Raw genomic sequence first — 144,179 nt, 5'->3', positions numbered from 1 at the left:
TATAACAATGGGGAGCACACGGTCTAATCCCAGAATAAGTGGAAAAACAAAGTTCCTGCCACAGATTAGGAAATAATTTTTGATGGTGGCCATTGTTAAGCCTCCAGAAGCTATACCTTTAAAATGCTTAACAGATAAGCCAATTGGGATAGAACAATGGCCGCTACATAAAGAGCAACTGGAGGCTTTAGAGAAATTAGTTGCTGAACAATTAGAAAATGGGCACATAGCTCCAACATTTTCTCTTTGGAATTCTCCAGTTTTCGTAATTAAGAAAAAACTCAGGAAAATGGAGAATGTTAACTGACTTAAGAGCCATCAATTCAGTTATACAACCTATGGGAGCATTACAGCCAGGATTGCCTTCTCCTGCTATAATTCCAAAAAATTGGCCTTTAATAGTTATAGATTTAAAAGATTGTTTATTTGCTATCCCTTTACCTCAGCAAGACTGTGAACGGTCTGCATTTACGATTCCTGCGGTAAACAACCTGCAGCCTGCTAAGCGTTATCATTGGAAAGTGTTGCCACAGGGCATGTTAAACAGTCCGACTACTTGCCAGACGTATGTGGGGCAAGCAATTGAACCTACTCGTAAAATATTTTCACAGTGTTACATTATTCACTATATGGACGATATACTTTGTGCTGTCTCCACTCGAGAAATATTACTCCAATGTTATGATCAGTTGCAAAATTCAATTTCTCGCACTGGTTTAATTATAGCTGCTGACAAAATTCAGACTACTACTCCCTACTCCTACTTGGGGACCTTAGTAAATGACACTACCATTGTGCCATAGAAAGTAACCATACGTAGGGATAAATTAAAATCATTAAATGACTTTCAAAAATTACTAGGGGATGTTAATTGGATACGACCTGCTCTAGGCATTCCTACCTATGCCATGAGTAATCTGTTTTCTATCCTTAGAGGAAATCCTAGTTGCACTAGCCCTCAGCAATTAACAAAGGAGGCAGAGGCAGAGTTACAACTGATTGAGAAGCAAGTATATAAAGCTCAGAAAAATAGAATAGATCCAGAGAAGACTCTAGATTTGCTAATTTTTTCAACTCAGCATTCACCTACTGGTGTTATTGTCCAAGAACAGGACTTAGTAGAGTGGCTTTTTCTTCCACATACTAATTCACGGACTCTAACTCCTTATTTAGATCAAATCGCTACTATGACAGGGATTGGGAGAACTCGGATTGTTTAATTACATGGATATGATTCTGGAAAAATTATTGTCCCTCTCACGAAGGCACAAATACAGCAAGCTTTTATAAATAGTCTTACTTGGCAAACCCATTTAGCTGACTTTGTGGGTATTCTCGATAATCGTTTTCCTAAAACAAAGCTGTTTCAGCTTTTGAAATTAACTAATTGGATTCTCCCTAAAATAACTAAATTTAAACCAATTGAAGGTGCTGAGAATGTTTTTACAGATGGGTCTAGTAATGGTAAAGCTTCTTATTTTGGCTCAAAAAGTAACGTTTTTCAGAGGCCCTATACTTCAGCTCAAAAAGCGGAGCTTGCAGCGGTAACTGAGGTATCGACTGCTTTTGATATGCCTATTAATGTGACTTCTGATTCTTCATACATAGTTCATTCCACACAGTAAATTGAAAATGCTCAGTTACGATTTCATACAGAACAACAACTAATGACAAAAACAAAAAAGGAGGAGAAATGGGGATGACAGGACAGCCCATACACAATTGAATCTAGCATCATTTGGTGAAAAGATCCAATAACAAGAAGTTGGGAAATAGGTAAAATAATAACTTGGGGTAGAGGTTATGCTTCTATTTCTCCAGGCCAAAATCAACAGCCGATTTGGATACCATCAAGACACCTGAAACCTTATCATGAGCCAGATGCCAAAGAAGAGATTCCAGGAGGTTCCCGAGGACCCCCCGGTTGCAGCCATGTCAAGGCTGACACTGAGGAGGACCCCAATTGTCACAAGCAACACCCGTCGAACACAACATCAAGAAGCTGTCACAGATGGTGGAAGAAAACCTGAGGAAAGCGGGACAACCAGTCACAATGAATAATTTAATGGTAGCTATGATAGCGGTGATCACCACTGCCATGAGTATTCCTTCAATAAGGGCTGGTAATAATGCCTGGATGCAACCACTCTGACACAGTTACACACACGTTCTGATCTCAGTATTTACCATAATAAATCTGCTCCTATAATTGAGGCATACCACCCTCAAAAACCTATTTGTAAACAGGATTGGACCCAGTTAGCAAAAATGAGCGTTCTTGTTTAGGAAGATTGCTTTGCAGAACAGGCAGAGGTGCTGCATGATGATTCCTATGGAACCATTATTGATCGGTCCCCTAAGAGGATGTTTAGCTTGAATTGCACCTCTCAGTCTGTGTGCCACAGCCACACTATGTTCAGAGGATCTGAACAAAATGGTCAGATGGTAGAAATGCTTAGAAGTACAGCAAAGTTCCTATTATCCGGAACCATGGCGGTATGGTGGCACCTCAACCTCAAATGATATGGCCCGCTCTAGGAGCTAAACATAAGGATTTGTGGAAACTATAAAATGCTCTTAAAAAGATCAAACTTTGGGAAAGAATAAAAAAGCATCTAGAAGGACACTCTACAAACTTGTTTTTAGATATAGCAAAATTAAAACAACAAACATTTAAAGCATCCCAGGCACCTCTGACCTTACTGCCAGGAACTGGAGTGCTTAAAAGAGATGCAGACAAATTAGCAGGTAGTAACCTGTTAAAATGGATCAAAACACTTGGAAGCTCTGTGATTTCAATGATGATTGTGCTTTAATCTATGTTGCTTGTCTTTGTATAGTCTACAGATGCGGATCCTGGAGGATCCTGGATCCTGACTCCTGCAAGAAGTAGCTCACCGTGACAAAGCTGCCCTTGCTTTTATCTCTTCACAAATCAAAGAAGGGAGACATGTTGAGAGCAAGCCCCCCAAAATCTGGCCATAAACTGGCCCCAAAACTGGCCATAAATAAAATCTCTGCGGCACTGTGATGTGTCCATAATGGCCCTAACACCCAAGCTGGAAGGTTGTGGGTTTACGGGAATGAGGGCAAGGAACACCTGGCCCGCCCAGGGCGGAAAACTGCTAAAAGGCCTTCTTAAGCCACAAACAAAAGCATGAGCAATCTGTGTCTTAAGGGCGTGTTCCTGCTGCAGTTAATCCGGCCCATCCCTTCGTTTCCCATAAGGGATACTTTTAGTTAATTTAACATCTACAGAAACAATCCTAATGACTGGTTTGCTGTTAATAAATATGTGGGTAAATCTCTGTTCAGGGCTCTCAGCTCTGAAGGCTGTGAGACCCCTGATTCCCCACTTCGCACCTCTATATTTCTGTGTGTGTGTCTTTAATTCCTCTAGCGCCGTTGGGTTAGGGTCTCCCCAACTGAGCTGGTCTTGGCACAATTACAGTTGTGGATTTTTCTATTTCTGTTGGCAGTTCTATCAATTTTTAGCCTTATGGGTTTGCACTGTATATGCATACAAAGATTCATATTCAGTCAAAGACTAATAGGGACCCCTACACAGATTTCTCAGATGCCTTTCTTCTTCTCTCAGGTGGTCTTCTCATATGTTCTACATGTCTTAGCCTCTCCCAACTCCTCCCTCTGTCTCCTGTACTCCAGACATCACTAGGCACTCTGGGATGCCCTTCCCAGGGCTGCAGTCTGAAAATTGCTTCCAGGCAGAAAGCATGGCAAATTTTAAATTCTTCCCTTATTTGATGTTCTCCTCAGGGGTCATAGTTCTACACTGCCTATAGGCCGATGCCTGAAAATAGTTTTCTTTTATTTCTATACTTCATATAGTTTTCTCATTTTCTTGCTTGTCATAGCAGGAGTTTAGTTACAAGTGGTTGCTACTATCAATGATCTGAAAAGATTGATCTTTACTGCTTCTATGTAATGCCCGTATCTCTCTCTCTCTCTTATTTATTTATTTGAGATGGAGTCTGTCTCTGTCACCCAGGCTGAAGTGCAGTGGTGCAATCTCAGCTCACTACAACCTCCACCTCCCGAGTTCAAGTGATTCTCCTGTCTCAGTCTCCTGCATAGCTGGGATTACAGGCATGCACCACCACGCTTGGCTAATTTTTTATAATTTTAGTAGAGACAGGATTTCACCATGTTGGCCAGGCTGGTCTTGCACTCTTGACCTCAGATGATGCGCCCGCCTCGGCCTCCCAAAGTGTGTCTCTCTCTTTAAACGATGGTGGCTACTTTGAGGTCACCTTGAGGTTGGGGCAACCTTCTTAGTATGATCTATGCTAGTGCATTGCTTCCAGTTGTTTGGCAAGGAGGCCTCAATATGATGCCCTTGAGAAGAGCTCAGAGCTCAGGGCCAAAATCTTATCTATTGTAAGGAGGCTTTATTACAAAAGATCAACATCCTGAGCTAATTTCTCGCAGGGAATTTCGCTAAAACTTTTAAGTAGCAACTTATATCTACCAACATGCTTTGATTTTCTAACCAGTTACATGAAACTGAAAGGTATTCTCAACACATTTCATCTCTCCTTCAAGGCGCAATTCTCACCAAATGTTTTGCCATGGTAACATGTGTTTTCCCTGCCGTACCCAACCATTGAGTTAATCGGTTAGCTGTTAAGGCAGTATTCCTCTTCCATTACCAAATGGTGATCAAGTTACTATGACAAAGCCCAAGGTAATAAAAACTTTTAAAAGACAGACACTCCTCCCTCATATACAGACCAGGACTGATACTGCAGTTCCACACTGTTGGCATTATAGACTCTACCTTGTTGCTCTGGTTTCTGCAATCAAGGATTTCATCTCATAGTATAAAATGGCTGCTTCACTTGTGACAACTGCGTCCGCATCCTAGCAACTGAGGACAAGATAAGGAAGAAAAGAAGAGCACATTCCCTTACATTTAAAAACACATGCTAAAAGTTCTACGTATTATAGTAACTCATGTCCCATTCACCAGAATCTATTACATAGTACACCTAGCTGAAATAATAACTGGGAATTTTCGTTTTTAGTTGAGCAACTCTGTAACCAGATAAAATTTCTACCAATGAAGGCATTAGAAATAACAGATTCTTGGTGTGGGAGAAAGAGTGGTCAACTAGCTGTCTTGGCCATCATATCTTACTTTCTTATTTTGCTGTCTCTAATCCTTGAAGGTATGATTAAAAAAACACCTCAAAGATAGTGTCTAGGGCATGGTGTCTTTTGGAGTGGAGACTATGATAACTGATTCAATGTTTTAATGGTTATTGATTTTGTAAGGCTTTGTATTTCTTCTTAAGTTTATGTAAGTAAAAATGATTGGAAAAAATTTCCACTTTCTTTCATTCTTTAAAAGAATATTTATATTTTTCTTCAAAGCACAGATTTTCGCTGTTTTTCTTTATAGCTTTCGACTATGGTTTCTAAAATTTTTCTTATTACCTGTGTCATTTAATCTCTCCTTCACCTTGATCATCATTATTGCTTTGCCTTCTCCAGATTTACTCTATTCTCTTTATATTCTTGAGTTCAAAATCTAACTCATTATGTTCATCCTGATATGCAACATCAATTAACTTCAAGTTACAACTTTTCTTCTAAGGAGCACTTGATACCTTTCCTCCCTTTGGCTTGCAGCCTGCAGATTGATCTGAACAGATGACTTCAAACAACTCTTTGCTTTATGGATTCCAGTTGAGCTGGCCAATGTCAGGCTTTGGAAGAGACCAGAGGCAGGGCAGGAAGGAGAGTAAGTTCAGGGGATTTACACCACTGGTTCCTTTCCTGCAAGATCCCGTTATGCTGGTGTGTCTCCCCGCTGAACACACGGACCTCCCAAAGCAGCCTTTTCAATGATTTCCTCTCAACAGAGTCTGGAAATTGCTCTCTCTCCTGGTCCCTTCTGTTCTAGGCATGGTGACAAGTTTACTGCTCTTAGCTTGGGGTATGTCCAAGGATCCCTGAAGATTTCACCTAAACCCACCCCTTTCTTTTTTTTTTTTTTTTTTTTGAGACGGAGTCTCGCTCTGCCGCCCAGGCTGGAGTGCAGTGGCGCGATCTCGGTTCACTGCAAGCTCCGCCTCCCGGGTTCACGCCATTCTCCCGCCTCAGCCTCCCGAGTAGCTGGGACTACAGGCGCCGCCACCTCGCCCGGCTAGTTTTTTGTATTTTTAGTAGAGACGGGGTTTCACCGTGTTAGCCAGGATGGTCTCGATCTCCTGACCTCGTGATCCACCCGCCTCGGCCTCCCAAAGTGCTGGGATTACAGGCTTGAGCCACCGCGCCCGGCCAACCCACCCCTTTATAAATAGTGCCTTTGTAAATTGCCATCCTCAGATCATCCAATTGTATTCTGACGTTTGTTTTCTGTGAGAACTCGAAGCTGTATTCCACTATTTTAAAAAATTTTTGTTCAAACATATAGAAATAGTCATGATGATTTCTCCATTAAGCATTAGATACACATATCAGTTTTCTGATAGACATGCGATGTGTAGATCTGATAGTTTCTCCTGACAATTCTGCGAACTTTGAATACTAGATGCTTTCTACCAGAATATAAGATCTACAAGGGCAGGGAGCTTTCTCTCTTTTGATTATTTCTATATTCCTAGCCCAGCACATAGCAGCATATAAAATATTTGTTAAACAAGTAATTTTTATAACTTATCAGTGATTTGGGCTTTTCTATTATTAGATATTTCACCTTTCCTTTATTTTCAATCTTTATGGGTTTTTTTTTTCTTTATTGTAAGACTGTCTCTTATAAACAGCAGACACCTGTATTTTATTTTCTCCAATTGCATAATCTTATTCATTTTACTCATATTGGTGTTTTTGATATAATTTATACTATTATTTTTTCTTGGTAACTTTATAGTAGTCTTCTTCTATTTTTCTCCTTTACTGCCTTTTTATTCCATTATAATTTCTTATCATTTAGATGATAAATTTTGCCCTTTAAAAAATCACAGTAAATAATATCTCTTTTAGAAAATAGTTGACTATAATCTCTTGCTTACCACAGGTTTCATTTGGACCTTCTTCCTGCTGAACTAGTCCTTCATATCTTAAAATATAAAAGGTTTTCTCACTATAGAATGAGTTGTTTTATTCATTCTAATTTGCAGGTTTAGCCTCTGTACTTTTCAATTTGATTTTTACTGAATCATCTGTTATTTACCTGATTATTTTTTCTTTGTAAATAACATCTATTTTCTGATAACTATTAAGCTTTTTCCCAGAATGTCGATATTCTGGGAGTTCACGGTGATGTAACTATGTATTGCGGTATCTTTATCTATTCTACTTGTGAATTAGCATGGGCTTCTGATCTGAGCATTCTTTCTTTCCTCATTTCTGCAAAATACTGAGTATTAATCATTTGAATTTTAAATATTTTTCAGTCTTCGTCACACTTCGTCATCACGTTGCTTCCAGGGGTTTTTCTGCAGCGTTAACAATGTCTTCTTCATGGTCACTGTTGTGATCACCTTGGACTCAGGTTTCAGCTGTTTCACCATATTCGTTCATGAGTGAACATACAGAATTTCTACCTGGTTATAAAAGAATGTTTTAATCCATTCCCTTTGTCCACTATCGTTTCTTTAAAAAAAAAAAAAAAAAAAAAAATGCTTGTGTTGTTTTCCTGTGCTGAATTTGAGTGAAAGACTTCACAATCTCTTTCAGTTCATTAACTCTGTTTTCTAAAGTATAGATAAAGTATAGCTTGGGACCAGAAATGTCTCAGATTTTAGATTTGTTTGGGTTTTGGAATATTTGCATAGACATAATGAGGTATCTTGAGGATAGGACTCAAGTCTAAACATAAAATTATTTACGTGTTGTATACATCTTATCCATATAGCCTGAAGGAAATTTTGTCTGACATTTTTCATGTGGGTTTTCACCTTTTGTTGAAGTCTGAAGATGAAGCATTATTGGAGAGTGTGTTGAGGACAGTGTGGGTATGATAGACAGGAGCTTCAGGGGAAAAATGTAATCTTGGAATGGCCTTGAGAGCCATTCAATTTATCAGCAGTTCTGGAGGAAACCTACAACAACTGTTTACCATTTCATTGATTTTAGTTGTACCACAGGCACAATAAACTCCCCTAAATATGGATAACTTCTAGGAAAAACTTGTCCAGTCTGCACCCTGGAAGGCTTTGAATGTGGCCCAACATAAATTCATAAACTTTCTTAAAACATTGTGAGTTTCTTTCTGATTTTTTTTAGCTCTTTGGCTATCATTACTGTTAGTATATTTTATGTGTGGCCCAAGACAATTTTTTTTCTTCCAGTGTGGTCCAGGGAAGCCAAAGGATTAGACACCCCTGTCCTAAAACTCACATTCAGCCAAGAATTTTAAAAGGGTTTCATGCTTTTTTTTTTTTTTTTTTGGATAGAGTTTCACTCTTGTTGCCCAGGTTGGAGTGCAATGGTGCAATCTTGGCTCACTGCAACCTCTGCCTCCCGGGTTGAAGCAATTCTCCTGCCTCAGCCTCCCAAGTAGCTGGGATTACAGGTGCTCCCCACCACGCCCAGCTAATTTTTTGTTTTTAGTAGAGACAGGGTTTCAACATGTTGGCCAGGCTGGTCTTGAACTCCTGACCTCCACCTGCCTCGGCCTCCCAAAGTGTTGGGATTACAGGTGTGAGCCACCACACCCAGCTGAGTTTCACACTTCTTAATGAGCCAATTATGAAATATACATGGCAGGTCTCTCAAGTCCTATATTAAGGAACCATAATAACTTGCACTATAAAATGTTCCTGTACAGGAAATAAATAATTATTTTTGAAAGTTTTAATGACATTATGAGGAACATAGTTTAATTCATATCAAATTACATTTTCCTGTAACACCTTTCTGGAAAAAGACACGGTGGAAGGATATTTTAAGTATTATTAATTTAATCATTCTCAAAACAGTTGAAGGTAGAGAATTTGTCACCAACTGGCTTCCAACTTTGGTTATAAAACACCTCGGTGAATACCTTGAGTCTGAGGAGCTCATCTACTAAACACTGGATAACACAGAGGAAAAGCAAAGCCGGTCTGATCTTCAACGAAGGCATCAAAAAAAGCCATCTTTGCTCTGCATCAAGGAGTCTGAGTGCGCAGACGTGCAGATGTGACTGATTTAGAGTCCTGTGGTCTAGACTTCTGCTCCTCCACTCCCACATGCTGGAGGAGGCCTGCCCTCCGGAGAGTCCGGGCCAGTCTTGCGTTTCTGACAAGGGTCACTCACATGTGAGGCTGAGGACGCAGAAGCCTTACACAGCCTGGTGTGAAGCCGTCTGGAACACTTTGGGCTGTTCTAATCCCCACTGGATAAAAAGGATATGGGAAAATCTAAAAAATATTCAAGTAGAATTTTAAAAAGTGACATAGAGCTTAGAATATTAGAGCTATAAGATGGTTAATATGGAAATTAATAGCATATTGGTAGGGGAACAAATTCTAAAAAGTGTTTTCAGGCTCCTGTGCCTTCTAATGGAAAGCAAATGGTGCGAGAAAAGGTAAAGCACCTCCAAAACAGCTGGCCTTGAAAATGTCCCACTTTTAGCCCTGAAGCAATAGCAGATGGTAGTATCTGCTTGTTGTTGCTGGTATTGTTTTTATTGTTATCATGCGTTAATAATCAAATGCTGACAGCACACTTGGAGCTGCTCGAACTTCAAAAGCAAAGCAGCTTCAAATCCCTTGGGCTTATCACCTAAATGAAATAAAACTTTAAAATAATCAAGGAAAGGGAAAGAAATCATGTAAATCAAAGATGATTGCCTATTCTGATTGCATATTTCCTTCAAGTTTTCTTCTCATCCTCCCGACCAGGTGCCCTCAGATTGGGAGGCAAGCTGCCATAGCTAGTCTACTTGCTGAAGAAAGCTGCTAGAATAAAGCAATTAGAAAGACAGAAGGCGGCTAGTTTGGAGGCTTACCAGGAGAAAAGTAACTTCAAGCAAAATGGAAAAATAGTCACAAAGGAAGAGCAGAGGATTGGGGCAGATAAAGACCCTGAGGCTAGACCCATCACAACAGAGCATGGTTGTAGCTGCCTAGTAAGGGGAGGTAAAGGAAGAGCCAACCAGGTGAGGAGGAGGCCTCTGTAAGTGTCAGTCAAATGTAAGCAGAAGAATGTTTGTATTACTGCGACTAAAACAGCCATTGGATTGAGGCATAGTATTTGTAATTCTCTGGAAAGATAGCATGACACACAGGTCATCAGGATAAGGCAGGGATTATGCTAGAAGGCTTCTAGATGTGGAACTTATGCAAAAATTGGATCTTTGACTAGGGACAGGTGAACCATGATATAATTGCTCCCCAATCCGGCTATCAAAGTATCGCTGGGGTATGAATCATCCTTATTCCATAATTCTACATGGAGTAGCAGAAACAATTAAGGGTGGTTACTTCAGTCCAACCTGAGTTCTGGCTCACTCAAATGCTGACTGACTCAGACTGAGCAATTAGACTTGTTGAACTACGTAGCTCTTAAGAACTTCATTTTCCTCCTCAACAAATTCGGTGATACTACTGTGTAAGAGTAAACATTTAATGAAGACATGTGTTAGGCAACTGTGCTAAGACTATATTCTCTCATTTATTCTTTCCAAATATACAATAAGGTAGGGAACTACTAAGGTAGATTGAGGCCAAGAAAATAGAAAGTTTTGTAGGCTAGTAGACTTTAGACTTTTTTTCAAGGAACAATAAAGAGCCATTGAAAGTTACTGGTCAATAAATTTTTTTAGGTAAGAAAATATAGCGTTATTGTGCTAGATATATTAAGAAAGAAATAATAAGCAGAAATAAGTAGTTAGGAGATTATTCTGATAGCCCAGGCATCAGATATAAAAGAGATACCACTTGGTATAAAAGAGATACCACCTGACACTAGGAAGGCTGTAATTGAGAATAGGAGAATAATAAGTGTTGGCAAGGATGTGAAGTTGGAACCCTGTACATTGCTGGTGGGAATGTAAAATGTTGCAGCTGCTATGTTGCTTTTTTGTCTGTCAAAAATACTAAGTGAAGAATGTTATCTTACCCAGCAATTCCACGCCCAGGTATATATCCAAAGGAACTGAAAGTAGGGACTTGAACAGACACTGGACACCATGTTCACTGGAGCATTATTCACAATCACCAAGAGATGGAAACAATCCAAGCTGTCCATCAACAGATAAAGGAATAGACAAAATGTGGTATATGCATACAATGGAATACTCAGCCATAAAAAGGAATAACATTCTGATACATTCTACAATATGACTGAACCTTGAAAATATGCTACAGGAAATAAGGTAGACAACAAGGACAAACATTACATGATTCCATTTACATGGGCGTACCTAGAATAGGTAAGATCACAGAAAGTGGATTATAGGTCACCAGTGTCTGGTGAGAGTGGGAAAGGGCGGAGTTATTGCTTAATAGCCACAGAGTGTCTGTTTGGGATGGTTAAAAACCTGAAAATACATGGCTATGATGGTTGCATGACATAAAGTAACTAATGCCACTGAATCGCATACTTAAAGTGATCAAAATGGCACATTTTATGTTATATGCATTTTGCCACAATTGTGAAAATTAATGATGTGATATACTAAAAACCATTAAACTGTAACACTTTAAATGGGTGAACTATATGGTATGTGAAGTATATCTCAATAAAGCTGTTTAAAAAATGAGATGGAAAGATGCAGGGTATGGGCAATGGGAAAATAAAAGAAATACTAAATACTTTCCCAGACTATGAGTTGATGACTAATAAAATTTTGGAATAAAATGAATTTATAGATGCTTCCACTCCATACTTCCAGAAACAGAAGAGTTAAGAGAAGACACTGGCATGTCTGGGGAAATAAAGGTGACAGTTTAGGACCCACTGCATTAAGCAGGATGCAGACTCCAGGGAGAGAGGAATGCACGTTTATATGAGAAGAGGGGGAAGACAGGTGATAGAGAGCTGAGGTCATTTACAGAGGTCCTTGCTAAAGAGAGGAGGATGCAAGTGTGGACACCAAGGGCCCAAATGCAAACCTGTAGCGAACTCATCTTAATTGGAAAGTGGGAGAGGAAAAAGTCCTGAGATGAAGACAAATAATTGATGTCAGAGTCCGAGAGAGGAAAAGTGAGACAGAACTAGGAGTCCGTCAAGAAGATAAGGCTTAATCATGTGGATGCTGTGGTGAGAACCCGGAAGAACTGAAAGGACCTGCTCAACGTACAAGAAGGAGGCCTTTTATGACTTTGGTGGGGATGATTTCAATTGTGCCGTAGAGCAGAAGCTAAATTCAAAGGGGAAAAAAAAAAACAGAACAGTAAACTAATTGGAGTCAATAAGAGCCAATTGCTTTGAAAATGTTGGCTGTGCATTGAAAAGGTAAAATGTGACAATACTAGGGAGAAATGTCGCACAAAAAAATGACCTTTTCTAAGAGCCATATTTTGTTTGATTTTGGAATTTGTTTGCAAGTTTTGTTTTAGAATTTGGAAAACTTTGACAAGTTTATAGTAAAAATCATTTGAAAGGGAGAATGAAAGATTTTACAGTGGTGATGGGCAAAAGATACTGTTTTCTGAAAAAAATCGGAAAAACCAAAATGGGTTTTCAAAATGGAAGTTAGGTATGGCAAAGACAATTAGTAGTTCTCCAGAGCACGGCAAAGGAGAGATAGGAGGTGCTGTTTTCGGGAAGTGGGCTAATGAAGGAGTTCCTTCCTGGGTGTGTGCTGAAATTCGAGAAGGAACTTGAGAGCAAAATATGTTTCCAGCCATGGAAGAGCCCACAAGAACTCATGAGAAATAGACAAAAGTATTACTGAGCAATCCAGCTGTGACTAGATATTGGAATAGGAGTCCAATCACGACACAGTGCATATCTACAATACAGAGAGCTATGGTGGTCACAAGCAGTCCCAGAGCTCTAGCCACGTTTGCTCAAAGAACAGGACTCTTAGTCCACCCAAGATAGAGCCAGGGACAAAAAAGTGACCAAACTTCACCATCTTGTAAAAACGGACTTTTCCAAACTATTTCCTGCCATTGCCCACCACGAAGACTGTGCCGTGATCAAGCCAGAGTCCTCATTTTACTCCAAATATGATATCCCTTGCATGCTAGGGCTGGTGTGTTCTTCATTATCCTTTATAACTAACCATATTATACTCATATGCAAGATTCAGTTTCAGGAGCTCTTTGTGACACAAACAGACCTTTACTCAAGCTATCTGCTCCTCTCCCCTAAATTCTTTTCACATGCATTGTTTTATCATTTTTCCTCTGACAAATCTCCTCGTCTCCCCAACAGTACTGTAAGTATTCTGAACGCCACCTTCTCTGTATTGCAGACCACGTGTCAGGAGGAGTAATTCTGCATGCTCAGAAGAGGACACAGATGTTCACACCTGGAGTGCCTGGCATGGTGCTGTCCACCCTATAGATCCCCAGGACACATCCTCATATTTGAACTGAACTGCCTTGTTCCACACATGACAGTTTCCATTGCCTGCAGGAGAGGTAGAATCTCTTTTAATATTTTTTAAAAGAATATTAATCAGATGGCCAAATAGGAACAGCTCCGGTCTACAGCTCCCAGTGAGAACAACGCAGGATGCAAGTGATTTCTGCATTTCTAACTGAGGCACATGGCTCATCTCACTGGGACTGGGAAGACAGTGGGTGCAGCCCATGGAGGGTGAACTGAAGCAGGGTGGGGCATCACCTTACCCAGGAAGTACAAGGGGTCAGGAAACTCCCTCCTGTAGCCAAAGGAAGCTGCGAGGGACTGTGCCATGAGGAACAGTGCATTCTGGCCAAGACACTATGCTTTTCCCACAGTCTTCACAACCCACAGACTCGGAGATTACCTTGGATACTACACCATCAGGGCCCTGGGTTTCAAGCACAAAATTGGGTGGCTGTTTGGGCAGATACCCAGCTAGCTGGAGGAGTTTTTTTCATACCCCAGTGGCACCTGGAATGCCAGCGAGACAGAACTGCTGACTCCCCTAGAAAGAGGGCTGAAGCCAGGGAGCCCAGTGGCCTAGCTCAGCAGATCCCATCCCCACGGAGCCCAGCAAGCTAAGATCCACTGGCTTACAATTCTCACTGCCAGCACAGCAGGCTGAAGTCAACCTGGGACACTAGAGCTGAGTGGGGGGAGGGGCATCCGCCACGACTGAGGCTTGAGTAGGTGGTTTTCCCCTTACAGTGCAAACAAAGCCGTTGGGAAGTTCGAACTGGGTGGAGCCCACTGCAACCCGCAAAGCCACTGTCGCCAGACTGCCTCTCTAGACTCCTGGTCTCCTGGCAGGGCATCTCTGAAAGAAAAGAAGCAGCCCCAGGGAGGGGTTTATAGATAGAATTCCCATCTCCCTGGGACAGAGCACCTGGGGGAAAGGGCGGCTGTGGGTGCAGCTACAGCAGACCTAAACATTCCTGACTGCCAGCTCTGAAGAGAGCAGATCTCTCAGCACAACACTCAAGCTCTGCTAAGAAACAGACTGCCTCGTCACTTGGGTTCCTGACACCGGTGCCTCCCGACAGGGAAACACCTTCCAGCAGGGGTCAAGAGACACATCATATAGGGGTGCTCTGGCTGGCATCTGGTGGGTGCCCCTCTGGGACGAAGCTTCCAGAGGAAGGAACAGGCAGCAATCTTTGCTGTTCTGCAGTCTCTGCTGGTGATACCCAGGCAAACAGGGTCTGGGGTGGACCTCCAGGAAACGAGAGCAGACCTGCAGCAGAGGGGCCTAACTGTTAGAAGGAAAAACAACAAGCAGAAAGGAATAGCATCGATATTAACAAAAAGGACGTCCACACAAAAACCCCATCCGAAGGCCACCAGCATCAAAGACCAAAGGTAGATAAATCCATGAAGATGAGGAAAAATCAGAGCAAAAAGGTTGAAAATTCCAAAAACCAGAATGCTGCTGCTCCTCCAAAGGATCACAACTCCTCACCAGCAAGGAAAGAAAACTGGACAGAGAATGAGTTTGACAAATTGGCAGAAGTAGGCTTCAGAAGGTGGGTAATAACAAACACCTCCGAGCTAAAGGAGCCTGTTCTCACCCAATGCAAGGAAGCTAAGAACCTTGAAAAAAGGTTACACAAATTGCTAACTAAAATAACCAGTCTAGAGGAGAGTACAAATGACCTGATGGAGCTGAAAAACACAGCACGAGAACTTTGTGAAGCATACACAAGTATCAACGGGGGAATCGATCAAGTGAAAAAGGAGGCTTTCAGAGATTTAAGATCAACTTAATGAAATAAGGCATGAAGACAAGATTAGAGAAAAAAGACTGAAAAGGAATGAACAAAACCTCCAAAACATATGGGACTATGTGAAAAAACCAAACCTATATTTGATTGGTGTACCTGAAAGTGACGGGGACAATGGAACCAAGTTGGAAAACACTCTTCAGGAAATTATCCAGGAGAAGTTCCCCAACCTAACAAGACAGGTCATTATTCAAATTCAGGAAATACAGAGAACACCACAAAGATACTCCTCGAGAAGAGCAACCCCAAGTCACATAATCATCAGATTCACCAAGGTTGAAATGAAGAAAAAAAAAAAATGTGAAGGGCAGCCAGAGAGAAAGGTCGGGTTACCCACAATGGGAAGAGCCCATCAGACTAACAGTGGATCTCTCTGCAGAAACCCTGTAAGCCAAGAGAGAGCAGGGGCCAATATTAACATTCTTAAAGAATTTTCAACCCAGAATTACATATCCAGCCAAACTAAGCTTCATAAGCGAAGGAGATGTAAAATCCTTTATGGACAAGCAAATGTTGAGAGATTTTGTCACCACCAGGCCTGCCTTACAAGAGCTCCTGAAGGAAGCACTGAATATGGAAAGAAAAATCCAGTACCAGCCACTGCAAAAACATAACAAATTGTAAAGACCATCGACACTATGAAGAAACTGCATCAACTAACAGGCAAAATATCAGCTGGCATCATAATGACAGGATCAAATTCACACATAACATATTAATCTTAAATGCAGATGGGCTAAATGCCCCAATTAAAAGACACAGACTGGCAAATATGACAAAGACTCAAGACCCATTGGTGTGCTGTATTCAGGAGACCCATCTCATGTACAAAGACACATATAGGCCCAAAATAAAGGGATGGAGGAATTTTTACCAAACAAATGGAAAGCAAAAAAAAAAAGCAGTGGTTGCCTCCTAGTCTCTGATAAAACAAGACTTTAAACCAACAAAGATCAAAAAAGACAGAGAAGGGCATTACAAAATGGTAAAGGGATGAATGCAACAAGAGCTAACAATCCTAAATATATATGCCCCCAATACAGGAACATCCAGATTCATAAAGCAAGTTCTTAAGACACTTACAAAGAGATTTAGACTCCCACACAATAATAGTGGGAGACTTTAACATCCCACTGTCAATATTAGACAGATCAATGACACCGAAAATTAACAAGGATATTCAGGACTTGAACTCAGCTCTGCACCAAGCGGACCTAATAGACATCTACAGAACTCTCCACCCCAAATCAACAGAATATACATTCTTCTCAGCACCACATCACACTTGTTCTAAAACTGACCACATAATTAGAAGTAAAACACTCCTCTGGGAGAAAATTTTTGTAATCTATCCACCTGACAAATGTCTAATGTCCAGAGTCTATAAGGAACTTAAACAAATTTATAAGAAAAAAAAAAAACATCAAAAAGTGGGGGAAGTATATGAACAGACACCTGTTAAAATAAGACATTTATGCAGCCAAGAAACATGAAAAAAAAGCTCATCATCACTGGTCATTAGAGAAATGCAAATCAAAACCACAATGAGATACCATCTCATGCCAGTTAGAATGGCAATAATTAAAAAGTCAGGAAACAACAGATACTGGAGAGGATGTGGAGAAACAGGAACATTTTTACACTGTTGGTGGGAGTGTCAATTAGTTCAACCATTGTGGAAGACAGTGTGGCAATTCCTCAGGGATCTAGAACCAGAAATACCATTTGACCCAGCAATCCCATTATTGGGTATATACCCAAAGGATTATAAATCATTCTACTATAAAGACACATGCACATGTATGTTTACTGCAGCACTAGTCACAATAGCAAAGACCTAGAAACAACCCAAATGCCCATCAATGATAGGCTGGATAAAGAAAATGTGGCACATATACACCAGGGAATACTATGCAGCCATAAAAAAGGATGAGTTCATGTCCTTTGCAGGGACATGGATGAAGCTACAAACCATCATTCTCAGCACACTAACAGACGAACAGAAAACCAAACACCGCAAGTTCTCACTCATAAGTGTGAGCTGAACAATGAGAACACATGGACACAGGGAGGGGACCATCATATACCAGGGCCTGGCTGCGGGTGGGAGCCTAGGGGAGGGATAGCATTAGAAGAAATACCTAACGTATCTTAACTCTATGTCCTCCCAATCCCTCTCCCCAACCCCACTTCAGAGCCATCACTGACTGACTCATGGAAAAAGGAGGGGAAACAGAACATGGAGAAAACAGAAATAATGAGGGAGAAAGGAAAGAAGGGAGGGAAGGAGAGAGGGACAAAAGCAAGGAAACAGGAGGGGAAAGAAAAAGGGAAGGAACAGAGGAAGAGAAGGAGAGAGGAAGGAAGAGGAAGAAAAAGGGAGAGAGAGAAAAGAGTCAGGGAGCAAGAGAAAAAGAGAAAGGGGGAGAGAAAAAGCAAGAGAAAGAGAAAAAAGAGAAAGAATCATGAAAGAAAAAAGAAAGGAAAGAGAGAAAGAAAGACAGGAGAAGAGAAGAGAAGAGAAGAGAAACGAGAGAAATAGAAGTAAAAATATTGACTCACTTGGATAAAACACCAGAGGTCTGATGAGCAGCATGAGGCATCCCCAGAAACATCAATTACTCATGGAACCAAGACCAAAGAGCAAGGGGGGATTGGTTACACCCACCAACCTGTAACACACATGCAAGCCTCACAAACAGATGGAAAAACGATTTGTTCACACCGCAGTGAGCTGCGCTATGCCAGTGCATGGTTTGTTCCACAGCTGATGTTTTTCTCTGGTCTTCCTGCCAAGAAAGTGGAGCAGCATAAGACAGGCCTCTCCCAGTGCCAGCTGAGGCTCAGCCCCAGCCAGAAGCAGCTGGGGACACACATGGTTCCCATCCTGCAGTGCTCAGCATGCTGCGAGGTGTGGAGGGGGGATGTGCTGAGTGTCAGGCTGCCAACTCCAGCACTGTCTCCACCAGGTGAGGGCCAAGACACCTGCAGATTTTCCTGCCTTATCTCCAGCTGTTTCTCATGCTTCTCATACTGGCTGGAGCTAAAGCACTGGCCTCATAGTAAGTTTAGTGTTCAGTCTGATAATGGGTCCATAACAAACCTCCTGGGTCCCCTATTTCATCTCCTCCACCCATAACAGAATTCACTTGAGTGTGGGATTCCCCTGGCAATTTCAGTCCAACAAATGATAGAGGAAAATAACTGAGAAGTCTGGACATTTTCTGAAATTTTTAAATGAAAAAGAACGTTCTTTTTCTCACCATCTTCCAGGAGACTGTCTCTCCATATTGCTGTTGGGGAAGGCGTTGTTTCCTGTAGCTGTACCTGACCTGCAACGTGGCAGACCGGCAAGGCCTGAGTCTTTGCTCCTTCGGCTTCCTGGGATCTCCCTAGAATTTCACACAGGATGGACTAGAGTCTTGAAATAAGCTGGGGTCTTAGATTTCCAAGTGTTTGCTTCCTAGGGTTTCTGTAACAAACTAGAACTAATCTGGCAGCTTAAAACAACAGAATTTTATTCTCTCACAGTTCTAGAGGCCAAGTCCTAAATCCAGGTGCAGCAGGGCCACGCTCCTCCTGCAGGCCGGGGAAGAATCCTGCCTTGTCGCTTCCTGCTTCTGGTTGTTCCAGGCCTTGCTTAGCTCGTAGACACATCACTCCAAGCTCTGCCTCCATCGCCACATGGCTGTCTCCTGTGTCTTCTCCTTTTCTGTCTCTTAGAAAGACATTCACCATTGATTTTAGGGACCATCCCAATCCAGAATGATCTCATCTTAGGATTTTTACTTTAATTATATTTACAAAGCACCTATTCCAAATAAGGCCATATTCTGAAGTTCTTGGCAGACTCTTCTTTTTTTTTTTTTTTTTGCAGGGGAGGGGAACACGACTCAAACTATTACACTCTTTTACAGCAACGTGACCATGGATAAAGTATACAATTATAAGTGCTGAGGATTCTTAACAAAAAATATAAGAATTTGAAATTAAATATTTCAAACATCAAGAAAATAGACACACGTGTAACCGTAATCCAGACTATAAAAAGTCAGCACGTCGTATTTATTACATTTTTTTTACTCTTTAAAAAATGAGATATTATAGATATCACAACCTCCATCTCATTCTCCTCCTACCCTCTCCAGATATAGTCACTATTCCTGAGGTATGTTTGCATGCATAGCAATTTGCTTTTACTATTTAGTATTGTATACATGATGATGCAAGTAAAACTAACTTATTTTAATTGCTACATCAGAGACTTTAGAATTGAAATTGACTTCTCTGAGCCTTAGAATCTTCCATAATATTCTTGCCCTAGCCACCCCATAACATTATAAAAACCAAAAGAAATGATTGTGGGACTGATTCACAAACTACATAGTTTACATTATTATAAGGTAGGATGTTTCTTCTTTCTCCTAAAATGGCCACTCCCTTTGTTGATGGGCTGCAATTCACTCTGCCTATTGCTGTTGTTTCCAAATCATGAAGATTTTGTTTTAATAAATTGTCATCGTACTTTCTTTACTAGCAGAGTAGATATAAATAGCCTTTATTAAAAGCTCTTACATTAATATTGGCATGGTCTTATTTTAACTTAATATGCTACAGAAACTTAGGTAACCCATTCTATCATCATATCCAACTGGCAAAACCAAAGATGTTTCTAATCTTTGACTTTCTTTTACTGGACCGTAGATGGTGGCACAGGCAATTGGCCTTTGTCATATGCTATTTCTAAACACAGGGGGCATTTTAGCAAAGCCTCTTCATCTGATCCCATGATACAACAAAACCACTGAAAGGCAGCTAACCCCTTTAAAAATAGCATCATTGTTCAGGATTTCAAGGTTGCATACTCCATGGATTCTAGTTTACATACAACATTAATTTCATTTAAACCTTGGTGTCTTTTACCATAATCATTAAGACTTCTAATACTATCTTGGACTCCTGTTGATAAAGAATAAATGTACTACGCTGCAGCACCACCGTTTATTACATATAACCTTGCCTACGTTTAGGTCACTAAATATAAATGTGTAAAAGTAAGTAAGAGTATATTAATTAGGATAAAATATAGCCAAGGAAGAGAGTAGAGGTTGAGGTGGGGTATGAAAAGAGTGGAGTAGAGAGAATTTCACCAGAAACCTTAAGTTTAAAAACATCACTTCCACTGAGCCCAAAAAATAATTCTAAGCTTCCTGGCAGCAAAAGCAAAGAGGGAATACCCTATATAATTAGAGCCATCTATTAAATGATAGCCTAATAGTTCTTGACAAGATAAACTTTTCCTTTCTTGGCACATAAATGCCCAATAAATATGTCTTGAATAAATAAGCAGCTTGTTAGGTAGACTTAGAATCACCTGTGCTTTCAATAACACCAACAAAAAAGTGTTCATCTTTATTTTTTACATTGACCTTTAAGAAAAGGCAAGAACTGTTGAATAGTAGTTCTGTACAGGTTTCCCCATGGAAGTCTAAGGTAGTAAACTCCAAGTAAGTGACTTTCTGATACTCTAATTGATACAATGATAGAGATTTTGCAATTTAAAAGAATGATGAGTTAACATGTCACATGATTTTCTCTTTGCATGTTCATTTTCTTAGTTGGATTTTGAGCAAAGAATAAGAAGTAGAAAGGTGACTGGAGTCTAAGTATTTTGTGCTATTGATCAAAATACAAGCCAAAGCTTGAAATGTCAGGGGTATAGATGTTTGTCCTGCAGGATTTGGTTCATACTAAAGGAAGAACACTCACCAAGTGGTACTGTGATTCTTTGATTTACAATAGCTGCTCTTCCAGACATATTACAGTTGGATATGCTTTAGGACAGGACTGTTACTTATCTTTGTATCTCTACCACCTAGCAAAGTGCCTGGAATTTATAGTATTCCATAAATATGTATTGACTCACAGGATGAAAGATTTTTTGTTTAAAAAAGAAGTGGAAAATGCTAAAAGCTGATAACACAATGTCTAGACTTCTAACTAGGTTTTTTCTGATAATTTTATGTTAAACAAATCCCAATCGATGTACGAAACTGTCATGTCGATAAGCACTCGGAGCACCTATACACGGCGTTTTAGAGAAGGAGGAGGTCTAGACTTCAGTCTAGACAAGATTAAGTCTAGACAAGACACTAGTCTTGAGTCTAAAGTACTCTGAGTTGCCTTTCAGGACACTGTCCAACTCACAAGCAGAGTCATCTTTTAGTCAACATTTTAGGTCCATTCCTCAATGTTTAACTCTGGCCAAGTGTTTCAGCCTCTCTAAATCTCATTATTTCATAAAAAAAAAAAAAAAAAAAAAAAAAAAAAAGAATGTGTTGAAATCAGATGTTGTCTATAATTCCTTCTAACTCTAAACTTGTGTAATTCTAACTTTTCTTCTTCAGTGACTCTTCTCTTTTTACAACTCTTTCAAACTGAAGTTATTTATTCATATCTCCTAAAAATTGCTTGAGTAATTTATTGTTTAATCCCATTAGAACAACACTACTTTTAAAATTTAGTCTACTAATAAAATGGCAAAATTATGTCTTCATTTATTATTTTCACACTTTTAAATTTTATTTTCATTATCTTTTATCACCATGCCATTTTGGAGAAAAACAATCTCTGCTTCTGGTGTTTCTTACTTTTATTTCACCATGAAGATCACTGTCATATTTCTGAATTATTCACTTATTCCATTTATATTATTCTCCAAAAACAGCTTTTATCACAATTGATATATAAATGAATTCCATGAGATTACATTACTAAGTGTAATTATATTGATCACAAGGGATAAGACCATTGATTACATGTCTTTCAATATAAGAGAATATACTCAGTGTATGTTAGAAAAATGTAAACCTAAATTGAAATGTTAAACTAATAAATATCACATTTAAGATAAATCTGTGAAAGGCCATTCAAAAATCAAATTATAAAGTGATATTGACAGAAATGGCAGAGAAATAATTTTGAAATTCTCTCTTTCATGAAATCAAGAGAAGACTAGCAAAAATTATCAGAATCTACTTTTTAAAAACTCCAGAAATAAGAGGCTTACAGCAATCCATGATGTGTATTCAAGAAACAAGGGTGCATCTTAGTAGGAATAGCAGACTACAAAGAACTTAAAACAAATTTACAAGAAAAAAACAACCCCATCAAAGAGTGGGCAAAGGATGTGAACCCCATCAAAAAGTGGGCAAAGGACAATGAACATCTTAAAAGACATTTATACAGCCAACAAACATATGGAAAAAAGCTCATCATAACTGGTCATTACAGAAATGTAAATCAAAACCACAATGAGATACCATTTCACGCCAATTAGAATGGCGTTCATTAAAAAGTCAGGAAACAACAGATGCTGGAGAGGATGTGGAGAAATAGGAATGCTTTTACACTGTTGGTGGGAGTGTAAATTAGTTCAACCATTGTAGATATACAAAAAGAAGCTTAAACAGTTTGGTGGTTCCTCAAGGATCCAGAGCTAGAAATACCATTTGATTCAGCAATCCCATTATTATTGGGTATATACCCAAAGGATTATAAATCATTGTACTATAAAGACAAATGCACACGTATGTATATTGTGGCACTGTTCACAAGAGTAAAGACTTGGTACCAATCCAAATGCCCATCAATGATAGACTACATAAAGAAAATGTGGCACATATACACTATGGAATACTATGCAGCCATAAAGAAGGATGAGTTCATGTCCTTTGCAGGGACGTGGATGAAGCTGGAAACCATTATTTTCAGCAAACTAACACAAGAACAGAAAACCAAACACTGCATGTTCTCACTCATAAGTGGGAGTTGAACAATGAGAACACATGGACACGGGGGTGGGGGCATCACACATTGGGGCCTGTTAGGGGGTGGGGTCCTGGGAGAGGGATAGCATTAGGAGAAATACCTAATGTAGATGACAGGTTGATGTGTGCAGCAAACCAACCACCATGGGACGTGTATACCTATGTAACAAACCTGCACATTCTGCACATGTACCCCAGAACTTAAAATTTAAAAAAATACCATTAATAATTGTATGTCAACAAGTTAGATAAAATAGATAAAATGAAAATATTCTTAGACACAAACTACTGAAATTGATTCAAGATAAAACACATAATTTGAATAGACCTATAGTAAGATATTTAATTAGTAATTTTAAAACATCCCACAAAGAAAAGCTCAGTATGAGATTTCTTCACTGGTGAATTTTTACCAAATATTTAAAGAAAAAATATACTAGGTGCATTCATTCCTCCCCTCAATAATTTTTCTTTTTAGAACCTCAGAATGTGATCTTATTTGGGAAAAGAGGTGGTTTAATTGTAATTAGTTAAGAGGAGGTCATACGGGAGTAGGGTAGCCCTTAATCCAATATGACTGGTATCCTCATAAGAAGAGGAGGAGAGACAACAGATATAGAGGGAAGATGGCCACAGGCAGAGATTGCAGTTATGCTACCACAAGTAAAGGAATTCCTGGGACTATCAGAAGCTTAAACAGGCAAGGAAAGATCCTCTTCTAGAGGCTTTGGTGGAAGAATGAACCTGCCATCATGTTTATTTCAGGTATCTAAGCTCCAGAACTGTGAGAGTATAAATTTATGTTATTAAAGCCACCAATTTTGTGGGCTCAGCTCTTGTGGGCTCACCTTACTAGGGCAGCACTAAGAAACTAATACAAACAACTAACACTAATTCCTTATAAATTCTTATCAAAAAACAGAAGAGGAAACACTTCCCAATTTGTTCTAGAAGAACAGTATTTCTCTGATACCCAAACCAGACCAAGACATCTCCTCCACCTCACACATACGTAAAACCATAGATCAATATCCCTTATGAAAATAGGCACTACAAAATCTTTTAAGAAAGACTAGGAAAGTGATTACAGCAACATACAAAAGTGAGTGTACACCTTTACAAAGTGCTATTTATTCCAAGAATGCAAGGATGGCTCAACATTTAAAATCAATCAATAGAACAGATGGAATTAATGAAGCAGGAAAACTGCATGATCATCTCAATAGATGCACAAAAAGAATTTGGCAAAATCCAGTAACTTTTCATCCCAACAAACTATGCATAGAAAGGACATTTCTCAACCAGATAATGGACATCAACAAAAATCTCATGAATAACATCAAGTTTAATGAGGAAAGACTGACTGCTTTATCCCAATAACAGGAACAAGATTAGCATTTCAATCTCACAGCTTCTTTTCAGAATTATACTGGAAATTCTAGTCAAAGCAATCAGGAAAGAAACAGAAATAAACGGTATCCAGATTTGAAAGGAAGAAGTAAAACTATTTTCTGATTACAAGATCTTATATGTAGAAATTCCTAAGGAATACACAGACACACACACACACACACACACACACACACTCAACCCGTAAAAGTTAACACAGGATTTCAGTAAGTTTGCAGACTACAAGGTTAATATACAAAATTAAGTTGTATCCTACTGTAACAACAAAATTTGTTTCCTATTAGATCAGATTTCTATTCCAGTTTTAATTTTTTATTTTAAAATTTGGGTTCAAACTAAGTAACACAAAGCCAAATTTGAGTCTCCTTTAAATGTATAAAAATTACAGTTGCTTTTGTGTAATCTCTTAATGTTGGAGTGATGTAGAGCTCCATCCTAGGCATTCTTCTCTTTTATATGTATAATTCAAGCCACAGTGATGTCATTCAGTGTCATAGTTTATTACTCTATCTACATCTTAGTAACTCTTAAATTTACATCACCATCTCCAATTTTTCTCCCAAGAATCATACTTGTATGAACAAATACATATTTTCATCTGCAGCCGTATTTTTAACAGGAATCTCAAATTTAACATGACTAATATACTCCCCTCACTCAAAATCTAACTTTTTTCTTTTTATCTCTGTTTATATCAAGATCACATAGTAGCTTAAACCAAATACTGAGGAGTGTTCCCAGATCTTGGATTTTAATATTTCTCACCTCTAATGGGAACACAGCAGCTACTCTGCCTACAAAGAACCTGTATCAGGCAGTCTAACTTAAATGTAATTTCAGTCTTAGATGGAGAAAAGAAAGCTATTAGGATGAAAAACAAAAAAGTTTTTTTTGTGACAGGGTCACACTCTGTCACCCAGGCTGGAGAGTAGTGGTACAGTTATGGGTCAGTGCAGCCTCTGTCTCCCGAGGTTAAGCAATCCTCCCAGCTAGCCTCCCAAGGAGCAGAGACTACAGGTGCAAACCACCAAAACCACCTAGATTTTTCTAAAAACATTTTGTAGAGATGAGGATTGACCATGTTGCCCAGGCTGGTCTCGAAGTCCTGGACTCAAGTGATTCACCTGCCTTAGCCTCCCCAAATGCAGCGATTACAGGCATGAGCCACTGCATCCAGTTGAAGAAAAAGTTTGAAGAAACAATTGCCAAAACACTTCGAAATGCGATAAAAAATATATAAACTAACTGATATGGTATGGCTGTGTTCCCACCAAAATCTCATCTTGAACTGTAGTTCCCATAATACCCACATGTCATGGGAGGGACCCGGTGGGAGGTAATTGAATCATGGGGGCAGTTACCTCCAGGCTGTCCTTATGGAAGTGAGTGAGTTCTCATGAGATCTCACGGTTTTGTAAAGGGCTTTCCCCACCACCATTTGCTCTGCACTTCTCCCTACTGCTGCCATGGGAAAAAAGAAGGCTTCCCCTTCTGCCATGATTGTAAGTTTCCTGAGGCCTCCACAACCCTATGGAACTGTGAGTCAATTAGATCTCTTTCCTTTATAAATTACCCAGTCTTGGGTATGTCCTTATAGCAGCATGAGAATGGACTGATACAGTAAGCTGGTATCAGTAGAGTGGACTGCTGCTGTAAAGATACCCAAAAATGTGGAAGCGACTTTGGAGCTGGGTAACAGGCAGAGGTTGGAATAGTTCAGAGGACTCAGAAGAAGACAGAAAAATGTGGGAAAGTTTGGAACTTCTTAGAGACTTGTTGAAAGGCTTTGACCAAGATGCTGATAGTGATATGGACAATAAAGTCTAGGGTAAGGTGGTCTCAGATGGAGATGAGGAACTTGTTGGGAACTGGAGTAAAGGTCACTCTTGCTATGCAAAGAGACTGGTGGGATTTTACCCCTGACCTAGATATATGTGAACTTTGAACTTGAGAGAGATAATTTAGGGTATCGGGCAGAAGAAATTTCTAAGTGGCAGAATGTTCAAAGGAAGTAGAGCATAAAAGTTTGAAAAACTGGCAGCTTGATGATGCAGTACAAAACAAAAACCCATTTTCTGGGAAGAAATTAAAGCCAGCAGCAGAAATTTGCATAAGCAACAAGGAGCCAAAAGCTAATAACCAACACAAAGGGGGAAAATGTCTCCAGGACATGTCAGAGACCTTCACAGCAGCCCTTCCCATCACAGGCCCAGAGGCCAAGGAGGGAAAAATGGTTTCCTGGGCTGGGTCTAGGCACCCCCTACAGGGCTGGGTCTAGGCACCCCCTACTGTGTGCAGACTCAGGATTTGGTGCCCTGCATCCCAGCTGCTCCAGCCATAGCTAAAATAGGCCAAGGTACAGCTCAGGCCATGGCTTCAGAGGATGCAAGCCCCAAGCCTTGGCACCTTCCATATGGTGCATAGAAGTCAAAAATTGAGGTTTGGGAACCTCCACCTAGATTTCAGAGGATGTATGGAAACACCTGGTTATCCAGGCAGAACTCTGCTGCAGGGGCAGAGCCCTCATGAGAACCTGTGCTAGGGTAGTGCAGAAGGAAAATGCCAGATTGGAGCCCCCACACAGAGTCCCCACTGGGGCACTGCCTAGTGGGCCTGCGAGAAGAGGGCCACCATCCTCCAGATCCCAGAACGGTAGGTCCATCAACAGCTTGCACTCTGAACCTGAAAAAGCTGTGGACACTTGACACCAGCCTGTGAAAGCAACTCAGAAGGGGGCTGTACCCTGCAAAGCCACAGGGGCAGAGTTGCCCAGGGCTGTGGGAGCCTATCTCTTGCATCAGCATAATCTGGATGTAATACATGGAATCAAAAGAGATCATTTTGGAACTTTAAGGTTTAATGACTGCCCTATCAGATTTGGACTTGCAAGGGGCCTATAGCCCCTTTGTTTTGGCCAATGTCTCCCATTTGGATTGGGTGAATTTACCCAATGTCTGTACCCTCATTGTATCTAGGAAGTAACTAACTTGCTTTGGATTTTACAGGCTCATAGGTGGAAGGGAGTTGCCTTGTCTCAGATGAGACTTTGGACTTGAACTTTTGAGTTAATGCTGGAATGAGTTAAGACTTTGGGGGAGTGTTGGGAGGTCATGATTGGCTTTGAAATGTGAGGATATGAGATTTGGGAGGGGTCAAGAGTGGAATTATATGGTTTGGCTGTGTCTCCACCCAAATCTCACCTTGAACTGTAGTTCCCATAATCCCCACATGTCATGGGGGGTACCCAATGGGAAGTAATTGAATCATGAGGGCGTTTACCTCCATGCTCTTCTTGTGACAGTGAGTGAGTTGTTGTAAGATCTGATGGTTTTATAAGGATTTTTTCCCCCTTCACTCTGCATTTCTCCTTGCTGCTGCCATGTGGAAAAGGACGTGTTTGCCTTCCCTTCCACTATGATTGTAAGTTTCCTGAGGCCTTCCCAGCCCTGCAGTACTGTGAGTCAATTAAACCTCTTTCTTTTATAAATTACCCAGTCCTGACTGCGTCCTTTTAGAAAACAATGAAAATTGGCTAATACACTAACAGATCCAAAAATCTCTACAAGCCCCCGAAATGTATAAAAGCAACCAACCACATCAAGAAGCACCATAATAAAATCACTTAGAGAAAAATTTTAAAAGCTTTTTGCTAAAATATAAAGACACAATATATACAGGGGATCAAGAATAACTAGACTTCTAATCAGAAACAATGCAAACAAGAAGACAACAGTACATATTCAATACATTAAAATTAAAAAAAAAAAAAAACTTGTCCTAGAAGCCTACAACCAGTAAAAATATTTTCAAAACCATAAGTGATATAAAGACATTTTAGACAAACAAATCTGAGATAACTTAGGTGCAACAAATTAGCATTATATTAAACATTATAGAAAACACAGATCTAAATAAAGGGATGCAAGAAATGATAAATGTGTATTAATAGAAAGTTGTTTTCCTCACTTTAAAAATATTTCTTAAAATATAATTAGCTGCTCAAAGCAAATATAATAATATTGTAAAAGGGATATATACCATATGTAAGAGTAAAAAGTAGGACAACAATAGGAACACAAAGAAAGGAAGGAAAAACACAAGGGTATTGGGCCGGATGCAGTAGCTCACGCCTGTAATCCCAGCACTTTGGGAGGCTGAGGCAGGTGGATCACTTGGGAGGGCAGGAGCTCAAGACCAGCCTGGACAACATGATGAAATCCCATCTCTACTAAAACTACAAAAATTAGCCAGGTGTGGTGGTGAGTGCCTGTAATCCCAGCTACTCAGGAGGCTGAGGCAGGAGAGTCACTTGAACCCGGAGGCAGAGGTTGCAGTGAGCCGAGATTGTGCCGCTGCACTCCAACCTAGGTGACAGAGTGAGACTCCATCTCAAAAAAAAAAAAAAAAAGAAATGTATTGTTGTAAAATTCTCATATATAAAGTGGTTAATAGTATTTGAAGGTAGACTGTTATAACTCAAAGATGAATATTCTTAAGGAAATGACCAAAATAATTGAGGACACTACTATAGCTAATAAGCCAGTAAACATAATAAAAATAGAATACTAAAAATACTCAATTCAAAAAAGAAAAAGAAGAGGGAAATAGACAAAACACACACGGGATAAACAGAGAACAAATAGTAGGATGATATCCTTAAAATATATAAATAATTACATTAAATGTCAAGTAAACGATCCAATCAAAAGGCAAAGATTATGAGTCTGGATTAAAAAATAAGTAAGACTTCATTGTATGCTGTCTGCAAAAATCACACTCTAAATATAAATACATAGGTTAAAAGTTAAGAAAGGAAAATGCTATACATTAATTTTATAAAACATGGAATTGATATATTAAAGTAGATTTCAACACTCTGTGTAATACCTGAGATAGTACATTTCTTAATGAAAAAAAGGGTCAGTTCATCAATTAAAAACACAACAAAATGGCACACACCCATCCTTCTTATTATTCTTCATTCTCTTATGTTACTTTATTCTTCTTCATATGGGTTTATCATCACCAGAGCTATAAAAACTGCTTGTTGATAGTCTCTATTAGAATGTAAGCTATCCAAAAGTAGACACTTGTACTCCTTTGTCTATCACTGTGTGCTCACCACCTAAACAGTGCCTGGATTATAGAATAACCCAGTAAGTATTTGTTGAATAACTGAAAAAATATCCAATTTAACCTGAAATAGGTTAAGGTTATTAGGTGTTTGGAATCAAACCACAGTTACATAATAGATTTTTCTAATACCAAAAGAACAAATTTCAATACTTAAAGTCTTTAAATATAGATTGTTAGGCATGAGACAATAATTGTTTTTACTCCCTTTTGATTCAAGTTGCTTTTATTGTTTTAAATAGTGTAGATATTTACTGGAAACACTTATAGGATTAAACAAAAGTTCTAAGCACTTGGCTATTGACTTCGTAAAACTTGGGATGGATGGGTAAAAAGATGACATAAAATAATAGAACTCAGCTACTGAATTTGACTCCTATATAATCTAGAGCTGTTTAATTGAACTTTCTAGGATTATGGAAAATTCTATATTTATGTTTTTCAATACGATAGCCATTATCCATATGTATCTATTAAACACATGAAAATGACTAGGGAAACTGAGGAAGTGAATGTTTAATTTCATTCCATTTGAATTAATTTAGATATAAACTTAAATAGCCACATGTGGCTAGCAGCTCCCATTTTGGCATAGCCAGTCCAGATATTCACATGTGCTAGATTCTCCTCACTGCACCCTTGCTTTCATGCAGGCTTGGTCATCCTTTTTTTGTCACATCTGTCATGACAGAAATAATTTAACATCTCTATTTCCTACCATTGAATGGGGCCAGCCCATAGCTTTTACCCATAGCATGATTCTATCATCTGTGCCTGGTTTACAGAAATTGCCCAAAAGCCCAAAAAATATTTGTCGTATGAATGAATCAACAAAAATATATTTCACTGCCATTTCTATGGAAGGAAAGATGATCCCGTTAGTTATGTATGTTTATCTCAATGTCATAGGTGGCTGAGTAAAAACTAAACATGGCCCAAATTTTCCCCATCTGTGTAATACAAATGACGAGTTCAGATAAGAGTTTCCAAATGTTGAGGAGCCTCTGGAGAACCTAATAAGAGAGGTCCTCCAAAAACAACCTTCTTCTTTTGTTCAGACTTCATTTGAAAATAAGGAGAGTCAAATGGAAGCAAAGTTAGGCCTTGTATTTCTATGTATGAGACCAAGTGGTGTCATGTTAACTGAATTCCAGATTAGACAGAATTACTCACTAATTCACTGGCAATTCTACACTGAACCAGTTCTTTCACATAGGTGGGAGGCTACCTAAGTAAGGCTTAGAAGGTAGACATAGAGTGGCTTGTATTCCCTGAAGATAAGTTCCTTTTCACGTAGAACAAGAGGAAAGCTAGGCAGAAAATGCCCATCTTTTATCACCAATTAAAGTGGCCAGTTTGTATATAATATAATTGAGCTAAATAAGTGTTCTCTTACTCATGTGCATTTATCTGACCACAAACAATTGTTAAAATAAATTGCAAATGAGATTATGCAATAACTAGATCTGTCTCAGTGAGTGAGCCATCTTTCCCAGAGGTTTAACATTTCTCCATCAATATCTCTGTAATACACAAAATAAAATGATTTCGTAATTTCATGATAGGGTTGGCCATTTTACTGAATACAATATTTTATATTTAAGGTGCTTTTGAAAACAAGAAAAACTTTACAATCAAATAAAAATTATGGCAAAGGGAAGGGGTACATGTCACCAGGGCCTTGAAGTGAAAGTTGAATAAAATCAGTGAGATGAAGTTGGTATTGGTAACAGAAAGTCAGAGGTTACTCAGAGAGGGAAAAATTGAAAGAAAAGATTTGTTCAAGAGAGTCTCCGCAGAACTCAGCAGTTCTTTGGAAAATGGAATGACATCTAAAGCCTCCATCTACCCTCTGATGCCAGCAGGAGAACTCCTCTTTGCTTCTGCCAGCTCTCTAAATGAAGACAGGGGTGCTAGAGGATTCTTTTTAATTGCTTCTTGATTGGAGTAAACCTGTCCAGAGAAGATAGGTATAAAAACCGTGAATGACGAGGGAGGAAATATATCAAGGTTACCCAGAACTCAAAGACACAAATGAATTATTCTTTAGACTAGGGAACAACTGAAGTGCTTCCTCTAGGCAAGGAGTAGCTCCAGAATACAAGTGGGATCTGGCCAAGAGACAGGATGAAAAAGAGAGAAAAGAAGAATCAAAATGAAAAAGAGAGTAAAGAGTAGTATGCCTGTTGCCATAGAGTGAGCCAACCGAGAAAATGATAAGCATGGCAGCCCAGGTCTACAGCCAAAAAGACAGTGCCTCAAACTTGTGCAAGAAATCTATTTGAGATTTTTTTTAAATAATAATTTTAAAAAACGAAATCAGAATTTCAGGTTTCCTTGCCAAAATTCATTTACCATTAAAAAACAATTGCACATTTCAGGTCGGGCACAGTGGCTCACGCCTGTAATCCCAGCACTTTAGGAGGCCAAGGCGGGTAGATCACGAGGTCAGGAGATCACGACCATCCTGGCTAACACGGTGAAACCCCGTCTCTACTAAAAATACAAAAAAAAAGAAAAAAAAAAAAAAAATATATATATATATATAGAGAGAGAGAGAGAGAGAGAGCGCCCAGCGCGGTGACGGGCACCTACAGTCCCAGCTACTTGGAAAGCTGAGGCTGGAGAATGGCGTGAACCCGGGAGGCAGAGCTTGCAGTGCAGTGAGGCAAGATCACACCACTGCACTCCAGCCTGGGCAATAGAACGAGACTCTGTCTCAAAAAAAAAAAAAGAAAAATTGCACAATTCAGAATGCATCTAAAAATAATTTTCTGTTCCTGAATTTATGTGCTTCAAATTAAAAAATATCTAACATACAACAGTAAAAGTCCCTTTAGCCTGACTTAAAGAAAGAAATTTAGTTTTTAAATCCATTTTTTTCTCCCTTATTCTTGCCCATCTTATTTTTCTTTTCATTCCTTGTTTCAAAGCATTCTGTATACAACCTCTGCCAATAATGTGTGTTCAATAAATGGTAGTCGTGCATGTAAATGTAACTAATATCATGCATGTAAGTGTAACTAATGTAGAGGTGTATGGTACTTATCAACTTTTTAGGATAAGCAGTTTTACAATTAAATTACATATCCTCCTCTCTACCATGGTAGTGAAAGTAATAAAAAATTTGGAGTCAAAGGGATATAGTTAAAGAGGACTTTTATTTTACTAAGTTGTGCTTTCTGGTGGACAATTTATCATTGATTGCATGGCCCAAAGAGAAAGATGATAAAAATAAAAATAAACATGAGACTCAGAGACCTCAGGATCTGAAAGAAATATTGATGTTGCTACTCCTTGCCTTTGCTTAGTACTTCACTTGAACGAGCTCAGATGCATGAAAGTGTCTCCCGTGCTAGCACGGTCCTGGGAGAGGGAACTCATGCACTTCTCGCGGGCTGATCACCCTTGTGAAGCTCTCTCAGGACACAGCATGCTTCCCTTTGTCAGATGTACTCAAGCACATGCTGGACGACCTTCTTCCAAAAAGAGAAGATGGGAAAGAGAGAATTCATAGGTAAATTTTCAGGGCTTTGGAATCAAAGCACTATCACCACTGAATGTATTACGATTTTGAAAGCACATTCACATAATGTGAAAGTTAGTCCAGAAATTTCTCAGGAGCAGAGGATGTTACTTTTCCATTTCAGTATCTTTTATGTCTGGCAGGAACCACAGTTTCTCAATAAATGTTTTTTGAACTAAACAACTGAGCTGCCCTAATTTGTGGGTGCCCTAATCTTCTTAAAACCCATGGACTTTAACTAATATGAATCTATGAGGTCAATAAAAAGATGAAAGACACTTGTCTTTTAATGCACAATAAGAACAAGGCTACACAAAATTTCCTTGCAGTTAATTTGGACATTCAGAGTGGTAGACAATTACAAATGATATGGGAGGATGGCACGTAATGTTCCTGTTACCATGGATGAGGAGAATTACTGATCTAAAACTCTGCTTCCCTCATCTGATTCAGTGTGTCTGAGCCAACTATGAGAGCTGTGTTACTCCAGGCTGGCTCACTATGATCTATTACTTCTTGAGTTCACAGTGTTATTTGGCCATCTGAGAAGAGGGATTTCCATCATGCAGTGACTACCAGAAGCTCGCAGCCCTTTGAGGCACCTGGAGTCTTTGAACAGTCTAGGTCACACCGATCCTCATTATATGTATCCCTTTGCGATAATCGTCATGTCCACTGAATCGCTGTCCTTGCATTTAATCTATGTGCAAAACCCAAATCAGAAAAACGAGGTCTGACTTAGCTCTTCCCATACAAGGACGACTAAATCCTGCTGTTTAAACAACTACAAAGCTTGGGGGATTTGTGCTACTGATAATTCATAGTCTTCAGTACTGCCCAACAATCTCTAAGGATCAATACTCAGTTATCTCTACTAATCATTTTCAAATTCCACTTTTAACTCACTGTGTCGCCATCAGTTTTCCTTCTTATTCTTGGTAGATGATTTTTTTCTAGCTCGTTAATAGAACAAGATTCCTCTAGGCAAGGCTTCACTAAGTTTCCTCCTTCAGCACCTGCACGCCTACATGGTTATCCTCCCATCCACCTACACACACCAGTTGGATCCCATCTCCGCTGTTTCCTTTTAAACTTTGTTCCAAAACTTGGTTCCAAAAACCATCCGTTTCTTACCACGGAAGTATGTTTCCATCACTGTTTCAGAAACCAAATTTCCGTCACTATTTCAGAAATGAAGAACGCTGGAGTCAGATAGATCTGGGTTTGAATTAAGACTTTCCACATCCTAGTTATGTGTCTTCCAACAAACTACATTTATATACCCATTCAACAAATATTTTCTGCTCTTCTACTTTGTCAGCTACCAAGTCAGGCATTGTGACACGGTCCTTGCCCAGTAGGAGATAGAGAAAATAGTCACATCATTATGTGTGACAAGAAAAATGCATTAATTTATAAACACTTATTATCCTTCTCCTCATTGTCTCCAGACACCCACCCTTTTATAGTGCTGGCCTAGAATGCGAAAATTCATGGGTATTTTGATGCAAGCTGTGATATCAACGCTTGTCCAGAAAACCATAAGGGAAATGTATAGCAGGAAGCACAGAACCAATGCAGTGTGGCTAAGAGGGCTGGAGAAGGGGAAGAAAGGAAAGACCTCACACCACTGTGACTGAGAGAAGAAAGAGACTTTCATAAAAGGGGGATGAAGAGAGAGAAATGAAGGAGTGAACTTAAAGCCGAGGGAATTTGGGATAAAAGGATTATGTGTAAAGGTGATATTTAGTGAGTTTGCAGAGCAACGAGCAGGTTATCCGCCTTCTCAATCTTATGGATAACAATCTGTTAGGTCTCACTTCTTTCATAGTCAGAAATCTGCTTTGAATATTATAACCTTTAAGTCTAAGAGAGGCCAGCATCAGCCCATATGGGTTGTGAAAGTATTTAATTATAATTGTGATAAATGGTTTATAGAAAAAGTCAGAGGCACTTAAAATACAAATAACAGGAAACCAAAGTCAAAGATGTGATCCCTGAGGTTTGGGCATTTAACCTGGAAAAGAAAAGAGCAAACTCTCTAAGCCTGACCTGTAAAATGTGTGTCCTAGTCTGTTTTCTGCTGCTTTAACAGAATACCACAAACTGGGTAATTAATGAAGAAAGGAGTCTTATTTGGCTCATGGTTCTGGAGGCTTGGAAGTCCAAGATTGAGGGGCTGAATCTGGTGAGGGCTTCTTGCTGCAAAACATGGCAGAAGGCATCACATGGCGAGGAAGTGCATACTGGGAGCAAAAAAAGAAACGGGCGCCGAAGTCCTAAAATAACCGACTCCAGAGATTATTATGGTAATCCATTCATGATGCTACTATACATCTATTAGAATGGCCAAAATCCAGAACACTGACAATATCACATGCTGGTGAGGATGAGGAGCAACAGAAACAGTCATTCATCACTGGTAGGAATTGGAAATGATACCACCTCTTTTGAAGACAATTTGGCAGTTTCTTACAAAAGTAAATATACCCTCACCATGTAATTCAGCATTTCTGCTCCTTGGTACCTACCCGTAATTGAAAATGTATGTCCACATAAAACCCTGCATATGGATGTTTATGGCAGCTTTATTCATAATTGCCACATTGGTTTGGAAGCAATCAAAATAGCAGATGAATGAATAAACTTAGTACAAATGAGCTTATCAAGCCATGAAGAGAAATAGAAGAAACTTAAGTACATATTACTAAGTAAAAGAAGCCAGTGTGAAAAGGCTACACTATTATTCCAACTTGATGATATTCTGGAAAAGGTACATCTATGGAGAGAATAAAATTATTAGTGGCTGCCAGAGGTTTAGGAGAGGGAGAGGTGAGTAGGCAGGGCACAGTGGATCTTCAGGGTGGTGAAACTACTCTGTATGATGCTGCAGTGGTATAGACATGCCATTAGATATTTGTCAAAACACATAGACTCCAACACCAAGAGGGAACACTAATGTACACTATACACTTTGGGTGTCAATCTAGGTTCATCAGTAATGACAAATTTGCCACTCTAATGGTGGATATTAAAAGAATTTGACAGTGGGGAAAGCTGTTGAGGGGAGGAAGAGAATACATGGGAACTCTGTACTTTTCACTCATTTTTTCTGTAAACCTAAAGCAGATCTAAAAACTGAAAAGTTTATTAACAAAAAATTCTGTGATCAAAAATGGAGTAAGAAACGCACTTAAATTGACAGAGAATCACATTTTAGAGTACTGTGGTATCAACATTCTAATATTCATACTATACCTGAGCATTTGAAATCAGAATACCATTGCATTAAATAAAATGTAATGAATGTTTGGTACAAAACATATACCATTAACTGTTTGTAAGAAAGATGACAAATGAGTTAAAATAATTTCATTAAAGTATGTTTTACTTAAAATCATAGATTTTAAATGATGTTGAAGATATTGAAGAAAATAGAGCATAGAAAAATCCATAGAGAGGAATGACACACACAGGAGCCGGTCAGAAGGTGGAGGATGGCAGGAGAGAGAAGTTCAGGAAGAATAACTAATGGGTACAAGGCCTTATACCTGGATGACAAAATAATCTGTACCACAAATCCCCGTGACATGAGTTTACAATATGTAGGAAACCTGCACTTATACCTCCAAACTTAATAAGTTTTAAAAAAGGAGGTAATACATGAAAAAATATAAAGGAAGAATGGAGGAACAAAGGAAGGAAAGACATGGTATCTACAGAAAACAAAAAGCAAAAGGCAAGCATGAATACAATGGTGTTAATACTAAAATAAATGTGAATGGATTAAACGATCCAATCCAAAAAAAAGAGAAAAGGTGTTCATTTAGTTTTCTTTTACAGAAGGAACTGAAAGTCTAAAAATGTTCTAATTTATTGACTTTGACAATACAAAAGTTATCGATTAACAGTATTTTGAAATGCAGAAAGATAACTATTACTATAAATAGCACATTATGGACTTTGTACATAACTACAGAAGACATTAGCAAACAAAATGTATTTTATATATACAGAAAGACAGAAATTAAAGGTATGAGTAAGAAAGTTAATAAAACAGGAACTAATGGCCTGCTAAAACAGTCATAATATATTTTAAATTAAAAGTGAGATACCTACTATACATAAAGCACGAATGTAATTTTGTAACATATATGTATATGAAATGCATAATTATATATGTAGAAAAAGGCTGGAATGGAAATTTTAAAGAGTTAATGCTGTTATCTCTGAGTAATGGTTGATTCTAATTTTTCACTCATAATTTATTTATATGTTTTCTACATCTCCTTTAATGTTTTTATGTAATATACATAAACACAAAAATATAAACATAAAAACTCCAATTCAAATATGAATTGAATATGGGTCATAATAATGTAATATTATTTGGCCATCACTCTTAAGCCATGAGAGCAAATAAGGGGATTAATAACAACCTAAAATCACTACCTCAGCCAAACCTGTACAAAGCAGGAGACATTGAACTAATGGGAGCCAGGAATTGATAATGCCAAGATATAACATTAAAAAGTTACTAAAAGGCCGGGCGCGGTGGCTCAAGCCTGTAATCCCAGCACTTTGGGAGGCCGAGACGGGTGGATCACAAGGTCAGGAGATTGAGACCATCCTGGCTAACACGGTGAAACCCCGTCTCTACTAAAAATACAAAAAACTAGCCGGGCGAGGTGGCGGGCACCTGTAGTCCCAGCTACTTGGGAGGCTGAGGCAGGAGAATGGCGGGAACCCGGGAGGCGGAGCTTGCAGTGAGCTGAGATCCGGCCACTGCACTCCAGGCTGGGCGACAGAGCAAGACTCCGTCTCAAAAAAAAATTTAAAAAAAAATTTTAAAAAAAAGTTATTAAAAGCATTTCTGCCAAGTTGAAAGCCATAAATATAATACAATAACTGGAGCATAAGTCATAGAAAATATCAATTCTCCCCTATATAGAATGAGCCCAGGAAATTGCTTTCACATCATCACGGCTTCACCGAATGCAGTCTCTTGTGTACAGATCCAGGAATTTGGTGTTGCACACAGCACTGTGGGATACTACAACTAGTTTAGTAATTAAATCTTTCTCCTTGGTTCCTCTAGTAGGTTTCAGCAAAGGAGATCAAATTCCTTTACTTTCACAGCAAACATGCATTGTACAGTCACCTTTTGATGAAGAAGTGAAGTTGGCAGCTTCCTCTTGAATATAGTGACTTTCTTAAGCATCGCTTTTTCCGGGTAGGCTCGAAGAGGACATATGGCCAACCCCTCTTTTGTCTGCTAGTCACAACATAGACTAAGTTGGATAGGCAAGCCTGCTTGTAACTGAATTCGCTTCAACACCCTACTCCTAACTAAATTCTCTAATGTTAAAACAGGTGAGATGCAAGTAAATGTGCTTGAATGAAGTGTAGTACTGGTTAGGAAAACCCTAATGATTGTTTAAATAACATTTAAATGACATACTCAGAAAAAACATTCTTTTTGTTTGTTTGTTTTTTTAACCTCCTTTCTATCGTTTAGCTTCAGAAAACATCATTTGCCCCAAATTAGGCCCAAAGACTATGGCAGCCCAGCCTTCTGATTTTCCACAGTGAAAGATGGACTCAAAGGCTCCCTTCTAAGACCGTACTTTCCCCTGCAAAATCCTCAGCCTCAACCATTAATTGGAGAAAAAGATTGTCTCCAAATACCATACAGGGGGAAAAACATTCTTCTAAAATGTGACTAAGTACTTTGCCATAAGAACTAATCTAGAATATATTTTTTCTTTTTCTTTAGTCTGGACTCCATATGGCATTCCTGGCTAGTTAAACCATCCAATACACACATTTATTTTGTTCTTAAAATAATAGTAACCAAAATAGATGCAAAAATTATGTGTTAAAAAATAATGGCTAACTCAAATTTTCCCAGAACTTCAGCTACATTCAGGATGATAGTTTCCAAAGACAGTAACCCACATAAAAATGCATAATATATGAGACATGAGTGACAATTCTGTGGCTTTTAGTACATTAATAATGTTGTTTAATCATATCTTTATCTAGTTTCAAAATGTTTTCCTTGCTCCAAAATAAAACGCTGTATCTATTAAGCAATTACTTCCCATTACCCAAGCTCCAAGCTCCTGGCAATGACCAATTTGTTTTCTGTGTTTATATATTTACCTATTTTTTGATATTTAATTAAAAATTGTACAATATGTAATTTTTTCATCTGGCTTCTTTTACTTAATCTTTTTCAGCTTCATGATATAGCGTGCATCAGTACTTTTTGTGTGTATTTTGTTTTTTGACTTTTTTTGAGACAGAGTTTCACTCTGTCACCCAGGCTAGAGTGCAGTGGCATGATCTAGGCTCACTGTAAGCTCCGCCTCCCAAGTCACGCCTTTCTCCCGCCTTAGCCTCCCAATCAGGTGGGACTACAGGCGCCCGCCACCAGGTCCGGCTAATTTTGTTTTTGTATTTGTAGTAGAGACGGGGTTTCACCATGTTATCCAGGATGGTCTCCATCTCCTGACCTCGTGATCCGCCCGCCTTGACCCCCCAAAGTGCTGGGATTACAGGCGTGAGCCACCACACCCGGTCAGGATTTCCTTTTTTCATAACTGAAGAATATTCCATTGTATGGATATCCGACAGTTTGCTTATTCATTCATCTGTCGATGGATATTTGAGCTGTTTCCATCTTTCGGCTATTGTCAGTAGTGCTGCTATTAATATTCATGCACAGTTATTTGTCTGAATGTCTGTTTTCAATTCTCCGGGGATTATACCTGTGAGTGGAATTAGTGGGTCGTATGGTCAATTTCTTTACCTTTTGAAGGAACCACCAAACTCTTCCCCACAGTGGCTGACCCATTGACCTTTCCACCAGCAACGCGCAAGGGTCCAGTGTCTCCTCATGCTAATCAACATTTGCTGTTTTCTATTTTCTTCTTTACTTCTTCTTTTTAAACTTGTAGCCATATTCATGGGTGTAAAGTGTTCTCTTTGTGGTTTTTAATGTGTGTCTCTCTAACAAGAGATAACGTTGAGCGTCTTTTCATGTGCTTATTTTTAAGCCATTTGTGCATCTTCGGTGGAGAAGTATCCGTTGCAGTCCTTTTCCCATTTCTTAATTAGTTTTTTTGGTTTTTGTTGTTAGTGTTGAGTTGTAAGATATCTTTATTTACTCTGGACATGATACCTTTTCATATGAATGATTTTCAAGTTTTCTCCCATTCTGAAAATTGCCTTTTCACTTTCCTGATAATGTGCTTTGATGTACAAAAGGTTGGAATGCAGGGGTGTTTCAACATAAGAAAATCAATCAATGTAATAAATTATATTAACAGTATGAAGGGGAGAAATTGCATGATTATCATTGAGAGAAACACACACACAAAAGTATTTCACAAAATCAAGCATTCTTTCATGCTAAAGACACACAGTAATAGAAGGGAACTTCCTCACCATGGTAAGAAGCACTTGTGACAAATGCACAGGTCGTATCACACTCAATGCTGAAGACTGACAGCTTCCCCTCTAAAATCAGGAATAAGAAAGAGATCCCCGCTTTCAGCATTGCTATTCCATTTTACTGGAAGTTCCAGCCAGAGCAATTTGGCAAGAAAAAAGGTATTCAAATTGAAAGGAAAAATGTAAAATTATCTTTATTCATGGATGGCATGATCCTATATATAGAAAATCTCAAAAATTCCACACAAAAACTAAAGCTAATAAACAATTTAGCAACTTCAGGGTATCAGATCACCACATAAAACATTAGTGTCTTTATAAACTGGTAATTAACAACCCAGAAAGGAAATTATGAAAACAATTCTACTTGTATTTTCATTCAAAAAAATAGAATGTCTAGGAATACATTTAACCAAGTAGGGGAAAGATTTGCGCATTGAAAACTATGAAATGTTACTGAAAAAAATTAAAGCTCTAAATAAATTGTAAAAAAAAAAAAAAAAAAAAAAAATCCCATGTTTATGGATTAGAAGAGTTAACATCATTAGAACAGCAATACTGCCCAAAACAAACCCCAGTAAAAATTTAATGCAATCCCTATCAAAATCCCAGCAGGTTTGGGGTTTTTTTTCTTTTTTTGCAGAAATGGTAAAACAGTTTTTCAAATTCACATGGAATTATAAGGAGTCTCAAGTAGCCAAAACAATCTTGAGAAAGAACAAAGTTGGAAGACTCATGCTTTCCAATTTGAAAACTTGCTACAAAGCTACAGTGTTACAAGAGTATAGTATTGGCTTAAGGATAGACAAACAGACCAAAGGAATAAGTTTCAAAGTCCAGAAATCAGCCCATACCTCTATGACTAACTGATTTTTGATGAGGGCGCCAAGACCAATCAATGAGGAAAAAACAGTCTCTTCAATCTCTTCAACTAGTGGTGCTGGGACAACTAAATGGCCATTTTGTATTACTTAAATGACTGTGATAAAAATGTCATTGGTACACCTAAAGCAATATGCAGAGGAATCAGAATAATTAGCAACTACTTTCACTTCAAAATTACCTTGAGGAGACACAGTCAGTGCTCTGCTCACACTCCTGGCACAGCCTTTGACTGCCATTGCGGCTGGCTGCTGGGTGTCCTTCTGCCTGGCTCTGCATCTCTGTGCCTGAGGGCACTCAGTTCCTCAGCCAAGAAAGGCCACTCTGGTCACAGAAAGGCAGGCTGGAAATGATAGAATGAACACCCCTGGCAGCAGCCTTTAATTCATTCTCAGAGGTCGGTGTTTAAATAGAGCAGCGCCATTGTTTCTTGGGTGGGAAAATTCTGAGATATGTGTTCTGCAATATGCCCCAGAGTTTCTCTGTGTGATTACACTCCCACATTAGGCTACTGTGGAAGTAGACTGAATACCGCACGTTCTATTGGCTTCCTTTTCTTTTTATCACTTCCTCACTCCTCTTATCATGACCTTGAACCCTCCAAAAATGCATTTAAATCTCTGTCTTAGGATCGAATTCTGTGGGAACCTAAGTCACAGTCTAAACAATAGCAACAACAACTTTTCATTGAGTCTCATCTGATACAAGGTTTCATACTAAATATTAGAATTCAGTAATAAATGAGATACTGGTATCATTTGGCTGTGTCCCCACCCAAATCTTACCTTGAATTGAAATAATCCCCATGTATGAAGGGCGAGGCCAGGTGGAGATAACTGAATCACGGGGGCAGTTTCTCCCGTACTGTTCTCCTGGTAGTGAATAAGTCTCACGAGATCTGATGGTTTTATACATGGGAGTTCCCCTGCACAAGCTCTCTTGCCTGCCACTATGTAAGACACGCCTTTGCTCTTCCTTTGCTTTTCACCATGATTGTGAGGCCATGTGGAACTGTGAGTCCATTAAACCTCTTTCCTTTATAAATCACCCAGTCTCAGGTATGTCTTTATTAGCCACATGAGAACAGACTAATACAGATACTCACTGATCTTGAGCTCACAGTGTCATTTAGTATTACTGCAGTCGTTGATGTTATTAAAACACTAAAATTTTAGACATGAATGGATCATATAACATTCCTGTAAGAGTGTTACATGGTGACCTCAAGCATCTAAACTTACAGATGTTAGGTAACCAATAGTGTTACATAAAAATCTCGTGTTCAGAAAATGATGTGAATCTAGCATCTTATTCCTTGTTCTAGATTCACTGGAGAAAACACCAGGCTGAAACAAACCAACTTAAGACATATGAGTGAGAAACAAGGTTTTATGCAACAGAAGAGTGAGCGCAACAGCTGTGTGGCTTAGAGAAAAGTGAGTACGCGCTTTATGTTTTCTTTGTCATGACACATTGAATTATATCACATGCCCAGAAACACAGCAGCAAGATGACAACATAGGCCAATAACTGGAGGTGTGGGCATGTAAGGAGAAGTAGTCATTTGACAGAGTTAAGTCCTTAAAACTGCCTGAGCTTGTAGGTCCAGCACTCTAGCTGCATTTTCAAGGGTCCAAGTTCAAACATGGGTGCATGGTTCCACACCACAGCCTGTCACACCTGCTCAAAAACAATTCTCAAAACCTCCAACTGCTTCCTATTTTACAACAGTCCGAAGATGCAGAAGAAGGGGACTGGGGGAATCATAAAACCCTATGGAAAATTCCAGGAGCCTCCATTCCTGACCAGTCTGGAAAACCAGGTTCCTGCCCCGGCTCCTTGCCTTCACCATTTGACAATCCCTTTCTCCTCCGAAGAACTCAGGAAGCAAAGACATTTGTGCTTGTTTAAGGCAAGAACTGAGCAACAAAGAAAACTATACAATATGAACGGAAGTCTAACCAAAATCTCAATTACTCTGATTTAATCAGTACACATTGTACGCATGTGTCGAAGTATCGCCTGCACCCCAACAATATGTACAGTTTTAGGTATCAATATGAAAAAAGAAGAAGAAAAGTTAAATTTTAGCACACAGAAAAAAAAAAGGTGCAAAACTCTCCAAGGCTAGGGAGGAATTCAGACGATTCCTTCAAAACTGCCGTCCTTACTTCCTTTATTCACAGAACCAGTTTCACAAGAAACAAGTTCTTTCTTCACCATCTCCCTTCACTCAACAAAACCTGTATTTTTCTTTCCCTTATAAAAGTTTGATCAGTTACACAGACAGAATCACCATAAAAAGACAATAAAGTGTTTAAATATTTCTTTGGTTTCAAACTCTGACAAAAAGAAGTAGTCCCAGAAAGTGTATATAATCGTCTTCATATGAATTCTCAGGGTATAAGAAAGCTCTGGGCCGGAGCCAAAATAAGAAGTGTTGAGCTACCCAAAAATGACTTGGCTAGTCAGGAGGGTAAGAAAGTCTGGGATTAAAGCAGTTTTCATAAAGTGTTCATTGGCTCAGTTAGAATAGTTGCCTTCCTGTTGGCAAAGAAATCATAAGGGAAACAACATGCGAAGACCCTGCTGTTTCTCCCACCCATGACTGTTTTTCTTTTGATTCGTTTATTATGTAAGAACAGCAGAAGTCTCCAGATGGGAATAAGGGACAGAGTCTAGACATCATTTATTGGCCACTGAATAGTGGAAACAAGTCTGCAACATCGACTATTTTTCCCCTTTTGGACTCCTCCCCCCACCCCAATTTACCACTTGTTTTACATTGCACACTCTGAAAAGTTAAATGATCCTGACACTTAGAATTACTCAAAAGCTAGAAAGATATTCCCAGTGGTGTCAGGAACGGCTGCTCCCTTTTCCTGAGACAGCTACACAGGCCAGTTGCTCCATCAGAAAGGCCTGCGATTGCTATCATGTCGCTGGTGTGTTTTCCTGCTACTCCTAGAAGTTGCTTGCAAATGAGTAGTAAACGAAGCAGCAGTTGATCACAGTACACCCAAGAGCAGCTTCTCCCCCCACTGGCAATGTTACTGAAAGACTCCTCCAGTCTTCAACTTCTTTCACTTCCTCTATTGCATAAAACTTGACAGAATGTTCACTCAGCACCAGGTGACAAGGTAAGCCAGAGAAATGGAGTCAACAATACAAAGCCACTTCAATGAATCTACATTCAGGTTAGTAGGACAGATAAAGAAGTGATCTGTTTCAGTTCGCTTCTGTGTGACCTGGCCACTGCTTACTGCTCTGTCCTTGTATCTCAGCACTTGTTTCTCACAGTCTGCCCCACCACACCGGGCTCCCCCAGTCCCTCCAATGCCCACGCCGCTTCGTGCTGCCAGCTAGGGACACAGGCTGCTCTCCACGTCTGTAGTGGTCTTCCTTGGCTCTTCATTTGGCAAATGTCTATGAATCTTTCAGGTCTTGGCTTAGAGGACGCCTCACCAGGAAGCCTTCCCAGAACCCAAGACTGGGCTCAGCGCTGCTCCAACATGCTCTCCCATAGAGGACGGTGTTAGACACCATGCCATAGATTCTGAGGCTCAGAGATACAGGGACTGTGCCAATCACTGTATCTCTGAGACATGACGTCATGGCTGGTACAGGGGAGATGTCCAAGAGCTATGAAGGAATTATTTTCCAATGTCTGTTTACCGTAAATCCTTACCTAAGTAGTTTTATGGAATTGTGTAGAGTTCCTCTGGTGTTAGAAATTATTTTACGGATTTGTGTGACTATTTCCAAAATGGTAGTTGGTAATAGGGTAATAAAACAAGAAGCTCCTGTGGTTAAATACATTTATGAAACTCTGGAGTAAACAAAATGAAACAGATTTCTTTATTGCAGAAAAGTCTCAGAAGATTCCAAATACTCAGATGAAATATAAGTCTATAAAAGGTTGCTGTGTGAAGCATTGTCTAAGCTTTCTTGGGCCAAAGAACCCTTTCAGAACATACATACCCTGCCAACACTTCTCATGGGGTCCCTGTCATCAAACAAACTGGCTGTCCAGTCAGGACAGACAGACAATTTACAGCCAAACAAACACGTAATCAAATGATCAAATACAAAGAGGAGTTTAAAAATCCTTTCATCAGTGCTGCTAACAGGATAAAATAAGTAATGAAATCATGATGGGAAGGGGTGGAAGACTGATTAGGGAAGAGTGATCAGGGAAGGTCTATGCAACAGGTACATAAAGGTGAGAAGAAGGTGGTCTCAGTACCTCACGCCTATAATCCCAACACTCTGAGAGGCTGAGGTGGAAGGATCACTTGAAGCCAGGAGTGCCAGACCAGCCTGTGCGGCATATAGCTAAACTCCGTCTCTATACAATTTCTTTTTAAATCATCTGGGCACGGTGGCATACACCTGTGGTCCCAGTTACTTGGGAAGCTGGGACAGGAAGACTGCTTAAGCCCAGGAGTTCAATGTTGTGGGGAACTATGATCACATCACTGCACTTCAGCCTCGTTGACAGGCTGATACATTATGTGGGGTGAGATCCTGTCTCTAAAAAAGAAAAGAAAAAAAAATTTATGAGACAGAGTCCTTAATGCAAAGATCTGAACAAAAAGTGTCCCAGGAACAGGGAGGAGCAGGTGTAAGGGCCTTGAGGTACAGCAAGCTCAGTGTATCCCAGAACAGAAAGGAAGTTCAGAGGGGGTGAAGCCTGAGGAACAAAAGGAAATTATGGTGGGAGAGTCAAGGCAGGCCAGGTAATACAGGGCCATGTGGTTCCAATTCAATATTGATTAAAACAGGAAGCCATTAAAGAATCTGGGAGCGGGGGAATGGGGGTGATCTTTTTAAAAGATCATTCTGTTACCTCCTTTTGTCGTCTTAAAATTTATAGTTAAAGGATGAAGAGAAATTTCAATTAATGAAACACAAGCAAAAATGGCAATGAAATCAACAGATACTATTCTGACATCAAGAAGCAAATTGCAGCACTGGCAATAATAAAAATTCAGATCATACAAAAGCTGTAACTCATTTAGAGGAAGAAACAAATTGCAAAAAGAAATAATAAATAACTTTTGGGACTGTACCAATGACTAAAGAGAGTAAACTGCATGAACATATTGAGAAAAGATGTAAGTTTCTCCCTGACTTTCACAAACATAGTGAAAACTCAAAATACACCACTTCCATGAGTGAATGGATATTGTGAGTTCAAAAAGTACGTAAGATTAGTCATGGACCAAGAATGCCTGAAATGACTTGAACTCTTACAACCCATATATGAGAGAGAGTCAGTAGAGGATTATCCACATGTGACAACAATCCTAAAAATGTACGTGTTACCGGAGATGTGTTGTGAAGCTAACAGTAACTCTTCGAGATTATTTTAACCAACAATGCTGGAAAAAAGGCTGAATTATTTTTTTCTATTTTCCCTACAGAAACTAGTTTTACAAAATGTTTGTTATATGTCAAGGCAAAATACAAGTGGCTCCCCGAACCCCTACAAAAACAGGAGGAAAAAATATTATGAAGTTGTGTGAGGATATAAAAGAATCTTATTTTTCTGGATTTTATGTTTTTACCCTTTGTAAGCTTTTTAAAATGTATAATTTGTTATGTTGTTTCTGTCCCTCTAAACAAATATTTCCTTTGGTACTAATTATATATTTCTAAGTTTATGCTATGTTTCTTAAAGAGGACATTGCCAGCCTGGGTCTATGCTTACATGGAGGTGTGAGACAGTCAGGGAACATGAAGAATCAGATGTGCGTGGAAAACGAGAGACTAGAGATGAATACTGGACACAGGGAAACAGAAAGGATGAAACAGAAAGTCCACACTATTAAAATTGCTGGGCAGGGTGGTGCAAGCCTGTAATCCTGGCTACTTAGGAGGCTGAGGCGGGAGGATCCCGGACCAGCCTGGGCAACGTAGTGAGGCTCCATCTCAAAAAATAATAATAATAAAATAAAAATAAATTGAAATATCCTTTTCAAGATTTAAAAGTTACGTCCAAATTAAGAAACAGGTCAGAGAAGACAACACAGCTTTGAGGGCTGAGCAGGCTATTTGAAAATAGCCACATTTCCCCATGAGGCAGAAACTTTAACTTTTCTAGACATTGTGATATTAACTTTCCTTTATAGACTCCACATAATATATCATGAGAATAGTACCATCGTATCAATTAAAAGAACATATTATACTCTAAAAGCATTTACTAGAATTTAACAGCATTTAATTTCGTGTAATAAAACCTGGTAATGTAGAAAGTTATTGCCTGGGTTTTTAAAATTTTTATGTCATTTTCTCTGAAAAAAACATTAAAGAGCAAAGTAATGCCTACATACGCATAGTAGAATTAAAAGTTTCTAACAGAAAAACTTAAAAGGCATCTCTGAGGATTCAAATGTAGAGACTATGATCATATTTTAAAATTTGTATTTACTTATTTTTGAGTAAACAATAATATATTTATGTATTTCATAAATCAAGGAGAATAAAACTTTTTACAATGACACTCTATCCTGTCCTTATCTCCCAGCTGCCAGTTCTCCTCTCCAGAGGAAATAAGTGTTATGATTTTTTTTACAAACCATCCCAAAGATAGTCTCTTCATTCTCAAAATGTATATACATTTTACACCTGCTTTTGCACAACTGCTCAAAGTATTCTGCACCTTGCTTTTTTCACTGAACAACACAGAATAATTTTAGATCAGTATCTGAAAATCCAGTATTTGTAATGGATGCAGACTTGTACACAACATTACTAAAACCAGCTTCCTATTCAGAGACATTTAGGCAGAAGTAGATTTACTAAATATTAAAACATATTATAAAGCTATCATGATTAAAAGTGGTACAAGAGTTGTTAAATAGATCAATGGAACAGAATAAGAAAGTCCAGAAATATAACCTTACTGTTTCTAGCACATTTCTCATTAAATTTATTCCAAGGTACTTTGTCATGTGTATGGGATTATAAATGGGGTCTTCTCTTGCTGTATAGGTTCTGTATACACTCTGCAGATCATTTTGCGTGCCCCTAATTTACAGAAGAGTTTTTCAGTTAATTGTCTAGACTATTTGAAGATATGCTACTATACAATTTGCCAATAAATAAAATTCTACCCTTCCTTTTTTCAATTTTCAGTTGTTTTTTTTTACTTTATCCTCTTGTCAACTTGCATTGGCGTATAGCTCCAGAAAAGTGGTAAATACCAGAGGCAGCAACCACCCTCGTCCTCTTATTTTAATGGAATGTTTCTAATATTTTTTCTTGCTAGTCATACTACTATCTTTAGCATTACTGTAAATATATTTTATCGGGTCGATGAAGAATTCATCTACACTTGTTTCATAACATATTTTCTTTTTATTATGATTGGCTATTACTTATTCCTTTGTAATATCTGGGAAGATTAGCATATAAATTTTTATGCTTAAATTCATTAATGTAGATGAGAATTAATAGATTTATAAAGATTAAATGGGCTTGCATTCCTGAAATAAACACATTGATCATGGTGTATTTTTTTAATGTTATGGAATCCTATATGTTAACATTGTATTTGTTTTCAAATTATTATTTATAAATCATATCGGATTCGCCCATTTTTAATCGATACTGGTTTTGTGGTCAGTGTGAGGAGGACTCCCTGGCAGGGTGCTTGGCCTCCTCACTGCACCCAAGTGTCCCCAGATGGAATAAGAGAGTTCCTTCACATCTGCAGAAACAGGATCACTGCCTGGCCCTGGCCCTGGCCCTAGGTGTCAGCCCTTGGCATAACTCTTGTTCAATCCTTGACAGCCGGTGCTCCAGCCCACCTGGTGTTTTCAGTAGGATTCCCATTGGATCCAAGGAGAAATGGGCCTATCTGGACTGCCTTCTTTCAGGCCTGGGGTTCCCTTTCTTGTCAGATTAGATGCCTGGTTAAGAGACAGGACACCGGTTCTGTGTTGTCCCTAACCCATAGGATCCCTCATCAGTCCACCTTCCTCTTCCTTTTTCTGGTATCCTCCTACGGTTGTCTCTTGGGTTCTTTCCAGAGTTGAAAGTTGTGTTGAGCAGGGAGGAGCAGGAAGACAGGACTTGTTCAGACCTCAAGCTCGCAGTTAACTGAATAGATATTAGATGAAATCACAGCATTCATAATAGTGAGGTCATTAATATCAATCTCAGTGACTGCAGATTTCAGAAAAAAAAACAAAACATCTTCTTTGCCTAACCCTTCAGTCCATGTATTTTTGAAGTGGGCCTCCATTTTGTAAAGCTGGCATCAACAGAACGATCAGAGACGTGTGCAGCTTCCACATGTTTCCAAACATTAGTGAATTTGGCTTCTTCTTATTTTTTTTCCTAACATCTCTGTGTCATCACAGTGAACACATTTGGCTTTTTTCTTTTCTAGTAAACAACTAAAGATTTTCCACCCCCTATTTCTTTTTCCCGTATCTCTTTTCTGCTAACATGATATCCCATAATAATTTTGATAATATGATGTTGCAATGGCCTCCTCATCTCATCGAGGCTCTAAAAACTCCATTAACCTTATATTCCTACAAATGCCAGATCCTTTGTAACAAGCTCTAAGATGTAGGCTTCGGCATCACACAAATGCTTTGATACCTCATAGTACTTAGAATAATTGGGCCACCAATTATTCTGGAAATCTGGGCATATTTGGTACAATTTTTGAGCCATGTAGAAGTTTCACAACTGTATACATTAGGGTGAGATGTGTGAAGACAAGTGGAGTTTCCTTGTTTCTTGGGGCTGATCCAGTTTCTCAGTTTGTCATACTTAGTCTGATCCAATAATTCGAATTATTTCCTTAGGGAAATTCGCGGTGTTCCATAACTTTTGCTCTTCTCCAAGGTAACTTCTAGGCCTTTTAGGTGAGCCTGCTGCAGTCTGGCTGTGGCATGAGTGCCAGAGAACAGGGCCCTACAAATGCATAGCATTCTGCAATCTCCCTTGTGCTCTAGGTGAGCTGCCCCTCTCCCTGAGCCCACAGCACTGTGGTGTGCCTAACTCCTCAGCCATCCAGGCATCGTGATGGCTCTTCTTTCCAAAATCCTTGGTCTCAGCCACCTGCCTCATCCCTGAAGATTTTACAAACTGCAGCCTTGGTCTCAAGCCCAGGATTGTTGACTCCTTCATCATTTTCTGCAGCGACTTTAAAAATCTCCTGCACACCACCCACAGGCTGTGGGACCAGGAGCCTGCCTCAGTCCTGTCTGTTTTGCCTCCTCCTTCGGCAAACCGCACATCATGCTGGATGCCACCTGAGCCCAGCTTCTCCTGGGAGAAACAGCTTTCCAATTACAGCACTTCTCCTGGAATGTCCTTGGGTTTTTGCCCTACTCTATCTACAAACCCCCCGACTCCCAACCCCACACTGGGGTTCTATCCATGAAAGGAGAGATCAGGATGCACACTGACTTTTCTACCTTAACACTTTCTTTTTTACTTCTTCCATCAGCTTCTCAGCCAGGGAAGTGGGGGACTCTACTTCTCCTTGTGTCTCCTCAATCTCATACTCCCTCCCCTTCTTCACACGGAATTCATTCTCTGGGACCCTTATTCTCTGGGACTCATTCTTGTGTCAGGAGAAGTCCCCCTATCAATAAAGGAGTACAAATCAGTGATTTTCAAAGTATTACACCTGTAATACACAAAGACACTTACTGACACTTGTCCTCTCTGTTTGAAGCACATTCTTCATCACATCTTGCTCACTAGAGAATATTACATAAGCAAAAATCTTCCACTCATGTAATATTGATTGGGGTGGATGAAGGTGTGTGTGTGCATTTCAACTTTAAGACCAGTGAAAATTAATAACCAGATAAAATTAGCAACATCGAGTCTAGTAATAATACATAGCACATTGTCATTTCCTGCCAGAGGAACACTGGAGGCATGTTCAGACATTTATCACTATTTAGTATCCAGTTTTCATGAAGTATTTTACTGTCATCCCTAATTAATTCTACCTTTCAACAAGAAGCTCGGGATTGGCTGCTATTGTTATTCTACTCTTATATGTCAGGGAACTGAAGCAGAGGTTAATTAAATGACTTACTCTTATACCCGTAGGCTATGTTGGCAAGGCTGTGTCTTAACAGGGTTGCTGGCACAGATGGCCCAAAAGATGGAAATTTAAGTAACCCTGTTCCAGCAGGGGGCACCAGCTACATTACAAATTTGGGTTCACCCTAGTATTCTGCTGGTTCAAAATCGTACAAGATGGTATACCCAAGAAAAACATAGACTCCAAGTGTTGCGAAGAGGACACCGTTCCCTAGTATCCCTCACACCGAATACAGTTCTTGGGATATAGACAGACTTTAACAAATCTGCAGTCACCTTCCTAGCATGTTTTAAAGAGTTCAAGACAGGAGCTCTTACTCCCAAAGTTCGACCCGTGATGATTTCTAGAATCTTATAATCACAGTTATACTTTCATTCCTTTTGGTCTTAAGAATTTGAAGGCCTCATTTTTAAAACCCTGTAATAAAAATCTCTGAGAAAGGCAACTCCATTAATGGAAATGCTCCCGTCAATGCTTAGGGAATTAGAGAAAGCATAAGAAGAGTGTGTGGTTACAGGATGGGCAAGACGGTCTCCAAGAAGGTGATGCAGGGACACCACCAACTAACTTCCTATATCACGGTCTTATTTACAGTTATGTCTTCTAGATTTAGTGAGTTCTAAACTCTTGCCTCTTTATATCCCTTAGGTGATAGTTTAAAGAAACACGTGTAGGCAGAATTTCGTTCTAATTTTGGGTCCATTGTGAGCCACAGGAAGCACTTTAAAATTTTCATTGAAAATAAGGTGTCTTCAAACAGCCAGAAAAGTTCCTAATTTTTCATATCTGTTTGCCTAAACAGATACAATGAACTCATCCGGCGTCAAAAGCCCATGCCTGGTCAGTAATACGAGTGAAAATTATTTGAAGATCTTATGAAAATGCAGATTCTGGTTTTGTAGGCCTAGGGAGGGTCTGAGATTCCTCATTTCTCACCAGCTCCCAGGTGTGACCACTGCTGTTGGTCCCTACGGAACATGTACTGAGTAGCTAGAAGCTAGATGACAAAACAGGATCCATCTTCCTCAGCTTTCAGAAATGGACTGTGCAGAAAGCAGTCTAGAATTCATCAAGATACCCTCTCCCTCTCCCCATCAAAAAGGCCATTTCAAAAAAGGGTGTCATATAAACAAAATGCTTCAAACTCCAAGTGAAAGATGATGTCCAATGAAGGAGTCACTCCTGGTTCTTCTAGGAGATGAGGGAAGTACAAAAGTGCCTAGAGACATAAAGAGACCCTGCCTTTTAAACTTTCTATATTCTTTGCAGTAAGATCAAGATGTAAAAGTTGAGACTTCTACTTCTTTTTTTAAATTATTTTTTATTATTATACTTTAAGTTCTAGGGTACATGTGCATAACCTGCAGGTTTGTTAACATATGTATACCTGTGCCATGTTGCTGTGCTGCACCCATCAACTCATCATTTACATCAGGGGAGGATTCTTTTTAACCTAGAAAACAACACAGCAGTTGCTCAGCATTTTGTTTTAAAGATGTACTACTACAAACAGCCCCCAAGTATTGCATTGCACCAAACTGATGCAAGATCTACATTGAAATTTTTATGTTGCCTAATTCCTTATAAAAACAGAATTGATATGTTATTGGTCTAGAGGCAGGTGAGGGGGAAGAGGGTAGAAAAATGCTCTGGATAAGGAAGAGGAAGAAAACACTTATTAAGTGATACGTACAGCGTGTTAGACAATGTATTAAACTTGGTGTTCCTAATAGTCCGATGAGTAAATAATACTAGCTTCACTTTACAAGTAAAGAAACTGAAATTTAAGGAACTTAATCATCCAGTTTCAAGTTTCCGCAACTATTAGAAGCAGTAAAGCCTGCTCCAGCATCAGCCTCGCCCTGTTAAAACAGAGATGGCTAGCCCCCGTTCCCCCCACTGGAGTTTCTGATTGAGTGGGTCTTGCGTAAAGCCCAAGAACCTGACTTTTAAAGGAGCTCCCAGTGATGCAGAGGCTGCCAGTCTGGGGACCACAGTGAGAGCCACAGTTGGTTGTAGGCCAGGTGGTTCCACGGATGAGATCAAGCTTTGTGGATCTCAGGAAACACGAATGCACTTAGAAGAACAATGTAAAAACCTGGATCTAAAGAGAGTGGTCCAAGAAGAACCCAACTTCAGCCACCATGCATGGTCTTGTGTTTAAAGACACTAGTATTTGTAATACATTGTAATAGAAAACAAGGAAAGAAAAATCAGAAATTCTCTTTGGCATCATTTTCTATATTTTTACTGTTGATAACGAAGAAAGAAAAAATCAATGTTATATGACACACACATACACACACGTCTGTCTTCAGAAAAGAAACATACATATATTGGGAGGGAGCTGTAGTTTTTCATTTTTCACGTGAAAAATTGAGGATATTCTTCTCCAGCTTGATTGTTAACCATCAACTAATTTCTTACTACCCTCATCCAGTACAAAATTAATGTGGAGAATTTTTATGAGGCGTAATTTATACCCAAAACTCCCCTCCATCCCTCCTCCGTGTTGTGAATGAGACCCTACAGCGATGAAGACTCCTCTTCTATGTTTCTATATTCCTGAGGCATATTTCAGAATTTGGAATCCGTCTATGTGACAAGTAGAGGCACGGCTCTCCCGCGGGGCCCCCACCCGTGGGCGTGCACGTGTTTCAGCCACGGGAGTGACAGCGGCCAGAACACGTGGCTAGACTCTCGCCAAGTCCACCAGACCGTTGTTAACAGGGCTGGAAGAGCCAAACCACAGCACCATCAATGCTGTGATTTACGCTTTGAAAATGCTCCAAGTGGAGCAAGCACACATTTATCAATACTAACGCAGGAACTGCGTCTGTGAGAAAAATAAGAAAAACAGACAAACAAAAGGGGCAGTAATAGTTACACTCTGTAAACGAAGGGTGTCCCATGGTTTAATAACCTTTTCTATCCCAACTAAATCCTAGCTCATCATCTCTTTTTAAAAAGTGGTGCCTTCTCCTGAGCAATAAGCAATCTAGACCAAAATCTCCTTGATGTTAAGAGGCTGTTGCTGATATACTTCGGTTTTCCTCCTTCCTGAACTGGCTCAGAGGCACTTACAGGTTGCAGAGACAGTGCAGAAATCAAGCACAACCTTGGATGTGTCATCACTTCTGGCTCTGCAGGCCCTCTCTGGACCAGGGTTTTCTGCTGTCCTTCCTTCTGTGCCTACTTGCAATCCCTCTGCTGGGAACTGACTCATCCAGAGCCTTTGCATTTGCACTTGATGCCTGGGTCTGGACTCTGCTTTTGTTCCTAGGCATTGTCTCCAGTTCTCTCTCTTCCTTTCCAAATGCTATGGCCAGCTCTGCCCACTGGGGATCCATGCACGGCTCCTAGAACCCTGGTACTGGTGCAATCACTGGCTGGCCTAGTGGCCCAAATGGAAAAGTGGGTGAGGAGAGACTACAGATGCTCACACAGCACCTAATAAGTAACTGCACAACGGCGTTTCATAAGGGATGAAGGAAGAAAGGAAGGAAGGAAGGAAGGAAGGAAGGAGGACGGGAGCACAGGGTGCTATGAGAAACAGTACTCTGGCCTGCCTGGGCAGGTCACCAGCAAATGTCCCTAGAAAGCCCAGAAACAAGTGGGACCACAGGCCTCAGAGCTGATGTCCATGTGATTCCTTTATTCTCTTTTCACCACTGATCTCGAATTACATTTCCTGTGCAGATATTTAATAAACTTCTAGAAGTATGTTAATAAAATCTTCATACCCTCATACTCCCTAATATGCCTTTCATTCCATTCTATCTCAAGAAAGCCATTATGTTTTAGTAATTTTACTCAGATAGGTCCTAATGAAGATACATATTTTTCTTAATGGAAGATGTTTTTAAAAGCTTTTCTTCTCTTCTACCTCTGTTCACAGTCACTTTAGAACCAAAAAAAGAAAAGCTAAGTTGAGGAATCTCCCAGTTCTCCTATTTGCTCTTGAATGGCAAAAGCTCCCCAGTCCTTATCAGAATAGCTCATCCGTTCACTTATTAATGATAGGAGGACCACTGAATGTCCAGATTGCTGTAGGCCTATGACACAGAAGATCCTTCTGTGAAAAAACATAAACGAACAATTTTGACTCATCATCCATTCTACAGGAAACAGCACAAACAAAAAATGTGTGTGTCCATTATGGAGAAATCCATAATTTTATTCTCAGCAATCCAACTCTGTTGAATTCTGTGGAGTATACGGAAAAAAGACAGGATCATTGGAAATGCTACAGAGAGTTTTAGAAATGAAATTTTAGCTCAGGCTTTGACACTTACCACACATGTACTTTCAAAAAGCTGCAAGACATGATGTTACAATTAAAAAGAAAACATCAAAACATGTTGTCACATGCAAATATAAAACAATGGGCCATGTCTTAGAGCATCTGCTTCAAGTTAACTGCACATGTGAAATGTTGATAGAAATTATTATCATTGGTGGGTGTTTTGTACTTTACATTATATCACAATTTACTTAATTGGTTCAGACATATTTTAATAAATTTGATCTTAATCCAATCAGGCAGAAGTGTTCTGAAAAATTTACGTAATTGTTATTATAATACCTGAATGCTCTCAAGTAAAGTGCTTTCAACAGTGTCTAGGTATTTAGGAATTTGGAGTTTGGTTTTCAGAGAGTCTATGAAAATCCCATACACATTACAATATGAGGTTCTTTTTCCATTTGAAGAAATTTCTACTCCTTTAATGGAAAATCTCAGAGAGAATTTTGGGAAAAGACAAAAAAGGGAGACAGAAGGCCTTTGATTAACGTATTTTATATCAAGTCACATGTATTGTTCTCTTGGCTCTGCACCTAGGACCTGTCCCCATTGGATGGTGACAGAGGCAGATCACAGCAAGACAGCCTAGCTACTGAAGGCATGTGGCTGAGAGAATCCTGGTATTCTAGGTGAACGTTTCAAGAAACTGCATCTTCAGGTCACGCTGGGGTCAAAGATAGTTTCCTGTGGGGCTTAGTGGCCAACTGGAGTTCAGAAATAAATAAAAACAATAGAAATAGATAAGCATCCATGTTGATGAATATTGCACTGTACCTGGCACATAATAAACACTCAATAAAATGAAATAAAACAAAGTAAGATTAAACACCAAGAGAACATCGTGAGTTCTAACTGAAAGGAACAATAAATTTAAAATAAAGCACGCATTATCACTTGGTTATCTAGACTGAACTGTTCGATATAGTAGCCACATGTGACTATTTAAATTTTAACTAATTAAAATGTGATGAAATTTAAAAATTAGTTCCTCCATTGCACTAGACACATTTCAAGTGACTAACAGGCACTTAGGACTGTATGTACACTGTAGCAGACACAAAGATATAGAACATTTTCATCATCAAACAAGGTTCTATTTAAAAGTAGTGCTGCTCTAAACAATTGCCTGGAAGACATCTGAAGGAATAAAACACGGCTCTGAAATTTTTGATGGAGGAAATACATAGAAAGGACAGAGCAAATGGTGCTTCACAGAAAAGCTAATTCATGTGATATCCAAAATAAGGAGAAAAAAGGTCAGGCGTGGTGGCTCACGCCTGTAATCCTAGCACTTTAGAAGGCCAAGGTAGGCTGATCACCTGAGGTCAGGAGTTCGAGACCAGCCTGGCCAACATGGTGAAACCACGGCTCTACGAACAATACAAAAATTAGCCAGGCATGGTGGCACATGCCTGTAATCCCAGCTACTTGGGCGGCTGAGGCAAGAGAATAGCTTGAACCCTGGAGGAAGAGGTTGCAGTGAGTGAGACCGTGACACTGCACTCCAGCCTGGGCAGCAAAGTGAGACTCCATCTCAAAAAAAAAAAGGAGAAAAATATACATTTTTATGGGGACATACAGAATATCTGAGATTCATTTTGCAGGTAAAATCCCAGGGGAAAAACCACTCAATCATCTAAATCCATCTGCTTAGTTTTTTTATTTTTATTGTTATTTTTAGTGTTTAGATGTTATTTTTAGTGTTCAATGTAGACTTACAGTCAACACATCAAAGAATGAAATGATCTGTGATACTTGGTGACAGGCAAAAGTACATGGAAATAAAAATTTATGGTATAAGGCATTATTTTAAATTTGGTTTTTCATATTTTTCTTTCAGTGGGAAGATAGCAAGTCTCATCACTGACGGCTTCTTTGTATGACTTATGATGACAACCCACCTTAGTGGTTCAATGCACCATTAAATTTTATCTTCAGTATATTCCCGACATGAAACCTAAATCTCTATTAAGCCTCAGCAATATAATGCAGTAAATTTCTCCAGAGTAGGGATAACCATTACATCTCTGTAAAAAACATCATTTTTTCCACATATGAAAATGGTTAAACTAAAAATTTAATGACTGAATCTAGAAAAGCTCCTTTAGGACATAGAAAATGAGTTTAATCTGTGAATGTGATTTATGACTGTCGGGGCACCAAACTTCATCATGCAGCCATAGCACACAATAAAATATGCTGCGATACTCGCCCTTCCTAATGATGCTTGTCTTTGTCCTATGCATGTGTTTAGTACCTTGGTGATTCTCTCTGAGCTATAAGAACATCTATATCCACCCCACTAGATGAGGCAAATGTTAACACCAGCTATCAAGATTACTGACTTGTGACTGAAATATTGCTCAGAAGTAATGTTTTTCTATCCTTAGAACTACAGCATTCTATTTCATCCTGGAGGTAATTTGAAATATAGAGGGGGAGGGTTAAAATATTAAGATAATGAATTAAACAAGACAGCTACTTAAATTAAGTCACATCCACCCAATTAGCCAATGTATTGGGAACTACAGCCACTTACCATGTAGTTGTGTATGCAAAATTATAACACAAATTTTCACTGAATGAATCAACACTGCATATTCTCAAGGAATCTGGGGCATTTTTATTACACAGGAAATGCTAATCAAGGTAAGTTCAAGGGACAGTGCTTTGATCAGTTATAGCTTTCTGCCAAATAACTGAGGTTTAATTTAGCCACATACTCTCATTACTTTATAATTAATCAAAATTTATGTAATTTCTTAGCCATTTAAATATGCACTTACAATTTTCATATAGTTCATTATACCAAGAATGAATAAACATGTTGAAGAAAAATATTGTTGGTACATCAAATGCTGACAAAAGTTAAAATATGCTATTTTGACATATTTTATATGAAGTTATTCAAATATTATCACTATGAATTTCCCTCATTAATATTCACACATTTCAAAGGTAAAAATTCATAAATTTTAGCATATCTTGCCATTGCCTTATTCCCTGTATTATTTATTTGCTGTGTAACAAATTAGTACTCCAAAACTTATGCCCTCAAATAACACATATTTATTGTTTAATACTCCTATGGGTCAGAAATCTGGGCACAACTTAGCTGTGTCTTCTGCTTCAGGATTTCTGACAAGGCTGTGATCCAGGTGACATTTAAGACCACAGCCATCTCGGGGCTCAAGAGAGCTAGAATCAGCTTCGCAGCTCTCTCGGTGGTTGCAGGCAGAATCCCGACCCTCAAAGACTGTTGGACTTAGGGCTTCAGCCCCTTGCTGGCTTAGCGCCATACCATCTGGCCCTGTCCATTACAGCAAGCTCGGGGTAGAGTGAAGAAGAGTATACCAGTGAGATGGAAATCACAGTCTTCTATACCCGACTCCCAGAGGTGATATCCCCCTACTTTTATTTACTCTATGTGTTAGAAACAAGTCACTGGATCCAGTGTACACTCAAGAGAACGTGAATATGAACACTCAAGAAGACCGATTGACTCCAACTGCCTAGGGAAGTGAGTAAAGATCTAAAGAGCGGAGTGTTACCAACCTATGTAGGAAGTAAAGATGAAAGGATAGGTTTGAGGGAGGAGGAGATAATGAATTCAGTTCTGTTTAGTTTGAAGTCTCCATGGGATGATCAGGTGGAGGATGTCCCGTAGGCACCTGATACAGGGTCTGTGAGAGGTCAAGCTGACCACATAGATAAGAAAGCCATTAGCACACGAGAGGTAGGTTTGGGAGCAGGGGTAGAGAAAGAAAATATGAGGACAAGGACAGAACACTAAGGAGCTCCAACATGCAGGACGAGGCAGAGAAAGAGGATCCAGAAAGGGAACTTAGAAGGAATGGTCACAAAGAGAGAGCTGTCATCGTAATAATATTACAGAAAAGACAAAAGCAGAAGTGAAGAAATAAGAAAATAAGAAAGAAAAAGCTTCTGTTTCATCGTTAAAGTAATACAAAGATAAAATAAGACAAGGAATTAAATATGTCCATGTGATCTGATAATTCAGAAGTCATTAGAGACCATTAACAAGTACATTTTCATTTGCTTAATGGTGTGGAAGATAAATTGTAATAGGTTTAGAAGTGACTAAAAGGTGGTGAAGTGATGGCAACCCATACAGGCTACACTTCAAGCTTAGTCAAGATAAGATTTTTCTTTCTCCTGTCAATTTGGTAAATTTTTGAAAGTATGTTGACAATGGTGTAAAAATATGGTACTACCATCCATTTCTGGTAGAAATAATTACAAATTGAAATATTCTTTCCGAAAGGCAACAAATATTGACAGCCTCTCATAACCCCCACATTTCACACTAGGAATGTATTCCAAAGAAATCAGCAGGGACGAGGTCGGGCAGAGTGGCTTGGCTCATGCCTGTAATCCCAGTACTGTGGGAGGCTGAGGCACGTGGATCATCTGAAGTCAAGAGTTAGAGACCAGCCTGACCAGCGTGGTGAAATCCCGTCTCTACTAAAAATACAAAAACATTAGCTGGACATGGTGGTGCATGCTTGTAATCCCAACTATTCAGGGGCTGAGGCAGGAGAATTGCTTAAACCCAGGAGGTGGAAGTTGCAGTGAGTCGAGATCGCGCCACTGTGCTCCAGTCTAGGTGACAGAGTGAGATGGAGGGGAAGGGAGGGGAGGGGAGGCGAAGGGAGGGGAGGGGAGGGGAGGGAGAAGAGAAGAGAAGAGAAGAGAAGAGAAGAGAAGAGAAGAGAAGAGAAGAGAAGAGAAGAGAAGAGGAGAGAAGAGGAGAGAAGAGGAGAGAAGAGGAGAGAAGAGGAGAGAAGAGGAGAGAAGAGGAGAGGAGAGAAGGAATTGATCCAAAACTTCATAGGAGGGAGGAAGGGAATTGATCCAAAACTTCATAGGTTAATATTATTGTCACAGTGGAAACCTAAAAACATCTGAAATGCCTAACCATAGAAGATATTTCAAATAAATTAAGGAATATTTTATACGTTGGTAAAGGTAAAATTTTTTATTACCATAGCAGATAAGCCCTAAATTCTCAGTGGCTTAACAAAATATACATTTCTCCAACCAGTTGCTAAGGGATCCGGTCTCACACAAGTCCCACCCTAGTAAACAGGCAGAGCCTAAAGTCATCTTGAATATATCTAGTCAGAAGATGGAGGAAGAGAGAAAGGAGAAGGCATATGCACTTCTTAACCAGGTGGAAGTAAAATACATTCCTTCCATCCCCCTCAGATGCAAGGGGAAGTAAAAAATGTAGTCATTAAACAGGCAGTTACTCCCAACAAGCATTTTCTAGTATGGAAGGGGAACAGGATCTCTGTGCATAGCTAGCTTTCTCTGCCACAGTCCTCTTCTCTGGTCAAAATGTATCCATGTGCATCCCCATTCCTACATACAGGATCTATTCCCCACACCCCAGTAGACTTCGAAGCTCCATGTTGACCGTGTTAGATACCCTGGTCAGTCTGGCTCCCCACGTGACCGAATGCAGCAGCATTCTGCTTTTCCAACAAACGCCAAACACGTGTATTATTTCTATTCTCTCTCAATGTTTGCCTACACACAGAAACATTTTGCCTGAGGCCATGTAATTTTCCAACGTCCATTTTGTGAGTTGAGTTGTGGAATTCCACAATTGAATTAAATTTGGAAAAGCTGTATTGAAGACCTAATCCCTGATACCTGTGCGTGTGACCTTATTTGGAATTAGGATCTTTGCAGATATAATCAAGTTAAGATAAGGTTATAGTGGATTAGGGTGGGCCCTACCTCCAAGGATTGGTAACTTTATAAGGAGAGAGAGATTTAGATACACACACACACACACACACACACACACACACACTGCGATGCACATGTGAAGATGGATGAAGATGATACAGGCAGAAATTAAAATGATGCAGCTCCAAGCCAAGGAGTGTGAAGGAGTGTCAACCGCCACCACCAGCAGCCAAGAGGCACAGAGGGATTACTTCCCAGAGCTTTTAAGGAGAAAGGCCCTGCCAACAACTTGATTTTGGACTTCTAGGCTTCAGGACTATGAGGGAATGAATTTCTGTTGTTTCACGGGCCCAGTTTGTGGCAGCCCTAAGAAACTAATATAGTCTGCATCCAACCAACACATCCTACAAAGATTCTATTTTCACTTTCTGCAGTTACGGCTACAGGCAAATCGACGATCTTTAAACTTATTTTTGGAGACAGTTTAACCACATGTTTTGTTACCCCATACCCTGGGCCTCTGTCTTCCCATGCTCCCGCGCAAGGTCTTTTACTGCTCCCTGCCTGGCATCTCAAGCAATGTCACATGTTTTAGGATATTTATTATACTAGCACTCACTTTAAGGTACTAGTTCCTATATTAAAGTAATGCTAATCAATATAACAGATAAACTCCATATTTCAGCGGCTTAATCCCATGACATTTTGTTTCTCACTCTGTAACTCTAGCCGGCAGTTGGGGGGAGAGGGGGGCCCGGGCGAGGAAGTGTTCTACTCCGGGGGTCATTCATGACCCTACTTTGATACGGACTCTGCCAATCCTCAACACATGGCTTCCAAGGTGACCCTGGCCATTGTGACCAGGTAAACAGACGAAAGAAGTCACAGAGCTTGGAGAATACCCACTTCTTCACTATTTTGGCCCAGAAGCAACACATACCACTTTTAATAAGCGCTTAGTCACATGGCCCTACTGTGGGGAAGGTGTCCTGGAAGGACAGCCACACCCCGGAAACAACTTTACAGAAGGGAAAAAGAGCATTGCAATGGGCTGAATGTTTGTGTTCCCATAAAATTCATATGTGAAATCCTAACCCCCAATGTGATAGCATTAGGAGGCAGGGTCTTTGGAAGATAACTAGAGTGTGAGCATGGAGCCCTCATGAACAGGGTGAGTGTCCTTAGAGAAGGGACAGGCCTCTCTGTCATGTAAGGACACAATGAGAAGTTGGGTCTGCAACCCAGGACCATTAACTAGCACAAACTTTGCATTCCAACACTATTCAAGAGTGTGAGAAATATCTCATCAAAATACTTACAATAATTACAATTACAAACTTAAAATAATTTACATTGTAAGGCATATTTCGTATTTTTACTCTACCTGTATCTAAAATAGATCATTACCAATAGGCAGCAGTACATATGCACATATGTGGTTGGTTATATATTATCAGTGTTTGGCATGTGAGTAGGATTATTTGTAATTTTTATTTATCTTGTATACATTTCTATGTTTTCCCAATTTATATTTCTAATTTAATACATATATACTTTTTGGGTCTGAAAAAGAGTAAGTATTATATTGATCATAGAATTAAAGAAGTTCAGCATTTTACCTGGCACATAATAGCTGCTCAACAAACTTTTATTGGATTAATCAAGGACACTGGATGAGAAAGAAAAGAGAATGGATAGTAATTAGAGAGCATTTCAGGATCACAAGAGAGTTTCTGTAAGGATAGGCTATTTGAGCATGTGTATAGGTTGAGGAAAAGAACTTAGTAAAGAAGAAATAAATCTAAGATACACTATTGGAACAGAAGAAACTGAGATCAAAGGCCTGAGGGCAGACTGATCTTGGGCAGAAACAGAGACCAAAGAGGAGAGAAGTTTTGCTGAGCAGACAGGCAAATAATAAGGAAGGGAAGGAATTGTTTCATGGTTTATGTATATAACTTTACCTCTGTTCATATTTGATGTATATAACTTTATATACTGTTACCAATATGGCAGAGTTGGTGTTACTCAACCTGAAAAGTCTGTACTCTGACTTCTACAGCCTCTACACCTCTAAAATTTTCATGTAAAATAGAAAAGGTTTTCCAGAGACAGTGAAAGACTAGGCGCTAACTAGAAGGCTCCAGTGGAGTTTTGGGGAGGACAGCGCAGTAATGAAGTCATTGTGTTTAAACTAGGGAGCTACGGAAGATTGAATTACTAAGTGTTCTGTAATGCAGTATTTTAGAAACTTTGTCTCAAGTTATATGCTACTTTCTGTAATTACAGAAATCTAATGTTATTTTATCTAATTTTGATCTGGGTGCAGACAGTGTCAACATCTTGGCTCTAGAATCAACAACATGTGTTCAGGTTTTATGACTGCTGATGCACCTCCTTGGAAACCATTCTCCTGCATCATTCAGGCCATTATAACAGCAGGTGAATCTTCATGATGTTTTTGTTAGTCTCTGATGGAGGAGAGACTAGTACAGTTTTGGCACATGGACTGAAAATACGTAAGATATAGTTCGCAAAGCCGACATTTAGAAAAGTTCTGCCTTTGTGGCCGGGCGCGGTGGCTCAACCCTGTAATCCCAGCACTTTGGGAGGCCGAGGCGGGTGGATCACGAGGTCAGGAGATCGAGACCATCCTGGCTAACATGGTGAAACCCCGTCTCTACTAAAAAAATACAAAAAACTAGCCGGGCGTGGTGGCGGGCGCCTGTAGTCCCAGCTACTCGGAGGCTGAGGCAGGAGAATGGCGTGAACCTGGGAGGCGGAGCTTGCAGTGAGCCGAGATCGCGCCACTGCACTCCAGCCTGGGTGACACAGCGCGAGACCCCCTCTCAAAAAAAAAAAAAAAAAAAAAAAAAAAAAAAAGAAAAGTTCTGCCTTTGTTAAAAACAAAATTTTATCTCAATAACTTCAAATAATTTCACACAATTTCTTATGCCCTAGTGAGTCTTGGTCTTAGGTATGCATATATGACTTACCTACTTTTTTCCTGCTATTAGCCAAGATCGGCAAACCCCCACCCATGTCAGCTACACTCAAATTTGCTAGTTTCCATACTAAGAGTTCCACCTACTCCTTTTACACTCAGGGGAAGGAACGAGTACTCCTTGTACTTTCCACTTTAAATATAGAGCACCTGCCAATGCACTTAGCACATAAAGCTTCTGCTCAGTAAGTGTTAGTTACTAATACACGGAACATACTGGTCTTTCTACACTGCTAAGAATTACCAGTAGTCCAACAATACACTTCCTAGCTCACTAATGAATGTGAGTTTAAGAAAGGGCTCAAATCAATGGAGGGAGAAATTTCTTACATTAAAGCATTAGACAAGGAGTGAATTCATTGTTCAACAATAAATGTTCTGCTGGTTATTAATCCAGGTCCTGGGGATGGTATGTAGAACTACCAAACCAGCTACCTTCCCTCAGTCATCTACAGCTATAATAGAGTTGGTGCAAGCAGAGTTATAAAGACCATAAGAAGGAAGAAATCCAAGCTGGGCCAAGGCTACCTGGAAGAGAATTATGATGGAAGTGTTTACTAAGATTCCTGATAAATAAAATACCATGCATGGGATGGCTTATTGGTGAATTTGAGCTGTTTCAGGCCAATTTTCTTATAATCCCACATGTGCTCACCAGCTGACCCATGTCGTCGTATCATCTGCGGGACATTACTGATATAGTAAGAACCACCTCCTGGGATGGGAGTAGGGATACAAATCAGTTTTCTCAAAGTAATGTCAGTATGTGTGAAATTTACCAGAACCAGGGGATTGTCAAATATATATATGTATCATTAGATAATCATTGGCTAATCTTATTTTTACAGTAAGCATGGGATGAAAAAGTTAGTGTATTCGTAACTACTATAAAAAACATTAAAATTATCTAAAAATATCATTACTAATGCTTAAATGTAAAGTTAGCACAGCAGTGAACCCGAACATTTTAGAGTTGTAGAGGCTCTAGAAGTCAGAGTCCAGAATTCTCAGGCTGACAAACACCAACTCTGCCTAATTGGACACAGTAGCGATTAAAGTAGAAGACTATTAAGTTCTATCAATATCTCTTTCAAGCAATCATGATGCAATTTTTACTGTCAACTTTGTAATCTGTATTAAAGAATAATATCTTCTTTCTTTATTGTGTTACAAGTGATGTCCTGTAGGTCATGTCAAAATTTAAAAAAAAATAAAATGAGAAATCAATTTTGTAGATAATTTAGTTCTTATTCCTATCTGCCAAGATTTTTCTCTTGTAATATTCAGATAAAGATAAGTTAGGGGACTTGAATCATACAGAGAAAGCTTCAGTGTTTTACTTTATTGTGTTTGGATGAACACAGACATATTAAAGAAAAGATAGACATAATTTCCTGCCATTCATCTAAGGACAAGTCAGACTTAATACATGGAAACAACATTCTTTTAAACAATCATTTAAAAAGCTAAGTGCTCCTTGAAAAACATTAGTGACCTCTGTTAATCACCAGGGCTTGTATTCTCATCCTTATTTGCACTATTTGTACTGTGTACATCATCAGCCTTAGCGCATCTCCATCCTTGATGCCTGTTTGTGAACAAAAACAGAGTTAAGCAATACCTAGTAAGTTCTTCACGTGTGTGGCCCTAAGCATTCTGGCTATTAAAGGCAGCTGGATTTGAAACCCAGTAGGACCCAACTTGCAAAGATAAGGAAACTAATACAGGGTATGGCCGTAAGCATTGATCCACCTTTCTGGGTCAACAGCTGCTTGTCCGTCGGTATCTCTGATGAAAGCAGGGGAGCATGATGAAATGGCCATGAATGTATCATGCATCACTCTTTCCACCATGCCCACCCACAACACCACACCTTGATTTTTAAAGGAATAAACTGCAGCACCCAGAGGATTGTTTAATTTTACCGAGAAAGTCCAAACTTGTAACAGCAATAAAAGTCAGAGCTTTATGGTAAAGAATCAGTTTGGATTGTTCATGAAACATCTTTTATTCAAATGCCTCCAACCTGCTAAAATAAAGGAGAGGAATCCATATATTTTATAATAATCAAGAAAAGTACCATACTGCATGGTGTTTCCTAAGGGAAAGCTCTGATGGAATCACAACATGCCATCATTAATGAAGTAACATTTCACCGCATTCATTTGACGATGTTAACCCAGCTCAGTGGGATACCCCCCTTCATTTGGCCAGTTGACAGCTTCTTGTGGCTTCTTAAATGTGAAAGATGTATTAAGTTCATACCTACTGAAGACATGGGCAAATCATTCCTGACACTGTGCAGTTTCACTTGATAAATCCAGAGAATGTGTCAGCAAGCTGAGTGTAGTCATCTGTGAAAAATACTCTACTTTCAAATAGAAAAATAAAACTTGTTACACTTCTCTTTGCATATTTAAAACTTACAGGCTTACACGTGAATATATAATTCTGCATTTCCATACCTATAAAATACATATCCCACTAGAAAATGTATTCTTGTTAGATCCTAGAATCACTAGGTTCTGGTTGCTTGAGAGAAATTTCTTAAAAAGCATTCTGGCTCAGCTTAGTATTCTCCATGGTTGTCTTTTACTGATAGACAAGGCACTTTGTGTTATTTTAACATCTTATATCCATTCACTCCACTAAATATCTGCTTTCTTCACAGTCCATAGACATAGCTGTAAGAAAGTCTAGCCACAGAAGGAAATTTTAATTTTTAAGCAGCTGATGAGATGGCAATCTGTCTTGGTTGCTGCCATAATCTTCCATTTACAGCTGACATGTTTATTCTTGGGCATTTAAACTGTGGCCCAGAAAGCCATGAAGGGAGGCCAGTTATAAATGTTAGATTTGATTGGAAATGACATTCCAAAATAAACATGCCAAAGTGCAGCAGAGTGTTCTCCTATGCATCCACGTTGCACCACACTCAGCACACAAACCCGCAGACACACAAACACACACAGAGCATTCGCCTTTGCAACTTCACCACACTCAGGCGTGCAAACACACAGAGACATGTGCATGATTTCTATCTGATTCAATAAGAGGGAAGAAAATGAAGCGGGCACCGGTCAAAACAAATGTCATTCTACTCAGCAGCAAAGCATGTAAGGAAGGCATTAAGCCTCATCTTCCAACACCAGAGAAGAATATTTTTAAAGACGCAGAAGGAAGTATTCCTCCTGAAAGATCAGCTGGGAGGTCCCCTTTCCACATCACTCAATTCTCTAATGAGAAAATAAATGAATGAGAATAATAAAGGAAGGAATCACTTTGAAAAGATATAGATGCACAATAAGTATAAACCAGACTGGGCCTTCTGCCCAGAAAATCAAGCGAACGAAGGCAAAATCTGGAGGGGAAAAAAAAAAAAAAAAAACCAGATTTTTTTTTTTTTTTAAAGAGAATACTTGAAAGGCATATTTAGCAAACTATGGGGGAAAAAAAGGAAGCAAGAAAAACAGCGTGAACAAGTGTGTTTACACAATGGGAAGGCCTGGGAAATGAAAGAACAGAAGGCAGAAGCAAGTAAAACACGGAAATGCGAAGCCCACCTTTCTCCATAAGGCTCTGCCTTCAGGAGCCAGCACATTATGTCAAATGTCCTGCAATGGGAGGAAACTGAGGTGGAAACCCTTAATTAGAAATCTTCAAACTCCTGGCCTGTTTTTGTTTCTTTTATTACTGTGTCTGGGTCCCAGAAGGACACATATTAATTTCCATCCCATTTATCCAATTTGCCTTTATTTTTGGACTGGGCCCCCCCCCAAAAAAAAACAAAACAAAAACAAAAACAAACAAACAAAAAAACACCATTAGCCTGTATCTGCTAGAATTATCCCCAGGATGGTGAGAAGGAGATAATATTAGAAGATAACAAATTACCAAATGGTCAATTCAGTCGATGTGGCTGTACGTATGGAACGACGAACTGGTGAAGTTTTAAGCTGCTAAAATTTCTAGTAATGTTACACAGGCAGAATCATAAAGTTCATGCTTCTGAAGGGTAAAGAAATTTGTTTCTGCCTGGACTCAAATGTTAACCTACTCTTCCTGCCTAAAGAAACAATGTATAAATCCCACTTATCTATGTGTGGGCTGAGCTCCTGGAGTACTCAGAAAGCAAGAGTGGACCTTGTACCATTGTGAAAACTGTGAAGGATCAGGTATTTTACCCTACCTGCAAGCTAAAAGTTAGCCTGCCACCATTTCATGGTTACCCCTGAAGATACGAGACTCCTGGGCTAGAGACAAAAAATTTTATTACCCCCAGCAAAAACAGTAGTCAGTGACTGTGTAATTACATCAATTTTCCAAGCCCCAAGTCCCACAAGAGCTTAAACAGACAAATGACATCTACATTGACCATGGGTGGCTTTACAAAAGAGAAATCCTGAGTTTGGGGTATTCACTGCTTTTAGAGTAAGTGAAAGCCAGATTTCTTTTTTCTGCAGGGTGATAGTACCTCATGCCTCAAAGTTGCTCTTACTGCAAAGAAAATCCTAAGTCCAGGTAAGGATCAGTCGGGGACTTGCATTTTGGGGACATCGTAAGATATAAATGAGCACAAGACTCCCAGTGACGAGTGTCTCCCAACAGGCACCATGCACATCATGAAACCACTGTTAGGATAATCATCATTGGTGGCTGGTATTTTGAAGAAATCAAAGCCCTTTCAGAAATACAGCTAGTGGTAAAGATTGTGCTTCAAGTTTGAACTCCAGGAACTGCAAATTAAAATAATTAGTAAGAGTTCTCTGAAATGTTCACTAAATTCTCTGAAATTCAGGAAAGCGTCCACATCTGCCTCAGCTCAAAGCCCAGCTGAAAGACGTTGGTGAAATTATTTAATCTCTCTGTGCGTTAGTTCCTCCTCTGCATTAAGGAAGTAATAATGATAACTAATTATTAGATCATCATGAATATTAAACTATACTTCTAAATATAACACCATATAGACGTCAGCCACTACTATCACTGCTACTATAATCATAATAGTATACTGGATGGGAATAATATGGAATGCACATTTAATAGGACCAAGATAATGAAAAAAGATAATACGTATTCGAATTACAAAAAAGTTTTCTTAAGCATTTCACTAAGTCGTGGCCAGGTTCAATTAGATGTTAATATTAGACTTCTACTTCCAAAGAGATGAAATAGAAGTACTTTTTCTCATTCCTTCTGCTAAGTACCATTTAAAACCCTGCACGTTGTGTATAAAACAAACATAAAAAGCCTCTGAAAGACAAAGGAGAAAGCTCACTGGCTGGAGATGGTAGGATCCAAGGAACAACATCATGGTGAGTTCCTGGGGGGGTTTAGTTTGGGTTTTAGCGGGAGAAGCTGACAAGTCCAAATGTCAACAGGAGCAGATAAAAGCAAGCCCCCAATAAAAATGCCTGCTCTCCTTAACCAAAGAACCAGAAAGGAGCAGCTTAGCAAGACAGAAAACTTTCAGAGCATAACTGCTCTGCTCCAGCCAAAGAAAAGACAGTGGCCCCATATTCACGCCAGCAAAGACAGAGTGAGAAGCCTAGACTTCCACTTACTCCAGCGTGAACAGAGACATCTCAACCTCCCCACTGGGGTCATGTCAGAGAAGGCAGAGAAGGGAACTGGGACGTTCATCCTTGCCACATGGTAATGCGGCTGCCTCACTGCAGGGTCAGTGGAGACTTTGTGGGAAACCTGGACTTCCACCCCAACCAGTAGTAATGAGATGCCCCTCCCTCTCCTTGATATGTTGGTGTCACAGGTGGCCTAGTGCAAGGTAAGTGCACTAGGTTTTCGCCATCACTCAGTGATCATAAGATCATTCTCCATGCTGTCAGTGGGACCATGTAGGGAGCACTCATGATGTACTTCTTCCTCTCCTTCCCAGGGGAATAAACAGGGGCCCAGGGGCTGGAGGATGCAGAACTCCCATCACTTTCCAGCAGTAACAGGAAACTCTCCATTTCAGGTATCAATGAGTGCCAAGGGACTGGATTTCTTGCCCTAACTGGCGATAAAGAGGCAACTCACTCCCCATTTTTCTGTCAGAGGATGTCAGAGGAAGCGAACTGATACATGTTGAAATAAGACCCAGAGAGTCTCCTAACATAATACCTAAAATGTCCTCATTTCAATAAAAAAAATCACTCATCACAACAAGAATGAGAAAAATCTCAATTTGAATGAAAAGACAATCAATAGAGGCTAACACAAAGATAACAAAGATGTTGCAATTATCTGATAAATACTTTAAAGCAGCCACAATAAAAATACTTCAGTGAGCTATTCTGAACATACGTGAAGCAACTGAAAAATAGAATCAGCAAATAAATAGAAGATATAAAAAATCAAATGGAAATTGTAGAACTGAAAAACACAATAACAGAATTTTTTTAAAAAACTTAGTGTATGAGTTCAACAGTGGAATTAAAGGTACAAAAAGAAGAATCAGTGAGCTAAAACATAGAACAACATAAATAACCCAATATTAACAATGGAGAGTAAACAAACTGGAAAAAAAATAAATAAACAAGGCCTCTAAGACCTATGGGACTATAGATCTAAAATTCTTACCATTGAGACCTCAGAAGGAGAGGGGAAATAGAGTGAAGCTGACAAGTACTCAAAGAAATAATGGCTGAAATGGCCCAAATTTGGCAAAAGACCTAAACCTACATATTTAAGAATCTAAGAGAAATCCAAACAGAAAAGCTCTGGACTCTGGTTGCCCAGGCTGGAGTACAATGACGCGATCACGGCTCAGTGTAACCCCCACCTCCCGGGTTCAAGCGATTCTCCTGCTTCCGCCTCTTGAGTAGCTGAGATTACAGCATGCACCACCACGCCCAGCTAATTTTGTATTTTTAGTAGAGACGGGGTTTCTCCATGTTGGTCAGACATATCTTGAACTCTGGATCGCAGGTGATCCGCCCACCTCAGCCTCCCAGACCGAACCGGGCTATGGTTTTTAAAATGGGAGTTCCTCTGCACAAGCTCTCTCTTTGCCTGCTGCCATCCATGTAAGATGCCACGTGCTCCTTCTTGCCTTCCACCATGATTGTGAGGCCTCCCCAGCCATGTGGAACTGTAAGTCCAGTAAAACTCTTTCTTTTGTAAATTGCCCAGTCTGGGATATGTCGTTATCAGCAGTTTGAAAATGGGCGAATATGGTTCATAAACATGTAAATGATAGAAAAAAAAAAGAAAAACTCTTAAGAAGTCCACCCCAAGACATAGCATAGTCAAATTTCTGAACACTGAAGACAATGAAAAAGTCCTGAAAAAAGCAAGATAGAAATAAGCAATTGTCTATGTTGAAAAAAATAATTTAAATGGTGGCATATTTTTCATTGGAAATCATGGAGGCCGTAAGGAAGTAATCTACTTTTCAAGTGCTGAAAGGGAACTGTCAAGGGAAGAATCTATATCCAGTGAAAAATAATCCTTCAGTAACGAACAAGAAACCAAGACATTTTCTGAGGAAGAAAAAGTAATAGAATTTGCTGCCAACAGATCTTTTAAAAAATGTTGCTAATAAAAATTCTCTAAAAAGAAATCATAACAGAAAGAATCTTGGAACACTGCAAAAGAGAAAAGAACAAAGGAAAGAGTTAAGTATAAGCAAATACATTTTCCTCTTCCTCTTAAGTTTCTAAATTATGTTTGAGGGTTTAAAAAATATAATATTCTCTAATGTAGTTCTAAATATATGGAGAGAAAATATTTACAATTTTGTTATGAATGGGAGAAGGTAAAGAAATGTAAAAAGATGTAAGGATTCTATACTTCACTTGAACTGATAAAATATCAAGGCCAGTTGGCTATAATAAATTATGTACCTATAATGTACTATCTAGAAAAACTACTAAAATTGCTATACAAAGAGATACTTAAAAACACTACAGACAAATCAAAATGTTATTCTAAAACGTGTTCAAGTGACCCACAGGAAGGTATCAAAACAGAGAAGTCAAAACAAGACAGAACGAATGGAAAACAAAAATAAAATATCAGACTTAAGCCTTAACATATCAGTAATCATATTAAATGTAAATGGTCCAAATACATCAATTCAGTAACAGAGATTGGCAGAATGAATTTGAAAACATGACCAAACTATATGTTGTGTATAATAAACTGAAGTCAAATATAATGATAGGAGTAGGCCAAAAGTAAAAAGATGGGGAAAATATATTATGCAGCCATTAATCTAAAGAAATTAAGAATAGCTATATTAACATCAAACAAAGTCGACTGTGGAGAAAAGAAAATTACCAGACAGAGAAGAGTATTACATAATGATAAAAGGGTAAATCCACCAAAACATACAAATTCTAAATGTGTATAAATGAAACAACAAACCTGCAAAATATGTGAGGCAAAAACAGAACTAAAAGGAGAAATAGACAAACTCACAATTAAAGTTGGGAACTTCAACATCCCTCTCTCAACAATGATAAAACAACTGGAGAGAAAATCAGCCAGGATCTGTAAGAACTAAAAACACATCACCCAGCGCAGTCTAACCAACATTCATACTTCAATCAGAAACATTTTTTTACACTTACAGAACCTTAACCCATGAGAGACCATCTCCTGGGCCATTAAACAAACCTCAACAAATTTAAAAGAACTGAAATCATACAGAGTGTTTTATGACCCCAGTGGAATCAAACTAGAAATCAATAATGGAACAATAACAGAAAAACCTCCAGACATTTGGAAGTTAAACTATATATGTTTAGATATATATAAACTATATATATCTATATAGATATATATATAGTGACCATGGGTCACAGAGGAAGCCTCAAGCAAAATTAAATATATATATATAGAGAGAGAGAGAGAGAGACTTGAAGAGAAATAAAAACACAACATGTCAAAATTTATAGGACACACTTAAAGCAGTGCTGAGAGAAAACCTTAGGAAATTAAATGTCTATAATAGTAAAGAGAAAAAATTCAAATACATAATCTAACCTCCTACTTCAAGGACCTAGAAAAAGAAGAACAAGAGAAATCTGAAACAAGCAGAAGGAGAAAAATAATAAAGTTAAGAGCAGAAATCAAAGAAATTTAAAACAGAAAAACAAATCAGGACCAAATGTTAGGTGATCTAGCTCCTAGAGCTGACGTGGATTCAGTGGCCATGAAGAGCACTATCCAATTATGATCTTTCTTCTACTTTGTAATATGAAAGATAAACAGAAGCAAAAGGAGGCCACAGTGTGCATTTCTAAGTAACTTTGATGTGAGCTAGGATTTTAGCTCTCCATATAGACAGAAGTTTCCATCTACTAACACATGGAAAAATGATACATAGAAATTTATTTATTACTTTAGTGGATCTTTGAATTACATGCATCTTCTCTCAGGGTATCGTATCTGTGCATGAGCTATTGGATGGAAATAAAAAAAGAAAGTCTGAAAATTAAAAGAAAAAGAAAAAAATAGAAGAACGAAGTCTGAAAACATCTTCCATCATGGAAGAATACTGTGGCAGCACGTGATGAAATAGACATGTGATTCCCTTCCCCAAAGAATATCAGAAATTGCTAGTGTTTTGATGCTTTCGGTTGGTACCATGAGGTTGCATATTCAAGTGAAGGAACAGAATTCCAAGAAAAATGAGGCATATGTAGTTGGAATAAAATTTTGTAAACTTTGCAGCATGAGGAACACCCCCTTGTGGCTGCCAGTCCGCCGTGCTGCCCCGGCTGCCAAGTTCTCCCTTATTAATGTACTGATTTTAATGATGACAGCAAAGAGAATAACAGAGAGACTTGTTTTGTTTTGATTTTGCTGTGTCAGCATTTTTAAAATATTACTTTCACCATTCAGTTATAATATCACATTCTCCAAATTGTTCCAAAACTAATAAAATTAAAGATAGCATCATTCATGCAGCTGGTAAAAAAGGGAGCTTTTAATGTCTGAGTGGATCAATATTTACACATCAAAATTGTAGCATAAAGTTTTCAAGTTCTAATCTGATATCAGTTAAATGGGATAATTTAGACATGCCAACTTTTAATACTACATAAAATTATGTCATTTAATGAATGCTAAATTTAGACATATTAGAAGCATGGGCAAATAAACTTATAACCTAAAATGAGGAAGTAAAATCAACTTTTATTTCTAAGTATCATGGTAGTTGAGGTTGGAAGTTTTTAAGATGTATATATGATATACACCATATATACAGATACTATTTTTAAAAACTACCCAAATAATGTAAGCAGCTACACAGACAGAAACCAGTGTATTATAGCCACAAAACTCAAACAGGTTCAGCTCCAACTCAGGCTATCAGTGAATCAAAAAGAAACACACATGGTGTCACAAAATCAGTTGTGCATGAATGATTTCATAATTCTAATTATCCCACTGATCCGTTTTGCCACATTTATCATAGACTGACTACACAGTCATGTCTCTCAATCTTTAAAACACCACTCTGCTGTTTTCTTTATTCCTCACCCTTCCTATTCCTGTTGTCTCAGACTTGGAGTATTATGATGGACGCCACCCAGACCCTGTTTCAAGTGCTGCCTCACCTCCGCCATGATATTCCACGATTGCTTAAATTTCCTAAATGGCAACCTCATCATTTTACCCTCTACCTGAAATATTCCAGTTGTTCCTCACCCTTTTCAGGATAGACTCCGTAACCCTTATATAACATATTAGGCCGGGTGCAGTGGCTCATGGCTGTAATTCTAACACTTTGGGAGGCCGAGGTGGGTCATCACTCAAGGTCAGGAGATCGAGATCAGTCTGGCCAACAAGGTGAAACCCCATCTCTACTAAAAATACAAAAATTAGCCGGGCATAGTGGTGCATGCCCATAATCCCAGCTACTGGCTACTCAGGGAGGCTGAGGCAGGATAACCATTTGAACCCAGGAGGCAGAGTTTGCATTGAGCCGAAATGGTGCCACTGCACTCCAGCCTGGGCAACGGTGTGGGACAAACAACAAAAAAAATCAATTCCCATATAATCTGACCTCTGCCTTTCCATGTTTCTTTCCTCACCCCACTCCCCACATTTGCCTACACACCAATGGTGCAGCCACTTTGAGCTACCTAGTTATGACATTCTTGCTTTTTCACAAACTATTCCTCTGCTTCCTGGGCCTGGGAGGACGACTAAAGCTGCACCAGGGAAGGGCCCGTCCCAACAACTGAGAAGGGGCGGGGCTCCCACTTGCACCTTGGCTGTCGCTGGCTCTCTGTAGCGCGTGCAGCCCTGGGGGCACCTCCGAGATTGGAGCAGGCACCAACAGCAATAGCAGGGAAGAGCCAGGCAGCTGGAGCAGGCAGTCCTGAGCCTGCAGGGGTTGGTGGCGGGGAGGAGCCTTACTGGCCCCCCAAGAGCACAGAGAGGATGGTGTCTGGAACCATGGCGGGGCGGCTGCAGCGTCACCCAGAGCGGGAGGCCCGGCCCAGAGGGGCAAGGCTGCTGCCTGCCCCACGGAGCATTACAGCCCCAGCCACGCCTCCCCCCTGCAGCCTGTGTCTTGGCAGCCATGGCTCTACACGGGCGGCTGCCATCATTAGGATTCAAAAAGCAAAAAGAAGCAAAATAATAGCAGTAAAACAAAGAAAACAGGCCGGGCGCGGTGGCTCACGCCTGTAATCCCAGCACTTTGGGAGGCCGAGGCGGGCGGATCACGAGGTCAGGAGATCGAGACCATCCTGGCTAACCCGGTGATACCCCGTCTCTACTAAAAATACAAAAAACTAGCCGGGCGAGGTGGCGGCGCCTGTAGTCCCAGCTACTCGGGAGACTGAGGCAGGAGAACGGCGGGAACCCGGGAGGCGGAGCTTGCAGTGAACTGAGATCCGGCCACCGCACTCCAGCCTGGGCGACAGAGCGAGACTCCGTCTCAAAATAAAAAGAAGAAAAAAGAAAGTTCATATATCAAAGTAAGTTACTATGGTTAGTAAAGATAATAATAATGACTATGAAGTGGGGTTTGAGGATGCTCAGTAAATTACGTGCACCTCTTGCACCTAACTATTGATCTTAACAGACAGGACATAAGCATTAGCAGTTGGAGATCAAATATTGCCTTCCTTGCTTAACAAACTGATATTTGAGAAAGTAAGATGGTGGCAACAGTGGGCTTCTTCATACTGAACCGCAGAACTGCGCTCCGTGTAATAAACACAGGAGCAGCCAGCTCCCACTGAGAAAGAAGAAGGGAAGAAACTGCTTTCCATGCTCACGTCCCCTCCAGAGCTCATCCGTGAGGAGAGCGTTGCCCCCCCACCTGGGGTGGACGGATAAAGGGGTGAAGACAGGCCAAAGGTGTGACAAGTCTATGTGCCTGCCCTCAAAGAAAACATCAGGAGTGCCCATTATGTATTTCACCCTGTAAATGACTACGTTAAAGGCATTTGTTAAAAGAATAAGAATACCAGACAGCAATATTAAGATGTGAAGACTTTAAGTTGCATTACATTAAAAATTCAAAGGTAACTACTAAAAGAACACAAAGGGAAAGTCTATACCAATATAGATAAAAAGAGGAGTGAGTAAATCTACTTATCCAATAAAGAATGTTAAAGAATAAAACAAAAATCAAAGAAAAGGTTTGGTATATAAACATAGATACACGGAAGTCTGGATGTATTAGTAATCATAACAAATGGTATTGCAGACAAAAAGCTGAATATAATCATAAGGAAATTTAAGAGAATTCCAATTTAGAGACATCTGATGAAACGAGTGACCTATGTGCTTAAAAAAATGCAAACATAATAAAAGACAACAAATAACCAAGGAATATTCCAGATAAAGTAGATAAAGAGATATGATGATTAAATTTGGTGCATAATCTCGGGCTACACCGAGTCTTAGCAAAAGCTGTTATAAGAGAAATTGTTGGGACAAATGATAAAATTGGTATAGAAACAGTAGATTAGATAAAATATATCAATATTAAATTTTTAAAATTTGATAAGACACTTGTATATTACAAAATAAACACTGAGGTCAAGGGACATAACGTATATAATCTATTCTCAAAAGGTTCAAAAAATTGCATATAGGGGGATGGATATGTGCGTATGAGTGTAAATCAAAGGAAATGATAAATTCATGTGGCAAAATATTAAAAATCAGTGAAATCTAGATTAAGTGTATAAGAGAATTAATTATACTATTCATGTAACTTTTTTTAAAATTTTAAATTATTAACAAATAAAATGTCTAAAACTGTTAAAAGAGAGTTGACAATAGAGTTTGTGATCATTTTAAAAACAAAAATAGCACTGTAGTACTGTGTGTGGACACACTGGAATGTAGGATGAGTATAAGTTCATGAGTGAGAAGGATACTACTAACTTCAGAATGCAGTTGTCCCCCCTTATCAGTGGGGGATATGTTCCAAGACCCCCAGTGGATGCCTGAAATCATGGATAGTGCTGAAGTAGGAAATTTCCCCGACCCCTTCAGAGGCAGGATCTGGAGTGCACAGGCACTGGCAGGGGCAAACTCCACTCACTCGCTGCTTCACCTCTCACAGGAGGGGGAGTGCAGGTGAGCAGGTGCAGGAGCTGGGTGGGCACTTTTGGATGCCAGCAAGAGTGAACTCCATGCCAGCCCTGCAGTAGCAGCTTGGGAAGGGTGCCCACGACCCTTGAAGCCCCAGAGAAAGTGTTACATTGCCCTTGTAGCTTTGCCATCTGCAGATGTTTTATGAGTTAACAGCTCAGTGGAGGGTCAGTGTGACAGCCTTTCGCACCTGCACCTGAGTTCTTGTCCCACATCCAGGAGGAATGAGGTTGTACAAACAACCTGAAGACAGTAAATGTGGGGGGTTTTATTGTGAGGAAAGTGGCTCTCAGTGGGAAGGGGAGCTGAAAAGGGGATGGAGTGGGAAAGGAATCTTCCCTGAAGTCGGGCCATCTGCAGCCAGACTTCCCTTTAAAGATACGCTGTCAAGACAGCGTCTTCACACATCCCTCTGAAGTCAAGCCACTTTTCTCCAATGCCTAACCATAGTCTCTGACATCCAGCTGCATCTCCTCTCTCTGCCGGTTCAGCCTGGGGTTTTTATGGGCACAGGAAAGGGGGTGGGGCAGACCATGGGTGGTTCTGGAAAAGGCAACATTTGAACAGGAAAACAGGGATGTACGTTCTCACTTTGGGCCACAGTTCCGGGCTCAAGGGTGGGGCTCTCACTGGGGACCTACCCTCTTCTGCCCAGAATTTCCCTGCCTCCTGTCCCTATCGCTACTGAACCCTATATACAATACTATGTGTTTTTCTATGCATACATACCTGTGTTAAACTTTGATTTATAGATTAGGCACAGTAAGAGATCAACAACAATAACTTATAATAAAATAGAACAATCAGGATGATATGCCAGCATCACTACTCTTGAGCTTGTGGCCATTGAGCCTAAGCCCTGTGGTACTGAAACAGTTGATCTGATGACCAAGACAGCTAGTAAGTGACTGGGTCTCTGGGCAAAGGAATGATTAACATCTGGGTGGCACAAGATTACATCACACTACTCAGAAATGAAAGTGAATTAATACTTATGAATTATTTATATCTAGAATTTTTATTTAATATTTTCAGGCTGAGGTTTACTGCAGGTAACTGAAACTGCAGAAAGCAAAACTATGGATAAGGGGAACTACTGTAGTGAGTATTTCTGGAGAGGGAGGAAGAAGGCAGAGAAGGAAGCAAGGAGTGGGACGGGGAAGGGTACAAAGAGCACGGCAAATGTCTTTTCCTTTATTCAAAAAGAAAGAGATGTGAACCAAAAGGGTCAAAATGTTCATACTTATAATCTGGGTGAAAGTTTCTTACCTTATTCTCAGCCCTTTCTGTATGCTGAAATTCTTTATTATTAAAGATAGATTTTCAAAAAGTATGTATAAAATATCACATTGCAAACAAAGAGATTAATAAAATAATAAAAAGACTAATAATCCCATAATGATATGGAGAGCTTTCAAATATAGATGTATAACGTTAAATGAAAATGGGTGCAGATAAGTAAGTGTATGCAGTGTAATTTCATTGGAATCGATATTTTTTGAAGACGCACATGAAAGAAGAGGTTCAATTCAATTTGAATCAATATTTTTTAAAGATGCATATCATAATGTCTAATGTCGGATGCACCATATTTGCCAATACTGCTCCCAAATGCCACTTACACCAATGAAAATCTATTGAGCAAACTTAACATAAAAAGCGTTCTTCTAAGTACTATGGAGAATACGAAGCTGCGTTTACAATCTCTCTAGTCACGGAGTTTACACTCCAGTAAAAGGCTTTGATGAAGTACTAACAAGAATTGATCCAAATCTTTGGAGACTTTGGTAGCAAATGTGCAGAAATCACAGCAGTGGAGAAGGTTCTAAGACCCCCTCTTCACACATCTTAAAGGTTTTAGTGTGAGCAACTGTAGAGTAAGGAGGACTAATTTGGTCATAAGGCTGGCTCAGAGGGCAACAGACAATGGCCAGGATGCCCAAAGGGAAATGATGATAGGAGATCTGATTTTGATGAGATCAACATTCAGGATGTCAGGGGTAAGAAGCAGCAACAGCAGACTGTTACCAGTCGTGACTCCAGAACAAAACAGACAGTCCCACGCTCAAAGGCGAGACTGAGGAGCTTTAGAAAAGTCCTGTTTGTAGTTGTAAAGGAAGCAGCAAGGGATGGTGAGGGATCTAGGGACAATGGCAGTAGAAAGCCACTGCCACCTGGGACTGGGAAGGGGAGACAGCAATGTTCCAAGTCTTGCAAGCGCTGTATTCCTGGGAAAGGGGCTGCCCTGTAGGAACTGTGGTGGCGGCTTGAGAAGACACATCGCTACCGAAACGACAGCCTGGCAAAAGTACAGCAGAACTGAATATCCCAAACTCTCTCATCTGTTCCCCATTCACCTGCCAGTGTTTCTGTTTGACCAAACCCAGCCAGCAGCCAAACACCAGAGGAGCACAGGGGATGCAGTCTGAGAGGCCAGCCTCCTGGTCATGAAAGACAAGGTCTAAGAATAAATCAGGAGGGACCAATGGAAGGTGACCAGCATACAGGTGACTCTGAAAGTATGACTCAACACAGAGGTTACAGATGATCAGTTAAGTGGCCATTCTTGGACATTAGCTTGAGGCAGGGAGATAAGGGTGAGCTGTGAGTGCTGTCATGGTCTAGGTGCCTTTGTTAGAAAACAGATGTTCCAAAATCTACAGTCTCTACTCCATAAGGGTGACAGATGCCAAAAAACAGGGCTATTATTGATGTCAGTACAGACTGTGCAACGAACAACCACCAGAGGGACTGTTTGCAATTGATATCTGTGTGATGGTGCTCTCTGGATTGGGGCAACCATGACCTGTATGGATGCACATGGCAGCCTTGCTAACTCATTTAAACCGCGAGAGCTTATAAGGTCACAAGGAAAAGGTGACGAGTATTTCATTATTTGGAGAGCTGTGCTGATTTGTAATCCTCACCTGTAATGTTAAGAAACAAGTAGTCTTAAACATTGCCCTCTCCATCACTAATAATCCTAGAAGGAAGTATAACAGAATCGTCTCAGAATCTCAGTGTAAGAATTCTAGTTAAACTAGAATCCTGCTGGAATATGCCACATAAGATATTATTATTCCATGAAAAAGGGACTTCAGGAATATTCTCTTTGTGCAGAAATCTCTCTAATTCAGTGTCCTGGCCTTCTAAGTGGATCAAGACTCGGCTTATTCTCCTAAACCAAGACTGTCTAGAAGGCAAGGATGATTTCCCACCCACACCACACACACCAGCAGTAAAGCATGCCTCCTTCTTTTATGAAAGTATAACATGACACTGTGAACCCTAGGGACTGAAAAGTAAACTAAGAAAGGACTTCTGGGGTACTCTGTTCATCTACCTAGACAAGAACAGGAAGCCATTTCGAACGGCCTCAGTCCCTACAAAATAGTTATGTACCGTCCAGGACTTGGACTCTAGATCACATTGATTCAACTTAATATGGCTTTCACTAGTGAAACCTCCCACTCATCTTGACTCGAGGGCTGACTGAGGAATATCTCAGAGTTATTGATGCCTTCTACTAAACTGATGATTCTGTGAATAACACTTGTGAGTTGAGTTTTCGAGATCCCTGGTATTATGGATTGAGTATTTGTTTTCCCCCAAAATTCACGTGTTGAAATCCTAACCCTCCAATATGTGGTATTAAGAGACGGATCCCATCATGAACAGGATCCTTGCCCTTAGGGAGGAGACTCGGGAGAGCTCTCACACTCTCTCCTGGCCACATGGGGACAGAATGTGAAGATGGCAGCCTGCAATCTGGAGGACAGTCCTCACCAGAGCTCGGCCATGTTGGCACCCAGATCTCAGATTTCTAGCCTCCAGGACTAAGACAAATAAATGTTTGCTGTGTAAGCCACTCAGTCTATCATGCTTTGTGACTGCAGCCTGAGCTGACTCAGACACCTAGGAGTTGAGGTCTGTAAGCAGAAAAGGGGTACATTCTGGTGCATTTCGACTCCCTTATATAAATCCTGGTACATTTAGTCTCCTTCAAGAAAAAACATTCTTTCACAAATTCTCTTTGAACACGTACTAATTGCTAGGCCCCCCGCTAGGAGCTGGGGATATAACCTACCTTTAAGGACTCTGCTTGGAGAATTGACAGGGACGGATGGCAGAGACGCCAGTCCACACTGCCTGTGCTTTGCCGGGGCGTGCAGAGCAGGGTGGCAGCAGGGAGCTGGTGGGAGGAGAGGGAAGGCTGCTCTGCCTAAACTGGGGCAGGGATCCTGCATCTCTCACAATGATAGGGACCACTAAAAGAATCCAGTGACGAAGTGAGAATGCCTCACTCACATGCTGTCCCCACATCAATCACTGTTCCCTCTCACCCAATAAATAGGTCTTGCCAAAGTTACTACCACACTGCGAAATATAATGTACCAGCAGCAACAGAGCCTACAGATCTGTCTCATACACTTACAGATTCTAAGAGGGCATTGTGAGGCCCTGAGGCTGACTTTTTAACAATGCCGTTATTATTTGATCAACAGCTATTTGTAAAGAGGGAGATAGATTAGATATATACATACATACATACATACGTAGATACATACATACACGGATACACAGATACATACATAGATACATAGATAGAGGTTCATGATAGAAGATAGATAGATAGATAGATACACAGACAGATAGAGATAGTGTGTATGTATTCACTGTTCCCTGAGTCTATGTTTATATTTCACAAGGCAGAATTTGAAATACCGAGTAACAAAACTCATAAATGAATTCTCATTTTAAGCGTGTCCAAACTTTTACAGGGTGAAGACATTTTCTCTTTCAGTTTCCCAAAGCAATGTGGTCTCAGAATTTAGTGCTGGCTTATAAGAGATTTTGGGGCCTCATTCCATATGTATTGAATTTGGCCCCTACATTCATATTTTAATGTAAGAATACTAAACTTGAGAGTCTGCTCTTAAGCCTGAAAAGCCTTTGACAAGGGCTTGGAGATGGGCTCAAGTCCCCTGAGGCCTGAAATACAGAAGGAACCACTGACCACACCCTGTGCTCCCACTCCTCCAAGGACACCAGGGAACGGCAGCCACGGGCCTGGCTTTGACTGTGAACTGGCAGGAAGGTCTACAGATAAGTCTTTCTGATTTCCTCAGACTCTAAGGCACTCAAATTTTTCTGTTTGTTTTAAAATATTTTAAAGCCCTCACACATAGTTGCAGTTGGAGTTCATCGAGAACCACGTAAATATTAATATAAGGAAACTGGACTGATAGATGTATCAAACTAGAAGCAGTAACACACACACACACTTTTTTCTTGAACTCTTGCCTGAGGAATACTGAAAACCCACAAAATCACCATTTCACCTTTTGAAATGTATTACGTTTCTTGTATTCAGCCTCAGTTATCACAACTCAAGCTCCAAGTCTGTTAAAAACCCTAAGAGATTAAGGCTAGCTAATCTACCACCAGTGATTATGTAAAACTTAGTTAAATGCCTAAATTGAGGAACTTGCAATAAAGCCACCTCCCAGTGCAATCAAAATGCACCTTCAAGAAAAAGCAGTAAACAGGGTATTGGGAGAGATTTTAAGGCCTTAGCGTGAAGAGCGACACCAAGACAAGTGTCAAAAGACAAAACGACAGCAGATTTGGTTTGATGATCTCATTGGCTTGGATTTGTGATTGCGGAATCCAGCAACACCTCCTTCTATAAAACAGAATGGGTGTTCTAACGAACGCAGCAGAGTTCAGCTTCATAAGCAGAAAAGAGCTGAGGAAAGCAGACAGAGAGAACAAAAAGCGACTGGTCATTTATTTCAAAGTTAACCTCCTTAGGGCTAAAGGTTGTCTGGAATCTTCTGGGTTGGGGGAAAACTGGCCCATTTCAAAGTTCCCTTTGATGAGCGCCACTTAGCACCAGCAACTCCATTCTGGTTTGGTTTGACCTGCTGGATCCCAGTCCAGCAGCTTAGTCCCATAAACTTTGGTCAACACAAGTAAAATGAAAAGCAGAGTATTCTACTGCTCAAAACCACCTTCTGTGAGAATCACAAGGCTTGGAAATTCAGGTTGGAGGGTGGGATTTGGGGGTGAGGGATGAAGTGGAACAGAGACAAGAAGCCGGAGACAAGAATGAATACGGCGAGATGGTCTCCCCCGTGTGGCTTCTCACAGCTGGGTCTGGCTGGGCCCACGGTCCCCTAGCTGAATCCCTTCTACCCTACGAAGGGCTGACAAGGGAGAGGAAACAGGCGAAAAAGATGGGAGGAAGGGTAAATGGAGCAGCGCTGAGTTCAGAGAGGACCCTGAGAGTTGGAAGCCCACCCAGCCATTCTCAGATCCCCTTTTTAAACCTGTTCACAACCTCAGCAGCAACATCCCCTCAGGGGAAAGCCGTGTTAAAACTGGAGGTGTAAGATGAAGACAGCAGCCTAATTAAGCAGATCGCAATCTGTTCCTGCCTGGGGTCACCAGTAGGCCACTTCTAACCTTTCTGTTCAATGAGTCTGGGGCTCTGGGGAGGAGGGGCAGGAAGGCAGGAACTAAAAACTTCAGATAACCCATGGCCACTCTAGTTCTCCACTCACACGTTAATTAGGAAACCACTGGAATTATAGCTTTGCCGGCTCTTAAATCAGTTTCCATACTGAAAAGTTCCTGAAATTCTGACACCAGCGCCCTAAGATGGAAGGCCTCTTAGCCAGGCTGGCCCACGGGTGTTCAAATGGGGACCCGTCAAGCAGCTGAGATTTATACAAATGAGGGCATTGTGTGTTCAAAAGGAGATTGGTATGTTTGATCTTGGCTGTTATTGATTTACCTTTTCCACTTGATAACATTCATTAAGTCAGATAAGTAAATGTTGATGTGTTCCCTTTCAATTGTCAACAGCGAAAACATAGAGAGACCATCACACGGGGTGTAGCTTCCATCCATTATCAGTGGGCTGAGACCAAAACGGTTTTCCTACCTCACCATTACCTGAGATGACTTATGACTCCCCAAGCACGAAACCGCTCTTATTTCTCTTGACTTTCTGTGTGCATGGGTTTGCACTGCAGTTCAAAGGAACAAAAGCAACAGAGAAAGGAAGCTACACCATGACAGTTTCTTAAGATGTTTAACCCTGGGCCAGGCGCGGTGGCTCAAGCCTGTAATCCCAGCACTTTGGGAGGCCGAGACGGGCGGATCACGAGGTCAGGAGATCGAGACCATCCTGGCTAACACGGTGAAACCCTGTCTCTACTAAAAATACAAAAAAATTAGCCGGGCGTGGTAGCGGGCGCCTGTAGTCCCAGCTACTCGAGAGGCTGAGGCAGGAGAATGGCGTGAACCCAGGGGGCGGAGCTTGTAGTGAGCCGAGATCACACCACTGCACTCCAGCCCGGGCGACAGAGCAAAGACTCCGTCTCAAAAAAAAAAAAAAAAAAAAAGATGTTTAACGCTGGACTCTACCAGCTAATTAAAATCTACACTGACCCACAGGGAGGTTTCTTTTCAGTGAGCCCTTATTGATTTAAAGCCCTAAAACTGCAGACCCTCAACCATTTGGAAAAACAGTAACATTTTATAACAACCCCATGCCTAAAGTAACTTCATGGTAACTGAATAGTGTTGATGATTCAGTCAGTTGCATTTCTATCTAGTAATTTTTTAAAATCAGGCTGAGACGTTTTAATGATGTTTAAAGTCACTGCTGTTTTTTCCATTAAGTACGCAAGTACTAACGGCTGATTAAATTAGGGCATCCATTTTTTGACACAACTACAAGGTAGCATCAGGTGGGACCTGGCATGCAGGGGTAACTGGTCTACCATCTGACTGCAGGCTCTGGAAGGAGACTGGAGATGACTTGGCTCTCCCATGAACTCTCACTCTATAGATTTTGTAGAACCTTATACAAATGGGTAGACACCTTCATTATTCACCAACACTATTTATTTTAGAAATGAGAAAACTGTTCATCAGATAGATTAGAGATTACCCAAATTAGTCTCTTTTAAAGAGCCTTCCCTCAATATCTGTGTTCAGCTCTCTATTGGACTCCTACAGCTTTGGAATTTTCCTTTGCATTACACTTAACCACCATTACATTGATACTATCTTTTCTTAATCAGTCCCCCCAGAGAATGTCCATTCCTTGAGATAAGGTATCTTGTATTATTCATGTTTGTATCTTCGGCACCTAAATTAGTACCTGTTACCAATATTTGCTGAAGTGAACTGGGAGCTAGAACAAAAACAACAAAAAGAGAACAGATCCTCTGATGATATGGAACCTGAAAAGAAGGGTTCCTCTAGTGGAGAACAATAAAACTTTCCTTGATTCCATCTCCAGTCAGATATATGCAGACCACAAATTAATGTGATCATGTAAAGCAAGCCAGTGATGCCCATCTTTCCCGCAGAGACCAAAACGAGCAGAGGGGAGAAGGGCTTCAGGCAAAGGGTCTGAGAGTAAGTGGAGAAGAGCAGGTAGATTGCTTAACTCTCTTTATTCTACTTCATCTCCACAAATTGCAACTTGCAATCTAGAAATATACATGCACTTCTTCGTAGGCCCTGTCTTTGTGAGATAAGCTAAAGAATAATTAAGAGAATAAAACTGAATTGCAAGATTTAGGTTCTATATTAGCTTCTGCCACAAATTTGCTGTGTGACTTCTGGAAAGTCACTTCATTCCCTAAGGCCTCAATGTCTTTAAGTGAATAAGGAAGACTTTTGATCATGCCCTTCAACGTACACCTGCTGGGCTCCTCCATGCTCCAGGCCCTGTTGAGATCCTAGGATATAGAAGTGACCAAAACAAACAAAGTCCCTGCCTTCAGGGAGGTCACCTTCTAGGGAAAACACAGCATGAAGTAAATAGCTAAGATTTTGAGATGTAATGAGTACTATAAGGATAAATAAAGGAGAGCATGGGCAACATTAAAAACAAAGTACACTTCCTCAGCTAATCCATGAATCAAGTGATTCTGGTTAATCCATGAATCAAGTGATTCTGTGAAAAGAAATATATGTAGAATCAAAAAAAGGTAAACACGGAAAGTACCTTATCATCTGGTTCCACACTTGAGGTAGGTAAGTAGGTGAGTGGGTGGGTGGATGGATGGATGGGTGGGTGGGTGGATGGAGGATATATGCATAAATAATGGATTGATGATGGATAGATGGTGAGTAGATGGATAGATAGATAGAAAGAATGGGTTGAAGTCCTACTATGTACACAAGCTTATATCCAAATTTTCCCTCTTCACAATGGCACATGAGCATTTCCTATCACTCTCACATGGTCAACAGTGGAGTCCTGAGCTTGTACCTGTGCATTGCAGCTGATCTTTAGTCCTTCCTCCCAGGTTCACAATCAGTGCACTAGTGACTGCATGTTGGTTACTTAAAAATCAGCCATTGTAAGGGTATTTACACCATAAACATTTCCAAATGCTACACACCAGGCCTTTTTCCTTTCTTTTTTTTCTTTTTTTTTTTTTTTTTTTTTGAGATTCAGTTGTTTAATATTTAACAGCATTCCACTGATGGTAAGGTCGCTTCTAACTCTACACTGCTGGGATTGGGCGGCATTCAATCTATGAAGAGAGTTAGTATCTCCTCCAAGAACTATCATAATTGTAATGACTGAGGGGCAACTAGGAAAAAAAAAAAATGAAAGAAAAACTTTCATCCCTAAAGGGATGCTGGAAAAGGCTGTTTGTTTTAGTCTTGAGCTAAAGTGAGGGTTTGTCCACTTCAACAAAAGCTTCCTTCGGTCTCTAGAACTTGTCTAGTAGTTAGTGTGAGAATCCTTTTTTTAGTTTCATTTAATTGCCTCCAGCTGTAGGAATCCCTTTTGCCTCTGATCTATTGAAACCAGCCTTTTGGTTAACCTCCCTGTTTATTTAAACTCCAAACCCACAGACTGTTTTCCTTCTTTTGTTTTATCTTCTGTTTCAGAAACCAGGAAGGTGGGATGGAGGAGGTAGCCCAGTGGCTGTGGGGGCAGCCCTGGGAGCTCAGGGGGCCCACTGGGCAAGTGCCAGGGCTCATTCTGCTGCCGGGAGGGGGGTGTGAAACATTTTTAGGTTCAACTTTTAGGGGAGATGGCTGCTCCAGCAGCTCCAGCGAAATGGGGAAGCCCAGAAACGGAAGGCCATAGTCCTATTGGCATTTTGATGCTTGTGACTTTGAATAACCCACCTGCCCCATTATTAAGCTTGGATTTCTCTTATTGATATAGAAGTGCTGGGAAGGGAAGGGTGGTCTCTTTAAATGTTTCAGAAGTCGGGGAGTGCTGGGTAGAGGAGGGCATGGTCCCTGGCTAGGGCTCCACCCCCATGGACCTAGGTGAGGACAGGCATTTCCTGCCCATATGCTGCACTTCCCGCCCATATGTTGCATTTCCCAAGACCACCCTGGGCTGCCACACCCCCATCCAGCCTATAAAACCCCCCACGACCCTAGCAGGCAGGCAAACAGGTGGCTGAACGTCTAGAAGAGCACATCAGCAGAGGAGTACACAACTGGCTGGACGTCAAGAGGAACGCACTGACAGGCAGCGGCATCCCGGCAGCCCACTGACCAACACTGACCAAAGCGGAAGTAGCGGAGTTTGGCCTGAGTCAGAAGAGAGGCCAGGCAGCTGAGCGGCCCAACTCCAGGGGAAAACCTTCCCACTCTGCCCACTTCTGACTTCCCCCAAGCTACCTCCACTCAATAAAATCTTGCACTCATTCTCCAAGCCCAGGTGGGATCTGATTCTTCTGATCCACCAAGGCAAGAACCTGGGATACAGAAAGCCCTCCGTCCTTGTGACAAGGTAGAGGGTCTGATTGAGCTGGTTAACACAAGCTGTCTACGGAGAGCTAAACTAAAAGAGCACCCTGTAACACAGGCCCACTGGGGTTCAGGAGCTGTAAACATTCACCCCTAGTTCACCTCTAGACACTACTATGCGGTCACAGCCCCACAGCCTGCCGTTCTGTATGCTCCTCTAGAGGTCTGAGCAGCAGGTGAGCCACCCCCCAACGCACAGGCTGCTAGGGGGACAAGGGAACTTTTCCTGTTACAACCAGGGACCTTGCCCGCGATCCTGGGAGGTGAATGTGAATGAATGCACAACTGTCAGGCCTGACTCTCTTCCAAAACCCTGCCACTTCTCTTTCCTGCAGGTTAAGAGGCTCTAGTTCCCTTCACGGAGTTTTTAAAACTCCGCCCTAACTGGGCTGGTCAAGACCCCCAGATTTGGGGGGACAAGGGAACTTTTCCCATTTCATTAGAGTGGGGACGGAATTAGATAAAATGGGCTCATTTGGCTCCAAATTTTATGCTTCTCAAGAGGGCAACACAACTTTTGTAATTCAAGGCTCTGCTTATTCAGTGAGGGATGGCCACCAATCCTACTATAGCCCTGTGAGCCCCAGGAAGCAGTGAATTCACACCATCATGTTACTATTACATGAAAGCCATTGCTGTAGATACACCAGAACCTAAAGTGGATGGTCTTTTTTTTTTTGAGACGGAGTCTCGCTTTGTCGCCCAGGCTAGAGTGCAGTGGCGCAATCTCCACTCACTGCAAGCTCCACCTTCCGGGTTCACGCCATTATCCTGCCTCAGCCTCCCAAGTAGATGGGACTACAGGCACCCGCCACCACACCCAGCTAATTTTTTGTATTTTTAGTAGAGACGGGGTTTCACCGTGTTAGCCAGGATGGTCTTGATCTCCTGACCTCGTCATCCGCCCGTCTTGGCCTCCCAAAGTGCTGGGATTACAGGCGTGAGCCACCATGCCCGGCCTGATGGTGTTTCTTAATAAGAGAAACAGACACAGCAGAACCAAGTCCGTAAGTGATGTGCGGTCTCTCCAGCCCTCTTTCCAAGTGCATATCCTTCACATCACCTCCAAATGCCAACACAGTTACATGTGTTCTCAGATCTCATGGATGGAAACAGAACATTAGAAGGACTCTAGGTTGCTATCGTCAGGTGTAATAAGACATGCAGAAATCAAAAGAGATAGTTAGAGTTTGACCATGTGAACAGAGGGATAAAGATGAGTAAAAAATTGGCTCAAAAAGTCAAATCCGGGGCCATTTAGTTTAGGGAACAAGAGTCCTCTGAACCTGACTGTATCATAGTGCAATCGATTTTAATAACGAGTAGTTCAGAAATAGCTTAAAATGGTCCACGTACATTTAATAGGAAATTTTGTTTTTGAAAAACTTATAGCTATATTTCAATATGATAAAAGTGTCAGTATTTAAATGAGTAAGTTTTACCTAAATGGTTAAAAAATGAAGCCTCTTATATGGAAAATCTTCTCCAATAGGGCTCTTTTCCGTCCCAGCCTCTGCGTCCTCACTGGCTGCCTGCAACCCCTTCCCTCCATCATGAGGCTTCCGCTCATCCTCAGCTCTCGTTAGCTAACTTGTCTGTGGCACTCGCTGTGTTAGACCAAGGACTTTATATATTACCTCATTTAATTCAGAAAATGACTCTATGGATCCGTTACTGTCATTATCCCCATTTTGTAGATGAGGAAACTGAGGCACAAAGACATTAAGGAACTTCCTCAAGATCACACAGCAAGTAAGTGGCAGCATCCAGATGAATGCCACACCATGCCATGAGGTGAAGGGAGGCGGGCTTACTCCAGATAGCAGTCTCCACAGCAGCACTATGACCGACCCCAACCACACACTCTCACACTCGCAGTCCCTCTCTCTCTCACACTCACACACAGGCACTGACACACAAACTCATTTTCACACACACACTCAGTCACACGCACACACACTAATTCATACACACACTCAGTCACAACACTCACTCTCATGTATACTCACACACACACACACACACACACACACACACACACACACACACACACACAGAGGGGTCCTTTTTCCCAGCACCATGATGGCTCGACATTGTTTACTCCTTCAGTTGCCTGTCAGTTGCCTTTCTTTCCTCCTGGAATGTAAACTCCACGAAGACAGCGCCCAGGAAGGCTGTTCAGGATCCTGTCCTGTGTATTGATCAGGTCCAGCCGAGGGGCGTGCCCTGTCCCTGGGCAGCTGCCACGAAGCCTAGGTCAACTACCTCATTTCCCTGCCTGTAGAGAGCACCTACTTGCGGAAGATAAAATTCCTACTTTTTAAATAAAGGGATCTAATTTTGCTGAGAAAAAACAAAAGCCAGACTAAAAGGTAAGACCAGAAGTTAATCTATCTCCACAAGTGTACAAAGACTGACAAATGTACCTCATGAGGGAAGGTTCCATAGATTCGGTTTGCATCTGAGAGGAGTGAGATGCTGCAAGTTTCACTTAGCTTCCTGAATGGGAGACGTAGCTCCGTTTATCGACGTAACCAGGCGATACACAGAGGCACTCGCTACCCAGTTATGTTGCCATGATTCCATATGGTGCTAAACTGATCTCAGCTCTCAGTTTTGGATTGAGGAAAAGAAAGTGAAAGAATGTACTTACTGCTCTTCCAGATATTACCAAGAAAAGCCCATGCTTTTCTAAAGGGTGGCCAACATTTAGATGAAAAATATACACATAATATTTTAGGCATTAATTCTCAGCCTGGTGGCACAGTATAGCAAGAGGCACACCAGCCTGGGAAACCTGCAAGCCTGTATTTGAATGCTGGCTTTAGCACTTGCCAGCTCTGAAATTCATTCCCGTCGTCTGTATCATGGGAATGAGGATACTGACTTGACAGTGTTGTTGGGATGATTAAGTTGAGTAAAATACTGCTTGTGACATTCTTGGGACACCATAGGATTTTTTTGGTAAATGTGGGTCTACCTTCTTCCAGCCACAGTAAATTTTGTAGCTAAGGATAAATCTTTCCCAAAAAACCCCACTTGCTAGTAGATATACTTTTTGATCCATTAGTAAGTTTTAAAGTTTAGGATATTTTACAAGTTACTTTAAATCTAAATGCCCGTGAATCTTATTCCTGGAGAAGACAGGAGTTTGCATTTGTACACATGGGTGAGTTCTATCTGGAGAGTTGCCGGGTGCCCTCAAGGCCTGGGGCATGCTGGCTGTCTGAGAGACCCTTACGGGGACAGGGCCCTGTGTGCAGGCCAGGGGTACACTACTGGAGGCAGCCCCGGCTGCTTCAGCCTCTCTGGAGAGAATGCATCAGCTCTGTTACACTTGACTCAGGGTATTTGAGGGCCTCGGGGAAGCACACGTCCCCACCTGAATGGGAGACAGGACTTCACGTGCTAGCCATAACCCCGGAAACTCTTCCTGGGCTCTGAGGCCTAATACCCAAGGCCAGCCCTTGACGAAGCCAGTAAGTAAGTGGTTAAGTGGCTTACTTCTTCCAGATCTCTCTATTTATTTAGCTCTTACATCATTTACTGCAGCGTGCAGCCCCCCTTTTTTTTTTTTTTTGCTCAGAACCTTTATACCAGGCTCGCACCTCTCTGCTTACAAAATTATACTTATTTTTACTCCATTAAGCTGACATTTTTAGCTTGATGTTATAAAGTTTTTCATTAGGCTAATTGATTCTAAGATATCTGTGGCTTCTAGCCATTTAAAAGCAATGTCTGCCTGTTAAAAGAGAACCTTGTTATCTGTAAAATTCAATCATTAATGATAGAAATTCTGGTAGCAGAGAAGTGAAGTTAAGAATTTTTGCACCATCTGGAATGGACTGTTTTTGCAAGGAGACGTGTTGGAACCTCTTAACATACTCCACATGGGGGGCCACCTCCTCCTCTGCTGGCCATGGTTTTGGCACTGCATCTCCTCTGGGCTCCCCACTTTCACCTTCCGCCCCCCACTAACAGCATACACAAAGAATCACCTGCACACATGCATACACATGTGGACACACACACACACACGCCATCTGTGGTGTCACATGGTCAGCAGGTACCCCCAGCAAATGGGTTTACCTGTTACCTATTATGTGATGAGAGACAATGTGCAGTGTCACTCTACTCTCCTTTGGATTTTGCTTCTGAAGCAAAGCATTTCATCTCCTTACACCAACTGACCTTCACAGAAAGCAGGAGTTCAGTTTCCTGGCTCTGTGTAGGAGAGGCTCTACTCCTGCAGACAGAGAGGCTTAGCTGGATCCCCCTCCGCAGGAGTGCTGGAATTTCTGCCTGGCCTCCTACCACGTATCTTCTCTGTATTCTCTCAAGATCAAAACAAAAGAATCCTTACTGAAAACACTTCGGTGTTTTAGCTATTTCGGCCCATTGTCCCTCTTCTGCGCTTCTCTCAGCCAGGCCTGTGGTTTGAGATGAGGGCAGGGGGTGGGAGCTGTTCATCCCTGTGTCACTGGCAGGGTCCTGTCTGCCTATGTGGAACTCAATGGTATCCGTGATGAGGAACCCCATGTCCTCTGCATAACCTGGCCTGGTGTGAATCACACTGCAGTGACATCCTGCCTACAGAACTCCCTGCAAACTGCTTCCCAGCCACCCACTCTCAGACCCACCTAGAGTCAGCCCTCACAAGGACCTACAGTGTCAGGGCCTTTCTGGGGAAAGGAAGCCCCCAGCGTTTGGAGAAGCTTGGGTTTAGGAAGCTATCACCCAACTCAGTTAAAAAAAAAAAAAAAAAAAAAAATGAAAGCATCTGTTGTTGGTGGTTTTCTTTCTTTCTTTTTTTTTTTTTTTAAAGTAAGGGGAAGAGGAGAAAGAGCTCAGTAATGTGATCCCTTCCTAAACCCCACCCTGCTCTGGTGCAATCAGGTAATATCCATTACACAAAGAATTTCAAAGGTTCCTTTTCTGAGACTGTCAGCCACAATGCTGCCCATTGTTTACACTTTAATTAACTTCTGTTTTACTGATTTATTTTTTAAAAAAAGATGAATTAGCCTTATGCTTGGAGTTGAATTATTGCAATTTGAAACTCCTCATACCTTTCCTGAGAACTTCAAAGAACAGCAAAGGCTGTTTATGTGCAGGAAATCAAATTAGCAAAACTATTACAGGGGCTTAATGGCTGAGGGTGGTCAGGTTGATGAGAAACAGTAATTGGAAAACCCTCCTCCACAGCCCCCAGTCTCAATCCGTCTGTTTTAAAGGATCATCAACTGTAAGTAGGTTTGTGGCTTCTGACTGAGTCATTGCTCTCCTGTTTGCCCATGTAAAATTTCATCTATTTCACATGGAAATGTTCAAACGAGAGAGAAGAAAAAATAGAGGTAGAATTTGGGAGAGAGAATGAAAAAAAAAAAGTGTCACGAATGAAGACAGTCAACTGAAAACAAGAAACATATTTGAATGTGTAATGAAAAATAAATTGCACAATTCAACAAAAACAAATGCTGGTCCATTCAGAAATAAAACACCACAGCCTGTGGAATAGGCACTGGAAATCTAAAGAAGGCTGGCTGACCACATTTTAGGCAGCCCGGGAGAGGAATAATTATATTCTAGTGTCAGCACATCCTCTTTCCACAATGGCCATACACATAGAAAAGAAAAGCAATAGTTATTTTGGACTGTTTTACAGCTGTGGGAAAACTTGGGCGTTGAAGACTTAGAAATGTCCCGGAGGACATCGTGTCGCTGATGAACAGCCTTTTTCAAGTGTGTGTGAATAAGGATTCAACAAGAGGATACCTTTATCTGAGCCATAATGATACCCAGTAAGGATTCTAAAGTTATCTAATAAGAATAATTAAATATTCAAAAGCCTTTCGCTCTTTATGACCAGAAAACAACTGCATTAACTCTGATGTGAATGATGTACTCGCTCCGGTGGATGGCAATGTCAGTACAGTAGTAAGTGCCAAACCAAACCTTCAAAAGCATCCACGCAGCGCTCCCAAACACTCAGGTGGCTAGCTGTAAAAGGGAGTACACCAGAACAGAAAATAAACTTTCTAAGCACCAAAGCATAAATTACCACGCTCTAATCCTTAGTTGTTAAAATGAACACATCCTCCGGAACAAACCTTTTCCTGTAACACTAAAATACGTAATTCAGTGTCTTAGACTTCTATAAAGAGTGGCCAAAACTCAAGCCTTGATAGAAGCGGTCAGACAGCAGTATTCCAGAATCTGATACAGACCTTAAAAAGATTAAGCTATAATAATATTATACGTTGGTCTCTGTATAATTTAGAATAACTTAACATGTGCCTAGACATCAGACTGAACCTGAAGAATTCTGTGTAATGGGCGACAGAAAAATTTTATAAGCTGTTTCTCTTTGTGGCTCTAAGAAAAGGACTGTTAGAACTGAATGTAGGTATTTGAGTTCCAGTCCTGGCTTCCCTCCACTTAGTTGTGTGACCTTGAATAATTTTATACAAACCTCACTATCTTCATCTAAAAAGTAGGTATAAAAAACACATCTGCCGCCTTCTTAGGGCGGCTATAAAGACCAAGTGAAAGGACATTGTATGTTCATAAGGAATTTGGGTTGGTAAAGATGCTTTTAAACTGTTCTGCTATTCACGTTGCATTTTGAAGATTAATTGTACAGGGGATTAAGAAAAATGTATTTTTTTGGAGCAGAAAATCTTTTGGCAGGGCCAAATATCTAGGGGCCTATCTTACAGTTATGTTAATGACTAAACTTTTAAATATTGATATTTAAATAATGTGCAGGCATCAAAAGTGTACGGAAGAAAGTGGCAGCTTGTATCAAAGGAGGTTTAATGATTCACTGTTGCTTTTTCTGTATGTTTGAACCTGAATAAGGTCATACTTTTTCAGATAATTTTAGGAAGAGCAAATTTAGAGACTCGGATAGTATTTTATAATTGACCATTTCATTGTGAAAAAAACTTAAACTCATTCAAAATAAAATAGCAAGTATAGGTTTTAAAATAAAGCATTAACCTAGAAAACATACTTAGTAAAATAAACAACTACTTTCAAAATTTAGCATGCAGGTTATGGCTAATTCTAGACAAAAATTTAATTGCGTGCTTTAACAAGTAATAAAATTAAGAGTGAATTCACTTTGTTAAAGAGGATCAAAGTGTTTTTCAGTCCAAGAGCACCTTATTAAAAAGTAGAAAGTGGTGTCATCTTCATTTACCATACGAATAACACAGGTCTGGCCAATCTGAGAAATCTGCCCTGAGTTACATGGTTAGTGTAGCTTTGAGTCCAAAGTTGTTTCTTGTTTTGTTTTTAACTTGTGCTGCCTATTCAGCTATTAATTTTCAAATGGAAGAAAATGAGGCCATTTCTTATTTTCTCATATAGTTCAGTAAGAGAGCATTTTGAAAAATATCTCGAACCAGAATGAAACTACCCTATGTAAAACACCTGAAATTAGGGTCCAGGTCTCATGGTAGGTAGTTAAGGTGAACATGTACCCCTCCCGTTAAAGACTACAGGAGAGTTTAATTCATATCATGAGAGAGGGAGAGAAAGACAGAAAGGAGTCTCACTGTCACCAGGCTGAGTTGAAGTGCGGTGGTGTGATCCTGGCTCACTGCAACCTCTGCTTCCTGGGCTCAAGCAATCCCCACACGTCAGCCTCCCCAGTAGCTGGGACCACAGGTGTGCACCACCACACCCAGCTAATTTTTGTGTTTCTCATAGAGACGGAGTTTCATTATGTTGTCCAGGCTGGTCTCAAATTCCTGGTCTCAAGTGATCCGCCCATCTCTGCCTCCCAAAGTGCTGGGATTACAGGCATGAGCTACGGCCACATCTCTTTTAAAGCCCAGATTGGGGTCCACAGAGGAAAATGTCTAGGCAATAGAGAGACAACTAAAAAGAATTTTCAGCTGGGAGCCAAGCAGTGTGGACCAGTAACTACGGAAGGATGGCAACGGGCACAGGCTGGCCTGAACCCAGAAACCAGCTGAGCTAGATGAAGCACATTTCCTGCAGCAAAGTGAAGGACCGAGGCCAAAAGCAGGTCGGTGGTACTCAGGAGGCTGGAGGTGTAGCACCAAGGAAGCTTTACAAGATAGCTCTTAAGTGAACTAATTAGCTGTTACACTGAGTAAAGTGGACATAGAGAACAGAGTTGGAAACAACGACTCTCATTATCTCCAAGCTCTCATTATCGTTAAAGGCTATTTGACAATGTTGCACAGGAGGTGCCCTAGTATCAATGTTTGTATCCAACAGAGGATCCCTCTTCAATTTAGAGCTGATTCAGGAAGGGACCCATCTGATGAGAAAGCAAATGGGGAAAGGGAAAAATACAATCCTTCTCATGCTTCTCAGAACCGCAAAGACATCAAAAGCAAAATGCTGCTGGGCCAAGCTTGCATACGCCAGACACAGAACACTGAAAGGGAGGCCAGCTGAGACCCCACTACAGGGGGTAACACACATGGCCTCAGTGTTGACCAGCACATGGTGCAGGGAAAAGCCATTTCCAAAGGTGCATGGCATCAAGATTTGAAATTCAAGTGAACTTAGAGAAATAAAAGATCATCAACAAAACATGATGAGGGCTTTGAAACTAGAAAGTGACATCCCAGTGGGAGAAAAACAATTTGAGCAGAAATTAGGCCACCCACAAAGCATAGCCTTGACCAAATCAAAAGGAAATCTCTCTCTTACCCAAACATGGCTAAAAGTTTTCACAGTCTGTTTGGTGAGACTAAACAAATCAATATTTGTTTATCCCTAACAATACCTAGGTTACCAGTATAGTTATGCTATGGTGTTTTCTTGGCTTACCCTTCGTTTATATCTGGACAGGTCATATAGTACCTCGTTAAAAGACCCGTCTAGTTTTCGTTGTAGATAGATATTTAAACTACGTCATTCAAGGTCTGGCAAAACCAGGTCAGCAATACCTGAGGCTATACAAAGCCCAAGTCTTGGCCAGGCGCGGTGGCTCACGCCTATAATCCCAGCACTTTGGGAGGCTGAGACGGGCGGATCACGAGGTCAGGAGATTGAGACCATCCTGGCTAACACGGTGAAACTCCGTCTCTACTAAAAATACAAAAAATTAGCCAGGCGTGGTGGTGGGTGCCTGTAGTCCCAGCTACTCGGGAGGCTGAGGCAGGACAAAGGCGTGAACCCGGGGGGCGGAGCTTGCAGTGAGTGGAGATCCCCCACTGCACTCCAGTCTGGGCGACAGAGCGAGACTCCGTCTCAAAAAAATAAAAATAAAAATAAAATAAAAAATAAAATAAATAAAATAAAGCCCAACTCTTTTCTATTCTATGAACTTCTTCATACAGATGGATGGATAGATTGATGGATGGATGGATGGATGGATGGATGAGTGGGTGGGTGGATGGGTGGACGGACAGATGGACGGACGGATGGATGGATAAGTGGATGAATGGGTGGGTGGGTGGGTGGATGGATGGACAGGTCGATGGGTGGGTGGATGGATGGGTAAGTGAGCAGATGGGTGGATGGCTGAGTGAGTGGATGGATGGATGAATGAACATATAGATGGATGAATGGCTGGGTGGGTGGACGGACGGATGGACGGACGGATGGACGGATGGATGGATGGGTCGATGGGTGGGTGGATGGATGGGTAAGTGAGCGGATGGGTGGATGGCTGAGTGAGTGGATGGATGGATGAATGAACATACAGATGGATGAATGGCTGGTGAAGGGATGGATGAATGGCTGGTGAAGGGATAGAGAGAAAGGCAGTTAGATGAATAGTAGAATTAGATGACAGAATGGGAGAGAAGATGGACAGGGAAGATATGCACCATTTTTGTCTGCACTTCAAGCATTGACTTATTTTCCAGTTTTTATTTACCCCATGTTCATATGCTGAATGTATCTGTGATTGATTCTGTTTCCTTCACATCGCTTTCAAACGATAATCTCACAGGTGGCAGAGCCAGGTCTCTATGAATTGTCTCCATAAAGGAACTCCAGTACAAAACCACACATAGGGAACAGATTTGTTTTAAATTTGGGGATTGATGGGATGTACATCTAATACCAATTAAGTCACTGAGAGACAATTTGGCACCAGGTTTTATCACAAAGGCAGAGATGTAAATTCTAAAGTAAAATTTTAATGTAAAATTACTACCAGAAGGCAAGTTTAGGGAAGCAAGAAATATCAGTAAGAACTAGAGACATAAATAATCCTAAAAAACTCAAGCAGAAAATGGTGACAAGAGCTTACCTCCATATTCCCTCGAACAGCCCCTCTTGAAATGAAACCATATAAAATAAGAAATTCAGCACAACCAAAATAATAACAGATGTACTTTAAGTGTTCCCAGACCTAAACACCTTGGAAAGCTGAGGTCACATTCATTAAAAATGATTCCTCTCTTAAACAACTTTGACACATCATCTTGGCTTTAGCAGTGAGCAAAGGAGGTCTTTGAAGAAATCTATACCAGGCCAGCTCAGCTCTATCATACATGGTTTTTCTGACCTTTTATTTTTATATCACTGTTCCAATTTTGTCAAGATCATGGAGGTTTTCAAGTGATGGTTCATTGTAATGACATTTTAAAGCAAAGCAGGTCTGTGTGGGAGCCTGTACTTTAGAAAGACAACACTGTGGGTTTCAGTTAGCCCCACTGCTTACCGGGAATTCCTCTCGAGGTAGTGCGTGGTTTAGAATGCTAGCACATGGATTCTCAGTAGAAACCCTCTGTCCACCCCCAATAGCAATGGTTTACTTCGTTAACATCAAAAGGTCAATTCTACCTGTTATCACGTCCAGAGATGGTGAGTGCTCCATACACATTATTTACTGATCTTTACGCACCTGACGGCTTAGGAAATGTCTTGAAATCCACTTTAGAATGTTGCTGAAATGATTTCAGTGCCGGGGGAGGAGCCACGGGGAGACCTGTGGGTAATCAAAGGCCTGGGATCGAAAGCCACACCTGGGCAGTGTGGGCCCAAGGTGACAAGGGATTCTAGCCAAGCAGGAACGGGTTTGTGCAGAGGGCTGCCTTTGTCTAGGAATTCTGTCTTAGGCTCCTTAGTAACACTCTTGCTGTCCATCATCATGTGACCTGACAGAGATGGAATCTCCCACATCTGGGGACAGCATCCTCCAACATTAGTTCACAGGGCCTGTCCCACAAAGCATACAGTGCACACCTGCCTGAAAACAGTGACTGCCAATATTTTGGCAAGAAATGGAATTCTTGTGTTTTTGTTTGTCTGGCTGGCTTTTTTTCTCCTGAAAGTTCCTATAGGAATAATTAAACCAAAAGCTATTTAATCAATCAAACATTTATTACTCAAAGATACCATATGTATTTTTTTCTAATAGACTGGATAGTCATAGGTTGAACTGCCAAGTGCTCAACAGCCTTGTGAGTTGCTAGACTCTTTAGGCACAGACACTATCCTTCCAGAAGCCGGCCCTGTTCTAGGACTGTGGGTCCCACCTGCACAGGTGCATACTGTGTACACAATCACTGAGCTCAACCAACAGCCATGGAGCTTTGTAACAGTTGACCTGGGGCACCTGTGTGTGTGTGTGTGTGTTTGTGTGTGTGTCTCCGTGCTCCCAAAAGAGTAATGGCAGCACATCCAGGAGACAATTAGAAGGTACATCATCCATTAGTTTTAAGCTGCACTGAGAAATCAGCACTCTCAAAAGGTCACACTGCAGGCAATTACAATGAGTGTCAGTACCAAAGTCCTTAGCTTGCACCACCAAGTTGCTCAATAAATTCTTACAAGTGTTTAGGTTGTGCTGTGATATATAGGAGCTCAAACAGAGGAAGAGCACAGTGGTTCATGCCTGTAATCCCAACACTTTGGGAGGCCAAGGCTGGGGGATTAATTGATGCCGGGAATTTAAGACCAGCCTGCACAGCATGGCGAAAACATTTTTTTTAAAAATTAGCCAGGTATGGTGGCATGCACCTGTAGTCCTCACTACTCGGGAGGCAGAGGCAGGAGGATCACTTGAGCCCAGAAGTTCAAGGCTGCAATGAGCTCTGATTGCACCACTGCACTTCAGCCTGGCAATAGAGCAATACCTCATCTCTATTAAAACCAAAAAAAAAAAAAAAAAAAAGAACTCAGACAGAGACTGTGTCTTCTGCTTCAGTTCCAAGCTGGTCGGAGGTCCAGCAGCATCAGTGTCGCCTGCAGAATTGCTAGAAACGCAGAGTCAGGGCTCCACCTCGGGGCTGCGGAACCAGGCTCCACCTCGGGGCTGCTGAAACACGGTCCATACTTTCACAAGATCCTCAGGCGTATGTGGGGATGCTGAAATTTGAGCCTCACTGCTCTAAAGTAGACAATAGGAATTTGGGAGCCACCTGGCAAATCCCGGAAACACGGCTCCACCTGGCATCCCTGGAGCCAAGAACCAGCGGAAGTTATGGAGTCCTCACGGCAGCTTCCTCACCCGCTCCTTTGCTAGTCCCAGTGTTCACGGGGCAGATAGATGCTCCCTGGGTTGCCAGCAGGCTCCAGGGCTCAGACTGGAGAGAAAGTAGAAGGAGAGGTGGCTCTCATAAGGTTTGCAAAGTCTTCTCAGGCTCAGCAATGAAGTGTGCCTTCTTCCTGTATCTTCCACAAACCCACATACAGTTAAGACGTTGAAGAAAAAAAGAGGAACAAGGGACAGTTGAAGCAAGCCTACTGAGTGTCCGATGAGATACATTTTTAGGCTTCTGGATGGAGGCTCAGGTCAAAAGGAGATTGATGAACCTGAACATCGCTGATTAAATCATTCACTCATTCACTTGATAGTAATCAAGTAGCTACCCTACGGGAGGCCATGTTTCAGGTGCTGTTGCACCAGCACCATCCCTGATACAAGGCTGGGCTTCCCCAACGTGAAAACAGGGTCCCCAGAGCCACCTCCTGCCACATAGAGTCTCCCTCCAAGTCGGAATCCCCTCAGGATAGACTGGGCCAGGTACAATAGGCTGTTTCTCCCAACAAGGTCAAGGAGTCATCGGGGTGACTGGTTTTCAAAGCGGAGCCTGATCCACCCCTGGGGAAATGCCCTTGTTGTCTACTGCTATCTGGTTAAAAGGTGGCTCCTTAAAGGGTTAACATCATCTTCAGTGCTACTCTCAGATCCTACGCAGAAAGAATATTTAAAGCACATCTCCTCCACTGCTATTTATCCACACACATTCCCCACCCCAGCCTAATCACATCCCTACTTCAGTCTATTAATAAGATTGGTGTAACAAATGGCTATTTAAAGTCCTCCTTCGGCAGCGGACGCCTCTTCGCCCCACAGACTCCTTGGAAGTAGGCACCTGTCTGAGCCCCTCCAGCCTGCCTGCCAGTTTGTCTTGTTCATTATTTCTTAGCTCAGGGAATTACCTTATTTCATGAAGCAAGAAAAATTCCTGGCACTCTCTCTCATTATGAAGAATGATTTCTTTTTATCTTTAATCCCAATGCCCAAACACTCAGTTGCCCATAGCAGGAGCTAATGTGTGTGCATACCTGAGATAAGGGCCAAACCTCTTGGCCTTTTTATTAGGACATTATGTTAGATGCCTCTTCTCTCTTCAGTGCTTTGATGGAATTTCATTCCATGTGAACGGGGGTGGTTCTCCAGAAAACCCAGCCCTAGTGAGACACACATTCAGACTTTATGAGGTGGGTACTGAATTTGGCTCATTCCCACCAGGACAGGTACTCAAGGGCAGACTGTCAGAGCACATGGCTTTCTCTTTATGTCGCCGAGGTTACGATGCAGACTGCATGGACCACAGTCTTCAGAGCAGGATTTTCCTCCAATCTGAAGAGGCATATTTGCAATCATTTCCAAATGACACTGCAGAAATTAAGTATTTATCAAATAATCCCGTTTGGCTGGTTGTACCTATTTGTACATCCTGAAATCATTTCTATAACAACACGGCAAAGGGAAGGCTCCTCTTCGGACTATGAGAACGAGGAATTCATTTCTATTCTATTAAGACTTTCCAAACTCAAATTTTTTTTCTTTCCTGTATCAAATAAAGTGATTTTTGTGATCATTTTCATGTAAACAATTTGCATGACAAGAGCCAACATTTAAACACTGTGTCTGTGCAGTTGTCTCCTGGCATAGACTGAGAATGTATGAACTCAAGATGTTTGCCTCTCTGTCATTCTATGATGTGAGTGGACAAGGTTGGGATGGAGACTGGAAGTAGAATTTTCCAGAAGGTGTTGCATATAAATGTGGAAGTATATATATATCCTCATTATAATGGGTGAATTTTATAGCTATGTCTACATGTGCAAATTAGTCTATTTTAAAGTGCTATACTATTACCAACATAAGGCAGTCGGAGCGGAGATGAGTCCCAAGATTAATTAAAAGGAACTGGCTATTTAGGAAAGTAAAATAAGTGTATCTAAGTTGGAGAAAGATGAGTTTGGAAGCAGACAAACGAGTGAACCGAGAGAGATGGCTGCTGGCTCTCTGCCTACAAGTCTTTAGAGGACGTGAGTGCCACTGAGGAAAAAGGGGACTGTTGTTTCTCATGGCACCCGGAGGCTGCGACTGGGAGAAAAGAATGAGATTAAAACTTTAAAAGCAAAGATAAACCTTCAGCTCCAGAAGAATGTTTCCTAGAGATAGATCTAAGCTACAGAAAATTATCCCAAGGAAGTATAGTCATGGGATTGTAAAGGGAAAGTCTTAGAAACCCTAAACTCATACGTCTCATGCAAAGGACTTGATGCCCCAGTAAGATGTACATTGCCCTGAATTTCCACTTTCTGCCTAATGTGAGGCTCGTGGACATGGGAGAGAATCATGTGCTGTCACATCTCTATCCCAATATGCTATAACATGGCCCAAATGCCGCCCAGTTTCTCCCATCTGTGCAGCTCAGAGCTGCAGGGGCCGTGTGTGGGCGCAGGCACTGACCCAGCAGGCCCCAGCCTTGAGGGATGTTTCTCAGGATGTGTAGCCACCAAAGAGGCCCCATGAGAGGATGATTCCCTGTACTCCTGAGTACCTTCGCCCTAGAGAGCCCCGTTGTCCCATCCGTCTGTGGGGGAAACGAGTGCTCCCTACCTCAGCACCTTGCCTGGGGAGCACGTGTGATGGGCTCTGTGACAGACAGCAGAAACCCGACTCTGATCATCAACAGCCTCCTCGGTGGTTCTCACTGGAGCTGAGAACACAGCCACTGCTTGCTAAGGACTGAAGGTACCACATGCAACACAGATTTCACTGCCGCAGTAGCTGCCTCTGACCAGTTTTCTCAAGGTCACTGTGCCAAGAACACAGGGGGACCCTATTCACCCTAAATTCATGCATTTTTACAGCTGCTTCTCCCACCTGGAACTGCAAAAGCAGCAAAGGTCCAGCGAGAAGCACCCAATGCATAATCCTTCTCTAGTGACCCATGAGGAAGCAGGAGCCATGGGGATTACAGACTCACCATACTAGGCCAGGAATTGGTCGCGGATTGCTGAGCTCATGTCAGATCCACACCCATTCCTATGCCCAACACGCCCCACATGCATCTACCTGAATCCTGCACTGCATCCCTCAGAAGCTTTAAAGCTCATGAGCTTTTTTTTTTTTTTTTTTTTTTTTTTGAGACAGAGTCTCGCTCTGTCACCCAGACTGGAGTGAGTGGCGCGATCTTGGCTCACTGCAAGCTCCGCCTCCCGGGTTCACGCCATTCTCCTGCCTCAGCCTCCCGAGTAGCTGGGACGACAGGCGCCCGCCACTGTGCCCGGCTAATTTTTTGTATTTTTAGTAGAGACGGGGTTTCACCGTGTTAGCCAGGATGGTCTCGATCTCCTGACCTCGTGATCCGCCCGTCTCAGCCTCCCAAAGTGTTGGGATTACAGGCATGAGCCACTGCGCCCAGCCTCGTAATAAGCCTTAAAACCAACTCCCAGACGCCACCCCCAGAGACACTGGATTGAATTAGTATCCCCAGCTAGAATGTGCAGACAGCTCAGAGCCACTAGCGCAGCTTATGACCATCAGATGCTTATATGCCAGAAGGTCTAGAGATGGCAGCCCAGTCTTGACTAGTCCCTTTGTCAAGGGATCCTGGGTACCGATTTTTATAGAGAAACTGCCACAGAGGATGCCACATACACTGCCTACCTGATTTCTACCTGGAGGGCAGCCCTTTGTAATGAAAATCATGTTGGGCCTGAATCCCCAGGTGTCGCTGTAGTCACCAGATGCTCCTAAGCCTACTTCTTTACCTGTGAAATGGACTAATACTTACCTAAAAGGTTCACTCCGAGAGTTAAATAATAGACAGTATATACAAATGCTTGGTAGCCAATAGGTTAGTTGGATGTTGGTCAAAGACAGATGTCAGATACTTAGAAGGTTCGGTTTTGTTTTTTTTTTGTTTGTTTTTTTTTGAGACGGAGTCTCGCTGTGTCGCCCAGGCTGGAGTGCAGGGGCGTGATCTCGGCTCACTGCAAGCTCTGCCTCCCGGGTTTACGCCATTCTCCTGCCTCAGCCTCCGAGTAGCTGGGACCACAGGCGCCGCCACCACGCCCGGCTAGTTTTTTGTATTTTTAGTAGAGACGGGGTTTCGCCATGTTAGCCAGGATGGTCTCGATCTCCTGACCTCGTGATCCACCCGCCTCGGCCTCCCAAAGTGCTGGGATTACAGGCTTGAGCCACCGCGCCCAGCCAGAAGGTTCAGTTTTTACACTTGTGGTTTCACTTGGTTCCATTTATTGCCCCTGTGTGAGGTCAAGCTGATAGGTTCCTGGTTCCACTGCCCCTGGCTGGAATGTCCGTCTCACCAGGGCAACAGCTGCGTCTGTTTTGTTCAAGTGCCTAGAACAATGCCTAGAACATTAGAGGCACTCGATAAATATTTTTTGAATAAATTAATGTGAGGGTAGACAGATGACTTTGCCTCCCTGCATCTCAGAGCCTGGTCACTGGCCAGAGGAATCTGAGCAGCGTCTTTGCATCGTGCCTGGAGGACACTGACCATGGGGATGCCTGTGATGCGGGGACACAGCCCTGCATGTGGAAGATCCTACAGAGGTGGCCCAGAAGCACCTCCCAAGTGCCAGGCAGTGCTTTAGGGCTTCTGGAAACATCTGATGTCATTATTTAGGGGGAGATTATGAAACAAAACACTCTTAATTTTCTTCTGTTGCTCTTTTTTGGGGCTAACGTAGAGCAAAGTGAGTTCAAATATTTTTAAGTGGCTCTCATCACATAGGACTAAATGCCTTCAGATCCTCTATGATTCCGCAGGGAAGCTGTTTTCCAGCTCTGTCATTTTCTGAGAAAAATTACTTGCCAAGGTGCCTTTTACAGTGTGCGGCCTGGTATTACCTGGTCTGAGCAGAGCAGTAACAATATCTGCCCTTAGACGGTACCAGGCCCACCTGAAAACGCTTTCTACAAAATCCCTCATTGAATCATCTGAGCCACCTACAGCGGGGTGGGTGCTGCCCTTATCTACTCGTCCTCTCACTTTAGAGAATGAAGAACTGAGGCACAGGTTTGTTTGTTGTTTTTCATTCTTTTGATTGAGGCCACACAGCACCTCAGTGGCAGAGCTGCAATAGCACTGTTAAAAGAAAAACCTTAGCCAAATTAAATTTAAGAGTTTAACTGAGCAAAGAACAATTCACGAATTGGGCAGCCTCTTGAACCAGAACAAGCTCAGAGAGACTCCAGCACAGCCACGTGGTGGAAGGAGATTTATACACAAGAAGGGAAGTGACGTGCAGCAAACAGAAGGGAAGCACACGACCAGCAGGACTGGTGACAGCCCAGCGTTTGCCTTATTGGAGTAAGGTTTGAACAACTGGATGCCTGTGATTGGCCAGAATTCAGTGATTGGCACAAGCGTAGGTTACAGTTTGTTTAAACCTCCATTTAGGTTAGAATTCACTATATACAGAGGAATCTTTAGGCTGAACTTTAAATATGTAAAGGGTAGCTTTAGGCTAAACTTGCTTTAACAGAACCCAGGCCATCTGGTGCCATGATCATGCACTTACTACTGAAATCCACCTTCGCCCCACACACTGCTGCCTCCCCTTCTCTGGGTACTGCATGCCTATCCGTGAAGCTGCATCACATCTTGGAAAGACAGAATGGCTTGGTTCAAAACACAAGAGAGAGACTTTAAGAAATAGCACATTTCCTCTCCTTTGCCGTCTGTGTACCTTGGCCAAGGGACTTAACTTCTCTGAGCCTCAGTTACCTCATCTGTAAAACGAAGCTGGCATCCACCCTGCAAGGTGCGCCTGCACAGTGAACAGGAGAAAATGCTCACGCTGTGTGTGATGCTCAGCGATGGGCAGTGTTGCCGTGGGCAGAACGGGCAGAAACGAGGAAACCTGAGTAGAACGCCCAGCTCAGCTGCTGGGCCCTGACAGCAGCTGCTTAATTCAGGTTCCCCCTCTCTCCTCTTTCACTTTTGACTCATTTACCCTACAGGTGTTGTTTTTTTTTTTGAGACGGAGTCTTGCTCTGTTGCTCAGGCCGGAGTGCACTGGTGCAGTATCAGTTCACTGCAATCTCTGCCTCCTGGGTTCAAGCAATTCTCCTGCCTCAGCCTCCAAAGCAGCTGGGATTAAAGGTGCCTGCCACCACCACGCCCAGCTAAGTTTTTGTGTATCTAGTTTCACCATGTTTCCCAGGCTGGTCTCAAACTCCAGGTGATCACCAAGGTGATCCACCCACCTCGGCCTCCCAGAGTGCTGGGATTACAGGTGTGAGCCACCACATCCAGCCCCAACAGGCTTTGTTAAGCAGTCTGCTGAAAAATATTTGCCCCATTAGGCAATTAAGCACTTACATTTTAAGACCTAAGTCTGGTTCTTTATTTTTGTTTTCATTAGATTTTGCTGTGTGAGAATCACCATTCCAACTTGTCCTATTATTCTTAGGTTCTTATTCATGGATCCAGCATAAAACTATACCTGGAACTTCATGCCATCTGCAGATTTGAGAATTCTACTGCTCAGAGCTTTATTTATTCTACAAATTATTTTAAAACCTTGAAAAATACATTGCTCATTGCTATATCAGTCTATAGCATTTTCTCCATTTCCAATGAATATAAAGCTGGCCATTATAAATTACTGGTTATGTTTTGGGGGTCAAGTGTCTGGTTCCCCAATTGGATTACACACTTGCTGGAGACACAGAGAAGTCCGTATGCATTCTTTGGTTTCACAGAGTAGGTAATCAATACATTCTTACGGAACCAAGTATACATTTGCTAACGGATTTGCCATTGAGATATCATCATTTGCTAACGACACTGGCCCTTACTTTAATCCAATGACTTTGCCTCTCTCGCCTGCGTTTCTGTAAGAATATTGTTTTCAACTTTACCCTGAACTCCTAGACCCCACAAAACACAGAAACCAGCCAGGAATGTCAGTCTCATCTGCCAAGATATTTGTCTTATGTACCCATCAGCTAATATGCAATCACTCTACCCAGTCTTTCCAGAACAATCTACCACAGAACATCCTTGGAAAGGCAAGCTGTTATTTTCACAAAATGTTGACCAAATCTAAACTCTGCAACACTTGCTTTCCAGGATAGTTTCAAAATCTATTTCTTTTTCGTAGGATGACGTCAGAAGATTGGGAATTCATAAGCAAACAATTATTATTCAATAATTCTCACTTCTGCCATGACCATAGGTGGTAAAACTATTTTGGATAAGCTTGCAATACTAATTGCTCAGTTCCTCACCTATAAAACAAATGTGTTCCACGGTTCTTGTTTCATGGCTTTGAGAAAAACTAGATGATGTGAGAAATACTTGGTCCCTGAGACGCTGAGGAAAATGAAGGCAGGTTCCGTTAGTACCTACACCTTGCTAATAGACAGTATGTTCTGTTCCGCTTCCTAGAATTTGTATTTTCTGTTCTGATAAGGTGCAGTTTCAACATAATTTGGATGTTTTTCAATGAGTCATTACCTGTTGAAATTCAAGGGTGAAAAATGGAAACCTTCACACAACCTCAATTTTGTCAACTCAGATCACACTGCTCTAATTTTTGACGTAAAACTTCTTTAGATGCAGTGGTGACAAGAGTGTTTCTTCACAAGCTGGGTCCCAACAATTACTGCTGATGCCAGATGAACCCAGAGAGGGAGCACAGGAGGTTCTGAAGGCGCACCTTTTCATACATCTTTTGATTGGAAGTGGCCGCACAATCCCTCAGCCCACTTGGTAGTCCCCTACCAGTTCTCCTTTTAATTAATAGACTTGTGAATAACCACAACTGCCTTGTGGGACATGCCAAACACTAAACAGATGACTCAGTTGCAGTGAGCAATCTGCTCAACACAGGGTGCCTTAATTTAAGCCATACGTGGTGAAAAACGAAGGCGCGGCAAACATGCGGCTCAGTGTATAGCTTTTGGTCTGTTTCAAGTTAAATAAGTCCCTGGTGTGCAGAAAGTAACATCCATAAAAGCGAAAGCAATGGCTCTGATTTATTGCCACCTGTTAGCATGACTCTGACCTGCTTGAATGGGGCAGGCATTATAGTCCAGAAGGAGAACAGGGCTCAGGTCTGGGCAGGAGCCGAGGCTGGCAAAGGTGCAGTAAAGTCTGCTGGGCAGGAGACCCAGAGAAGACTTCCTGCTGCGTGCCAATGAGCAGGTAACTGCAGATGCCTGTCGCAGGGTGGGCAACACTCAGTGTGCCGCCACTGTCATCTGGCCCAGTTTATGGACAAAATCCATCTCTTGGGGGCTGCAGGGAGGGGCTGGGGTGGCGGCTCGTTCATTAGAACCTGGCCGGAGGGCAGCTCAGATCTGTAAAGGACAGCTGTCTAATTGGATTTGCTTGTGTGTACTGTCTTAGCTTTTACAATGGGAATAGGCTACCCGGCCTTTCTAATTAGATTGTTAAACATAATAGCTGAATGGCACAGCAGTGAAGAATTTGCCCTTCTCTTTGTAAGCGCAAAATAGGGCTCAGAAAAGATTCAGGGTTTTTCCAGCCCATTTCCCCCATCATTGTATCTGATGGTAATGAGACGAAATTTATTTCTTTTTAAAAGCTCCCAAAGGAGCACAGGCCAGGTTGAAGTTCAAACTAAATGTCAAAACACACACAGGCAATACAGTAGCAAACTTCTGTTTTCCTTGGGCCTCTTGTTTCCCCTAATTGGTGCCTTGTTGGTAGTCTCTACCGAGAGACTGAAAATGAAATGGGATTGGAAATTGAATTACCCTGTCATCCCTCAAGGTGGTCTTCAGACCTGGGTTGAGAAAAATGAGTAGAACAGGGTGGGAAAGACTCACTTGCTGAAGCTCTGGGTCCAGTCTCCTGAGTCTCCTAGGAAGCAGCAGGAAGTGGAAAGAAAACCAGGGAACAAAAGAGAGGAGCGAGGAGAAAGACAAGAAGGCAAGGGGAAAGAGAGTGGCGCTGGAATGATGTCATCGCCCAACCCTGTGGGTCCTGTGGCTTGAAAGCCATTTTCATCCTCATCTTCCCATCGGAAATGACATTTTCTCTTTAAGGTCTGCGGTTCTCCAAGATTCCATCCTGTACCTCATTTCCCAATTGTCACCCTACAATTGTCATCCTTCCCTGACGTTCATCATCTAGGGAACACTGATCAGACACACAATTCAGGTTTGATATCAAGAGGACCTGCACATAAGTTTTTATTTTTTTTACTGTAAAAGGAAATGTATTTTTCTGTTTTCTATGCTCTTTAGAATGTAAAGCGCCAGCACGATGCAACATTATCTTCTACAGCGTTCATAAAAGTCACCCATCTGATGTCTGAAAAGCCCTCACAGCTTCAGCCACTCACTGAAGCTGCCCTTCTCCTTAGAAAGTGCAGAATAAGAAGATTCTCCTTCTTCTGAGGCAGCCACATCAACACTGTATCCCCAGAGTCCCACCACCCAACAGACACAGTCCCCAGAGTCCCACACCCAACAGACACAGTCTCCCGAGTCCCACACCCAACAGACACAGTCTCCAGAGTCCCACCACCCAACAGACACCGTCTCCAGAGTCCCACCCTCAACAGACACCATCCCCAGAGTCCCACCACCCAACAGACACCATCTCCAGAGTCCCACCACCCAACAGACACAGTCTCCAGAGTCCCACACCCAACAGACACAGTCTCCAGAGTCCCACCACCCAACAGACACAGTCCCCAGAGTCCCACCACCCAACAGACACAGTCTCCAGAGTCCCACCACCCAACACAGTCCCCAGAGTCCCACCACCCAACAGACACCGTCTCCAGAGTCCCACCACCCAACAGACACAGTCTCCAGAGTCCCCCACCCAACAGACACAGTCTCCAGAGTCCCACCCCCAACAGACACCGTCTCCAGAGTCCCACACCCAACAGACACAGTCTCCAGAGTCCCACCACCCAACAGACACAGTCCCCAGAGTCCCACACCCAACAGACACCGTCTCCAGAGTCCCACCACCCAACAGACACAGTCCCCAGAGTCCCACACCCAACAGACACCGTCTCCAGAGTCCCACCACCCAACAGACACAGTCCCCAGAGTCCCACACCCAACAGACACCGTCTCCAGAGTCCCACCACCCAACAGACACAGTCCCCAGAGTCCCACACCCAACAGACACCGTCTCCAGAGTCCCACCACCCAACAGACACAGTCCCCAGAGTCCCACACCCAACAGACACCGTCTCCAGAGTCCCACCACCCAACAGACACAGTCCCCAGAGTCCCACACCCAACAGACACCGTCTCCAGAGTCCCACCACCCAACAGACACAGTCCCCAGAGTCCCACACCCAACAGACACCGTCTCCAGAGTCCCACCACCCAACAGACACAGTCCCCAGAGTCCCACACCCAACAGACACCGTCTCCAGAGTCCCACCACCCAACAGACACAGTCCCCAGAGTCCCACACCCAACAGACACCGTCCCCAGAGTCCCACCACCCAACAGACACAGTCCCCAGAGTCCCACACCCAACAGACACCGTCTCCAGAGTCCCACCCCCAACAGACACCGTCTCCAGAGTCCCACACCCAACAGACACAGTCTCCAGAGTCCCACCACCCAACAGACACAGTCCCCAGAGTCCCACACCCAACAGACACCGTCTCCAGAGTCCCACCACCCAACAGACACAGTCCCCAGAGTCCCACACCCAACAGACACCGTCTCCAGAGTCCCACCACCCAACAGACACAGTCTCCAGAGTCCCACCACCCAACAGACACAGTCTCTGCAGCAAGGAAATAATTTTCTTCTTAAATGCATTCAGGAAAGCAAGGAATGACCCCAGCAGGGCAAAGGACAGATGACCAATGTTTACCATTTTTATTCTGTTTTGACATCATCCCAGGGAGATGACTACCTTATGAATAATGAAAGCAGGCAACATATTACTCAAAACCAGCAACAATGTTTAAAAAGAAAGAAAGAATGAGTGGATAAATGAGCAATTGTCCACCTTCCTGAAGCATGTGAGCTGTTATTTTCCTCCTCCTCCTCTTGCTCGTTGGATGCCTTCCCTCTCTGATTGTGATCTTGAGATCTCTTTGCCAAGATTCAGCAGTGACTCCAGAACTCAGCTCTATTTATAGCCCTTTGTTCGCTACACAGAGTTCAAACATTCTGTCTGTGCATTTGGGTGGTTCGACTGTGGGGACACACCCTGCCCCCAACGAACACTTGGTTCATGGGTTACAAATCATAGCCCACAGGTGCATTTCTGTCTGGCCTGCACTTGGATCCACATCCCTGGAGCCACGACAAAGGTTCTCTGGATTGCCAAGCCTCACTGCCACCTCTGTATTAGGTCTGGCTACTCCCATCGCCAGTTTGTCTGCCCAGGTGTGGAGAGCCTTGAGGTTAGGACTCCTTTCTGTCTCAGCCACTCTGTCCTACTGTCTGGCCAAACCTTACGACAAATGTATCTGCGGACTCACATGAGCATGCCCTCAAAACTCGGTAAATCCTCCTGTGTAGTGATTCCCAGAAAACGTTTATTTTGTCAATCTTTGCACTTGTTTTATAACTCTCCTTAAAACTCACTTCTTTCAGATGTTGCTAGGCTTTTATTTCCCACACACTCTATATTGAGAAGGATGGTCAATGGAGAAATGTGAATGAAAGAATTCACTAAGACGGAGACAAACACAATTCTATCCCAGCAGGGTGAGCCATACTGTGCCTCCCTATATGTTGCTGTGTCTTATTCAGATGATGGGTGCATGGACTGGGTGAGACTGGACCCACTTACCCAGTTCTATGTGACTCCCACCTAGAACAAATGATTACTATGAAGCACATTTTTCTAAAGTGATGAGAATAAATAACATTGTATGGAAATTATTTAAAGAAATTCGATTCATCCCTTATATCACACAAGTTGTAAAAACTGATCCATAAAATCAGCACAGACCCTGACCCGCACTCTAAACCTTTAAATAAAAGAACCATGTGCCTGCAACGAAGACACTTGTGCAGAAGTACAGTTGTGCAGTCATGGCAAACCCAAACACCGGTTTTGTTTTGAAATGAGAGACCCCTCTGCATTCTGCTGCCGTGTGATGTTTCTCATTCCATTCTTCATTCTGCACACATGGGTGACTTTCAGTCAGTATTCATGGAAACAGCTTTAAAAAGTCCTGAAACTGAGAAGTGGATTATGTCAAGGACTAAAATTACTTCAGAACTGTTTGATCATGCAGATTCTGGAGTATGATCAATTTGACACGTGTCCATGACATGAGTGTGTGTGCGTTCTGCATTCCCGCAGCAAACATGAGATGTGAGCAGAAGTTGCTCCATGCGCTCTATATAATGTTTTATTTAGTTTGGGACAGGTGTTGCAAATAGTGTCTCAAATATTACTAGAAATGATCCATCACACTCACATTCCTAGCAATCCTTTCCTTTCCTTCTAAAAGCTTATTGACAGCTGATTTTGCTCCTTGAATTTCTAAGAAAATAACTTTCCATCTATATGTGAATGCATTGTTCTTATTTTTCAGGCCTAAGTATCAGATAATGTGGCCCTGTGTGACAAATGGGAGTTGGAACAGAGGACTTGGCAAAAAATTGGGGGAAAAAATGCAGGTAAATCTTTCCTTAGACTTACTCTATTTTTTTGGTCCAATTCTGGAATGAGTTCTGGCAAAATATTCCTGAAATTAAAACGTCATGGGATGAAGTTGGTCTGAGATGACTCAATGTCATATTTTCCCTCTATCTCCTTTCATTTCAAAAGTAATTTTATAAAAAGAAAAAAAGAATTAGAGTCTAAAATCCCAAGGATTGGTTTCTTATCGAAATTCTTGCAGGCATGAAGTCCAGACCTTTACCTAATTAATGATAAAGGCATGGGAATATGTGATGGCTTGATTAACTCATTCAGAGTAAAAAAAAAAAGGCTGTTACGGGAAGGGAAAAAAGAATCTCTTTCACCCTTTCCCTTTATGTTTTTGGTACAAATAGGACAGCTGAGACTCCACACAAAGACTAGAGAAGACCTGTAGCCCCTGTAAGTGTGCGGCAAACACTGTGGCATTCAAGTCCAGGGAACCTCTTGGCTTCCACTGCCTGATCCTTCTCCTCTCCAATCACTCCCGTGGAGCTGCTCAATGGCATAGACGCCATAGCATCATTTGTTCCAATCCCAAAGCATCTCTTCTCCGTAGCCAAACTGATAGGCACAACAATCATGATATAATCTTATACAGGAAACAGGATGCTGGCAGAAATATGCCTTCTGCAGAGACGACTCTGGGACTTTGAAGTTCCAGCTCCCGGCCTGTTAAAGGCCGCGCAGTCTCAGAGGGCAACACAACCAAAGGCAGAATGCTAAAGTTAAGAATGGCCTTAAGAACCACCGACAGGGTTGGGCACAGTGGCTCACACCTATAATCTCAGCACTTTGGGAGGCCGAGGTGGGCAGATTACAAGGTCAGGAGTTTGAGATCAGCCTGGCCAATATGGTGAAACCCCATCTCTACTAAAAATACAAAAATTAGCCATGGTGTGCCCCTGTAATCCCAGCTACTCTGGAGGCTGAAGCAGGAGAATCGCTTTAACCCAGGAGGTGGAGGTTGCTTTGAGCCAAGATTGCGCCACTGCACTCCAGCCTGGATGACACAGCCAGACTCCATCTCAAAAAACAAAAACAAACAGGAACTATCGACAGGGCCAGGCACAGTGGCTCACGCCTGTAATCCCAGCACTTTGGGAGGCCGAGGCAGGCGGATCACAAGGTCAGGAGTTCGAGACCAGCCTGGCCAGTATGGTGAAACCCCTTCTCTCCTAAAAATACAAAAATCAGCAGGGCATGGTGGCGTATGCCTGTAATCCCAACTACTCGGGAGGCTGAGGCAGGAGAAACGCTTGAACCCGGGAGCTGGAGCTTGCAGTGAGCCGAGATCGCGCCACTGCACTCCAGCCTGGGCGACAGAGTGAGACTCTGTCTCAAAACAAACAAAAAACCTACCAACAAACTTGTTGGAAGCCAATGGAAAAGAAGTTTATGGTGAACAACAATGCCGTCCTTCACGACAATGCTGTCCTTGCATGCGAAAGGCTTCCTCAGTAGGGGTGCTGTCTTTGTCCTGCTCCATCTCACTGCAGTCTTCTCATCGGTCCCCCGAAGTACAATAAGTAGATGTTGTCCCTGCCTTACAGGGGCAGCCAACTACAGTCCACAAGCTAAGAATGGTTTTTACATTTTTAAATGATCAGCGGAGGGAATCAAAAGTTCAGTAATATTTCGTGACATGGAAAAACACAAGAAATTCAGATTTACTAGAACACACCATGGCCATTTGCATTGTCTAGGTCTGTTTTTGTGCTATAACCGCAAAGTTGAACCACTGTGACAGAGACCTACAAGGCTACAAGGCTGACATGTTATTACCTTGATCCTTGCAGAAAAGTTTGCAACCTGTGATGTATTCCATTTCTAGGCTACTGGTGAGAATTCCCACACAGCCTCGATTCCCTAACTCTAACCCTCACCCTCACCCTAACCCTAACCCTCTAACCAACAAATATTAACACAAAATACATAAGGCAGCCTGTTACCCTGGCAAACAATTCTGCCAGGAAATAGCAGTAGGTCAAGAGCTGAGATAAATCCTTCTAGCATATGTGGTGGATATTGGTGCCCCAGGCAAAACAGTTTGGCATGCCTCTGTCAGTTACAGAACACTGGGCTGTACTGTTCAGACCCAGGAGGAAAATCTTTATGTGGTATATTCTTTTTGCCATAATTAATAGGAGATGCAGAGAAAGCATAGAGCAAGATGCCCCAATAAGAAACAATGCAGATTTTCCTGAGACTTTCACAGAGAAGCCTCAGTAGATACACATATGGCATTAGCAAAGTCCCCAAAGACAAACGTCATTTACTGTTCACTCATTGATTGATGAAATTAACTTACTCATTTGCTCATTCATTCATTCATTCATTCATTCACACAGCAATTATTTTTTAAGCACAGGTGATTCATAGATGACATAGTAAGGGCCCTACCAACAAGCAGCTTAGAATCCATTGAAGAAAACAGACACGTGAACTAAATAAAATAAAACATAAATATTCCTAAATAGAAGAGCGCAAGTGTAACACACCAGAATCAGTTCCTTGTTTCTTTGCCTAACAATGAGTGCCCACTCCCTGCCTTCCCTAGGCTAGAAAGAATTGTCAGACAGTGTCAGCCTAAACACAGTGCATTTGAGAATTCAACAACTCCAGGGGTGATTCAGAACAAACAAGAAAAGTCTCAGCAGAAGAAGTCTAGAGTGGGAGAGGCTGGAGGGATGTTCACACATACACACCACCCCCATCCCCCAGTTCCCCTTCAACAGATTACAGGAAATCAACCCTTTTTTTTTTCTTTGCCTTAGCTGCTGTGCACATAAAGAATATGCAGCCTGAACTACGCCTCAGGAGAAAAGTCGTGCTAGATCTTTATTCATGGTATGTGGTTAAACATGTTTTCATGTTGTCAGAGATTAAATAATTAGGAGAACATGGTCAAGATCAAAAGGCAGTGCCATGTCACAAGCAATTAGGAGGCTCGTACAGCTGTGACAGCGAGGGACCCCCGCTGGTACGGTACCTGCTTCAGCAAGCCATGTGGGCGCAATATGAAGTCTAGATGGGGCACTTCAGGACTTTTCATTTAAATCTCATTAAGAGGGTTGCAATCCAATAAATACAAAAATAACAGCTAAAATGGGTTTTAAGTTCAGCACAATGTAAGAGGGGAGAAAAAAAGGCAAGTCAATGGCCTGTAAATTAAAAATCTCTTCTGGAAAAATTTTAATCGAAATGTATCACACGTCTTAAAACAGATCTCCAATCCAAGTTACGTGCAAAATGATTTTTTCAGCGTCTGCACATTCTCATGAAGAAAGACACATGTTGATGATTCAAGTGAGTTTACAGAGGAGCATGTACGTCATCACAGCAGTATTAAGTGGGTTTTTTGTAGTGATCCTATCTGTTGCTTAATTTTATGGAATTAGAATGTCAAAGCGTGAACCACAGAATCTCACCTGAGAATCCCCTTTACAGTAAAATCCTTATGAAAGTGAAATTCGGCAATAGGGAAACAGCACGAGTAAGTCTAAAATGAAACATTAAAGTGGTCTGATTTTCAAACCTTAAAGGTAAAATGGAGGTTTAAACATCCCTATGGTCTGACCTGGGCACCAAACAGTTTTTATTATCCCCAAGTCTTCCAGAGCGTGTGGGGAAGTCCTCCATTGTCTGGGCTGGGGCTCCCATGCAGGAGAGCCCCACACGCTGAGAGGAAGAACAGAACAGAACTGCTAATACCCTAGATGTGGCCCAGTCCACACAACCCAAACACGCGGGTCTACCCTGGACCCAGCTCCGTTCAGGAAGTCATAGAATTAAATGGTGATTTTACTTTGTGATTTCTCACCATAAAGCCTCTATTAAAACAATGTTCACATGGTTAGTTTAAAACATTTCTGTGGATAAAAAAAGCCTTGTAACCCCCAGGCCAGATTATCTGTGGATACCACGAAGGTCCCATGTACAGCCCAAATGGCTCTTATCTGCCCTTAGCAGGACCTCATCTGGCCCCATTCTGACGTCCTCTCATTCCTCTAACATCCTCCCGGAAGTCACAGAGAAGCCTCTCATCTGCCTTGATATCTGCATGGCGTGTGACCGGCACTTGGGTGGGGCTTTGTTCCAGGCATGAGCTGCTCTCCTTTCAGACTATACTCTCTCAGAAAACAACCAGGTAAGGAACGACTGCCCTTGTCCCAAGCTACGTGACCTGTGGCCCTCGGATCACAACATAGCTGCTACTGCCCATGTATATGTGCCTGATGGGGCCACTCAGTCCCTGCACTAAACTCAAGGCTGCCGCCTGCTCTGTGTCTCTTCACTGCTCCAGAATTCTCTCCAAGTCCACTCTGTCTCTTTAGACAGCGGCCATGCCCCCACTGCTCCCCACTCCCACACCTGTGTCTGTCTTCCCCTCCACTTGGCTTGCCGGGCACACCACTGCCTGGGGCCCCCAGTTGCTGTGCTCTGCGTACCTGCTTTTCCACCACAAGGATGCTTAAGCCCCTCACGGAGGAGCTTTTAGAGTTTTGTTTTTTGGTTTTTTGAGACAGAGTCTTGCTCTATCGCCCAGGCTGGAGTGAAGTGGCGCCATCTCGGGTCACTGCAGCCTCCGCCTCCTAGGTTCAAGTGATTTTCCTGCCTCAGCCTCCTGAGTAGCTGGGATACAGGCGGGCGCCAGCACACCCAGCTAAATTTTGTATTTTTAGTAGGTTTTGCCATGTTGCCCAGGCTGGTCTCAAACTCCTGACCTCAGGTGATCCACCCGTCTTGGTCTCCCAAAGTGCTGGGATTACAGGCGTGAGGCACTGCGCCCAGCTGAAGCTTTTAGTTTTTGCAAAACTCTGTCATCCCAAGAGTGTGCACGCACCTCAAGGGGCACTGGCTCTGAAGGGACTCTCACAGCAGGTGCGGCTCCCTCATCCCTCAGGCCCTGCTGTCAGACAGCCGCTCCTCCCTGCTGGCTCCTCTCCTAAGGTCCCATATGGTGACTGCCTTAATGTCCCCGGACGCCCCCACAAAGACACAATGGAAAGGTCTCCCCTGACCCTGGTTCTGACTCACTCACTCGATGAGTTTGAGATATTGGAGTAGAGATGACCACAAAGTTAATGTAAGCTGACAGTGTGACGTAATCACTGAAAACGCGATTGCTGCCCTAAGCTGGAAACCCTCGTGTATTGGCACCCGGATGGAGAGAAGGAAAAATCCCATGCAGTGCACTGCCTGTGCCCGTGCCCATGCCCGCTGCAGGGCCCCACGCTGGGCTCTGGGAAATACACTTTTCAAGGACAGTTCGACTATGATTAGTCTAGAAGGAGGTAACTCAAATGGTGAGGAGCTAAACCAAGCCTGTTTAATGAGGGACTGAAGGAACTTGGGGTGTTGAGAATGTGGAAATGAAGAGGAAGCATGACTCGGCTCTCAAAGAGGACAGGGTGCCAAGCCTGTGACAGATCGCCTGGCTCTGTGTGGCTCTAACGGGAAACCGGGCCAAACATCTAGACGTCACCAGAAAGTTGAAATTCAACTTATTAGCAATGTTTTCTGTTCCCTCTCCATCCTTCTCATCTTTACCTAACCCCACTGTTTCTCATTCTTTTTCTTTCTAGCAATAAAGCTGCCCAACAAGGGATTCTGTGGCCTGGAAGGTGGTGGCCTCCCTCTACCTCGGACTGTTCAGGCAGGGGTGGACAGCATTCTGGAAGGACATTCAGGAAAATACCAGCTTAAATGAGGCAGGACCCTGGACTGGAAAACCTGTAACATTTGCTCAAGAGCCCAGACTCCAGGACCTGAAGTGTGACTCAGAGCAGCGTCCCCAGGCTGGTGTGCAACGACACATTTCAGCATGTGTCCTTCCCATGGTCTATATGGATGTTCCTCGCAGAAAAATTAGAGACACAGGAAAGAAAACGAACCACTATTCAATGTATTAGGAATGAACAAGGTTAGCGGGAGACATACAGTGTATATGTGTATTTTCTCCTCATTTTTCATTTACTGTAAATTTTATTAATACAGTCTTCTGACCACCCCAGCACCCGGGAGTTTCCTTTTGAACTTGTATCTATTGAAATGTATTGTGTTGAGTATTTTCTTCCAATGCAAGCATTACCTAGGACATTTCAAAGCAGAGACTGAGTACTCCACAGGCAGCAAGGCAGCACGGGAATTTCCAAATAAAAATCAGTGTGAGAGGCTTCCTTCCACCAGGAGGTCTTGCATAGGAGACCCAGCAGGGAAGGGAGCCACAGACACCAGCAGTATGACTTTGCCCATCACCTGGTACTTGTGGCTCACCTTTAGTAGGTGACAGTAAATGAAATAGCTATTTTTCCATAAATCCAAAAATCTTGAGCTGAAGATGGTGCAGGTTGGGGGTGCAGATTCACACGGACAGGAGAGAAAGGTGAGTTAGCTCTGAAGCGGTCACACGGCCTGACAGGCTGGACAGGGTGGACACTGAGATGTCCTTCCAGATGCATGGGTACTCCTTGGGGCTAGAATGGGAAGCCCTGCTGGTGTCTGCTCCCATCTCCTGGGCACGGGGGTGTGAACAGAGAGAAAGGAAGGTGCACAAACCTCTATGTGGGCGGGCGCCAAAGAGAGAAAGAGACCCACACTTCAACCCTCCCCTGTGCCTGCTCCCTCCACAGGAACTCAGAAGGCCAGCATCCTAAGGCCACATTACCAGGGGCCCTGACAGCCACTGGGGTTCCCGAGGAAAAAGGATATGCAGAAACTCACTCTGAGGCCTTCGCTAAATCCTCAGACACAAAGAAAGCTAAACGAGAGACAAAGTTTGGCGGGAGGATCAGAGAAGGCCGGCTCCGTGGCAGGTTTTCTCTTTCAGGCGATAGGCAGGCCCCGGGCCGGGCCCGCCCAGTCCCTGTGGAATGTTCTGGGGGCTCTCTCTGGCACTGGCTTTCAACTCTGCTTCTGAAGTTAGTCTGAACAATGGAAACAATTCCTTTCCATGATTAAAATCTTCCACCCTCTAAAATTAGTCCCAGGAAATTAGAACACCAGTAATTGTAGGAGGCTACACAATCCTAGCAATTTAAAGTGGAGTCATTTACGGAAATCACCAAAGTCCTTAGAAGATACTTCCTCAGTAGTTTTTGTCCTATAACTTGAGGCCACTAAAGGGTCATCAAAACTCAATGGCTCTCAGTCTCCCAGTTATTAAATCCATTCCAGTTAAGAGATAACATGGAATTGTTAGCAAAGGGAAATTGTGACATAGTGGCCTTTCCTCATACAAAGGGAGGTGGATTAATGTGTACCTTGTGTGTACATGTGTGTGATTAGAGACTTAAGAATTCGAGATTTTGCCCTGTAAGTTTTCTTTGTCAATATTTTTTATTACACATAGAAAAACTGGGATCAGATTTTCTCCTTTTCATACTGTCTTTGTTGAAAACCTAATCACAGGAGCACTTCACACAGCAACACACAGCATAGGGTCAATTCTCCTCAAAGACTCCTAATGCAGCCTTGCAAGGGAGCCTTGGGTTCACCAGCTCAGTAAACAATGGATCTGCGTTTAGCTTGTATGCATTTTTCTCAAATGTGCTGTATTTTCTTATGTGTATCTTTTCTGACTTACAAAAAAAAAAAAAAGAGGGCCCGTGGAAAATTGCTGACAAGGAGCAGATGAATGAACCCTGAAACTACGTTTCCCATCATTAGAACCAGGAGCACTTTCACACTGTTTGTGGAGTTGAGGCCAGAAAAAAAGGCGACACATATTTGTAAGGGGTTCAACCTCAACTCCTTCCACAGAACTGCAGAAACACACTTCAGAACACCCTTCCCCTCTCCAGCGCCCTGCCACCTCTTCCTCATGCCCCTATTTCCAGCCTCACCAACGGTCTCACCTTCTCTTTATAAGATGGTTGTTTCCAAAATGGCAGCTGCAGGACTGGAACCTGAGCAGGGTCACCTCACCCAGCCCCAGCCTACCTTTCCAGGGCAGCTCCTTTCATGCCCCGGTGGGGACCACATCGTTCAGCGACTCTAAAACACCCTCTGTGTCCTAAATGTATGCGTTCATCTATCCAGCAAATATTACTGCACTTTTTCTTTCTTTTCTTCTTTCTTTTTTTCTTGAGACAGAGTCTCACCCTGTTGCCCAGGCTGGAGTGCAATGGCATGATCTCAGCTCACTGCAACCACCGCCTCCCAGATTCAAGCGATTCTCCTGCCTCAGCCTCCTGAGTAGCTGGGATTACAGGCATGCACCACTATGCCCAGCTAAATTTTTTTTTTTTTTTTTTTTGTATCTTTAGTAGAGAGAGGGTTTCACCGTGTTGGCCAAGCTGGTCTCGAATTCCTGACCTCGTGATCTGCCCACACTGGCCTCCCAAAGTGCTGGGATTACAGGCATGAGCCAAGTCTTTGCCCTCCGAGAGCTAATGACCTAGAGAAAGGGACACGACCAGCCATCATATTACACAAGCAAGTATAAAATTACAAATTGTTCCTGGTACCAAAAGGAGAGCGACAAAGTGCTGTGACAAGCCATATAATTGAGTGCTTTTACTCAGTGTGAGTGGGCAGGGAGCACACATCTCAGGGATGTGTGGACAGCTAAGAAAGGCAGGCAAGCCAACAGTATCCCAGGCAGAGAGGATGGCTGCGGCGCCTCCTAGGACGTCCTTCCCAGGCATCCCAGCCTGGAGAGCCCTGCTTCCCCTTGATGCACCATTTGAATGACACCCTTTAGGAAGTCTTCCTGGATTCTCTCAACCAACCCCCTTCTTTCCTCCAGCCAATCACTCAGTAAGTGTCTACTAAGCACCTACTGTGTGTCAAGCACCGTGAGGACACCCGGTGCCGTGGGGAAGAAGACAAAGCCCTCGCCTGTTTGACAACTGCATTCTTATTCAGGTCTGATGAGGCCAACTGCTCAGGAGACAACACCATCTGAGAGTGTGTTACTCAGTTCCCAAGAGGGCACTCCAAACCACACAGGGCACACGGGAACCGCCGGCATCGGGAGCAAGAGGACATGGTGGGGAGGAGGCATTACTGTGGTTTCCATAGAAAGGAACAGGTAGAGCAGGGTAGACAGGCTCAGGACCAGCTGGTTTGAATCATTTCAGCAGGCAGGCCCTGGCACAGGGCTGTTCCTAGTTGTCTGGTCCCTAACCTCGGGGTGATCGGGGGAATTCCAGTGGCCCAGAGGACGGGAGCCTGACGGAGGTGTGGGGTGTGGGCTCTGCATTAGTTGGTTTGCGTAAGAGGGTGTGCTTGCAGGCAAGTGTTTTAACCCTACAGACCCTGGCTCACCCTGGGAGGGGCAGCCTCTCCAGGGTCCACAGGACCCAGATGTCAAAGCATCAGAAAAAAAAAGACACAGTTAATGCATTGCCCTTGAGGTTTAGCTGTTTACCGGGGGAGATGAGCACGAGCTGACCATGCAACACAGCTACACACACAGCCGGGGCCCCCAGCCAGCCTCTGGAGGGATGGGCTTCTCTGTGGAAGCTTCTCTCGAGCCCTGAGGGGTGGACAGGAGCCAGTCAGGCAAACAGGACATCTCGATGGAGGAAGCACAAAAAAGAGAGACAGAGGAGGAGGGGAACAATTCAGAAAATGAAAGTAGCTCAAAACTGCTAGGAAGCCCAAGCTTGTGGGAAAAAGCACCAGTAAGAGAGAGGATGTCAGGACCAGATCGTGGAGGGTGGCGTTTGACCCAGAAGCTGGCTTTATCAAGAAGGCAAGAAGAGCCACAGAAGGGTTTGATGGAGGTAAGGGATGCGCCTGGCTTTACATTTTGGATCGTTTGGAAGGGAATATGAGAATGCCATAAACACATGTAACTCGCAAGGCCACTGCAACCATCCAGGGGAGAGATAGTGGTGGTGGCAGAGAGAGGGAATGAACAGATGTAAAGGATATGAGCAAAGAAAAATCATGGGATTTGCGAGGTCAGGTGAAGGGGCAGGGATGACCCCACCTCCCTGTGGGACCAGCCGGCAGAGCGTTCACTACCACGAGAGATGCCAAGGCAGCCTGGCCCAGCAGACAGCAGGCAGATTTTTAGCTCAGATCCTGGAATGAGGGACTCATCCCTTATGGATTAAATTATTTTAGAACATTTACGTTATACCATGAGAGTCCACGACACTAGGATACTGTTTACCTCAGAACATCATTATAAGGACTGATTGAGATAATGGCTCTGAAAGTGCTAGCTCTGGAAAACACTGCTCATGTATTTTCTCACTTTCTTGCTACCATTATTATTCTTGTGTAGCCCAGGCCCCTCTCTGCCCAAAGCCAGGGCATCCACAGTTGCCCCATCTTAATGTCCTTCAGAGCAGCCATGGTATGCTTATGGTATGCAAAGGAACCAGCAGTCCTTGTGACCACAAACATCTCTTCTCCATCTCTTCCTTAGGAGCACTGCACAGCATTCAACAGAATTTATTCTGGACAATATTTCACCCTACTAAAACATCATACTCTTCAGGATCCCAGGAATCTAGGTGTAAATTCTGGCCAGTGAGATTTAAGTGCAAATGGATGGAACTTCCGTTCCTTGAAAGGACAGGGTATGACATTTTTCACTACTTTATTCACACTTTTGATCAGAACTCAGATGAGATGGCTGGACTTCTTGCAGCCACTTTGGACTATGAGGAGGAGGTTTTACACCAAGGCATCAGTCTGTATTCCATATGGTGATGGAGGCACTTCCAAGTCCTGGACTCCTCTGCTCTGAGCAGACTTACCTGAGGAATAAACGTTTTCCTATCCTGTTTAACCTACTGTTTTTCAGGCCTTTGTAACTCACAGATAAATCTAATGTGAAGTGATACATCTGACATCCTAGCAAGCCATTGGTAGTTTTACCCTAATACAAAGAATATGAAGGAGTAAAATGGGTTATGTATTCATAAAGAATGTGATCATACAAGGTCAGGAGATCGAGACCATCCTGGCTCACACAGTGAAACCCCGTCTCTACTAAAAACACAAAAAATTAGCCGGGCGTGGTGACGGGCGCCTGTGGTCCCAGCTACTCGGGAGGCTGAGGCAGGAGAATGGCGTGAACCCAGGAGGCGGAGCTTGCAGTGAGCCGAGATCGTGCCACTCCACTCCAGCCTGGGGGACAGAGCAAGAGTCCGTCTCAAAAAATAAAAAATAAAAAATTTGATCATAGTATCTATAAGTTTAAATGAGGGGAAAAATACCTGTCAAACCTTTAAACAATGTATTTCATTTACTTTGTCGGACTCTTCTAAGATTAAATTTAACATTTTCTCAGAAAACTAATACTGAAACGATCTCATTTTTGGTGTAAAAAAAATCAATATCCACTTTAAGCCTATCTTTACTACGCGACTGGTTGTTGTTTAAAAAAAAAAAATTAATTCAGCTCCTATTAAAAGCATTTTAGAGCAAAGCTGCTCCAGAGAATTCTCAAAGAAACAGGAAAAACACTATCATTTCTCTGGATCTACTTGAAAGAGAATTCGGTGACTTTTACTTGCCCTTTCTTCTCAAAACAAATTTTTGGACTAAGACAAAGTATGGAAAATTTCTATGAAGTATTTGATACTTCAGTGAATGAGAAAGAAAGCAAGCTATAAATGTATTGCAAAGTGTACATTCAGACTTCAGGGATACGAGAGGTAATAAAAGTTTTTTTGTTGTTTTTTGTTTTTAAAGGCAAGCGCTCACTTGGAATATTTAAATAAAACTTTAAAGACAGTGAGTAAGACATTGCCATTTTCTAACGAGAGATATTCATCTTCATCTACCTGTTATGAACTGAATTGCATCCTTCAGAATTCAAATGTTGAAGCCTTAACACCCAGTATATCAGAATAGAACTACTGTGTCAGGAGACAGGGCCTTCGAAGAGGTGATTAAGGTTAAATGTGGTCCTTAGGACAGGCCCTAATCCAACATGACTGCTGTCCTTGTAAGAAGAGATTAGGGCACAGACACACATAGGATGACCATGTGAGGACACAGGGAGAAGACAGCCATCTACAAGCCAAGGAGAGAGGACACAGAAGAAATCAGCCCTACAGATGCCTTGATCTCAGACTTCCAGCCTCCAGAACCAAGACAAATAAATATCTCTTGCTTCGGCCTTCCAATCGGTGGTCCTTTGCTAGGCAGCTCCAGCAAACTAAGACACTACCTCATCCTGTTTCCCACCCTAGCTACAGTGGCAAAGCAACAATTTTTAACTCCATGCAGACATGATTCAGAAGCAGAGATGAGAACAGCTGCTGTCTTCAGCAGATGTTCTGCCATGACACTGTTCACTATGATTGGCTGGTTCAGTTCTTCCCCGCTCTCCTCCGGCAATAGTCACCCGAGTCCTGCTTCGCACAGAAAACCTGGAGTCATCACACGGGAATTCCCACTGTCTCCACGCTGACAACTCCACTTAATCTGTCCCCCTTTCCAAGGCCTGTGCCTTGGAGTCTGGAACTTTTCCTACTCATTGACTCTTCTGTGTCTTCCATGCTCACCCCATGGCTATCAAATGGCTCCTGGTGCCTTCTGCTCTGTAACACCCACGCTTCTTTACGGATCTCGGGAGCTGCCATTTTTGTTTCCTAGCTCCCTCTCACTTCTCAGCCTGCTCCAGCTTAGGCCCTGCCCTCATTGCGTAACTTCACAACTCGTGCAGAGGTGACAAATAAGCTCCCCGTCACTGAACCCAGGAGACTTGTTAGTCCCTTCCCAGTAGCATCCAACGCGCTTCACATCCAGTGCTCTCTCCCCTTATTTTCTGGTTTCCCCATTCTCCCTGGCCTTTCCTTTTCTGAGTCATTTGCAAAGACATCATCTTCCACCTGGACATTTAATTCCGAAGTTCCTCAAAGGTTAACTCTCTACCTGGGCCCAAATTTCTAACTATGCCATGGTAAGTATAAATTGAGACCTGCAGTTCAACCCTTCCTCTGTCATTCATCAGGGAACCACACAGTAACCTCACAGGCTGAACCCCTGATTCCTCCTCTGGTCTCTAGCAACAACCCGGGTCCTCTCCCAGGCTTATCTGTTGTCTGAGGCAGTGCCATCTGCACTGTTTTTGTTGTTCAGACAGAAAGCCAGGAGTTAGCCTTAGAACCTTCTTCCCCCTCAGTCTCACCTCCAAACTATCACTAAGTCCATTTTTCCTCCTAAAAGTCTATTGATACCATTCAGTTTCTTTCAGTGCCACAGAGGTCTTTCTCCTGGAACTCCCGGCTTCTCTAACACAGGCTATTATTCCAGCTCCCTCATCCCACTCTCTCCCCAAGAAAGAAATGTTTGAACTGCAGCTGCAATGTCACCTTCTCTTCCATCCATCCCCAACACCCTCCCTTCACAATCTGCTCTCTGCTCCAGGAGTGAAGTCAAAATGCCTGGACTCACCCCTACAGGGTGCCGCCCCGATAGCCCCAGCTTATCCCGACTCTTCCCACGGATGCTGGCAATTTGGGCCCAAAACATGGGAACTTTGTTTTACTCTCACAACTCTAGTTATATTTTATCGATTTTAAAGAGCTCTTTATGTAGCAACAGTATTAATTTTCTGTTAGAGATTTTGCAATTATCTCCCCGGATTTGGGCTTTTAGGACTGAAATCGCCATGTTCTCTATGCTCTTGCAGATGATGGCAAATAATACGTCAGCAGTTACTTCTGATGCTGCGGCCACCTCAGCAAATGGAAGCACCTGGCCCGCCTCGCCTGGCGAATCCACCTGGAACGGACCGTGCCTTGGAGAAAAGGAGAGAAGCTGCAGAACGACCCTCAAAGCCAGCAGCCTGATAAACTGCATCTCAGACACAACCAGTCTTTAGAGACAGGGAATAGCAGACACTCTTTGTGATGAACGCACTGAAATTTCAGGGAAGCCACACTACAGGGTTTCTTAACTGAACTTTTGTGAATTTTATTCAAAGCAGACCATAACAATATGGTTCTTGATTGCCGTTATTTCTCTGCCTCGTGAGGAATGTGGGCCTGGTGGAACTGGCTATTGTTCTGCGTATCACATGCTTCCCCATTATTTCCCTTTCCACGTCCACACTGAAATTTGGTCCCAGCGAGCGGGCAGGTAAAGGGGACCCAATTTTCGAAGAAAATTAATGAAGGGAGAATGGATGGGCGAGCGGCTGCCCTTTCATCCCTGACGGCAGAGCAGGCTCAGGTACAGGTGGGTGGGCTGCTAGGCGTTGCATTTAAATTCCTTTATCATCTCAGCCTTTTCTCTGAGGGCCTTCAAAGAGCTGAGCCCAGCTGCTCCCATCCCCTCGCCTGTGCCTCCTCTACTGATGACAGGACACAGAAAGCATCCCCAAACCTCGAGCCACAGAGGCAGACTGGGGCAGGTGCTGATGTCCTTGCAGCAAGTGAAATATTGTACTTATATTCAAAGACAGCCGTCTTCACACCGGGTGCCTGGGATGACAGTCACACCAGACACTGCAGCTATCTTATATCACTCCATCTTTCCTGCTCAGCCAGTGTACTCATGGTTCATTGTTCAAGACCTCCCAAACCAGCAAGCCGAATTTCACTGCTCTGAGTTTAAAATGTATTAACTGCTGTCGTGGTCTAATAGTAAGTATTATATCTGCTTTAAGATCTCCCAGCAGGGGATAAGGGAAGCATACATGGAGCTGGAAATTCATGGATTCTGCTCTTCAAGAAACATCAGGCCTGAAGAAGGGCCGTGGAGCTCTCGGGATGGTGCCTGCAGTTAATGAGCCTGACATTCTTTGCCTTCCATGACAGGACAGAGGTTCCCTTCACAGTAAGGTTGTGGGGTTCCCTTCACGGTAAGGTTGTGGGGCTCCCTTCACGGTAAGGTTGTGGGGCTCCCTTCACGGTAAGGTTGTGGGGCTCCCTTCACGGTAAGGTTGTGGGGCTCCCTTCACGGTAAGGCCAGGCAGTGTTGGCTCACGACCATGCGGCAGCCTGAAAATCAACCAGAACTTGGAAGTGAACACACACTCTGCCTCTCAATAGAGCAGTGACACTTCGTTACTCTGAGCCTCCCCTTCCCTCTCTGTAAAATGAGAATAATTCTCACTTTTCCTGAGAGTGTATAGAAACTAGAAGCAGCAAAGCATGAAAAAGCAACTGGCATCCTGCAGACCAAACAGTAAGTTAAATTATGCTGTTAAGGAAATTGAAGATAAAATTCTAAATTTAGGTACCTTAAAGATATTGTTTCACCGGAGTAAAATTTACTTCAGGGTTCCTAGAAACATTCATTCTTAAATTCATTTCCAAGTATTTTTGGAGCACTAACTATATGCCAAGTGCTGTTCTGGTACCTGGGGTACCCTAAGTGGAGTGTACCTGGGGTACCCTAAGTGGAGTGTACCTGGGGTACCCTAAGTGGAGTGCTAATAAGTATTTAACAACAAAATGACACTCTGAGAGGAGGCAATGAACAAGCCCTGATTTGTAGCATTTGCCAGTTACTGTGGTGTAAATTCTTCCACCACAGCCAATTTCCAACAATCTGTGAGATGCAGAGTGAGGAAGAGAATGTGCACTGTCAGCTCTGGCTCCAGCCCGAGCCCAGATGGCTTACATATAAATCAATAAATAAACCACCGCCAATCCCATCCACCCTCACAGACCTCCCTTTCTGACATTACCCCCTGCAGGTGAAATATGACCCAATACCCCTCCTTCACCAATCTCTTACAAGTAGGTTTTCAGAGATGTGGTGAACATAAAAGAAGTGATACAGATTTTAAACTATTCATATTATCATCACAATATTTTTTTCCTACCCAAAGCATCAACAAATAAAACATGGGCTCCTGCCCAAACTTTACTTACATGCAAGGGACTAAAACTTATTTAAAAACAAAAACCCGGCCAAAAAAAATTGCACTCCTCCAAAACTGTAAATGACTTATTCTCTTTGCTATGGTCTTACCCAGAGCAAAGGGGATCCCGCACAGAATGGAGGAGGATCCACCACGGTTTCTTCCTCTTGGGGACCACTGAACCGTGGAATAAGCTGTCCCCACTCAGTGCAGGCAGAGGCCAAGAGAGAATGTGAGCTTTGTAGGTGCTCTGCTTTTCTTGAGCCTTTGCAAACACATCCCACAATGCACAGGCCTTCAAGCATAATCTTCCCATTGTCAGGGTGTGTGGGCATGAGAGAGAGTAAACGGCAAAGGATGGTAAATTTGAGAATTCCCAGGGCACAGCTCTACAACTGTACTAAATATTTCCTGGACTTTCTTTTTTAATACAAAGCAGTAAAACTGGGGGAGAAAATGAATAGGATGAACTTTTTGCCAATTTGGGAAATTTGCAGCTTTCTGTATTTGCCATTCTCCACTTTACAAAACTAGGCCTGGTCTCCTGTGGCTAAAGATTGAAGGCAGTGCCTGGGCCATGCCAGGCCTCCTGTGTGTAGGAGCAAGCAGGCCTACAACCTCCTGCAAGACCTTTCTGGGCAAACACAGAGTGGGTCCCAAAGCAACCATTTTTTGACTAGTATTTTGCCAGAATCCTCCTGTTTTACTTGGGCTTTTAATTTTTTTTAAAAAAAAAATCTAACTTGATTATTCCATTCTACTCAACCTGCAATGAACTCCTTTCGTCACACCGTGGCTTGTGGCATCAGTCGGTGAACGTGCCAATCACAGTGAGATGAAACACGCTGTGCCAGGTGCAGACTTGATGAGTAAACAAAGGAAAACCAGAAAACACAACGCACCTACGTCTACTGCCACAGACCTGGGATAATCTAGCAGAGCCTCAATCACCCCTTTTTCTCCCATGATATCTTATGCTAATTGAAGACCAGCAGTAGGTAGCAGTAGCCTCTCAGCTGTGCTAGCAGACACTTATTGACCACATCCAATCCCTGGCAGTTCTGCGTGGTCAGTGAGAGCCTGAGGTGGTGGAGTCGGACAGGCTGGACTCAAATTCTGACCCCTTATTGACTTGCTTTGAAACCTTGGGCCAGTTCCTTGGGAAGATTCAATAAATTGTTGTGTAAAGCATATCATCCAGAATAGCGTCTGGCACTGAATGTGTATTATAGATACGTTAACTGCTGTGGAGAAGATTATGGAAGAGTTTGAAACATGCCTAAGGGATTTTTGGATAGCCCTCAATGGAATGCTACTATTACAAGGATTATTTGATTCTATAGCGTGTGCACATTTGCTTGTTTGCTTTTCTTTCACTAGACTACTTTGTAACTCTGTAAAATGCAAGTTGATTTGTAGAAAACTCTTAGTTATACAAACAATTCCTGCCTGTAGACATACATACTGTGTCTCATCTCCTGCAAGCCAATTCAGTGTCACCCTGTGGATGTGGACCAATTTTGCCAGCTTACATCCATTTGCAAATTCATTTCAGCAATCCTTGTCTGACTATAAGGAATACAGTTCTTCGAGTTCTCTTATGAACCAATGGTAATGTTATCATATTGGTTTCTTCATTAATTTACACATTCAATGCAGTTTTTGACTTGTGCTGATTTTATATTTGCCTGAGAATCATGATCTTATTCTCTTTTAAAGTTAATCCTTTAACACCGTCATCATCATCACCATCATTTTTATTTTATTTACTCACTCATTCACTTAACAGATATTAGTGAGTAACCACCAGGTACTAGACACCATAAGCTCCTTCAATTCCTACAATACTTCAGAAGCTGTGCAGAAGTTGGAACTGGACGTTTAAAAGCCCCTATTTATCTCACAATATTTTAGGCATACGTGTTTCTTTAAAGGTTTGGTACTAACCACATTGTTCAGATACAGGCAGGGCCTCTGAGTATTCCTCTAACAACCAGAAAAGGCTGTCCCTTTTTTTTCAAAAATGTACAGAGTATAGAAATACACAGTATGTTTCACCATCACTTCACTTTTTCTACCCTCAGCATTTTTTTAACCAAGTGCCCATTTTTACAGCCCACACTGACCAATAGGGAAGATACCCCTCTACTGTGGAGAAATCTTCTGAAAGGACCTCGCACCTAAAAGAGCATATTGAGAACATTAAATCGCTTTTACATAACAGAGTCCTACCAGGGGGTCACCAGACCATTTGATCTCACAGATTAAAAGAAAACGCACACCCCAGGAGACACAGTGCCAGTGGACTCCGCGATGGCTTTGATTCCCTTGTCAACTCAGATTTCACAGGTGAGCTAAAGTTAACCCAAACTTGCCTTTGCCACCCAAGCTCATCATAATGGGAAAACAGGGCGGTGGAGGGGGGCTGGGGAGAGGAACTGGCCTGAGGGCGGGCCTTCCACCGTCTAGAGTATGGCCTTACTCTAAGGGGATCGTTCTGGTTTGCCATCATCTGAAATAAATCAGCTGATCCAGCAGTTCCCAGACTCACAGACCACGTCCCACAGGGAAGACGCAGAGGGCCCGGACACAGGCACCGCAGCCTGAGAAGGATCAGGTGGGACATTGCTTTCAGACATCCTCCTCAACACATCTTGACCTTCAGGGACTGTAAACGCTCCTCCTGGTGGGGTTATTTTAAATCAAAGGCCAGCATGCCCACAGCTGCACAAGTACGGAATGCCTAAGAAAATAAATACTAGATAGAGGGTGATTTAATGCAGTTAGCTGCAGTGGGTGGAGGCTGGAGGCAGTAGCTTTTAACAAGTTTTATTTGAAAGACTAACTCAGTGTGGTTGTCACGACAGTTGTGTTTGTGGCTGGGCTTGCGCTGCTGACAGATGGAAACCTGGCAGCCTTTCCTAACTCATGCAGATGCTCTACAGGAGGGACCCGGCTAAGTAATGCCAGCGTTAACCTTACACAAACCGTTCTCCTCCTGGTAATAAACAGAACATTTTAGGGCTGTTCTGGTCAAAACACTAGCAGAAATATTCAGCTGTTCCTCCCTTTTCATCTCTGTTTGCCCTCTGAGAATTCATTTAAAGAGAAAAATGCTTCTGCAGAGAATCACTGCCTGAAAAAAAAAAGAAAAAGAAAAAGAAAAGGCAATGTTTCACAGACATCCTCATCTTTGCAAATGCCCTCTCGAGTCATCAAGTCCCCGACAACGTTAGGATCTCCAGGAAAGGAAGATAACCAGCAGGACACCTATGGTGGCAGTTTAGTGTTCAGGAAAGCCAGCGTTAGAAGAAAATATACTCCCATCGGTCACTCTGGGAAATCAGTTTCAGAAAACTGCTTTGCAGTTGAAAAACAAACAAAAATGCCCTGTGGGGGAAAAAAAAAAAAAAGCTCAGTATTTCATATTTGCGCACCAAGTGTGCTTTTAAGGAAGCAAAACTTCTTGAACTTTGCTGTATTTTGAAAGAGAACATCATGACACATGGAGACATACACCCAAACAGGATCAGCCAGCCAGCAGTGGAAATAGAGGAGGGAACACCCAGGAACGAGTTCTGGGAACTCCTGGTACAACCGTATGCAAATCATTTCACAGACATGCTGGCAGGCTGAGTTCCCAGAGTAAATGATTTTCACTTCTGTATCGGCACTATCTTCGCACCAAGGTAACTGACCACATGCCTCTCGTCTGGGGAACACAGACAGGTGGGGTCTTTGTTAACCCTCTATTATTATAAAAGGCAAAACCATCACAGAACATTTTGTATACATTGTCAATGAATCTCTGTGGGTAGATGATAATCGTTTGTTTTTTTTTTTCATTTTTAAAAATGTTTTGGGTAATTTGCAGAATGACAATACAACCCATTGGAACAAATGACTTTCCAAATAGTTTTCAAGTACTCCACCTATATTTTCAAAGACCAGATAGCTCCGCCCAAAGAATTTGGTGATTTTAACCATTTCTCAAGGTGCAACTTGTAAAGGATTTCTCCTTCAGCACAGATGACATCTCGGGCCAGCTAACCTGCAGATAGAGAGATTTTCTTGGGAAATCTATCAGTGGGTGTTACTTTTTAAATAAATCACAAAAGAAAACTTACTCTAGCAAAAGGGAGGGGGGTCAATTACTCTTAATTCCACATATGGTTTAAAGTATTTCTAAATATTTGCCAACAAAAATAAAGACCAGGTTATAGTGAAGGCACTTCTTACCAATATCATCTGCGCTCAGTGATTCGTCTCCTTCCCTGCTCCACCTTTTCCTAACGCTGTATATCCACTGGCAGGAGGTCGCCCGCAGGGGGACTGATGGGCTTGGACTGGCTCTGGCTCTAGGAAATGAGAATTCTTGCGACCTAATTTGATGTAGATTTTTTTAAAGCCTGCTTAATGTATGGCACCTTTGGGGATCCCAGCAGATCAAACGAGGCGTAAGGAGAGAGCATATATGCTCCTGACTCCCTCTCTGTAAGGGTCACCTCTAGTTACTCAAGACGAATGACTTCTCTTCTGAAATTACCCTCCTTCCAGTAAATGCTGCCCCTCTTTCCTTTGGATCTGGGGTTGATCATAGGCCTGCCTTTTCTGGAAACATGCACTGCATTGCTCTTCATGGTTTCCCCATACCTGCCCATGCTTTGTACATATCTTTTTATGAAATCATCCTCAAATTATCCCAGCCTGAGTATGCCACCTGTTTCCTGAAGGGACCTTGCTTGGTGCACAGTCCTGTGTAACACTAATTCCTAACCTGGGCTCCCTGAATTCCCTCCCCTGAGCCATCTATTGGTAGAAGTCTATCTCAGCATAAGTCTCTTTTATAATTCTTTGTCATTTATTTTATGTATTTAAAAACATTTTTCCATGAAGGGGTCCGTGGGCATCACCAGATTGGCAAAGAAGTGCACAGTATTAAAAAAAAAAAATGGTGGAACAAAGTGAGCAGACATCTGTTTTGCTCTCTTCTCCACTGCCCTGTATTGAAGGTAGCATACAATGGAATCGCTGATCCCTATGGGGAAAATGTCAGAGACTCCAGTCTCCTTCACATATGCTTCCTCTCAGAAAGCCGCTAGCATAAGCCCCTCATTTTACCCCGAGGTAAAGCTTTCAAACTGGTTGAAAGGGTGAAGGTTTGAGAATTATTTTCTCAGATATAAAGAGAAGTAAGTAGGTTCTACTTCCCTTGAAAGAAGGCCTAGCCATCTCATTTTACTTGGTTCTCTTTTTCTGTCCCTGTCTCTGTCACTCTTTTTTGTTTCTCTTGGTGTGTGTATGCACGTGCACATATGTTTGGATGAAGAAGTACAAAGTTTGGCCTGGGCAATTCCTCCAAGGAAGCAAGACTGATGAGTCCTCATGTTTTTCTCTTTTGCTTGAATCTGTTCATCCAAGACACCTGGAGACTTTAGGCCTGGTGGATCTCCTCTTTGAGGAGACCTGGCCACCTCTTTTGCCATTTTCAGTGTCCTCTTCTCTGATATAGCTAAGTTAGGTGGACTTGGGAAGCAACACCCTGTTTTCCCAAATCCTTCCCCCTACCAAGAAGAGTCTTTGTATATATGTATGCATGTATTGACTGATTGATTCATTTTAGTGACGGGGTCTCACTGTGTAACCCAGGCCGCAGTGCCATGGCATGACTGACCTCAGTGGTCATGAGCTACCGTGTCCAGCCACCAACCAAGAAGAGTCTTGATAAACTGCAGCCATTTCCTTTTTCTGATTTGGCTCAAACCCTCTTGCTCACTGATCTCCTCTGGCTTTCTCATGGGCAGATCTACTCTCATTTTTCTGGGCAGTGGGCTGGAAAGATGGGGACAAGGCCAGCTGATGGGTGACTGTAGGCAGACTAACACCCATGCACTGTTAGTGTTCATTCTGAATGACTGCTGAAGATCATTCTCCATGGAATTTCACCTAGTCTACTAGAGTTTGTAACCTAGAGGCTAAAGGCACTGTTAGTATGAAAAGTTAAATTATTTTGCTTTTTTCTCTGTACAGAGATCTGGTTTGATGAGGTAACTTATCAAGGGAAATGTTCAGTATTTCAGGATTCTCTTGCCAAACACAACCAAAATATTACACTTACATTTTCATCTTTATAAGCATTTGATTCAGGATGTTTATATTGTTAAGAATCCATCATCCTTGATCAAGTATAATACTAAATAAGAAGATGAACTAAAAACTGTAGCATATAAAGTAAGTCTAATTGCAAATCAGGACAAGAAAGTTTTCACAGACAAGATGATGTGGAAACAAAAAAGCAATACCTCAAGTGTCAGAAACAGATTGTGTAGAATTAGGGCCGAGTCTTTTAATTGGCAGCCAAAATGAACAAGAGTAGGTAATATACAAGATGAGGAACTGTCATTGATAAACCAGTCTGTGACTGAAAATTGATTTGGTGGCTAACATGAGTTTTAAAGAAAAAAATGCACAAAGCCTAAAAGAGTTATATAAAATTCACAACTACCCCAGAGGCAATGGAAACACTAAGCATGTAATATACTGGATAGGGTAAAGATAATCTGACAGTCAAAGGCCAGCTAGAAGGAGAAACAGAAGACATCTAAATGGATCAAAATACGTAACACATTCGACATCACAGAGCAGATCCCACAAGCCTGTCTTGACAGGCTTGATCTGCACAAAGCAAGCATGGCCAAAGTTAATTTTAATTTTCTTTGTCAAAAAATTGCCCTTCCTGCTTATCTTTGGCCTACACAGTGTGAAAATATTTGTTAAAGGTTGAGGATTTTAAAAAGACAAACCTACTGCCAATTATAAGAACTCGTGTGGAAAATGCCTCTTAATAGGTGGGGGAAAAATGGTCATGGGACCAATATTTTAATCTAGTTATTATTAAAAGAAACAACTTATTATAAACAAGTGCTCACAGCTGTGTGCCTCACAGAATTTCTTTTGAAAACATGGGTTTGCGATTGGAGAGACCAGGAGAGGGACCCTGGGGAAGGAAGGCTGCTCGTCCTCCTGGGCTCTGATCCTCCCCCAGGCTCTGTTGTCCCCGCTACGTGATTGGGAAGAAAATATGACCCTGTAGAGCAGCCACTTGTGCTCCGTCATCCACTCCTCTTCCAAATGCTAACAAGGCCACGTGCTAACTGTCTTAGCTTAGGCGAACGATTTCAACTCTCTAAGCCTCCAGAGGGCTCCTTCTTTTCACAGCTGCCTTTGATTTTTATTTGCACATTGTCCTCTTGTGCATGCTTATTTCTACCTGTAGCTGCAGTTCCCCAAGTCGAAGTCAATCCGTTCACTGTGGTCCCCTGCTCAAAGCAACAGACTCAGGAGTGAGCAAATGACCGAGCTGAATCTCATGCATTCTGTTGCTGCTGACAACAAAGATGTTTTCTCTTCCTCGCAGGACACGAAGCTTGGGGTGAGTCAGGTTTTGCCCTGGAAAAGCTGCCTCAAGGGAACAGAGCCGCTGCAGGAGAAGCAAGGCTGAGAGCAGGAGAGAAGCCAGGTCACGGCAATTTCATCTGCGCTGCAGCTGAAGCTGGAACTGCCCACTGGACCTAGATGCTGTGATAGGAGCCAGCACATTTTCTGTTTTTGTTTAAGCCAGTATGGATTGGGTTTTCTGTCACTTGCAACACAGAATCCTGGTTCAAGTCTATTGGGAAAATTATGTAACATAAGCCTGGATAACACTTAGTATAGTGCCTGTGCCTAAGCGAATTCACACTAACTGCTTGCCATCTTATCATTATTCCTAATGCTGACCAAAGCCTAGAAGAAACGAATCTTCTACCAACTCCCTGGTTTAGTAGTGACAATACTGGACCATCTCCAATCAAATATTCTATCAGACTCAAAAGCATGGGAGTATCAAAGAAAATACTACAAAGTTTGTAATCTTAGATCAACTTTGACTCACCTGACTTGGCTGATGGGACACCTAAACCTTGGTAATGTTCTCACCTAAACTTGTTTGGGTTAGAAGCGAAACACACATCCCCAAGTTTCTTATCTGTCTGAGGTGTTCTTTGGCAGTCATTATGTCTCTGGGTGGTGGGGCCTCAGTTCCTTTACGCGTGGATACAGTTCCATGGGCTTGGGTTGCCAATTCCTCCTCTAAACAACACACCATTAGAAAACATACACCTCCCTGGCTGGGCGCGGTGGCTCACGCCTGTAATCCCAGCACTTTGGGAGGCCGAGGCAGGAGGATCACGGGGTCAGGAGATCGAGACCATGCTGGCTAACAAGGTGAAACCCCGTCTCTATAAAAAAAAAAAATTAGCCGGGCGTGGTGGCGGCACCTGTAGTCCCAGCTCCTTGGGAGGCTGAGCAGGAGAATGGCGGGAACTCAGGAGGCAGAGCTCAGGGTGAGCTGAGATCACGCCACTGCACTCCAGCCTGGGCGACAGAGCAAGACTCCATCCAAAAAAAAAAAATATACACCTCCCTGGTCCTCTCTGTGTCCTTCCTGATTCTGGGTGTCAGGATGATGATGCCATTCTAGAATCTTCTGTACCTCATGCCTTCAAGTGTTGAGCTTAGAGCCCCTTTCTTCACCTCCTCCTGAGGTCACACTAGGTAGGACCGTTGAGAAAATTTCCTCTGTCCTCATATTTTGTTGAGTTAAGGCTGATTCTACTTGTCAGCAGCTCAGCTTAATTTCTGGACTGTCTTATTAGAAGCGGTGTTGCTTAGAGGGCCATGTAATCATCTTAGAAGACAACACAGTAGCTCGTTTAGGCAGCACTTCCTGAGGCTCATGATGGCCACACTCTATACCAGGTACTGTCCCCAGTTGAGTGCTGAATCAGAGAAACAAGCTTTGCTTTTTGTCTTTTTTTAATAAAAAGGTAAAAAGCCAACAAATGCAGTAGAGTAGTGATTTTGAACCCAAGGCTGTGTATTAGACTCTCCTGGGGAGCTTTAAGGAAAATCCACTGACCAAGTCCTCCCTCAGAGCAGTGAAGTCAGGATCTCCAGTCGTGAGCACTCCCTCAGCCACTACAACGGGCAGCCGCATAAAGAAGCTGCAAAAGGCCGTGATCGGCCGGGCGCGGTGGCTCAACCCTGTAATCCCAGCACTTTGGGAGGCCGAGGCGGGTGGATCACGAGGTCAGGAGATCGAGACCATCCTGGCTAACATGGTGAAACCCCGTCTCTACTAAAAAAATACAAAAAACTAGCCGGGCGTGGTGGCGGGCGCCTGTAGTCCGAGCTACTCTGAGGCTGAGGCAGGAGAATGGCGTAAACCCGGGAGGCGGAGCTTGCAGTGAGCCGAGATCGCGCCACTGCACTCCAGCCTGGGTGACACAGCGAGACTCCGTCTCAAAAAAAAAAAAAAAAAAAAAAAAAAGGCCGTGATCAATGCAAGAGATCGCAAATTAGGTCAACAGATACAATTCTGTACCTAATGAGCAGCACTCAAAATACAGTTGCAAATCTGGGCACAGTGTCTGAATTAGTCACCATGAGCCCTATGTAAATTCCATTATTTCATGATTCAAACATTTTCTTTTGTTTGTATTTGCTTGAACAATCATCCAAGCGATCAATTTAATTCAGTAGTTCAATTTATGTAATTGATTTTGTATCTGTTTTTGAAAAACTTGCCCAGTAACACAGATTAGAAATCTCATTAATCTAGCATCCATCTAAAAACTCATTCATTAGGACTTCTGTATAGAACCATGATTTAATATCTGCAATGCAACCTTCCCATAATACTGCAGAAATCAGTAAATCTCACATGATTTATTGAAAGGAAGCTACAAGTAAATGTTCCACCATTACATTTACACAGACTTCATAGACCAAGTATGTTGCAAGTCTATTTTTTTCCTCTATTTATATGTGTATATGGCATATTTTCCCCAAACAAGAACTCATTTTATGGCCAATTTTATAAAGCCATTTAAAATATTATTTTAGCACATTTAATGAAAACAATTAAATCTAACGGCACAGAAGGGATTTAAAAAAACCAATTGAGTGAAATATCACAGTAATAAAAAGCCTGAACTGATATATGAAATCAGCTTGAAATAAAAAAATGCTAGTGTCCTATATTTTAAAACCTGTTATAGTAGCAGAAAATTTTCACATCTAATTGAACACAGATGCCGAACCATGTTACACGTACCCCCAGAGAAAGGTCAGTGTGAATACATTCATGAATTGAAGAACTCCTGTAGAAAAATGAATTTTCATGGAAGGTAGTCCTTTTTCTCCTGCACATGGAAACCTGTCTGTATACATTAAAATGACTAAACAAAATCACGATCCACAAGATGATGCTTGTCTGCTGGTTTGATTAAAAAATACATTTTCCTCACACCTTGGGTTATAAGCCTGCATAAGCAGGGTTCCCTTTTATATGATTTCTATCATATAAAAAGCCAAAGTTATTAAAGATTTGAAGATACAAAACAAAATTCACATCAGGACAACGGACAATGTTAACTACTCACATATTTGCCTATTAGATCCATTATTCCTAGAAATGTGCTTACTTCTTCAAACTCTTGCTTCAGCTCTCCAGCAGGCTGCCACGTCCTCTCTCTGTCTTTGGGGACAGCCCTGGGGCCTGACTTGTCTCCCAAATGACCAATCAAGGCATTTGTCGTAACAAAAGACCATCTTTTTTGGATTCATACACATATGAATATGAGTATCTAAATGGTTTTAGCATTATATATATGACTTTAGCTTGGTATATGTAAAACTTTTAGGTTCATATAATTTTTAAGTATTCTTACAAGTTTTGAATGCTGAATAAATAAACCATTATCAGCCTAATTCTCCCCACCAACTATGGGCAGAGAAATGCTTTTACTGTAAGGAATACATCTAGGACATTATGCAGATGTGCGAATTATTCTTTTTTCCATCTTCAAAGATATGGATTTTTATGTGTATTCTCAGCAAAGAAAAACTTGAAATATAAAGTCAGACAACCTTCTGTATCAGGCTCCTGTAACGTGCAAGAGTAACTTAAACCAACAAAGATGTTATCCTCACAATGAAAGCGCCCAGAGGACCTGAATGCATGGGCTTGTGAATGTTCTCCCATGGACATCAGCTGCCGTTAGGTCTTCAGCTGAAATAGACTGCAGGGAAATTCTGCAGAAGTAGAAGATTCTGGCAAACCAAAAACAGCTTTTACAAAAGAAAACTTGCACTGTAACACCTTTCTAGAACTTTCTCTCCATCTCAAGGGATACGCAAAATATTTATCTTTTATAAAAATATGTAAAAAGCCAACCAGGTTGATGGAGAATATGTTAGTTCTCAGTAAAAATCTATTCTTGTTTCATACCTCTTATAGATCAAAGGTGTTTCAAAAATGGGGTCTGTTTTATGTGTACTTTTATTTAAAGTAAGTGTTTAAACCATATCCATCAAACTAACAATCAGTAACTCAATATCTACTGCTCTTGGGAGAACAGAGATATTTTGATGCTTACAGCAGCTTTTACCCGTATTTTAAGAGACTACAGAGTCCAATAAGTGTGTGCTGTCTGTAATGCATTACTGACACACACTGCATACGATAAGGGTTAACAATGCAGTCTGTCCAGCAATAAAAAATAATTTCACATGATTTTATCCAGAGAGAAATACAAAGGTACTACATTGCTTTTTAGAAACATTTGTAAAATAAAATAAAATAAACATTGTAATATTTTCTCAATATTCTCAAATGCCTGAAAAAAAAACTGTTGGAAAACAAATCTGAGACATACAGTATTAGGACTCAGGGGGTGCTGGTCCTCTCAACTACATTCAGATATCCAGTCAGCTTGAAAACACAACCCTACAGAAAGAAAGATCTCCTCAGCTTGCAGCTTATGAGCTGCACTGCTGAAATGCCCCATCTCAGGCTGATTTTTATAAAGGTCAGTAACAGGCTGCTGGCTGTGAATGCAGACCGAGGAGGTGCTGAGTACTGAGGAGCAAGGCCAGAAGCACAGATGCACACTTACACCCAACCTACTTACCAAATAGAGCTCACAAACATCAAAGCTCTGCCCCTACTTTTTTATACCTTTACATTTCTGTTGGACTTTTGAAAGCAAGAAAAGGCAGACAGTGATGTTCTTGCATTTTCTGAAACTCTTTGTGACTCCACACTTGTGAAGTAATGAGTAAGCATTTTCCTTTTCTCTGAACGGTTCTCAGGGATCCCCAGTTCCCCACCCCAGGCACACACGGAGTCTGCTCTTCTCTGCTCCACCACAAGCAGCCACACAGTCCGAAGAGCCTTGAGTCGCTCTGTTTCCCTGCTCAGGCTCAGTGCTCTCCTGCGCCACAACTCCTGGCTCCTTTGCTTAACTCTTCTATCCTCTCCAATATCTGGGCAGACGGCCAAGATCTTTGCCATTTTAGTGGCTCAAGGAGTCTACCAGATAGTGTTCAGACTGGAGGGATGACCTCACAAGGAATTTATTTTTCCTTCTGGTCTAAATTTTGTGAGTTGGACCCAGACTGATGTATTTTCTAAGCCGGGCCAATGGAACTGGAGCTGTTGCACCAGAGTTAAAGTCTGACAGCTTTCCGTAACTTTCTGTTCAGGGGGAAAGAATGCGTTAAGGTAGACTGACCTTCATCTGAAAGTGAGGCGTATATTCTACCCTGCACACCTTCCTCAAACATGCTGACACAACACTAAAACTTTACACACAACCAAGTCAATAAATGCAAAGCTATGGTTTTCACAGCAATCGTAACTCACGTGTCCACGGCATTTTCCACTCCTGCAATAGGTGTTATGTTTAGCAGCGTGACGCAGATACAGTGGAGCCCAGTGAGCTGCCCAGTTCCCTAACTTTCCTTGACTTGCAAACCGGTTGGGCCCCTCGTCGTATTCAGTGTGTAAGTAACACTTGTTAAATCCCTTACCATTCTAAGCAGCACTCTAGTTCCCATTACCTGGAGCTAAACAAAGGACACTCTTACAAGGCTAACCTCTCCCAGGTAATCCGGAACTCCATCGCTCTACATGTCTTTTAGAAGCTCAGAATTCCCCAGCTAACAGACCCACTTTGCTTCAAACCCCTGCGTGTGGTTTGAGTTTTCTTTCTCAGTAAACACGTGGGCAAGCTGAAGGACAAATGGCACGCTGGGATATTTGGGGCAGTTAGGTTGACTCGTTTATAGATCTTTGAAGTTTTACAGACTTTCCAGGTATCATCTCAGGCACTGAATTGAGTTTCACCAGAAACATCGAATATCAGCAAGAGGAAAGTTTACAGTTTGTAGCCTGATACTTTAAACTGCTTAGTAAGTATTACAGTCTTTTTTTTATCGGTAGCAAGTAGGTAGCTGATAACATTTTCAACGAGCTCTGAAGTTTCTTTATAAAAGTACATAATCTCAAGCCTAGATTTTGAGTTCTACCTAAATGGGATAGAGGCAATTTCCAATGAAAATCGCGTTTTTCCCTCATGACTTAGCTGAAAACTTATAAACTAACTTTGGAATTTCTAAACTCCTCCCTCTTAAGCCCTGCTCATACCCCAGGCTGATTTTATAGGAGGGCTGGATAAGACAGCAAGGACTATGATCCCAAGGCAGGAGTACACGTGAAAGATCCAGCCAGGCTCACAGCCAGCACATACAGCATCTTTGCATGTACTGAAAGGCACCTCTCCAAAAAGCCTAGGAGAAGCGTCCCCACTGGATATTCCAGTTCATTATTCCTCCCTGATGACTCCGACCTGCCCAAGGCCTGATGAATCCAGCCAGTAAACCTCGGGCTGATTTCAGCCTCGCTAATCTCCAAAGTTAGGCACCTTTATGCAGGGCATTTCCTAAGCAACCAAATGAAGTGACCTTGGTCTTAGAAAAATAGCTCTGGCCAAGCCACAGAAGTGTTAGAGCATGGCTCAAAGGTTGGACTCAATCACATCCAAATATTAACCAGCTTTGGGATTTATTACTGTATCATTTGGAGAGCATGGTTTTATCTCTCTAAGCCTCAGTCCCTTCATAGGTAAAATTGGCATTAAATCACATTTCAAAATTATGAGTTAATATATGCAAAGTCTGTAGCAAAGCAGCCAGCTGCCTTTAAGTGCTCAATACTGTGTAGTCCAGTGGAGTGATCCTGGTTTAGGAGACGGAAGCCTAGGTTCCACCTCTACAAATGTGTGACCTTAACTATCATCTTGTGATGCTTAAATGTTTTGACCTTTATCTCATGGGAATGTT

The 144,179-nt window shown here is 41.9% G+C and overlaps 1 long non-coding RNA gene across 1 annotated transcript; it reads right to left on the bottom strand.

Annotated features, from left to right (window-relative positions):
• Nucleotides 1-53,859: 53,859 nt before the first annotated feature.
• On the bottom strand, nucleotides 53,860-121,033 carry LOC112611016. Its single transcript, XR_003116524.1, has 2 exons — nucleotides 120,890-121,033; nucleotides 53,860-55,845 (listed from the first exon to the last, which is right to left on the bottom strand). It is a non-coding gene; the product is annotated as an uncharacterized LOC112611016 (long non-coding RNA).
• Between the last annotated feature and the right edge of the window lie 23,146 nt (nucleotides 121,034-144,179).

The sequence above is a fragment of the Theropithecus gelada genome, chromosome 17, assembly GCF_003255815.1.
Source record: "Theropithecus gelada isolate Dixy chromosome 17, Tgel_1.0, whole genome shotgun sequence".
Lineage (NCBI taxonomy): Eukaryota > Metazoa > Chordata > Mammalia > Primates > Cercopithecidae > Theropithecus > Theropithecus gelada.
Note: the sequence above shows the minus strand (reverse complement) of the source record. Positions and strands in the feature narration are given on the sequence as shown.